Here is a 101,091-nt window from a genome sequence, read left to right as displayed (position 1 = left end):
CTAGCGCGGGAAAACTAGCGCGCGAACAAAGGACTCCTTCCTGATTGGTTCCCGGGCGGAGCCGGTTCAATCCTCGCCCTGATTGGCCGAACTACTCGACGCCCCATTGGCTCCTCATTCAAACTCGGGGGTATAAATGTAGGGCGCGAAACACGCCACGTTGAATCGCAGTTTACTATGAGCTGAATAAAGTCACTTTCCTCTTAACTTTTGTCGCGTCCTTCCCTTCGCTCCAAGATACAAAAGTGGCATTAATGACTCTACATAGAACAATTTACTGATGAAATAAGGTAGTGTTGTTAGTTATGATCTTCTTCTTGTGCCATATCCATCATCGGACATTGGCGATCATGTTGGTGATCCTATTTTTATTATGAAAAAGTGCTGCTGAGTTTTGTCAAAACCAGTCCCTTAGATTTTGAAGCCATGATGTTCTTCTGCCTGGACCTCATTTGCCTTCAATCTTTCCTTGGAGGATTAAGTAAAGTATGCCATATTTTTCTGGGTGTTGCATCACATGTCCAAAATATTCTTTCACTTTTTTATGGTATTTCCCTTGGCTTTCCCAGGCTTATCACCTGCTCATTTCTGATTTTGTCAATGTATACATAATAGCTGCCTGTAAATCCACATTTCAAACACTTCTAGTCTAGTTGTGATCTTACATGTATGAAATTGTCCATATTATTAGGACCTTTGACTTTAACCCCAAAATGCTTTAACAATGTGACAAACTGAAGCCCATTCAACACTTGTAATAAATATAGTAAATTCAACTCTTGTAGTAAAACCATTAACACTAATCTTGATATAACTTGTTTTTAGTCTTAATATTGAACACCAAGAGACAGAACAAATGAATGAAACAGAAGTACACGTGGAACAAAATTCATTTGAAGCAAAGATGAAAACTTTTCCCAACTATATGGTAAATTGCTATCCTGGCTGTTTGAGAGGGCAATGCGGGTGTTCCCAAATACCATCTTGAGCCTTATTTAAGCAAACAGTTTTGTAAACATGAATGCAAATGTTAATTCAACCTAAGAAAAAGACCAAATCTGAGAAACAGTTGATATATCTGAGAAAACCGATAATAAAAAGGGGGAAAGACATTAAATCACATCAGAAATTGTTAAGAACTGGCATGAGACAGAACTGTTGCATTAGTTAAATATAAAAATAAAACAGCTGTAAAAGGAAAATCTGGTTGCTGCTATAATATTTGAAAAAATTGGCTTGTATAATTAATGAAATACTTCTGTGAGACAATTGGAAATAGTGAAATATTCAAGAGTTTCTGAAAACACTTCAATTCAGATTTCTGAAAGTAAAAGGATAGTTTCTGTTTTAAGAAAATATTAAATCCTATTTCAAAAGAAAAGATACAATATCATGCAATTATTGTTTCAAATTAATATTTCAAATTATTATTTAAAAGTCGGCAGGAAATCAGAAGTAACTTCCTTTCCTGCTGCTTTTTCGCCCATCCACTCTGCATAGTGTCTCCTTATGGCACTTTTCCCCCATGGCAACTGTGCACCTGCCTGAACTCCGTAGCTGCTGCCCAGACACAAACACACACCCCTGCACATTCAACCATTAGCCTGATCATCTGGGACTCCCACCTTGCCCTGCTTAATTTTGATGAAAGAAATGTCCTTCTGGGTTCGGCTCCAAGTGGGGAAAAAGGCACTGGAGACATGGAGGCTGCTTGGAAATATGGTTTATTGTTGGACAGGACCACATGGCTTGAGTCCTGAACATAAAAGGTGATCACATGCTTCAATGTTGGTGGAGAAGAAGAGAAGGGCTGAGGGAGGGGCTTGCTAGGCTTTTTATAACCTGTTCAGTCCCACCTCTCTGTTTCCTGTTCCTGTGTAATAAATGTATTCTGATTGGTTGTCAGACTCCCATGGGTCCATGCAGGGGCAACTCTCTAAGCTGTGTTTTGAATCCAGGTTTGGTTGAGTTCTCAGATGCCATGTGGTCAGTTGAGTAAAGGGCCATTATCATGCTTTAATCCCAACCCCCTGCAGCTGAAGTGGAGAAGTCTTTATTATGTAAAGTGGACTAGCCTGGCCTTCTTGATGGCCCATTGACCAAGTGGGGGATGGGCAGGAAGCTACAGAGGCAGTTATTCTGTCTTTTAAAACACGTTTCTTTCTTTTCACATCCAGAGAAATATTCTGCCTTTTCAATATTTCCTAGGATATTTCATTTTTCTGGGAGAAGGCTGGGTGATAACTTCCTACAATTTAAAGCAAATAGTTCTGAACTACCGGTAAGTAGGTCTGCTCCAGAGTAATAAGTCTGCTATTGGTGGAAACCTTAATTAGATAACATCAGATAAAACAAGTGAATTCACTTTCCAATGAATTGCAGCAAGTAGCAATTAGGCTTATCAAGAGCTGGCCCTGCAGACAACTGACGTCTTTTAAAGGTTAACAAAATATGGTTTTCCACTGGTTTCACCCTTGAGAGATACTGATGGTAATTCTTAAAGGGCTTGTGGCTGTTTCTGAAGCGTTTTATGTCACTGTAATAGGAAAAAACTGTAGGGATGAGGAGGTCATCTATGGAGCTTGATGCTAGGATGGGATGTTTCTAAGGTTAGACGAGGAGGCTTAGGTAGTCTGTGACCTATTTAAGTCTTAATCCTTTTCAGAGTGACGCTGGATTCTGGGAGCGTGGGACAGGTCTCTCAATGTTTTCTTGACTGCTAGATAGATTTCATTTTTTCATGGGAAAACTATTGTTCAGCTATCTTCCCCTTCTCATTGAAAAAAAAACCAATTTATAGAGATAGAGAGCCTTCAGATGAAGATGAAAAACTCATCACCAGCCCATCTTGCATGGACAGTGATCCAAAATGCTCGGTGTGTTAGTACATCAATATAGAGAGAGCAGATGTTGTCCTCTTCTCTTTCCACATGGCTTTTATATTCAGGACTAGCTGATAACCAGCATTGTCCAGGTATATATTTATAAAGGGAAAATGTTCAGACTAAACGTAATTTCTAATGTTGGATTTTCCCCCTTACCAGTGGGACCCCCCTTGTGGAGTACTGTGAAGCCATTACCATGGCAACTCCACTGTGCCGTATAGCAGAAGCCATTTTTCGGCAGTACAGTAGAAGCCACTTTAAGGGAAACAGTCTGTATCTTAACAGAACACCCCCCCCCCGAGAGGTTTTAGGGGTGTCTTACCCCCACAGTATTTTTTTCTATAGAGTAAGTCATCTATGTACCAAGTTTGGTTGAAATTGCTTGAAGCATTCCAGAGTTATGCTGGAACATACACATGAACACAGCCCAGTGGTGGGTTGCAGGAGGTACACCCAGGTATGGTGGGTGGTGGGTTGCAGGAGGTACACCAGTGCCTGCCTGGAGCACCGGGTACCGTTCTGGTACAGTGCTCCGGAGGGCCCACCTGTCTGCTGTCCTTACCTGTCTTTAAACTCTGGCGCTTCCGCACACGAACATAGCATGTACAGTGCCTGTGCGATGCTCCACCAAGCAGCTGGAGACGTCGCTGGAGGGTAGGAACCCACCACTGACACACACACAGAGACAGACACAGACACACAGACACACAGACACACAGACACACACACACACACGTATGTATGTATATGTATATATGTATGTATATATGCTGGTCTTGTATTTGGGTCTTTTCCTGTGTAAGATTGAGATTGTCTTGGCAACGTTTTGGCGAGGTCTCACTCACCATCTTCAGGCTGGTGTTTTTCATTTAAAGCGTGGTCGGAGCTGACATCTTTCTATAAATCTTGGCGGGAGTGTTTGGAGTGCTGGCTTTGTTTCAGTAAGTGGATTGATTGGCTGTGTGGTTGTACCATGATTGGTAGATTGGTGCTGATTGGTGCTGGCTGTGTGTCCATTGTTGTTTTGTGTTGTAACGGCCTGGGTGGTGGGTGGGGCTCATTTGTTGACTAGGGCTGGTTTCCAGATGTATGGTAGGCGGGAGGTATCGTCACGTTTATTCATATTGTGGGGGTGTTTATCTATTTCGAGAGCTTACACATCTGGAAACCAACCCTAGTCAACAAATGAGCCCTACTCACCACCCAGGCCGTAAAAAACAAGAGAATAATTATGGAAGCAATCAAAATAGAAAAATCCCCCCACAACATGAATAAACGTGATGATACTTCCCGCCTATGAGAGTGCATCCGGGCGGGTAGGCATAGCCGCTGCCGCTACTACTGATTTGCCCGATCTGGACAGAACCAGAAGCAACCCACTTCTATGCAATAGCCCTAACTATGATTACAGATTATATAACTCCCTTTGTTCAGCACCACTGTAGCTTCAAACGGTTGCTGAACAAATGATCATAATTTGAAGAAATGAGTATGACATGATTCCATAATGTAGTAGAGTAGAATCTTCAATTCCCACTGCAAGAATAAAGAATCTTTAGCCCTCTAAATTTTACTGAATTGTAACCCAGCACTTTTATAATCAGTTTCAATTATCTGAGTAGGAAGATGAGTGAAACTGTTGCTAGGTATAATCAGACTGGATTGTTGGATTTCTTCTAAAGGTTTTGGTTGCCAGGCTATTGTGTGAACTATAAGAAGATAAATGCCAAATCAGTATTGTTGTAAAGATGGTACTGGCACGATTTCTACAATGTTGTTTGGTTTCTTGCATTTACTGTTTTAATCATTTTTCTCTCACATTTTTGAATTACCTTGGTATGAGAAGATGACAGATATTCTTTACAGAAAGAAGTCTTATTGCCTATGAAAACCAAAATATTCAATAAGATAAGAAGGTAAGACTAAAATAATCTAATGGCATTATATATTAGAACGTATTTATATTAATTATACTGTAAGGCAGCCTAATTTTTTCTAGAATGGGATTATCTGCATTTCTAGAGGAATCAGGATTGTTTAAAAATTACAACTTGGCTACCAAATTATTCTTATATAATGATTTGTAATATATCTGAAATGATTTCTTGATGTTGATAGTAATACATGTTGTAAGGTTTATTTTTTTTAAAATAAAATTTAACAGCAGTTTATGAAATTCATAACACAGCCTTAACGGCAAATAAGGTTATCAGGTTGGATGACACTATGGAGTAGGCAGTATCCAATAAGAAACTATTTGGAGATAATAGCTGTGCTATTTGTTTATTTATTTAATTTTCAAATTTATATGGCTGCACATCTTCTACAAGGTGACTCTGGGCAGCACACAGCACATCTGTAGGATCTTTTCTGCCAGGGGATCCCCAGAACTGATGGGAGGGGAGCATGTTTTGAGGAATACTCTCATCCAGGGGTGGGCTGCTGGGGTTTGGGAGAACCTGTAAGATTCTGTGCAGTTTGGAGAACCCCCAAATCCCACTCCTGGCTGGCCCCGCCCACTCTGCCCCTCCCAGGAGTCCCCATGTGGCCTGTTTTGGATGCAGGTAAGTGCAGGGTGTGCACGGAGGCTTGGGGAGGGAAAAACAGGGCTACCAAAAGTTTGGAAGGCTGGAAACGGGCCCGTTTCTGGTCTCCATAGGGCCTTTGGAACCCGGGGAGCCTGTTTTCACCCTCCCGGAGGCCGGGTGGATTCCTGCCGCCATTACTACCAGTTTGGTGCTCGAAAAATTTTGCACCCCCCAAAAATTTGTATTTTTTCAATGAAGATTGTTCTGTGCATGTGCAGAACAGAAAATCAAGATGGTGCTGCCGAGGATAGAACTACGTGTTGAAGTTACTACCTACTCAGCCGAACTGTACTGGTAGGAACCCACCTCTGCCAGAAGCTCGAGGAAAGCCTCTGGAACCCAGGGAGGCAACCCCCCTGGCTGTGGTGCAGGAGGCTGACTAGGCCATGCCCACCATGGCCACACCCACCCAATAACCAGGCAGAGAACCCCTTGCTAAAAATTTTGAAGCCCACCCTGCTCTCATCTCAGAGATGATGATGTTCCAGAAGTCTTATACTCTAATACTTAGTAGGAAATGGTTGGATGTGCATTCTATAAAGTGACTGATTATACAAGTGTCATTATCAATAGGAATGTTTGATGATTTGCAGAAATTGTTATTGGATAGGCATAGATTTCATTTATATTACTACAGTTCCCAGGAATTGTGCATTTCTACTTTTTTCCCTGGAGATTTTGGCAATAAATATATTAAAAGATACAGAAGTAGAAATCACTCTTGTATGGGAACCATGGAATTTAATATATACCAACCATGTGTGATGATGATTAGAAATAATTAAATAGTCACTCGGGGCTCTAGATTAGGAGTTGAACTAGGAGCAGTGGTGGGTTTCAAAAATTGTTCGAACCTACTCTGTGGGTGTGGCCTCCTTTGTGGGAGTTGCTTGCCGCCCATGTGACCGGATGGGAGTGGCTTGCCACCCATAGGACCGGATATGAAGATGCTGACGACACTTGTCAGAACCACCTTAAATTACCTCACACACAGCACTGGCACGCATAAGAATATGATGTAAACTTGTTTTTTAAAAGGCATCTTTGGATTGCATTAAAATAACTTCAACACATGTTCTGATTGCACCACAAACGCCGTAGTCATCCTTACCTTTCACAGAGGCACTGAATTTTATAAATATGAGCATGATAGTGTAGAATAATCATATACAAGGACCAGTGGTGGGTTTCAAAAAATTTTGGAACCTCTTCTGTAGGTGTGGCCTGCTTTCCAGGTCCACTGGTGAAACCTCTTCTAACCAGTTTGGTACATTTGACGAACTGGTTCTACCGAATAGGTGCGAACTGGTAGGAACCCTCCTCTGACTAGGAGATAGAGAGAAAGCCAGAAACTAATATCCAGGAGATGCCTGGATCAAAGGCCAAATTGGGAGGTTAAATCAGAAATCACTAGAATTTGTGATTAACAAAATGCTGAGTAATGAATAATCAGGCATAAAAACAAAACAAATATATGTTCCATCTGGTGAAAAATTTAGTAGAAAATTTATGCAAGGCAGGGATCAGTTTTGTCTAGTCATCCTTTAGAACTGTGTAGAATAAGATATGAGAATTCAAAATGCAGGTTCCAGACTCTAAGCAAAATTGCAGTTTGTTTATAGTTGAAATTGGTCAGATGACTAGAATTCCCAGGTTGTTTCATAGAATCATTTGGCGGGGGGGGGGGGGGGGAGGAAAGAAAGGGAAAAATAACCTTGATTCAATCACATTGAATTTTTAGATTTATTTTCCATCTTTCATTTACTCTAGAGTAAGTTCTCATATCACATAACCTTATTTTAGCATTTTTAAAAGTAAGCTATTTAGCTATAATTTCTAGATGATAGATTAATTTAATGGGTGATCCGCAAAACTCAACAAAGAATATCTGAAAGGGATTGTAGTGTATGGTAATGAGAGTTAAGCAAAAATAGAGCCAGATTGTTGGAGGTAAAAAAAAGCCTGAGCAACTATAAAGTATGAAAGTAATCTTAATAATAGCCCTGCAAATTAATTCAAGTATCACTACCTTGTTTGCAGTGTTCGAACCCGCATATTGCACCCAGGAAACTCTGTTGGTATCCTGTAGATCATACCCAGAGTTTTTAGTATGGTTCCGAATTAGATAATTTCAGGGGTGGGCTTCCAAAATTTCAGCAACGGGTTCTCTGCCCGGTTACTGGGTGGGCATGGCCATGATGGACATGGCCTAATCGACCTCCTACATCATGGTGGGGGGTGTTTTTGCCTTCCCCAGACTCCAGAGGCTTTCCTTGAGCCTCCGGGAGAGTGAAAACTGCCTCCCCCGGGCTCCAGAAGCCTTCTGGGCGGCCCATTTCCCGCCCACCCAGAGCCTCTGTGCAGGCTCTGCACTTACCTCGCATCCAAAATGGGCCATGTGGAGACTCCTGGGAGGGCGAAGGTGGGTGGGGCCAGCCAGGGGTGGGATTTGGAGGTTCTCCGAATCGGCCATAACGTTAGCTACGGGTCTCCCGAGCCAGGGCAAACCAATAGCAGCCCACCCCTGGATAACTTCAAAGAATGTATGTAACTTTGAGTCCAATGGAAATTTTTATCCCATCTCGCTAACCCCGACCCCGCTCTTTTTAGCATTGACAAAAACTGCTTCTGTCTTATTTTAAAACCAAAATGCAATTCCAGTATGAGGTATATAATCTTCTTCATCTAAAGTGTGATTACAAAATTATCGTATTTTTTAGACTATAAGATGCACCTTCCCCCCCCAAAAAAGTGGGTGAAAATCTGGGTGCCTCTTATACACGGAATACAGCATTTTTGGCCTCCCAAAACCGCACCTCCTTCGCAAAAATGGATATGCGGAGCCGAGGTGGCGCAGTGGTTAGGGTGCAGTACTGCAGGCCACTTCATCTGACTGTTATCTGCAGTTCAGCAGTTCTAATCTCACCGGCTCAAGTTAGACTCACCCTTCCATCCTTCCGAGGTGGGTAAAATGAGGACCCAGACTGTGTGGGCGATATGCTGACTCTGTAAACCGCTTAGAGAGGGCTGAAAGCCCTATGAAGCGGTATATAAGTCTAACTGCTATTGCTATTGCTATTGCTATTTTGGGAAGCTTGCAAAGTGCTCCTGGGGGCTGGGAAGGGCAAAAATGAGTGGAAAACAGGGCCATTTTTTTCCCATTTCTGCCCCCACCCCAGCCACCATGAGCACTTTGCAGGCCTCCCAAAGCCTATGCAAGCCATGTTTTTTGCTTGTTTTTGCCCTGCCTCTGCCCCCAGGAGCACTTTGCAGGTCTCTCAAACTCTCTGCATGCCTCGTTTTTCACAAAAAAACAAGGCGTGCAGAGGGTTTGGGAGGCCTGCAGAGTGCAAAAACTTTTATTTTAATTTGCCTCTTCAAAATCTTGGTGCGCCTTATACTCCGGTGCGTCTTATAGTCCGAAAAATACGGTAACAGCCTGGTCAATGATAATTGATTGTTCCTACTTTATTAATATACAGTAAAATCATCCAAGATTCCTCATATCAAGATTTTTTTAAAAATAAAAGAGTTAGCTGTTTTAAGCTATTTAACTGGAGTTTTAGCTTTGGAATGACATTTGTAATTCAACTGGCATGACTTTTCCCTGGGAATAAATGTTCTTGCTAATGAACGGTGAAGAGTGGTCTTGGCCTCCACGAGTTATACTAAGAATAACATCTTCAAGAAACCTTGTGTAAAATTAGAATTTCTCAGGGCAGATTGAGAACCAGATTTGTTTATGCTTGTGCTTTTAAAATAGGATTTCATTGCAGAGCTCATTTTAGTGTTAGAATGTACTTTCTAGGCACCTATGGACAATTTTCTACTGGATTTTTTCCCCTGTTTTAACAAATTGTATAGTATTAACAAGATTCTAATAAGGAAAACTAGTGCAAGCGGCAAATCTAGAATGAAAGACAATTGTATAGCTTGAACTCACTCTCAGAGTGTTCATTGGTAGTATGGTAACAAATTAAAATGAATTGAATTGAGTGAGCTTCATAGCTAAGTCTTGCATTCTGCAATAGTTTTATAAATGGCTTAGGAGGAGAGCTAAATTAATACCCTAGTAAACAAAAAAATCAAAAGAGTCTTCATTGGTACAAATAGCTTGAAATTACTGCAGTAATAAACAGAATTGGCTGTGTAGAAGATACAGCAGTAAAAAGACAGAGGATTTACTGTGTTGACAGTCTTAAATTACAAATTGCATTAAAAATAGTCCTGAACTTACAACTATTAGTAGTGATTGTTTGAAATTAAAATGACACTGAAAAAAGTGACTTACAGCCAGACTTGCAGATGGTTGCACTTACAACCATCACAGAATCTCCATGGTCGCATATATTCGGGAGCTTCAACATACAGTATATTTACAATGGTTGCAATGTCCCAGGGTTATGTGATCCCCATTTGCAACCTTCTCAACCAACTTCCAACAAACAAAGTCAATAGGGGAAGCCAGATTTGTTTAATAAATACATGATTCATTTAACAATTGCAGCGATTCACTTAACAACTCAGGCAAAAAGGTCATAAAATTGAACATGAGTTACTTAATAACCACTTTGCGTAGCAATGGAAATTGTGGTCCCAATTGTGAGTGTAAGTCAAGGATTACTGTAATATTTTTAACATAAAGTTGGGACCAATTAAATATTAAGGTTACTAATTGTTGACATATGTATGAAATATTTTAAAGTGAAATAGTAACATTAATATAAGATTGAGTAGAAAGAACTTCTAACAGACTTGAATAAAATTAAGGACGTGATTTACTGTAGGTATTTTAATACCAATGTTTTGCAATATAATATCTTGAAATGACCTCATATTCTTTCTGTCCACTACCGTATGTATTTTAGAGTGCCATAACTTTTTAAGGATTTGGTGTTCTAGGCATCTTTTCATGTTTTGAACTCTGAAAACTTGTCAGATTCTTGATTCTTTCTCCTTTGTAGTAAATTTTCCTCCCTAAGGTACTTGGTTTATTTCTTCTAGGTTTTCAATGAAATGTGTTTTCTTACTCTGTAAATAAGTCCTGAAATATTAGTCCTAGTGATTCAGGGCTGCTGGATTGGCTGATATCCTGCATTTCCTTCTGAAATGCAATACACCACTGACAGCCTATCTCCATTTACAAGGCATAGGAGACAACCCATATGGGGTTATTGTTTTTGCCGCTATTGAGATTTGAAGCACTATCTTCAATTTGTCACTGAGGATTTCTGGTTTACAGTGAATTACCTTTTCCAGGGAGGGACGTGGTGGTTCGTGGCTAAGATGCTGAGCTTGTTGATCAGAAAGGTTGGCAGTTCAGTTGTTTGATTCCCTAGCACCCCATGATGGCATGAGCTCCCATTACTTGTCCCAGCTTCTGCCAACCTAGCACTTCGAAAACACGTAAAAAATGCAAATAGAAAAATAGGGACCACCTTGGTGGGAAGGTAAGAGCGCTCCGTGCACCTTCACCATTTAGTCATGGTGGCAACATGACCACAGAGATGTCTTCGGACAGCGCTGGCTTTTCGGCTTTGAAATGGAGATGAGCATCGCCCCCTAGAGTCAGGAACGACCAGCACATAAATGCAAGGGGAACCTTTACCTTTTCCAAATGTTTACTTTTATTGGAGCAAATTCTTATGAATCCCGAGAAAGGACTTTCTTCCATCTTCTATTCCATAGTATAGATAGACTTGTTTCCCGGAATCTTTTGCACATCCAAATATCAGTGTCCTTCATGCTCTGCTCATTCTTTTCACCCAAATGGTTACAGCATTTGTGCAATCCTAGTATAATCAGTTCAGGATTAGCTGACATCAGTCTCTCAGTTTAAGCTCTTTATACCAGATATGGTGAAGAATTGCTTTCAGTGGTGGACTGCCATCCTGTCTCCGTTGTCTTGAATATATATATATATATATATATATATATATATATATATATGATTTTGTCTATGCAGGATGGATAAACCATTAAAAAATCAATCACTTTTGTTATTTGCTCAGCAGTAATCCAATACATTCTTAACCCTTCTTGTATTTGATTATCACTCATACTTCTTGATGCACTGCTGCATTTAATGTTTGTGTTTATATAAAATGTAAGAAGATGCTAATATTCCCCCTGCTATTATTCAGAAGCTTCTTGTTAATTGTGGCTATGTTGATACGAAACAAAGAGGCATCATAATGCAAAATGCTCAGTCTTCAACATCTTCCAGAAAATGGTCAAAGAGCATCCATGCTAGGACTGTGGTGACTAAGTATCTTCTCCCATGCGATTAATATTTTATGGAGAGAGAGAAGCCCATTACACTCATGCTACTATTCTTATTCCCACTGTGTCTATTGAATAAAGCTCCCTAAGAAACTTGAATAATAAAAAAAACAATTCAGAAAGCACCTGTACTAATATGAATTATGTAAAAAGCAAAGGCAACAATATTGGTCACAGCAGATTCCCTCTAAGATTCATTTTGATTCCTGGTGATTTCATAGTCATGATCGTGCAGTTTTCCTGATAACTGTGTAGTGTCTGTAGGCAGCATCAAAACAGGCAAGATGATAAATGGGTCACTGCAATGCAAGTTCCAACTTTTTTGTTGGAGGCAGTGGATGTTGTATTGTAATACTATATCTGACCTCTTGCTTTTTTTGACCACCGCACACCACAAACAGACTGTGGACATTACTATATTTGCCCACCTCCAGAATGCCTTTTCAGCTTCCAAGACAGCCATGCAGTTCCTGCAGCCCTGTAGTTCCTGCAGTTTTCCTCCCAAGGCTTTTTACCTGCTTCCCAGTGGTGGGTTTCAAAAATTTTTCGAACCTACTCTGTGGGTGTGTCCTCCTTTGTGGGAGTGGCTTGCCAGCCATGTGACCTGGTGGGAGTGGCTTGCTGGCCATGTGCTTTCTCTCTCTCTCTCTCTCTCTCTCTCTCTCTCTCTCTCTCTCTCTCTCTCTCTCTCTCTCTCTCTCTCTCTCTCTCCTTCCTTTTGTCTCTCTGTCCCTTTTTCCTTTTTTTCTTTCATCTCTCACTTTTTCTTTGTTTTTTCTTTTTTTCTTTTTTTCTTTCTTCCTTTCTTTCTCTTTCTCTTTCTCTCTCTGTGTAAGACTGACTCTCTCTGTGTGTGTGTGTGTCAGTGGTGGGTTTCAAAAATTTTTGGAACCTCTTCTGTAGGTGTGGCCTGCTTTCCGGGTCCACTGGTGGGACCTCTTCTAACCGGTTCAGTAGATTTGACGAACCGGTTCTACCGAACTGGTGCGAACTGGTAGGAACCCACTTCTGCTGCTTCCTAAGGCTGAGAGGGAGTGACTGTTCCAGGGTCGTCCAGCTGGCTTTATGACCCAGGCAAGACTAGAACTCACAAGTTTCCCACCTGATGACTTAACCACTATAGCAAACTGATTCTTTTTCTAGGATTCCAGGAACCCAGAATTTGTACTAAGGCATCATCTTTATCAAATTGACAAATTGTTTACAAAATAGTGCAAAAATCACCCAGAACCGTTTCATAGAGCCGAGGTGGCGCAGTGGTTAAATGCAGCACTGCAGGCTACTTCAGCTGACTGCAGTTCTGCAGTTCGGCTGTTCGAATCTCACCAGGCTCAAGGTTGACTCAGCCTTCCATCCTTCCGAGGTGGGTAAAATGAGGACCCGTATTGTTGGGGGCAATATGCTGACTCTGTAAACCGCTTAGAGAGGGCTGAAAGCCCTATGAAGCAGTATATAAGTCTAACTGCTATTGCTATTGCTATTCATGACAAAATGATTAAGTTCACCAGAAAACAAAAAGAGGGGGGGAGAGGGAGAAAACACATCAAGTGTTTAAGAAATATCTTCAGACTAGGTCATGAAAAAACTGAAGAAGCTTCTTGGATGAGAAGTGAAACATCTTCAAGGAAAAACAAAGTCCAGTTGCCTTTTGAAAAATCCCTTTGAGATAACCATGATCTGGAAGATTGAGGATCTCCATAGACCAGGGGTGTCAAACTCATGGCCCACGGGCTGGATGCATCACACGCTGCCCATGCCCACCCTCAGTTTAGCGAAGGGGAGGGGAGTCGCAATATATCACATGACATCCCTACCATAGAAAATCATGAAAAAAGGTCATAAAGGCAAATTAGGTAGTGTTAATGGTGGGAAGGTATGCATCTCCAGACAGTACAATCCCAGCATAAATGTCATAAAGCTTTTTTTGTTCTTCATTAAAAGCTCAATTTGGTATTTATCCAATTTGCTTAAAAGTAAAAAAAAACAGCCATATTAACAGGATTGATGTACTAATTCCATTTTTGAGCCTGTGATATGATAAATGATAGAAGATTTCACTATTCTGTCTAAGGCCATAAAAACTAGGAGTTTATGGCTACAAGTAACTTTGAGAGTCCAAATTTTAAAATCAGATTTGTGCTAGATGAGATTCATGGTATAAAAATAAACTACTGCTTGTCTCTCCTATTATTATGTAAGATGCAAGTAGATGTAAATAGCATCGTTTTGGATATGAATTTTTAGCTAACATTTTTAAGTAGGAGAATACAGTCTTAATCTGAACTGGGTCAGAGGTTTTTCCAAAATGTGTAGGTGTAGTTAATATGTTGTTGAAAGCTTTGTTTACAAATAGTGTGAAAAGAAGATCCCAGAAAAAAATGCCTTTGCTAATACATACACCTGCATTAAGAGTTAACACAATCTTGAGATTTCATCTGTTTTCTATGTGCCCATTTTAAATTTAGTTATTCAGAAATGAGTAATGTCCTCGTGTTATAAACTGTGAGAGAATGCTAATAGGGATCTGCTCCCCCCCCCCACAGCATTCCTGCTAAAATAGAGGAAAGCGTTCACTTAGCTTTCTGAATAGTTTCTTAAAATGCATTTTTAATGTTAGAAGCTTGGCTAAGCATAGCAAGTGCTTTAGTTTTGTTAAGGGAGCCAGATGTTACACATTGACCTTAAATGGTAAAAGCTCCCAGAGTCAATAGGAGAGAGAGAGAGAGAGAGAGAGAGGGAGGGAGGGAGGGAGAGAGAGAGAGAGAAGCTTTGCTGAATGGGGAAAATTAGGAATTGCTCAGTTTTAGGTAAGTGGTCACTGGGAACCAAGAGTAAAGCACTTTCTACAGCCAAGGAACCCTTTTCTACCTTAAAGGTACAGTACCACATTATTATGCTTTAGTGAAGTCTTATTGATTGTCTTGGAATTCAGCTTCATAAGCAGGGGTATCTTTGTAAAGTACTTAGTTCACTTCCTTCTCCTGTGCTATTTTGAAAGTACATATAAAACCATGCTCAAGAAATGTTAGCTGATGTTTAAACCAATTAATTTTATCAGTAAATTGTGACTTTATGTTAATTGTTAAGTACAGCGCTCTGAGATGATTAAAATAAGCATTCTAGCACTAATGTACAACTGTATGGGCTTCTGCGCTACATGCTCACTTAATAGCATATAGAGTCAAATTGCCTGCTTTGATGGAATATCTACTTAACTTTGGAACCTGTCTTTTCAGAATATGTCTCCAAAACTGTGACATTAAAATGGTGATGCTTCATTTCTTTTTCTTTAAAAAAACACGTATAAGTAAAGAGATTTCTTTAAGGATTTCTAAAATTAAGTGTAAATGAACTTTAAAAAAAACCTTACTGAAGATTGGATTGCAATTGCTTTGCAGGTAATTAGCATTTGTTTATAAATAATTGTTTTAAAGTATATTAGGTATTCTGATATCTCTGTTCAGGTTTGTTGGCTACCATAAACTGAAAGATTATGGGGATAATATATTTATACAAGCAAACCTGGGCTGGTTTAAAAGTATTCCGTTGTACTATTTTATTAAAATTTGTCAAGAATTCTAACTTCTGGAAATATTTATTGCATATTTGTAATAGTTGATAACCTAGCCCTTTTCAATTACTATAGCTTGTCTGAAAAAATATGTATTTTGTATGGCATTACAGCATTTTACAGCAAATATGTTGAGCAGCACTGTGCTATTTCCAATAGAATACATTATTTCTATTCCTTCTGACTGATCTCCTTTGTATATGTTAAGCTCCCATATCTAGGCTTTCTGGTGTTCTTAATTTTTTATGTACATTTCTCCCTTAATTTACTGCTCTGCTGGAATGCATGCTATATTTGTTTTTCTTTGTTTTTTGCCTTATTCTTGTATATTCAAGAGTTTGAGTTAGTTGTAATCTCTAAGGATCAGAAAATAGCATTTTGAGATTCAGGGCCAAACTATTCCTGAATACTTTTGATATGTTTGACATCACTTTCTAAACCAAAAAATGAAAGCAGGAAATGTCAGACTTTAATGCTCACATTTCAACATCCCTGCTTTTATGTATGTGAATGGGTGAGACAGAATGCAGAGCACAATAGGATTAGGAGCCTAAATATTTACTATAAGAACTTGGTTGACTTCATTGTATGTTACTCCTGAAAGATCACCAGGGTATCATTTTGCTTTCACATCTCAAGGGCTGGATGATATACAATTTAAACAAGTTTTAAATCATTCAGGAAAACAGAGGATGTTCTTAATATTTATAGCAAGTACTATAATCAACTACAGTCTATAGCTTATAATGCTAGTATTAAAGTATAGCAGTTCAGGTGTGACATTCTAGAATGCTGAATATGAAAACATTCAAATTGCACTTATTTTCATTCAAGAAACCTATATTAATTTGTGAGTTTTAACAAGAACTATAGAAAGGTAACTTAATGCTTTTTAAACAGGAATATTTGCTTTGGATCTTATTTTTAGGAACATATAAGTGAAGGCTTAATGATATAAACTAGCATTTTGTGGAAGAGCTCAAGATTTAAAAAGTGTCTGGGCAGAGAAATACCTGAATTTAACCATCTGTCGCCTCTAAATCCTGATGTACAAACAATTAACTTACTTTGATAACACACTATCCATTGATTTTTTATTGAGAAGATGTCTTGCCAGAACATGTAATGTATGTGTTATCCTTCTGCCTTTATTTGGGCTTTGGCCTTAATTAGATCTTATTTTCCTTTTAAAATGGTACTGTTGAGCATCAGTCTTTCCTATGATGATAAGAGGGTCTTTATATATCTCCATTCAACTTTATTGACACTCTGAATGGAGGTGTTTCCCAGTCCATCCTTATTTTAAAAGGATTCTTTTCAAAGATGTGACTATTTTAAAAATGCATATGCTTTTGCGCAAACCTTCTTCCCTGTATAAAATGTTAAATAGTCTATTCAAGAGGAATCACAATGATGAGATTTAATCCATGACACAATGGAATCAGCCAGATGCAGGCAGTAAAATCACTTGTTTTTACATCTCCCAAGGCCTTTATTTTGTTCTAATCTCTCAAAAAACTTTCTTTGGGGGGTGGGGATGAGATAGAGTGGTCCAGATTGTTGATAGAAGGACACTGTCATGTTCTACTCAGGGAGCTATTACACACACAACTTTCAAAACAGAACCCTAACTGAAATTTCAGGGAAGCCTGTGCTAAAAACCATAATATGAAAGAGTGAATTGAAATAAACTAATTAATGGCTACAAATTATTGATACTATCAGCTCACACCATTACACTGTATGGTGAGAAGAGTTTGGATCAAATTTATTAATAACATGTTTTAAAGAACTCCTACCCATTTAGTCATCTTATATATTTTATTGTGAGGGAAATGTTTTTTTTCTGTTCAAATAAGTATATAATAAAAGAAAATAGCATTGTATTTTCATAGTAAAGCAATAGAAGACATAATAAAGCAATATGTGGAGAAACATGGGCTATCCTATAATGAAGCCTACTTCCTCATACTGCAGAAATAACCATTGTGTATAATATTAACATTTGACTCTTTCATCTTCCTATTGATTATGTGCCGTTACTTTGATGTCAACTTTTAGCAGCCACACAGATATTCTTTGGGACAATCTGTTCCTAACTTAGTGCTTTAGGTCTTCCATAGGTATACCCTATGGTGAGCCCAGCCATCTTGCTGTTGGTTGTCTTTTCTTCCATTTCCATTAGAACCTTCACCAGAGAACTAGATTTTTGCATAAAGCATCCAAAATATGGTAATCTGAGCCTGGCCGTCTGTGCTGTATAAATTCCTTAAACAATAAAAATAGCAATATAATTCTTCGTAAAACTGTAATACATTATATTCTGCAACAATACAGTATAAAATAAAAATAATAGTATTTGCACATCACTATTGATTTCTCTAATTCATATACAGTAGATTGACTCAAAATCAGTCATGGGAAGAACTTCAACTGCATGAAACCCATATTGCTGATTAAAGTTTGGATAGCTCATTAAACTGTCAGATGATATATAAGTCAGAAACTATTCCCTTAGAAACATCCCTGTTCAGACCTGGCTCTGTATCCTAATTCACTTCCATGTTGACCCAAACAAATGGGATCCTGTCGTGCTTATTGCTGTGGCAGCTTTTAAAGCGTTTTCCTATATAGGTCTTGTAAACTGAATAAGAGCTAGGATTTTCTTTTATAATCTTGCCAACTCAGAAGCAACACTCAGCTCTGTAAACTATGAAGCAACAATCGGCATAAACAAGTCTCAGCAAATGCAAAGTACCCTTCTTTCGCTACTTCTCAATCTATGAATAGGCCTCCATTGCAGACATGACTTGCTATTACTAGGGACACTATAGAAATACACAATGTTTTCTCAGAAAGAGCTTAGAAGATCTGAATTTGAGAGCAAACTGAAAATGCTACTTTGGTAGAAACTTTGGGCCAGGTGAGAATTTTCTAATGGTTTTTCTGAATACTAGTCATTCTTTATTTTAATACATACAATATAAAAGTAAATGATCACACTAAAGACTCTTAATGATCCCAAGAGTTTGCACATCATGTACCCTCTCTATGGACCTTCTTTAATTCCTTCCATTCATGTTTGCCTTAAAAGCCATCTTGTATCTGCTCTGAATATAAAAGCACATGCCAGTTTAACAAGCAAAAAGATGCTATAAAAAGTCTGCTGCTCTGTTTAAATGCCTCCACGGTTACTATGGCAATTACATTCTTTAACTGATGTGAGAATTGACAACAGTTCCCTGCCATGTCTCTGATTACTTCAAGGAGACTAGACCCATCCATCATATTAGGACTGTATTTTCCAAAAACATTTTGCCTGAAATGTCATAGATTGCATTTAGGTTCAAAGTGTGAATATGTGTAAAACACATTGCAGTTGCTAGGCAGTGGTGGGTTTCAAATTTTTTTAGAACCTCTTCTGTAGGTGTGGCCTGCTTTGTGGGAGTGGCTTGCCGGCCATGTGACCGGGTGGGAGTGTCTTGGCAGTCATGTGATTGGGTGGGCATAGTCAACTTGTAAAATGTGGTGAAACTCACTTAACAATGCTCTTGCTTAGCAACCAAAATGTTGGCTCAGAAACTCTGGCATTTGAAGCATGCAAGTCTTAAAACTGTCAAGTTACAAGACCTATGCACCCTAACCCTTTAGAAAGAAAAACCCCGGGGTGTTCAAACTTGACAGCTTTAAGACTTGTGGACTTCAACTCCCAGAATTCCTCCTCCAGTCATGTTGGCTCAGGAACTTGACAGCTTTTGGACTTTAAGGTTTAGATAGAACTCTTAGAGGCAGGCGGGGCAATTTGTGAGCCAGCCAATCAGTGAGCGGTGGGTGGGGCAAGCGTGGTGCGGACGGGCAGGGTGGGGGAGCTGGAACCGGTTCTAAACGGCATGGTAGATTTGTGGAATCTCTTCTATAGAATAGGTTAGAACTGGCAGGAACCCACTCCTGACTCAGTAATATACAACTACTATTTCAAGAGCAGGTTGTTATATTTGAAATGCATTGGGCCAAATGCACAGTATTTTGCTCTTGGATTTCTGTCTGTGTTTATTAGTATTCACTTACCTTCAGCATGCTTAAAAAATATTCTTGTTTTTCTAACGCAAAAAACCATCCCCAGTGCCCTGAGCAACAAGAAATATGTGAAAAAATAGGCTTTGTAAGATAGATATGATTAGATCTCCAGCTATTTTAAAACAAATCAAGATACTGTAACTGGAGGTGCAGACAAACACAAATAAATTTTGTCTGTGGTTGGCTAAGATCAGGCTTTGCTAGTACTTGTTTGAAATACTGTATCTCCAGGAACACCTAAGTTATAGCCTAGAGCAAGGGTGTCAAACTCAATTTCATTGAGGGCCACAACAGAATTGTGTTTGATGTCAGGGAGCCAGGGTGGATGTGGCCCAGGTGGGCATGGCCAGCTCAATGTCACTCATGTTGGGGGGCACCTGTGGTGGCCCAAGTGCTCTGCCAGCAAAAACAGGCTTCTGAGCTCTGTTTCCAGTTACGACTGCCTCCTGCAACCTTCTGCAAGGGAAAATGGCGCATGGGAGGCCCCGTGGGCTCCATTTCTAGCAACTGCTCCTGCAACTCTCTACCAGCAAAAAAAACTGTTTTTGCTGGCAGAGCCACTGCGGGCCAGTTCTTTGCTGTCTCCAGGGCGGTCCCATGGGCCAGAACTAAGCACCCCATGGCCCTTGAGTTTGACACCCCTGATCTAGAGTAAAACTTGAAAACCATCATGGAAGAAGTCATTGGCAAGTCATCCATGTTATTGCCAAGAAAATCATATGATTGTGTCTGGGGAGCTACCCAGAGTCAAGTTTAACTCAAGGGCATCTTGATATGATGGTACTTGGCACCCTAGAAAGAACATCATTTACTCAGGCTTCATTAGATTTTCCACACGTATAAAAGCTACTCCATCAAATCGGAAGAGCTTGCTAGAATGCTAAAGGACTAAGCACAACAAGTTGTAAATGGTGCTGGTGCTGATAACCACTGGTGCTTGGGATCAGGCTGTCATTGCAGTGCCATATTAATCATGGCTTTCTTTGTGGAACAATATGTTGTCCAGCTGAAATATAATGAGAAATATATTATGTGTGCATGAGAAATATTTAACTGTTAGATAGATGCATGTGATGGTGACGCAGGGAGGCATTTTTTGCGGAACATTGAGCATCTTGTTTCCACATAAAGGCTTTCCTCCTGCCCCAAATAATTGCTGAATCATGGTTGATTTGAGAGTGCAGAAGGCCCTCTTTTAAACAGTAAAACTGAAATGTGAGAAATTTACTTTCATGAGTTACTAAATGGCTTTATTGCCTGTACTCTCATTTTTTCCAAATACAGGTAATCCTCAATTTGCAACAGTTGATTTAGTGACAATGTCACTGAAAAAGTGACTTATGACCATTTCCCACAGTTACGACCATTGCAGCATTTCTAAAGCCACATGATCAAAATTCAGATGCTTCGCAACTGACTCATATTTTTGACAATTACAGTGTTCCAGGGTCATGTGATCATCTTTTGTGATCTTCTGACAAGCAAAGTCAATGGGGAAGTCAGATTCAGTTACTAACTTAACAACTGCAGTGATTCGCTTAACAACTGTGGCAAGAAAGGTTGTAAAATGAGGCAAAACTCACTTAACAAATGTCTCAGTCGCAGCATAATTTTTAGGCTCAATTGTGGTCATAAGTCAAGGACTACCTGCAGTAGGATCCAATGTACCAGAAAGTATATTTTCTATGTACTTTTTATGTACTTTGGAGTTCTTTCCTCCTAGCAGGAACTTTGGATTTCTTTGTCTATCAAAAATATATTTAGATTTTTAAATAAAAACTAAGAGAAAGGAACAGAATGCAGTTTTGTTCTTCCAATATACATGAGCTCACATTGCTTATAGAGAAAATAGACAAAAAAATCGTGACTAAAATACTTTGTGAATCTTTTGTGTTGGTACAGAATGAATCAAGCAATTTGTCATGCAAACAGCCCAAACTTTTTGTAAACAAGCCTGTGGTCAAAGAATCTTTGGGTGAACTAGAATTAATGGTACTAAAAATAAATAGGCAATGTGGGATAACTATTTTAACATTTTCATTATAATCCCAGTGGTATTCTTGAGTGTCCAGACCCATGGGCAGCTAGCCAAATTGCATGTTCTTATATAGCCAGATCTCTCAAATTGTCATTTCCAGTTTTGTGTAGGCTTCCTTCTGTGTAAATGAATGTACTTTTTGGCAAAGTCCTGATTTTTAAGTTAAAAAAATATTTTTAAAAATGTAAGAAATGGCATTGCTTTGCTCCATCATAAATCAATAGTCATAGAGTTTATGCCTTTCTTCCTAAAAAATACCTAATTGGAGTATTATGAAGAGTTCTCTACCCTGAATTTGTTTCCTTGTTTTTAGTATCAGAATTTCTAACTGGCTATTTCTATTTCTCTTAAATGCTAGGGATATTCACAGAAGAGAGGAGAGACTCATTCACATAATTAGGACTTGAAGTATTTAGGCCTTTCTGTGTCCTCATATTTTTTATATGCTGTGTGTCAGAGACAGATTCCTCTTGGTTTGGCCCGGTTTGGCCAAAATGGTTTTGGCATTTTGCCTGGGTCACAAAACTGGCAGTGACCCAGGCTTGCCATGCCCACAAATTGGTTCCCTTGCCACTGTTGATGTCGCTGCCACATTGTTTTGTAGTGATCGCACATGCGCAGTTCACTGTAAATTGTTCTCGCAAACCACGCTCAAAGCAAACTGGTAGTAAAACTGGCAGCAACCCACCCCTGCTGTGTTTCCTAAAGATGTTACTGCAGCCCAGGGGTAGATTCTGGCAGGCACTACCGTGTTTTCCCGAAAATACGACATGTCCTGATAATAAGGCCATGCCACATTTTTCTGGTAGGCAAAAATATAAGCCCCCCTCCCAAATAAGCCCCCTGGACAACCCCCCCACCTCAGGCCTGGCAGAGCACCACTCACCAACCTAGCAGTATCCCGAAGGTGCCAAGCCATGGGAACTGGGGAGGAAGCAAAGGTGATCGCGTTGCTTGGTGCCTTTGGGATACCGCTAGGTTGGTGAGCAGCACTGTGCCCTGCTGAAGAGGGGGGTTGCTAGGCGGCTGCTCTCTTGCCAGTGGGCTCCCAAAGAGCCGGGCACAGCCTCATGGGTGAATGGCTGTGTTGCGCTGTCGCAGCAGCGCAACACAACAGCCATGAAGCAACCACGCTCACGAGCAGCCACCCGGCAATCCCCCTTTCCAACCAGGCACAGTGCCATTCACTGACTATGGGATATCGCCAAGCTGCATGAGCCGCCACCCGGTTCCCGCAGGTTGGCGCCTTTGAAATGCCAGTGAATGGCACTCTGCATGGCTGGAGAGGGGGGCTGCGCGAGTGGCTGTTCCACTCTCGCTCACACGCCTCCCAGCCTCACGATGCCCTGGCCCAGCTCTCCCTGCAGAGCCAGGGCACCTCTGCTGCTGCCGCCACCGCCACCACCATCCCAGCATAGCTTTTTGGCGGCTTCCAAACCGAGTCTTCCAGCATTGGCCGCTCTGGGCATACACTCTATAGTTGCCTTATTTTCAGGGAAACAGTATTTACGGTTCGCTCATGTGCACATGCACAGTGCAATTAAAATTCACTGTTTCGCAGAAGCAAAAAAGAAGATGGCGGCGAACCTGGAGAACCGTTTCAGGGGCACTGCCGGTTCCAGACAAACCACTACTGGTTCGCTGAACCAGTCCAAACCAGTAGGAACCCACCACTGCTGCAGCCTCAGTAGTAAACTGATTTTCCAAGCTACAAAATGTGGTTTGCTGTGCTCATTTCCACCTTTTCTTTATCTATACTTGGAACTGAGTGTAAGAATTAATTAGCAGCAATGAAAGATGAGGTTCTTTCTGGCAACCATATTATTTCTGCCACATTTTTTTTAAAATATGGAGCAATATGGAGCCATAAAAAATCTTTTTAAAAAATATTTAATCATCATATTCATCTGGGTAGGTGTAACATCTAAAGCAATGACGCTGCTATAGGACATTATGTACCAAAACAACTAGACATGGACAGTTTTTTCCCTCATGCCATCACTCTGCTGAACACTTAATCCTCATAATACTCTGTATGTCTAGGCATATTCACCCATGTTGCATGACTAGTATTATTATCCTTCTCACGTCCTCTCCTGCCCTATATCATTGGTATAATTGTTATGATTATTATTGCTGTATTGCTTTTCATGCACACTAACAGCTTCTTCACCAAAGACAAATTCCGTGTGTGCCTAATCACACTTGGTCAAATAAAGTACTCTACTAATTCTATTTTGTTAACACATGTCTCAAGTCTGTTGGAATGCTCTTCCAAAACCATCCTATGTCCCCTTTGGCCTATCCTTGGAAATCATTATTGGTTGTTTCTAACAGTGTTTTAACATATAGTTTCTTCCTGCAACTAGTTAGGCCTGAGAAAAGTGCAGCTCTGAAGTTTCAACCCTTCAAACTTCGCCTGCTCTTTGTGTTTTGAGTATTTGTACTCAACTTTCTGTGGTTCTGAATTCTATTCTGTTTTCCTCATATTTTGACCTTGCAGTAGGCTATTTACTACCACTACCACTTGGAGGCAGCAACATCAGTGACATGAGTAGGTTGTTGGTGAAGTGATGTTGCCAGATGGAACAGGGGCAGAGAATTCTGACAGTGAAATCTCAAGAGATCTGTCTTTGAAAAGGTCATGCATGATTGTCCATAAAGTACAGGTTGCTCACACATATTTATAGCTTTCTCCTATCTTGTTTTTTCTACTTCATCAATAGACAATTTTCAGATATTTTCTATGAGCTGAAGTTTCTGAATTATCTCCAGAAATAGTGTGTGGAGGGTGGATTGCAATGTACCAGGGGTGGGTTCCTGCCAGTTCTAACCTCTTCTATAGAAGAGGTTCCACAAATCTACCGTGCTGTTTAGAAGCGGTTCCAGCTCCCTCTCCCCATCCGTCTGCACCACGCTTGCCCCGTCCGCCGCTCACTGATTCACTGGCTCACCAATCACCCTGCCCGCCTCTAAGAGTCCTATATAAACCTTAAAGTCTTAAAGCTATCAAGTTTGAACATCCCTCAGGTTTTTTTCTAAAGGTTATGGGGTGCGAGGGTCTTGTAACTTGACAGCTTTAAGACTTGCGTGCTTCAAATGCCAGAGTTTCTGAGCCAACATTTTGGTTGCTAAGCAAGAGCGTTGTTAAGTGAGTTTCACCACATTTCACAAGTTGGCCACACCCACCCAGTCACATGACTGCCAAGCCACTCCTACTCAGTCACATGGCTGGCAAGCCACTCCCACAAAGCAGGCCACACCTACAGAAGAGGTCTAAAAATTTTTGAAACCCACCACTACAATGTACTCACTAGAAAGCCAGTGGATTTTGAAGTAGACATTTTGTGGGAAATACAATTTGAGAGGGAAAGGAAAATTGCTTTTGATTCAAGTGCAGTTCCTAGTGGCTTACATAGAGTTAGTCATACAATTCTCTTGGCATGATATAGAATTAGTTTGTAATAGTCTTTTCCTATACGTTTCTTCAGTTTCCAAATTCAGCTTGTAGCCTTGGGCTTCCCAGATCATTTGCCCAATCAAGTATTACAGATGGTCCTTGACTTACAAGAATGGAAAAACTGACTTATGACCTTTTTTAACACTTAAGACCATTATAGCTGTGATCCTGTAATCAAAATTTAGACACTTGGCAACTGCAAGCATTTATAATGGTTGCAGTGTCCCAGGGTCATGTGATCACCTTTTGAAACCTTTTGACAAGCAAAGTCAATGGGGAAACTTAACAGATTCACTTAACAACCGTGTTACTAAGTTAACAATTGCAGCAGTGGTGGGTTGCAGGCGATATGCCCCAGTATGGGCGTACTGGAGCCTGTCCAGAGCACCGGGTACCTTTCCAGTATGGTGCTCCAGAGGGCCCACCCGCGTGCCCGTGCTCCTTACCTGTCTTTAAACTCTTCGGCACTTCCACGCATGGCACATACAGCGCCTGTGCGATGCTCCACCAAGCAGCTGGAGCCTCGTGGAGGCGTCACTGGATGGTAAGAGGCATGCGCACGCTGCACATGTGTGCGTGCATGTCACACACATTCATGTGGAGGATGCCGGGCCCCGTTGCAACTGTACCGGTTACAATGGGTTCCGGAACCCACCACTGAATTGCAGTGACTCATTCAACAACTGTAACAAGAAAGGCCGTGAAATGGGGCAAAACTCACTTAAAAACCGTCTTGCTTAGTCACTTAAATTTGGGGATCACTTGTGGTTTTAAGTAAAGGACTAGCTATAATTGCAATTAATTCTATTTACAGTAACTTTCTTTTTTCTAGAATGGTCACGTTCCTCTAGGTCAGGTTTTTCCTAAATGGTCAGTATTGATTCCCGAGGGTCAATGGGACCATCAAAGGGGCTGTTGATGCTGTTGTTATTATTAGTTAAAGTAGGATTCATCAAATTATTTTCATGTAAGGTTGGAGCCTAGTGAACAATTTGAAACTTCATGAAAGGATCAATGAGCTGAAGGGTTTGAGGATCCCTGATCTAAGTGAACAATGATTTATTGTTTATGCACAAGGAGACACCTACTTATATAAGCGTCCATGTGCATGCTTTAAAACAGAGGTCTTCAAACTTGGCAACTTTAAGACTTGTGGAGTTGAAGTCTACAAGTCTTAAAGTTGCCAAGTTTGCGGACCCCTGCCTTAAAACATTGCATCTAACATAAAAGTATTTTATAATCAAGGAAAACTTAAGCCAGAAGAAGCTGCAAGTTTTTAAGGTGCCACAAAACTTGATTTCAACAACATTTAGAGTACTCATATCATGAGAAAGATAAATTGCATTGCATCACACAACATTTTAGGCATGTATGTAGTATCGTGACACAAATAAAAAAGGTGTGTGGAACTTGCATTAGGCTGTGTCCGCCATCAACCTAAATCCCCCATTGCCCCCATTTATATTACTGCTTGGTTCTGATAGATTAATTTGACTAATTCTGGAACTATTTTACACATGGTATTCAAAGGGGAATTAAGCTTTCAATGTAAGGTATCAAAATTACTTTAAATGTGTCATGGAGAAGAGTTAATATACATTTATGAGTCTAGCTTATATAATTTGATACTTGATTAAAACTGAGTCAAGTTCTAAAGGGTTTTTGCCTTTTTTAAATTAGGTACAATTTTGCTCAAAATCAATATTCCTGCTACCAATTTGTTTTCCCTTCTTGACTTCTAGAGCCATATTTTCCCCTGGCAACAGTAATTTCAAGTTTCCAACATTACAGAGAGGTGTGAACAACTGCATTTTTAAACAATATGTAATATACAAGTGAGAATTAAATAAGTCTTGCTTGTTGGGCTCCATGTATATCTTGTGTAATGACACCATCAAAACTGACACCAGACAGAGCATAGAGCAACTTAAAGAAGTAGTGCAAGATCAGAAGACGGGGAGAGACCTGTCTATATAATTGCCAATATTTGGACATGACTGAACGGATAACACCATCCAGGGACGTGCAGTCAGGGGAGGCAGGGGAGGTAGAGCCTCACCACGGTCATCATGAAAAGAAAAAAAAATGTAAAAGGAAAAAGGCAAGAGCTGAGGTCAGGCTGAGCTAGTTGCTGCCAGAGTCACCGTGGATGACTCTGCTTAGTGCTTAACTGTTTAAAAAAGCCTCTAAAAAGGTGCCTTCTACAGGAGGAGGCGGGAGAACGGGAAAGTGTGTGTGCACTCCAGTATGGCTCTTTGACTGGCTTCCTGCCTCCTCCTGTGGCCTCCCTGACTCCCTCCAATCCAACTTTGTGTGTGTGTTTGTGTGTGCGTTTGTGTGTGTGTGCTTGTTTGAGAGAGAGTTTGTTTGAATGAGAGAGGGAAGGGGGTAGGAGTGTGTGTGTGTTTGAGAGGGGGGAGGGAGGGAGAAAGGGAGTAAGGTGGGGAAGGGAGATGAAAAAGAATGAAGAAACTTATTTAGCAAAGGAGAAAAACAAATGCTGTCGCTTTAAATCAGAACGGAGCATGCCTTGCTGTGGAATTCTGGGAGTTGAAGTCCACAGGTCTAAAAAAATTGCTGCCTCACCAGCCATAAACCTCACCGCATGTCACTGACACCATCATTATCCCGTATATGCAGTAGTTCATTTATTTGGTGTTTCTTTGCAGTGAAATCATGAAGGGCTATTTGATTACATAATTGACTTTTTATAAGTTCTTGGTTTCTTTGTTTTCCATTTTCATATGAAAGTATACAAATTAATTAGGAGCTTACCAATTTCATATATATATATAAAATTAAAACTTCACAAACTGGATCTTAGCACAATGATTTGGTATCAAAAATATCAGTTATTTCAATCTTTCGTATGGACTTCAGCAACCAGAATTCTCAGCAATAGCTAAATCTGGTTATGGAATTGAACTGAACACATTGCCCAAGTTTAGCAAGACTGAACTGAATGTCAGTTTTACACCATCTGAGACTTGTTGTATTCATTGTGTTTCCTCATCATTTAATTGCACTGTATTATGTTCTGGAATTAATGTTAGGGTTAGGGTTAGGGTTAGGGTTAGGGTTGGGGGTGGGGCTTTGATTTATTTACTAAATTTAATGCTACAAAACTGTAATCCAACATGATAGTCTTTCCCTTTCTCAGTTACATGCACTGTTTTTTTATTTGTATATGCGCTGTCACTTTCTTGTACAAGTAGTCCTTAACTTACTGCCATAATTGATCCAAACATTTCTGTTGCTAAGTGAGGCAGTTGTTAAATGAGTTTTGTCCCATTTTACGACCTTTCTCACATAGTTGTTAAGTGCATCTATAATTGTTAAATTACTAACACGGCTGTTAAATGAACCTAGTTTTACCATTGACTTTTCTTGTCAGAAGGTGGCAAAAAGTGATCACATGACCTTGGGACACTGCGACCGTCATAACTATGAACCAATTCCCAAGCCTTCAAATTTTGATCACATGACTATGGGGATATTGCAGTGGTTGTAAATGTGAAAAACTATCGTAAATCACTTTTTCCAGTACCGTTGTAACTTTGAACAGTCACTAAATAATGATTGTTAGTCAAAGATTACCTGTGTGTAGAAAAAATATTCCATGTGATACCAGATCTTTTCATTTTATCCTTCCTGATACCAGATGGGCTCAGATCTTTTCATTTTATCCTTCAAACAATTGTTGTGATATAAATTGTTGAACTTTGATATGCCTTGAAAAGAAAGAGAAGATATAATGAATAACCTCTTCAGGTGTCTATTTTGACCAAGACTTGTTGTATTCTGCTCTGGTGTCCAATCCTTTTGACTGAAAATTCAGCACCTCTCTTTGAATGATAGTGCTGACTGATTTCTAGTGTGGTAACCTTTAATGTACACCCTCACATCTGAAAGTATATCGGTGGAGGTTGATTTGTGAGCAATTATTTCTTGAGATTTCACATGTAAACAAAAGATTTACATGGTATTCCAAAAAGAGAGAAGGAGCTATTTCTAGTGTGGGGAATAATTTCAATCATTCAAGTCCAGAGTTACATTATTAAATGGCTTTATTAATGTATCCTGCCCTTAGCACAAGGATAAGCACCTTGTTTCTGTTGAGAGATAGAGTATCTCAAGAAGAATCTATTGAGAGCTGCATGGTCGGTGATTGTATAGCAAGTAGAGAATGGATACATCTATTTTCTAATCTGTATTCAGGAAGATATTGGATAAAAGGATCTTGATACTTGAATTACAGCTAATCAATGAGTAATGGGAACTGTCTACATAAATTAGATAATTCTATGAAGACTAATAGTGTATTGGCATCCCTCAGTCTCAAAAGACTATGGTATCGTGGAAGACTAATAAATAGTACTAGGAATAGATAGATAATGATGATGCTGTACCAAAGAATATACAGATAAATCAGTTGGGTGAGTAACTAATTTGGAAAAGGGAACACTTCACCAATGAGATATTTTCCCAATCAAAGCTCTGAATTGATTAATATCCAGGTAACTTTGTAGTTAGCTGGCAAGATAATTTTTTGGCGCACCTGTGGATTTAATCAATTGAAAAGGTACATAATTTATAATAAGTTAAAAGTGGCATAATAGCTGCAAGAATATATATTATTAACAGGTATAATTTCTTCCCTGAAACTTATTTTTTACTGGTGGTCCTTGACTCCCTCCCTCCATAAATCAAAAGTACAAACTTTTCTGACTTTTAAAATGTCTAAACTTATTTTCAGAATTATTCCTTAAAATAATCTTCCCTCCCTCTCCCTTTCTCTCTCTAAATAAGCTTCAGCTTGCTGTTTATCCAGTATGTCAGGTTGCATTACACTGGATTTAACATGTACTTTTAAAATAAGCTGTAACTGATTTTTTTTGTTAGTGCAACTTTAAGGTTTACAGCAAAAGCATTTGCAAATTACATAATACAGTGTTGACTCGTAGTTTCTCATCTTTGGATATTATGTATTAATCATAGATGCACTGAATTTAGAATATATTTCAACTCAGAAGAGATGTTGTTGGACGTTTCCTAATCAGTTCTTCTTGGGTCAAAGATGGGAATTCAAAGAAAAACTCTTAAACAGCAAACGGCATCCCACTAAAACTGAGTATGGGCAGAACAATCCAAGGTAAAGTAAGCCTATTTTTTACATAAGGACTGTCTTTATAAAACGTCTTATAAAATACTTTTTCAATAAAACCATTATTAGAAGGTGCTGTTAATGCCCTTAAAAGTTGTTTAGTTTAAAAGAGTTATTAAACTTACTAGAATTTCTCATTGGGTAATGTTTTAAAAGAAATAGAAAGGAAAAAAACCAGGATGAAATAAGAAGTTGATTTAGCAAAGTCAGTGGGCTTTTGAAAAACAAAGTAAGCTAGTATGACAAATGTAAAGAGGTATCATATTTTCCTATCTTTCTGTTTCTTCTTAAAGTATGTTGTGAATCTGGAACATTGAATGTAACCCTAACAAAGTTCCTATGGTAACTAATTATGCAACCAAATGTTGACTGTTAGATAAAAATACGTATATTTAGATTCTATTGCCACAGTAAATTGGCCATGTTTTAAAAAAATAATCAACGGAGCCTACCTTTTCTGGGGAAAGTATTTACACCTGTGCTGTTTTCTATTTTAATTGGCATTGCAAATGTACAGTTAAAAGTTGTTTGAATATTGGTATTGCCAATTTGTGATGGTATGTGGAATGACTTTGAAGGGAGGAGAGATGTTACCTAGAAAACAGTCAGATAAAAACGGGTGCAGCTCACAAAGTCAAAATGAGCAGAGAAAAACTCAGAAAGGAAACTTCCTAATTTTTTGTACTTTCAGACTTGCAAGATTCTATTAATGAAGACTTGTAGTAAAGTAGAATTGGTTCATCTGGCCATGTTTCCCATCTGGTCTACCTGAGAAGGCTGACATAATTAAATATAAGGACATTTGCTGCCATTTGTTCATTTAAATTCAAAACCTTTGTGAATAAATTGAATATGAATAAACTGATTACATTTATTAGTTTCACATTCAAGTTGCATATATATATATATGCAAATTGGAAGTGAATATGTTAAAACAAACCAAATTGTCAGAATTAGGTTTACAAATTCAATAGATACTGAGGTGTAATAATTATTAAGTCTGTAACTTATCCCATCTTGCTTATTTTTTATGTATTATAGTCATCTAGGTCCAATGGATTCTTGTTCAGAAAATCTTTCTTTAGTTTACATTCATTTTTATTAGCTTTAACTGTAGAGTTGTTCCTGACTGAATAATAATCAGCAGGATATGGAGAAATGAAATTTTGCAGGTGATCAAAATGTTAGATTGTCAGTATAAGGAAATTTGTAAAGCTGGTCAGAATTAACACCTTATAAATGCCTTCCAATTGTAAAACTTCCAAAATTCATGTTGGTTGTTAATGCTGGGATTTCTGGAGATAGTAGACCTAAGACCTAGAGCACTGGTTGAGAGAAGGCTTTTTCTAAGTATTTTCAGTAAGATTTAGAGAACAGTACCAAAAAAAACCCCAAAACCCCATGCTGGCAGATTTCTGTTCCCTTGACAAATGGAAAGTAATCCTCCCCACCAACCTTTTGAATTATTCTTGTAGGTCACCAAGGGCAGGGAACAGATTTAACCACCTCCGTGTCCTCAAATGCACCCACATAACTTTTCCTGTTTAAATCTCTTGGGTTCATTTCAACTGAGAAATAGTAAAATAAGAGTAGAGATCAAATCAAAGACAAACGTGCCCATCTTCTATAAATTAAACACTCCAGTAACAAGGATGCTATTGAAAAAGAATGTTTGTCATGCCTGCTGAATACAGCACCAAAATTCTAGAGGAAATTTGTCTGTTTTAGAATAGGAAGATAATGCAGTATTTGATCAGGGCATTTGTCCCTCGTTATTATCTTCACCCAAAATCCAGAAAAAGTATCTCATACCCAGCACCCGCAATGTCATCTTAACTACGCTCAGTACTCCCACAAGTTAATTATCACTCTCTCTGGCTAACTAAAAAAGAGTACAAACATCAGCATCCAGGCAATTTCCTCCCCCTCATCGTTGGCCCACGTCATTTGTTTCTGCAGCAAGGAAACAAATGATAGGAAACTTGGGATTTACAAAGCCGCCCCATGCTGAAGTGATAGCAAGTTTTTCCTGGCACTCTGATGACACCACTAAGCAAAGAGAACCGGGGTAACAAGGTGAAGTCAGAATTCTTTCCCACAATTTGGATATGGTTTTTTTGCCATTTGTTTGGGTTGCATAGTATCACCCCCGGAAATTTAGACACAGTGAAGATCCAACTGAGATTCACTTGAGAATATCTGCATATTGTCCCACAGTAGGGGTGAAATCAACTTATCTTCGCTACTGGTTCATAAATATGAGTGTGTGCATGCACAGAGCGTCAAAAACAGGACGTGATGATGTCCGGGCTGGTGGGCGGAGCCACCTGCCACCACCACTACCAGTTTGCCTGAACCGGCTGAATTGCACCACTGTCCCACAGCCTTTATTTAAAAAAGATATCCAGTATATTGAAAAACCAGTAAGAAAATACAGAGGTTTTTTTTAAAATGTATGAATGGCTAAGGAGACCACAAATAAGAGAATAGAAACAGAATATTTCCAAGCCATTTGATTTTAGAAATAGCTTTACTTTTTTATGAAAAGTGCAATTCTGTAAATTTTTCAAAACATAAACTTGACCAATGATGTAAATGGATGTTGCATCCAGAGGTTGTGATGTGTTCTTGATGTACTTGGTGCAAATGGGACAGTAAGGAAAATGTTTTTTTAACTTTTATTTTATTTAGTGAGCTGAGATGGCACAGTGGTTAGAGTGCAGTACTGCAGGCTACTTCAGCTGACTGCTAGCTGTGGTTCAGCAGTTCAAATTTCACCGGCTCAAGGTTGACTCAGCCTTCCATCCTTCTGAGGTGGGTAAAATGAGGATCCAGATTATTGGGGGCAATAGGCTGACTCGGTAAACCACTTAGAGAAGGCTGTAAAGAACCGTGAAGCAGTATATAAGTGCTATTGCTGTTGCTATTTTAAAAATCATTCAGTTCTTGCTTGCAACAAACAAAATTAAATTATAAACTTACTTGGAAAAATATTATTAAAGTACTGGAGTGTTGGTTTTTTTAAAAGCAAGTGGTACAGTGGTCAGTTTAATTATACAGTTTAGGATTTGAAGTTTAAATCAAAGAGCTTAAGTAGGAATTGTCACTCAAGAAACTATTAAACAACAATATAGTATACTCATCAGAACAAATAAAGAAAATCTAAAACAACCATACAATAATAAAATTTACCACAATCTCATGAAAAGGACAAATTCAATGGGATATCAGTAAGAATGCTGTAATCTTGAGGAACTTGGTGTTCTCTTGAAATTTCAGTAATATTTTTGGAGGAGCGGGAGTTCTCAACTTTGCTCAAGATCACAATGTGGTTCTCATGATATATTTTTAAAAGCTGTGCAAGAATTCCAAGAGCCAGGATAGTGATAGACAACACTATCTGTATAGTCACTCCCTAAGTCACATTGACTGATGGCACCAATGCCAGTGATGCAAAGATTTACATATTTAGAATAATTCAGAAGGGGGGTAGTATTGGCATCCTCTGAGCATCGTCGCCCAGCCTAAAGGCAGCCTTGCCTTGCTATAAATAGGTTTGTATTTTGGGGGGGAAGATAGGGTTTTCTCCTACATTGTTCCCTAGCAAATGGACCTTCTGAAAAGCTGAACTGACCCCATTTCTCAGTGTTCAGAAAATATATAGTTACGTCCCTTTGCCAAGCTTTTAAGTTAGAGGATTTTAGTATTTTATCTTTTTAGTATTTTCATTATTATTTTGAACTTGTTTTACTCTGCTTTAAAACACATACTACACATACAAACACACATCCTTTGTAAACCACTTGATTGTTCACAAGACTGGTGTATAAATAAAAAGAGTAATAATAATTTATGTATGTATTAGAAAACCAATAGGACATATAGATTTGTATTGTACAAGTATTGCTCTTTTTTAAAAATAACTATAGGCATCTTGCTGTAGACAGTTCTTAATTTGAACCCTATCATGCATTGTGCTTGAGGAGTCTAACATCTTGGAATTTAGGGAAGAGATCATGGGAATATATAACAAAGAGCAGCCCTATTATTGTCTGTTAGCATTTGGGCTTGGTATGGTGGTTTTTAAATGCAGTAGTGGAAGGAAGAAATTTTATATTGCTAGTCTGATTCTTGATAAATGCATGTTTTATTTAAATATCAGCATAAGAATCTGGATTTTTAAGCAAGTAGCTTGCACACATAGTAATAGTTTAACTGGTATCTCTCTTATAAAGTTTATTATAAATTTATATAATCTCAAGACTGGGTGGAAAACTTTATAGAAGAATTTTTTAATCTGCATAGTCAATTACTACAGATTAAATTATTAATATATATTGTCCAGTAAACTCTGTGATATATAATAATGAAACTGAGACCGTTCCTTTGTAAAAATGCTCAAAATAACAAAGGGAAGCTAAAGCCTATAAAGTTTCAACTATGATTCTCACAACATAATCCCTCCTATCTTAATCCCAGTAGCATTGCTGGATTTGAGAAAAGCTTCTTGTTAATAATTTCCATTGTAAGAGAAACAGCCCTAAAGCTAGGAGTGCTGATGGAGCTAGAACTTAAACTTTAGGGTAATTTAAAGTAATCTAGGGCAGATGATACTTTGAATGAGAAATCATACAAAATAATTTAAACTGAGAAACAGGGCAGCAGGATTTTTATTGTCTTCAATTAGTAGTCTTCTTACTTCACTTCAGTTGATGGTTTCCCTTCCAGAAAATAAATCCCTCAAGGAAGAGAAGAGACAAAATTTGTGCAATATTTTTAGAATAGTAATACTAAAGCTTTACTCCAAAGAGCTTATATTGTTGAAGGACTGGCAGATTCTGCATCTGGAATATATTCTGTGCTTCCAGCAGTTGTATGAACTTGTTATGAAATAGGAACACAGTATTCAGAATATTGAGCATCATGGCTGAATTTTACACATAATTTGGTTTGTTACTTGCTATAATTTGCACACTACCATTGAATAAACTAAAGTTTATCTAGGATAGTAATCCACAATTTTAGATGTATTGCATGTTGCAGCGCATGATCAATTTTTGGTTCCCTGCATTATTCCACATTTGCGTTCCATAGCTCTAATCAGATCATACTAGTGCAGTACGATTTACCCTTTCTTTAAACAGGTAAAGTAAATAAATTGCCCAATAAACCACAGAAACATGTTTTGCATGATAATTTGAATGCAATCTGTTTTAGAATGTTAATCTTTTGAAAATAATTCTGGCCTTGCAATATTTTCACATTGAGAGTTCTGCTCAAGAGAATAACACTTTTTTGTTTATGAATGATATTTTAAAGATAGCAAGCCTTATACCATAAAGATGATAGGCAGTTCAGCTTTGCTGCAATTGTATTTATTCAAATGCATAAATTGTTTTAGCAAGCTGTTCATTACTTGGGCAGCCTGTAATTATCGATCAGCAAGAAAAATACCAATTGAACTTAATGTAATTTGTTATCGGGGTTTCTGTGAATCTTCATTTCCCCCTGCATATCTGTTTAACAATGAAGTAAAGGAAACATAGCAAAGGTGGCTTCTAAAATTCTTTCTAGACTCTGAACCAGCAGTGGCCATAAGTAACATCTGCATTTTCTTCTGTGTACAAAACACAATTGCTTCTGCTTTCCCTTTGTGTAACATCTCTGTGCGTTTGTGCATACATGTACACTCGAAAGCACGGGGCAGGTTTCAAAAGCTTCTTCCCTTTCAGGAGAGAGGGGAGGGGGCTGCCGCTCAACTTTCACTCTTAAAGGGCTTCATCTAAGAAATTTATTCTCAATTTTTTTCTTGACTACTGCCAGTTGGATCCAGCCCATTTTCAAATTTGTCTATTTTTTCTTGATTTCCCCCATTATATCAAATTGAGTCTCATTCTATTCAGGTGTCAGTGAAATATCTTTCTTTTGGGTTTGGGCAAAGTCCTGAGCTCTTTGCATCATTTCTTTCTAACATTCAGTTGGATTGGAAAGAATAAAAAAACTATATAACACGGAAGACTATTTTAGTAGAGTACTTGCATTAGAGCAAGTATGAAGGAAACATTCAACAGAATCATCAAGACCTATTTTCCAGTTCCATTTCCTCACCTTTTTAGCCAAATCATGTCTGTCACAATCCAAACCAACCTGAAAAATAAAAGACATAGGACTTCTTTGTCCCATCCAATTATATTTAGATCTGGCAACACATCCTTAAGTGAATATTTAGAGTTTATGTGTAAAACTGGTTATACCATAGTAGGAGGATAATGAGATAAAACTGTGAGATTTATATGTCACACACAAGATATATTAAACTGTTGATATAACTTTGCAATCATTTTAAAATTCTTTGCATTCTTATATTTTCCTCTTTTTATTTGCCATGGTAAAATGGATTCTTTACGGTCACCACTCAAATTAGCTATGAAAATGGAGTAAATCACCTTCATCTGCCAAGAGATTTAGGCATGAGTCAGGCAAGTTTACTGATTATTTGTATTCAACTTTCCTACTGTGGTTAAATGAGCTGCAAGGACATAACGGATTTGAAAGCCAAGCGTTTCTAAATACTTTTTCCTTTTATGGAATAGAACTCCTAGAACATCACTTCCTGCATGTTATATTCTCTAAACTGTTCAGCAATTCAAGAAACTTCTTTGCAACCAATTTTGAGATCTGAGCTTTAGGGTAAAGATTAATATTCTGTCTCTCTATTTTAAGCAGTGAAATTCCAAAACATGAATCATCTAAACAAAACCTATTTATATTAAATTGGATACGATTGGAACATCAGAATGTAGTGCGCTGTGGGTTTTTGGATTTGAACTAATTTACAATATTCATGGTTCTGTACCAGTTTTATATACTGTATTTTATAAAATTCTTAATTATACAATCTATTCTGCTCTAAAGGCTGAATGCTTTATTCCCTGAATTTTATGAGCTAATAGAAGGGGCTTCTTCCTTAGTGCAATGCAAGCTCATTACAGCCATGCAAATTAGCATGTTCTACCTCTGCCAACTTCTGAATTTTATTTTAAATCTATGTACTTTTTTCTTAACATTCTTGATGAGTAATCTTCAGTAAATTGCATTTTCTTTCTCCAGCTTTATTTCCCCCCCCCCACATTTTTGAATAGTAATGTTGGAATTTACAAACAGTTATTATCTAATATTCAATATGATTTCATGTTTATTTAATGGAGAAGAAGCCCTTTAGTTATCATCCAACACTATCCTTAAGTTTAAAAGGTGAAAGCAGCCATAGAAAGCTGTTTGTTTTCAAAAGAGATCTCATTTTTGGCTGTATTTCCATGAGGGATTAAGTCTAATTTTCTACTGAAATGGTCTTAATTATCTTGTAGAATAATATTTGCATTGTTCTGCCTCATCTATTTTTGACCAGTTTACAACACCATCAGTTTTATTTATTTGATTTATATCCATCTTGAATATCTTCCATCTTCTTTTTCCTTTACAATTACCAATGTTATGTAACAAAGATAATTTGAGGAGGGAGGGAGGGAGAGAGAGAGGGAGGGAGGGAGGGAGGGGGAGGGAGAGAGAGAGAACCTGTGATTTCCCAGGACACACCCAACATCTTAAACACCATAACACACTGACTCTAAGCTATGTTGGGATGGATCTACCTGAGATACAGATAGCCTGGCTTCATAACCCACATATGGACTCCATATAGAATGCTAGAGATTACACATGAGCTATTGCAGAAAATAGCAAGAATTCTACCTGAACAAGATGGAAGCGCATCATTCCTTCTTTTTGCTTTTCATTGATTTTTCATTACATTTTGAGCTACGTATAAAATGTGTCTTTTGTTCTATAAAAACTCAGTTCAGGCAGTGTTCTTAACTGGGCCTTAAGCCTATCCCTCTGAGAGTGGCTCTGAGGAAGATGTTGTTCTTGTTGAGTGCCCTTTTGCCCAATTACAGCATGTTCTTCCTAAATGAGTTCAGCAACCTCCATGCTTTTGTCCATTTGGCACAAGTTTAAAGAGTTAGCTAAAATTATTCTGCCAAGCTTTTAAGGCCTCCTTTTATTATTCCAAGTTGGGTATTTTGCTATCTGACATGTTGTGGTATTTTCTTGGTACAAGTTGTTGTGAAGGATAAAGGTTTGTAATGGTAAAGGATTCTAAGATTCTTCTAATAGACAAGACTAGTTGTACATTTCTAATGAGTAGATTTATTGTAGAAAAGCTAATTATCAATTGCAAAAGAATTCCAATGATTGGTGTGTGGCAAATGCAGTTCCTATGTATAATAAAAATCAGTGTTCAAATTTTTGTGCCTCTTCCTCCCAGCTAGCAACAGAATAGTCTAGTCTAAAATAGAATAGTTTGGACAGAGGTGCAGTTTTTAATATATGGTTGCTTTTCTCTGGTGTGTGAGAATTAACCCTCATGATGAGTGTCAATACTGCTGCCCAATTCAGTTTGAGGAGCTTGTTCTTTTAATTTCTGGCAAGTACCTTTGTACAATAGTTGTATTATACAGTTAATGAGGTCTTGATGTGCCTTGCACTCCAATCCAATGAATCATAAAGATTAAAGGGGCAATTTATAGCACTAAGTTCCATTCTCTGGTTAGTGCAAGAATCCAAATTAAAGCATCCTAAATAGATGGATATCTAGCTGCAAAATGAACACATTCAATGAAGAATTTGGTTTCATTGAGGAATGTTCCATTGTTCCTTATTGTTAGGAAACTTTTTCTAATGTTCAGTCAGAATCTACCTTCCAAGATCTTAAAAATCTGTGATCAGTGGTTGATACTTTTCTATGCAGTGTTGTTAGCAGGAAGGGATAATTGTCAATGGACTTCTTAAATCTTGAACACTGCTCTGTCATATTCCTGTTCCTGGAAGATATTGCACGTTGATGTTTTAAATCCTACTGGCATACATTTGTTTTAATTCTTAATAATAATGAGTCTACCACTGTTTTTCTGTTTCTCCATTCAGTGTACCTTCATGTGAAAGCTCAGAACCTCCATTATCTGCAAGAGCCTGAAAACTGTTTTGGTCTTCCTGTGATCCACAATATTTTCTGTGTTTCTTTTTTGTTATTCAGATTCACTGGGCTTGCCCCTCTATTTGTCTTACTTAAGGAGTTCTTTCCACCTCAGCTTCTGCTTTTATTTCCACTGATAAGTCCTTACCTTTTCTTATCAACTGAATTGTAGGCTTGCACAGCTGAAAAATATACTTTAGACTAGAGGTTGCTTTTAGGTGGGAAGACAAACATTCCACAAGCATTTCAGATCACAATTGCAGATTCCTGTTGATTCAGTTTCACTTTGGTTCTACCACTGGTAGAAAAGCTTCTATTTCTTCTTGTCAGATCTTCATGTTAGCTAAGAAGAGATCTAATTTCTTTATTTATTTATTTTTAAAGTTATAGATTCTCCCATAATCTCCTCTGTCAAACCCCTGTTAGCTTTCCACAGTTCACTGGCTTGTGCCCTGAAACCTAGCTTTCTTACAGATCTCTTGCAAATCAGCTTGAAAACAGGTAATTACCCCAGAGTAGACAATAAACAGCTCTCGGGACATAATCTTTGCAGTCAGAAGATATTCCAGAGATGTTTTTCATTCTTCTAATCCAGTGTTCCTCAGTCTTGGCAGCTTGGAAGATGTATGGACTTCAACTCCCAGGATTCCTCAGCCAGCTTGCACACATTTTCAAGCTGCCAAGGTCGAGAAACACTGCCCTAACCTGAGGATACAGTCTTGCAAAACACAATTTATCTGCTGCAGCAGTAGCAGTATTCATGGAGGCAAATTTTTAAAAAGGCAAGATGGTGATTCTCACACCATATGCAACTTTCACCCTTTTTGTACAAATGTGTGGTGGATAGTTGAAAGAGAAGGGGTTTCATTTGTGATGTCACAGCTGTCATCTTTGCTCTTGTGAACCCTCCCCCTCTTCCATCCCACTAATATTATTGCCACTCTGGTCATTCTCTTCTCTTTTTACTGAAATCACCTAGAAAATTTATATTAGCTCTCCCTGTTAGCTCATTATACAATTTCAGTGGAAGCTATGACCGACTCTTTAAATCTTGCTTCATTTTTGTCCATTTCTATAAGATTTACAACATGAAATGTGGAACTTAATCTCAATTCAAGGCTGTTACATATTTAATATATATTCTACCTTTTCACCAAGAAGCCCTCCACTTTATCCTCACATGACTTTTATCAGATACCAATTTACCACAAAATACAGTACTTACTTTTCTGTAATTCTGCTTATGATTAAATTATTACTTTGTATTCAGTCTACATTAATGTGTTTCTGTAAACATTTATATTTAAAGAGTCAACTTAATGGCACTGCCAATGAGAGCAATTTCCCAGGCATTAAAATTACAATGCATGTCTCCTAGGAATGAATGTTTTTAATTATTATGTTTTAAAAGTTTCCTGAAACTGTTTTTTTTCCAGGAAGACAGCTAAAAATATCTTAAATCCCAATAGGCAATGGATGCCATATAAACTGGAATTTGTGCAGAAAGCATGCTAGAACCAAATTTGAATAAAGTCACAATTAATAAGCATTTATTCCATTAATATTTTAATTTCAGAACTAAATACTGAAAATGAATAGTTGCATGGAATATTATTTAATTCAGTATTTCATAGCATAAATAATTCATAATTAAGAATCCTAGAGAGTTGCTAGAATTTAATGGTGTAGAAATTGTGATTCAGAATATCACTGAAAAGATATCTTGGAGAACCGATATTACTGATAATAGATATAAGTAGAACAACTTGCAAGTTCCTTACACACACACAAACACACAGGGAGAGAGGGAGAAAGGGAGAGAGAGGGTGGGGGAGAGAATTTCCAAATGATTATAATGGGTGAACAATGAAATTCCAGATTGAGAATCTACTGCAGGAGAAAAAAATCTAATTTTCTAGTCTACATTAACATAATCTTCTTTTTAAAAAGCACCAATTACCTACTCAATATAGAACTTATATAATACACTTGCCTTAAAGAGAACTAATAGCTGTGGAAAGGTTTTGAATTTTAAAAATCTATCTCTTTGAGCATTACAGTGTGTGTACCTGGCTTTGCTAAACATGTCTGAATGTCATCTGAACTAGAAGTCAGTCCTTTCCCCGTAGTGTTGCTCTTCATTTTATGCATAGCAGGACAACTGGAAGAAACTTTGTACTTTGTATCTCTTTAAGAGAATAGTGTAGCTTATTTGAGAATAAACAATACACTTTTTAATTCTGTATATATGATCCTTAGGCTCCTATTCTGGGATTGGATGGTATACTTCAGAAAGACAGAAAGTTTGTGTCTCCTGTGTACCAGTCCAGACCATTTATGCTACATAAGGAGTGGGGAAACTTCAGGTGAACATGGTTTATTTCCTTGGTCACTGAACATGGTCAGATGTTTAGATTGGATTTGGCATTTTTATCCACCTGTCAAGTTCTTCCCAAGGACCTGGGATAGGCAGATGTTATTTTTTGATGGTGATAAAGGTAAATTGGTAGGATGCAAGCTGTTGAAAATAAAGCTGCCTTTTGCAATTGACTGATGGTGATTTTTAAGATGCCAATAGTGCTCCAGATGTTTTATGTTTGTACCTATTACTATTGGTACTATATTTGATTTCTTGTGTCATAGCCATTTTGCTTATATTTATTTTCTCCTGTTCTTTCTCTTCTCCCCTTTCCAGATACTGCCACATCCACCATCCAGACTTTTTCCCTGGCTTTCTTATTGAAAGCTGTTATGTCTGGGGTGTTGTGTGGCAGGTGCTTGTCTGTTTGAATTTTAAAGTATTTTGTGGTCCCACCTGTTCTTGCTTGCAGGCAAACGATATTTTTGTAGGTATTCCAGTGCAGCATTTGCTGTCTTCTCAATTCTGGGTTTGTGTGTATTTGTTCTTGAGATTTGTTCTTATCTTATTTGTTCTTATCTTAAGGATTGGTCACACAGTCAGCCATATGTTTGTTTCTTTATTCAGTGTGTACGGCTGCCTATCTCAATCAATGATACTGAGTGGCTTAGAATGCAAAATAACATACCTCAATTAAAACAGTAAAACATTTTAAAATAATAAAAAAAACAATAAAAAGAAATGGATCCTGGAGTTTGAAAGGATATTGAGAATCATCTATTCCAACCTACTTTTACAGATATCAGAAAACCACTGTTATATTTCATTCCTGTAGTTAAAACTACAACAGTATATTTAGTTTAACTACATTTCTGCACTTAAAATATACCCAGATATTTTAATCAACCTTAATGAGACTTTATTTTTAGACCCTCACTATCTTGGTGGCCTTCCTTTGAATGCACTCCAATATGTCACTGTCTTTTTTGAACTATAGTGCCCGTAACTAGACACATTGTTCCAAATAAAGTCTGGCCAGGGAGATTAAAATGGAATAATTAGCTCTTCTGTTTTAGATTCTTTCAAGGTCTCTGTGATTATATCATTTGTCTCCCTGTGTATCAAAATGAATACTTGTCAAGAAGTATGAATAGTCTTGATACAGTCTCCACCATGCTCTTGTTACAGGAAACCACATTATTGTCATGGGACTGCATTGATCTACTTCACTTCCTCTCGGCAGCAATCACCTCACCTGCCACCATGACATAACTATTCTTTCTCAAGATGGCTCTTGGATTTTATTTTTGATCCATGGCAGTTAAAACTTTCTTCCATAGTGATCTAGAGCAAGGTTTATTCAAGTGATTGTGGATTATCCGCTAAAAGAGCCTGATGCCAGCCTGGCAGCTCCAATGAAATCAAGCATCCTTCTGCACTTCTTACTTCTTTGGGTCATATGCTTCCAAACGTTTGCCTTTGCTAAAGAGATTTTTTCCTATTGTCTACGACTTCTTCATTTCTCCATCTCCATTCTCTTCTCTCCAACATCAGTAACAGAAAGTATAATTTTCAGGCAAGAAGACAAAAAACATTGCACCCACACCTTGAAGATCACAATAGTGGTTTCTTCACTTGTTTATGCTTGCTTGGAGATTCCCCCCATCTATTGTCCTAGTCAAATCCACACACTGATAATCTGATCTTGAGTTCCCAGAAGTTGTATCTCTTGATGAATTGGTTGGAGGCCAATAAAAAAGGAGGAAATAAAAAAGGATCTTTTGAGTTCCTCTCTCTGAAAGTCAGATTCCTAATATGTCCTCTTAGCTTGCTTCAGCCAAGTCAGGAAGAGCAAGGCTCAAATTGGACACAACAACCAGGCAATAAAACTCAGGAAATTGTCAGTAGCAACAGTTAACAGCCAGGTTTTCAGCAGCAAATAGTCAGCAGACATTTCCCTTCTTGGTTCTTTCTATCTCTCCTGCACCTTTCAATTCACTTGCCAGATTCCTGTTTTCTGTCACTGTTGGCTTATTCAGTGGCTTTCCTCTGAATTGCTGCAGCATAATCTCTTTTGGCCCCAATTGTTGAATACAGCCTATAGGCTACTCCTCACAATGATATATGTTTTAATTAAGGAAAGGCAAAAGAAGAAAGAAGCTAGTGCATTCATTGGTAATTCTGAGGGAGCATTTCTAGAACCATTTCTAGAACTGAATAGGGGTAGGAGAAGGCTTTCAGTTTGGCCTATTTTACAATATAAGTACTGTATTTTTCAAAGTATAAGACACACCGGAGTATAAGATGCACCAAGGTTTTGAAGAGGCAATTTTTAAAAAAAAGTTTTTGCACTCTGCAAACCTCCCCAAAATGGCCCATTTTTTGTGAAAACGGTCTCTTTTCCCCTCCAAAAAATGGCGTGAATAACCTTTAGGAGGCTTATAGAGTGGTCCTGGGGGCTGGGGGGCCTAAAATGAACAAAAAATAGCCCATTATTTGCTCATTTCTGCCCTCCACAGCTCCCAGGAGCTCTCTGAAAGCCTCCTAAAAGCTATGCACGGCCATTTTGGTGAAAGGGCGGTGTTTCAGGAGGAAAAAATGCTGTATTCAAGGTATAAGACACACCCAGATTTTCAGCCTCTTTTTTGAGGGGAAAAAGGTGCGTCTTATAATCCAAAAAATATGGTAGTAAAATTTTCAGTAGTGATTTCTAGGTTGTTATATAGCAGGGATGTCAAACTCGTGGCCCATGGGCCAAATGCATCACACATTGGCCATGCCCACACCCAGTTTAGCGAAGGGGGGGAAAGTTGCGATACGTCACATGACGATGCCATGATGATGTGAGTTAGACACTCCTGTTATAGACATTATTCAACTTTTTATCTCATCTCCTAAATGGGCTTATAAATTTTGGAATAACAAAGACTCTTTGGTAATAACATGGAAGATATTTTCATTGTTGCCCTTCAGCATCCTACTCAGCATCCTACTCAGTCTGCAGCCCTGGGATTTATATGGTCTCCTATCCAAGGCCTAAACATCTCTGACTCTTCTTAACATATTGGGATCAGTCAAAAATAAGCATACCACCTACCGTATTTTTCAAAGTATAAGACGCGCCTATTCGCCTCAAAAAAAAAAAGGCTGAAAAACTGGGTGCCTCTTATACATTGAATACAGCATTTTTTGCCTCCTAAAACCCTGCCCCTTCACCAAAATAACCATGCACAGCCTTTAAGAGTTTTGTAGAGTGCTCCTAAAAATGGGCCATTATTTGCTTGTTTGGTGGGGGCATACTCTCAGGGGCACTCTAAAAGCCTCCTAAAGATTATTGATGCCATTTTTTGCAAAAAAACAAAACAACAAAAAAACAAAAACCAGGCCGTTTTGGGGAGATCTGCAGAGTGTAAAACTTTTAAAAAATTTGCCTCTTCAAAATCTTGGTGCATCTTATACTCTGAAAAATACAGTAGTTGTAAGGCTGTAAGATCAGTACTGGGCAATGCATGCTTCACAAATGCTTCAGAAGAAATGCTGCAGTCTGACAAGAGCATAACTGCTCTCTGCTTGTGTGTGATTCTTGCAGTGATGTAACTCTTTTAAAAAGACAAATTGAAAATAAGGCTAATGATTAGTTGCGAAGCGCTGCACTCCCACACACGTAGGATAGAAAATACTTCTGAAGCATTATTGAAGTTGTGATCAGTACAGTCCTAAAACATACATTTCTTTACATCTGCGTGGGATGTTACTAACTTTGCTTCTTTTATTATACTCTTTCCTTTTCTCTCTCTCTCCTTTATTGCTATCTTCCTCTTATTTTTCTATCATTTTAGTCCAGACGGATTTTTTTGTTTCATTAAATAAAAAGATTGATGCAATAGGAATACATTTTTAAAAACATTTAACCCATCAGCTGATATAATCAGTTCATGTGATCAAAAAATAATTCATTTATCATTGAAAGTAAAAAAAAACATTTAGATAAATAATGATCATGAATGTAAAACCAAGTGATTAATCTATCGTAGCTATTTTACACAGTGCAGTAAATCTTTTTGCATTATTTGTCTGTTGCATTTTAGTATTCTAATGAATCTAATACAATTTTGTTGTATTTATTTATGACTATGGGCCTCACACTTTAAGGACTGATATTATATTATATTATAGTTAGGTCATGCTGTTTTTGTTTGCATGCAACTGACATATTGGATGCCAAATTATGATTTTAATATAGATTTTACTTATTATTTTATTCTATAATTTTTAACAGGATATTCCTTGAGTGTTTTTAACTTGCTCTGGTCATTGACTGTAATAAATGTTGCCTTGCCTTGTGTGTAGTAAGGAAATATATCACATAAATGGGTTTGATGATATAAGGCTGTAAAATGTTTTCTGCTTCTATTGTCAGTTCTTTCCATTTGAATCAATTACATTCATATAAATTTCCAGAGGAAGCCACTGTTATAGGCAAAAGATCCTAAGATCTTTTCTTGTGTTAGAATACTGAAAGGTATCTTTATAATGAAAGGACATAAGAGTCCTCTCTTAGTTCTGAATTGGAATTTAGTTTAAAGGGTATCAAACTTGGAGCAAATCTTAACCTATTCAAGAGAAAAGAAGGGTTAAGAAGTTTTACAAATCCCCAAGGAAGTCAGATCATCTGCCTTGTATGATGGACTTCTCTGACTAATGACATTATTAATGATTGGCCAGAATCTGCCAATAACTGCCAAGCAAGCTTGATTTCCCTCTAAATTGAAAATAGTAGTTCAACCAATCTAGAAAAAAATATAATATATTTTGGGAATGGAACAAATACTCATTTAGAATAGGTTCATTGCTGAAATATATTTATATGAAGTCCTTTGTGTACAAGAGGTGATATCAACACTGACTTTATATCATTTATGAAGTTATGCCATTGATATAATTGCGATACAATATCCAAAATTCTTCCTAAGTTTTTAGGAACAACTAAGGGATCAGTCTAGTTTAGTTGGAAAAGAGAGTGCATTCTCAAACTCGCCAGAAAACCCATTCGTGCAATTATTCATGGAATGTTGAGCAAATTTGTCTTAATGATGCTATTATGTTTCATTAGATCTTGAAAGACATACTTAATAAAACTTGGGGAGAAGCATAAGTCATTACTTTAAACCTTATTGCTGCTTGTTATTATAAACTGATCCCAATGTTAACAGTCTGGACTTTAAATGGATTTTATTTTATTTTTGGCACTTACTCTAGTCCTGGGATCATAACCACCCACAGTACATATCTTCAGAGGTTAACTTGAAACAGACTTTCCCATCAGTGCTCTTTAATCTGCATTGCGTGTCAACGTGTCCTTCACCTCCCCATCATGCCAACCGTACCTGAAGATGTTAGGCAGCCAACTGAGACACAGCATTCAAATTCGCCCTCTCTTGTCAAAGTAAGTAAGTTATCTTTATTTATGTGTTATCTTGAATCTTATACAAGAGGTATTACTTATTTTACAAGGGGTATGAATATCTCTGCAGATGTATATCTGAACCATGCTTAGATGTTTACGGCTGCTGTTTTCTAATTCAGCTCTCTGTGATATTATTCTTTATGTCCACATTATGATTTTGCTGGGCAAATAAATAAAATATTAACACAAACTTCAAACTAACATAACATAAACTTAATAAAATAATAATCAATTAACATAAACTTGATGGTAAGGAAAGAAGAAGCATAGACACATCTATCTTCCACCACAGTTTGTTTTGATAACTGTTCTTTTAATATTTTTTCTAGTTTGTCTCTAGTTGAAGCATTTCTGACTACAGTCTGGTATATTATTGAGTTATAACTGCATTATTGAATGTAGGTAAAAGTAAAGGATCCCCTTGCACATATGTGCTAGTCGTTCCCGATTCTAGGGGGCGGTGCTCATCTCCATTTCAAAGCCAAAGAGCCAGCACTGTCTGAAGACATCTCGGTGGTCATGTGGCTGGCATGACTAAATGCCAAAGGCATACGGAGAGCTGTTACCTTCCCACCAAAGGTGGTTCCTATATTTTCTACTTGCATTTTTACATGCTTTCAAACTGCTAGGTTGGTAGAAGCTGGGACAAGTAACGGAAGCTCACTCCATTATGTGGTGCTAGGGATTCGAACTGCTGAACTGCTGACCTTCTGATCGACAAGCTCAGCATCCTAGCCACTGAGCCACCATGTCCCCAATTTACTGAATATAGCTATATACTCAAATTTCATTACAGTGCACCTTATGCTAACACCATATTGTATCAAATTTTATTTGAAAAAAAATACTACACCCATTCTCTTTAATCTTCTTAAATATCTTCTTTTTCACTGTTTACATTATATTTGAAGCTTCTGTCACTTTTCTAGCGAACTGGATAGAATTGGAATATTAGGCAATAATTAGATTTGGGATTGGGAAATTCCTACATTGAGAGATTTCAGTTGTATGGATGGATTAGAGGTAGTTCTTGACTTATGGCCATAATTGAGTCAAGATTTACATTGCTAAGGAAGACAAAAAAATATTTTCTGACACATTGGATCCTACTGCAGGTGGCCCTTGACTTATGATCACAATTGAGCCTAAAATTTATGTTGCTAAGTGAGACATTTGTTAAATCAGTGTTGTCCTATTTTATGATCTTTCTTACTACAGTTGTTAAGTGGAACACTGTAGTTGTTAAATTAGTAACTCATGTGAATTAGTCTTCCCCATTAACTTTGCTTGGCAAAAGATTGCAAAAGTTGATTACATAACTCCGGGATACTGCAACAGTCACAAATACATGCCAGTTGCCAAGTGTTTGAATTTTGATCACATGACTATGGGGAGGCTGCAATGGTCGTAAAAGTGAAAGAGGCTCCTAAGTCAGTGCCGTTGTAAATTTGAATGGTCACTAACTGAATGGTTGAGGACTACCTGTAATTTGTATTATAATTTTTCACCCTCACATTTACCTAAATTGTCAGCCTGCAGGTTCAATGTATGAAAAGCATTCTATCATTTAAATGCTGCATAAAACTTCTTATTGCTAAGAGCGGTTTGATAGTGGAACCAGTTATCAGAAAAATCATAGGCTCCTCTTCATGTATTAAAGGAGAAACTGGACAGCCAATAGTAGTTACTGCTGGAAACTGAAATACACCATACAGATTTCCTTTTTAACTATCACTGTTCTTTCTTCTTACCAGTCTGTGATTTTTTAAAAAATCAAATAACAGTAGGGCATGCTGCATTATCCTGTCAAAATTGTGTGTGTGTGTTTCATAGTGTACTGATGAACGTCATTGCTTTCTAATTTCCCCTGAAAAATATTTTTGGGAACATAAAGTACAAAAACGAAGTGATGTATGTGGATTGTTTAAAACGAGAAACTTTCATTAATGTACAATGATGAGTTCATGCATTCAGTGACTTAGAAGACTAAATATCTGCAATGTCAGGACTTACTTAGTTAACTGACCTTTTAAACATTATCATTATGTTCTCTGAGATGTGTTGAAAACCTTTAAGACCAATGTATATCTGGCACATTCAGTTTTGTTTTTATCATTGTCTTCCAAACCTAGGACATGGTATTCTACATCTGGATGAAAACATCCGCTACTTTTCCTTTAGTTTCATAGGAAAAAGTTGAACCCTTAAGTGATTTGTCATGCTTTCTGACACAATTACACCTTTGTGCTAACAGCTAGTTTCCTGGTGGAAGATAAACAAGTCAGTTATATGTGAATTTAGTAAGCAGTCAGATGGAAAGCATACAGCATACGTCAAAAAAGATATTTTCATGCCTTTTGTCTTCCATTTGGTTTATATGCCTAAAATGGTTGTGAGGAATTTTCCAACTTCTGGTCCCTGACTACTTTTGCATTTCACTTATTCTGTTACAGCTAGGAGTCTCCTATTTCTCAAAATATTAGGTGGATTTAAAGTGAAAGAAAAAACTCCAGAATGATTGCTTGCTGGTATTACAAGTGGAAGCTCAGCTTGTCAGTCTTCCAAATTTTGGGAAGAAACAGTCTCTTGAGTTCCATTAATCCCAGATAAATTGTTAAATGATATTTCAGCTACTGTGGACCCTGAAACACTAAAGTACATGAAGTGAAATTGTTGCGTATACTTTGAAAATGAGAAAGATCTCTAGAAACCCTTACATCAAAACTACTAGAAAATTCTCACACGGAGTATTCCTTCTATGAGTACCATGTCTCTTGTGGTACACAAATATGTAACCCCTCCTTGTGGGGAGAGTTCACAGTCAAGGTATCCTTTCCACCTCTACCTTACACACTTTAGAAGAAAAGTATAGCTCAAATATGTGTTGTTATAATTACATACATGTAGGGTTCTGTTTTAAGTTATTAGATTCAAAGGAAGTGTTAACCTTTCAAATCCTTGTTATGTCAGCCTGATCTGCTGTACTGACACAAGAAATGAAGCAACTTTGACAAATGTAGAAGTATAGTCATTTCTACATCCTAAGCTTTTAAATTAAGTGCATCATCTGTCAAAATATCATTCAGCATTTTCTCTTAACTCTCTAAAACTGTGGTATGTGATTGATACACCTACAGAATAAGTTGTCTTACTAATCTAATGATGTAGACACTGGTCTACAAAATCATATTTTACAGTGAGTGTATAAATGTATTTCTAGGTATCACAAGATCGGTCTTCTGTTTGCTCAGTAAACATCCGTCAGGGAGAATGTTTTAATGTTGTAAAAATAGGATGCTTTTCCAAGGCTGTATAAATATTTAGAATTGATTTATAGCTTAAGATGTTTCACTAAAGACAGTAATCGTGATCAAGTTCTTGTTCCCTGAAGGTTGTTGTTAATAAGAGTAATCACATAAAAATCCAGAGAGGATAGTTTGCATTCTCCTTAAGATATACAATTGGACAAGCTTAAGAGAGAGCAAAAACAAATATGCAAATCTGTTTATATACGTACAATTTCTTACTGTCCTGTATTTGTATATGCCCATCACATCTCATTCTATTCTGTTTTTACTGTTAAAGAAGCTAAGTGGTTGATATATTAACATTGAACATAATGTTTCTTTGTTCAAGCCCTTACCATTAGGATAGGCTAGAATTTGTAGAGTCCATCATTTATAAAATTTGCTCTTGTTATTAATGAAAGTAATTGTATGATTCATGTTTAGTTGAAGTCTGTAGTTAGTTTTTAGTTAGTCTTTAGTTAGTTTCAGGGCAGGGTTGAAAGATCTTGTAAAACTGTACACACTTACAAATCAAGAATTAGATAATTCCCTTGTGATATGTAGTGCTTTACACATGTTATCAAAAGGGAAAGCATTTTTTTCCTCAAAAATATTTTTTTAAAAAAATAGAACTGTCTTTTCAAAGTTTAGCTGGAATGTAGGAATAGAAGCAGATGAGTTTTACCTGATCTTATCTTTTGGAGGAAACTATCTTAGCTTCAGGAAGCTTCTTTTGTTAAATAGAATACTTGTGCCAAACTTGGGGAGAGTAAACTTTAAGTTTTCATGTAAGAATAATGGGATATTTTATTCTGTTTGAATGAGATATACTTCTCTTGTTCAGGAGACCTCTGCTGAAACAGCTACATGCAACACACCTTCAATAATTCTTCCGGAATGTGCCGTTAGACCAGTTACAGAAAGAGACACAAATGTACCTCTCAGGTAATTAATGCATGCGTGCCATTTTATTTCCATGATCATTAATTGTCACCTTTGGTGAGATGGGCAGGCATATACATTTGTCACGCAAAAAGGAAGCTTTTGCTTGATAAAAAATGTTAATCTACACTTATGTGGAAAGAAAAAAAAAGTGGGATAAAAGAAAAGGACGAGGAATTTCTGTTGCTAAGCTATGCGGGTGTAAAGCGATCACACCAATTTTATGATGATCACACCAATTTTATGATGGCAATTGCAACAGTTCCAGCTATAGTTGTTACAAGAATTCCACATGGGTGTTAGGCATAATATTATGTGATCCTCATTTGCTAACTTCTGCCTATTTTCCCTTTGACTTTGCTTGTGGAAAGTTAGCAAGGAAGGACACAAGTAGCAATCATGACCAAAAGATGTATAATTGGGAGTTGGTTGCCATGCATCCATGCTACAATCACACGACTGTAGGAATGCTGCAGTCGCTGCAACTAATGAGATAGACTCTTGCCTCATAGAGATAAAGGCTATTCATATGAAGCAAAATACACATTTTTTTTTCAAGAATAACATAATTTTAGAACGCATGGATTTAAAAGGAGAACTTAAAGTAAGGATTTAAAGTTCAGAGGAAGTAGAGCCTCATCTTTTGAATAAAGATAAATACCAGCACCTTTGGACAATTGTACTTTTCACAGTGGAACAGTTATCTTCCTCCTCTGCCCATTATCCAGTTCCTTACCCATCATCCCATCCTCTACCGTCCCCTCTACTCCTTCCCCTTCCCTACTGCTTTTCCATGTTCTCTTTTTCATCTTTTTACTGCTTGCTTTAACTATTTTTGCATCGGTAGATAGCTGAAAACAGAAAATAGGACTGTCAGCCAGTTTTCAACCTAATAGTAGCTGATACTCATTGTGCCACAATTTTTAATTTATGTCCCACCTATTGTTAACTTTGTTTTTTTAAAGGACATTATTTATCTTACTTTTAATGGAAATAGAATATTTAATTGAATTGCTTATTTTTTTTAAACTGGACTGTAATAATCCAAAATCTTTTCCTACATACATAGTACATGACCTTCATTATGTAGGAAAGTACTTATTCCTTATGATCTTTATTATTTCAGTTTGCTTCCATAAGAACCACTATGATATTTTTAAATAATAATTCAGAATGCTTTTGAATTCAGATAAGTTTAATAATTTGGAAATATATAGTTCATAAACCATTTTTCTAGGTTGCAAGGCAAAGTTCAACTCAATAGGAGGAGGAGGAAGAAGTATTATGTATATTCACTGTCTTCAGTTACTTATGATATAAAAGAGAGATTAAAAAATCTAATAAAGATGTAAAGGCTACCCTGTTTCCCCAAAAATAAGACCTCCCTGGATAATAAGCCAAATCAGGGTTTTGAGTGCATTCACTAAAATAAGCTCCCCCCCAAAAATAAGCCCTCCTCGAAAATATTGCAACACAGCAGCAGCCATAAGGTGACCTCTCTCGCCACCTCCTGCACCTCAAAAATAATAAGACCTCCCCCAAAATAAGGTCAAATGCTTATTTTGGTGGTCAAAAGAAAATAAGACCTTGTCTTATTTTCGGGGAAACATAGTAGTTCCCACTAGCTCAATGCATTCAAATGAATGAGTACATAGCAGCAGCATTTGCATGGCATCTTAATTTTGGCCTGTATTTATAGATCACAATTTACTAATTTAACAATAAATACAGAAAATAATCAATATTTTGTTCACAGCACAAAATAAAAATGAATAGATGCATGGAAACATTGTCATGCCCATAGATGCATTAATACATAGATGTACATACCTGCTCACACATATTGTTTTTACATTTTAACAGTTTTCAATATGGGTCTTTCCCTTTAGGCCTGTTAGCCCTCATCTGCGACATTCTAACAGAAATGCTAGAAAATCAGGGAGCTCTTTGACTTCTGTAGGTAAGAATCATATATTGTTGCCTTATTTTTTCTTTCAAATTATTTATACAAACAAATTGGCAGAATTTCAAATGTTGCTTCATTTGCTTCCATAACATTGATTCTGTTCTAAAAATATTGTATGGCCCTTTATATTGTATACAGTACAAAAAATTTTGATCTTATTTTGTATATATTATAGTCAGAGAATATATAAGATGGTTAAGAAAATAGAAGAAATATATATCACTTCAACGTCTTTTGGGCTTCATACCCTTACAAACATATCCTTCACACCCTTACCAAGAGAATGCATTGATGTAATCCTGAATGTTTACAGGAATGTCACATTCCTGTAAATGTCAAAGAACAAAGAAATATATCACTACCTAACCTTGTAGATGCCAAATACTATCTTAACTTCTGACAATTGTATGTGCTATTGTAACCAATGTTGCCATACAAAAAAAACGAACACTAATATGAGGCTACCTACAAGCTCAATTATAATAGATTTATTTATAGATAGTAAAAATACATTACAGAATAGAGAACTACGTCGCCCTCGTTTAGCTGGTCAGTTGTAGTAGACATTTACCAATAGTTTGTATGTAATACACTCATTACAGCAGTCAAGAAGAAATACTTCAAATGTGCAGTTATGTTATGCATTCATTGTTAATGCAGTACTTTCCTATTTAGATAATGAAGGTCATGTAATTGATCTCCTACATGACCAACTGCCAGATATACAAATATCTGATGAAGATAAAAAGAAGAACTTTGAACTATTAGAAGAAGCAAAGAAGGTGAGTGAGAGGTTCCTCACACGTAGAGGAAGAAAATCAAGAAGCAGCCTTTCAGAATCACCCACAGGTATGTATTCCAAAATACCATCTTTCAGACTCTGTGCAAATGGAACTCATGGTTATCTGACCTACGACAACTATGATCGTTTATTCCAAGAATCATGTGTAGAGGAGTACACAAAACAGAAAATGTGTTTTACTTCAACACTGATGCTATAAATGCTCTGTATTCCAACTGTTCATTATTTATTTACTTACTTTCTTACTTACTTGAATTATCCAGCTTCCCCCAATTCCAGATAGTTTACCATAGAGGTTCTATTCAATCATCCCAGACTGTCCACAGTTTGACAGAAATAGAACATTTTTGTTCTGGAATTGCTATGTTCAGATCTACTAAAATCTTACTGTGTTCCTAGACCTGCTGCAAATCTAGCATCCTAAACACTATATCATAATGGCTCTGGGAAAAAATCACTGATTTTATAAAATGCTTTTGGGGATGATCCTTACTGACTGTTCCATCCCATACAGAAGGATGTTTAAGAAGTACATTGGTACCTTGGCACTGAAATGCTTTGAAACTCATCAAATTTGATAACACATTTTGACACAGTTTGTCCCTGTACTCATTATTTGTTTAGTACTCAACATATAAGCTACTCATCACACATCCCAGAATCAATTGACAATGGGTACCGAGATACCACTATACCACAATATTGAACTAAGCTCTTTTACCCCTTCTGTGTTTTGATGTCTGTAACACTGATTTTATAGTGTAATTTTAATACATGTTTTGAGTTTAACTTCACCTTTATAGAAAATTTATTTAAATGCCTCACAAGTGACATCTTTATTTAATGCAGCTTTATCCCCATCACTAAGCCCCAGTGTTTCACCTGCTTCATCTCGGAGCAACTCGTTAACTCTTCCAGATCCAACAGGTAAAATCACTAGTGCAACATTCTAATAAAGAATAATGCTTTTGTGTTGGTTTATACCTCCATGCTCCATAAAGTTGACTATTAAGAGGCATTGTAAATATATTTACATAGAGGTTTCCTTCAAAAATTTAATAGGAGTTATTTTGCAGCAGGGAGTTAAAATAAAAAGCATTATGTTTCTCATAATGGTCAATCAAACCAGCAACTCAAGAAGGAAAGCTGAATAGAGAACGTAACACTGTTATCTTCAAGGTTGTACTTATTGGCATTTTGGTTTTGACCCTGAAGGTTCAATTGGATCTATCATCTGCTCATAATTAGGTGATATCCACAAATTTGTCTATTTTAATCACTTTTAAAACTCTTTTTACTAACCTGGTGCCTTCCAGATATCAAATGCCCTTAGAACTGCCACTATCCTGGCACTAGATTGGGGAAGGCTATTCTTAACATGCACTGAATATATTTGATAAAATAATCTTAACAAACAAAATAAGGAATGCAGGAAGATCTGAAACAAGTCATATAGATCTGGGTTTAATTTTCAGAGAGAATATGAATTAGGTAAAAATTATCAGGGAAATTAATAACTTTTCTTTGCGAGGATGTTTCATGACTTCAGAGAAAGGCTCCTCATACAACAAGATCCAGAGTAGCACATTCTCAGCAGCAGGTTATAGGTGTTCAAATGGATTCACTCATAAGAGAATTTCTAAGGTGTGCAGTGATTTTCTTGAAATTGTCATGCCTCTCTTTAATGTCTGATATGTTTCAAACAAGGTAAATACTTTCATCGCATATTTTTCATATTATAGATTCTGATATATGCACGTCAAATGTTGAGTCAGTGTCTCCATTGCAGGTGAATATGCTTTAATATTCTTTGTTCATTTAATATAATCAGATAAACAATGTTATTTTGAGAAATGGAATTATATGGGCAGTAACTAGCTTAGTTATGCTACGCTGAGTGATTGCATCACCAAATCTGGGCATGTTGCCAGAGTCCAATGTGAGAGAACAGACTCAAAAACACTATGAAAGGTCACTTGGAAGGAACCCTTGGTGGATGAGTGAGCAGTTAAACATATTTTTTCTATTGAGAAGAGCTAGTGCTTTTAACTTTCTCCTTATCCAGTTTGTATTGTTAATACAATTGAAATTTCTAGTTTGGGGGTGTGTAAATTTAGCCTCTTGGAACAGGGAGCGCTGTCAAGGGTGATTGATGCTTCAGTCAGTAATCCAGCCATTACATGAATTTGCATCACTTAGAAACTGCAATTAGTTCAAACTTCAATAGCCAACCAGTTGGTGAAGGAAATCCCTATCTAACAAAATGAAATCCAATGTTGATTTAAAAATAAGGTTCTACATTTAGGCAAGAAAAATCAAATGCACTACTCAGTAGTAGTAACTGTGAGAGCAAGAGTCCTCTCACAGTTACTAGTACTAAATAGTGCATTTGATTTTTCTTGCCTAGTGCCCTAGTGGACAAGCACTTAAATATGAGTCAGCAGTATGCTACAGCTGCCAAAAAAGCTAATGCAGTCCTAGGTTACATTAACAGAGGGATAGAATCGAGAACATACGAAGTGTTAATACCACTTTATGATGCCTGGGTAAGACCACATTTGGAATATTGCATCTGGTTTTGGTCACCATGATATACAATACAATAATAATACAATAGCAGAGTTGGAAGGGACCTTGGAGGTCTTCTAGTCCAATCCCCTGCCTAGGTAGGAAACCCTATACCATTTCAGACAAATGGCTATTCAACATCTTCTTAAAGACTTCCAGTGTTGGGACATTCACATCTTCTGGAGGAAAGTTGTTCTACTGGTTAATTGTTCTAACTGTCAGGAAATTCCTCCTCAATTCTAAGTTGCTTCACTCTTTGATTAGTTTCCACCCATTGCTTTTTGTTCTACCCTCAGGTGCCTTGGAGAATAGTTTGACTCCCTCTTCTTTGTGGCAACCCCTGAGATATTGGAACACTGCTATCATGTCTCCCCTAGTCCTTCTTTTCATTAAATTAGACATACCCAGTTCCTGCAACCGTTCTTCATATGTTTTAGTCTCCAGTCCCCTAATCATCTTTGTTGCTCTTCTCTGCACTTTTTCTAGAGTCTCCACTTCTTTTCTACATATGGTGACCAAAACTGAATGCAGTATTCCAAGGCATTATAAAGTGGTATTAACACTTCACGTGATCTTGATTCTATCCCTCTGTTTAGCAGCCTAGAACTGTGTTGGCTTTTTTGCAGCTGCTGCACAGGGCTGGCTCCTATTTAAATGGTTGTCCACTAGGACTCCAAGATCCCTCTCACAGTTACTACTGTTGAGCAAGGTACCACCTATACTGTGCATTTCATTTTTGTTGCCTAAATGTAGAACCTTACACTTTTCACCGTTGAATTTCATTTTATTAGATAGTGCCCAATGTTCAAGTTTGTCAAGATCCTTCTGTATCTTTAGCCTTTCTTCTGGAGTGTTGGCTATTCCTACCAGCTTGGTGTCATCTGCAAATTTGATGAGCTCCCCATTTATTTCCTTATCCAGATCATTGATGAAGGTGTTGAAGAGTACTGGGCCCAAAACAGAGCCTTGGGGTATTCCACTGCATACTTCCCTCCATGAAGATGCAGTTGCATTGAGGACTACACGTTGAGTGCGGTTGGTCAGCCAGTTACAAATCCATCTGGTGGTGATGCTGTCTAACCCACATTCTTCTACTTTATCTAGTAGTAGGTTATGGTCTACCTTACTGAAGTCCAAGTAAACTATATCGACGGCATTCCTCTGGTCCACTAATTTTGTCACATTAACAAAGAATGCAGTAAGATTAGTCTGGCATGACCTGTTTTTGACAAACCCATGTTGGCTTTTGGCTATTACTTTGTTTGCTTCTAGGTGTTCGCTAATTCGTTGCTTGATTATCTTTTCCAGAATCTTTCCTGCTATTGAGGTCAGGCTGATAGGTCTGTAGTTTCCTAGATCTGTTTTTTTTTTCTTTTTTTGAAGATAGGAACCACATCAGCTCTTTTCCAATCCTCTGGTAATTCCCCGGTGCTCCAGGATCTCTGAAAGATATAGTTCAGTGGTTCTGAGATCTAATCTGCCAGTTCCTTCAGAACCCTGGGGTGTAATCCATCCAGTCCTGGTGATTTGAACTCATCTAGGTTAGGCAGGTGCTCACTTACCATTTTCTTCCTTATTTCAATTTGTGTTCCTAATCTGATTTTTGTGGTGCTGATTTTGATAGGTTGGACTGTTTCATCCCTTTGTATAAAGACAGATGCAAAACATGAGTTAAATAGTTCTGCTTTCTCCCTGTTGCTTGTCACCTTCTTGCCACTTTCTCCCAGCAATGGACCAATTGTTTTCTTAACTTTTTTCTTGTTTTAATGTTGGAAGAAGCTTTTTTTTTGTTATTTTTTACTTTTGTGGCAAGCCTTTCTTCATTGTGAGCCTTAGCTTTCCTCACTTCATCTTTACATGCTCGGGCTATTTGCTGATATTCTGCCTTAGTTATATCCCCCCCCCCCTTTACACTTTTTATACTTATCTTTTTTGTCTTTCAATTTGTCAGAGAGTTCTTTATGCAGCCATGCTGGTTTCTTTTGGGAGCTGTTATTTTTCTTCTTCATTGGTATTGTACGAGACTGGGCTTTTGTAATCTCATTTTTCAAAATTTCCCAAGCTTCTTGAGTTGTTTTCCCCTTGAGGATTCTCATCCAAGGAATGTTTCCCAAGCTCTCTCTAAGTTTATTGAAATTAGCTCTCTTAAAGTCCAAGACTCTAGTTTCACTTTGTTCTACTATTTGGGTTTGCATAATGTTGAATTCCAATATTGCATGGTCACTTGCCTCCAGGGTTCCTGTGGCTTCAACACCTTCTATCATTTCCTCTCTGTTAGTGAGAATTACGTCCAATATGGCTGATCCCCTTGTTCCCTTCTCTATTTTTTGAGAAACAAAGTTGTCTGCTAGGTTTGTTAGGAACCAGTTGGATCTTCCACTTGGTGCAGAGTTTGTTTCCCAGTTGATGTCAGGGTAGTTAAAATCCCCCATTACTATTGTGGTGTGCTTCCTACATACCTTAGTTAGCTGACTAGCAAAAAGTTCATCTACTCCCTCTGGTTGGTTGGGTGGCCTGTAGTATAGACCTATGGCAATGTCATTTCCCCCCAAACCTTTAATATTGACCCAAATGCATTCAATATAGTTCTCACCATTGTTGTGCTCTGTTTCTGTTATGTTATGGATATACTCTGTTTTAGTCTTCAGCTTCCCTATGGCATCACTCTGAACATAGAGAGATGTACCAAAGGTTATTGGAAGACATTGCTGTACTTCATCGTTTGGCTTCAAGACTATCCAGTCGGGCTGAAATGGTTGGCGCTGTTCGTCAGGTAAAAACTATTAAAACTGCTGGTTAACTATATATTCTCACTCTGACTTGATTATTGGTCGATACATGACTAATTCTAGCTAAAAAAAGAGACTGAAACCCAGATAACAGGCATGATTCTAAAATAATATCCAAAAGTCTGAACACCCTAAACTGGATTTTTGGTCCATCTAGGCTAGTTCTTGCTCTCTCTCTCTCTCTCTCTCTCCCTCTCTCTCTCTCTCTCTCTCTCTCTCTGTCTCTGTCTCTGTCTCTCTGTCTGTCTCTGTCTGTCTCTGTCTGTCTCTGTCTCCCTCCCTCCCCATTTCTCTTTCTCACTCACTCCCCTGTCTCTCTTTCCCTTTCTTTCTGTCTCTTTCTTTTTGTCTTTGTTTCTTTCTCTTTCTCCCCACCTCTCTCTCTCTCTTCCTATTTTTTAACATACCAGTACCACTCTTGAGGTTCCAGGCAGCTGTTTTTTCCAGCCCATAATCACATGCCTTGTGAAAATATCGCTCTAAAATTTTCTTACAATGCACAATAACTTTACAGTTTAAGCAACCTTGGACTGAAGGCGTTCAATTTACTAATGCAGTAGAAATGTAAATGAAGTTTTACACAGAATAAATAGATAAAATAAGGTAAACTAATTAGTAGTTTTCAAGAAAAATGTACACAATAGTAAGGTTTAAAAAATGTGGTTTAGTTGGCATAAACATATGTTGATTTTGAGGATCTAGCCTCCAAAATGAAGGATCTCAGAATATCTGATACTTTAAGAGTCCTTGGGTTCATAATGCATCCAGGAAATCACCTTGAATAGTATCATAGCTTCTGCCCTTAATGGGTCGTAGATTAAAAGAATTTGGATACTGTCATTCCCTGGAACATTTATCTGAATATTAGTAACAAAAAAATGACATTCTATATGGCATACTCATTACAATATGTGCCAAATTGGCAGGGTCTCCTTATGAGTAAAATAATATAGCTAAATACTGTTATATACTACTCCTTTCCTTGATATCTAAAATATACCTTTATGTGCGTTGTTTTTATCTATTTCTTCCAGGAAAAACGTATGTCAAAGGCCACTGAAGTTATGATGCAGTATGTAGAGAACTTAAAAAGAACATATGAAAAGGACCATGCTGAGCTCATGGAGTATAAGAAACTTGCTAATCAGAATTCTAGCAGAAGCTACGGTTCTCCAGGTAAAATGTCCTGAGATTTTAAACACACCTTTGTATTGCTGTAAAACCTTTATTTGCTCTCCCACATAATTATAGATAATATGGGGTGTCCCAAAACTCTTACCATATTTTTTAGGAAGTTTAAAACTGCATTGAAACTTTTGATACATCTTGTGCATATAAAATATCTATTTATAAATAAATATAATATTTATTTATTGAATGAAATTGTGCATCTTGATTTAGGCTTAGCAGGAAGCAGCCCAAAGCTTAAAAACTAATTGCAAACAGGCTTGCTTTGTACCTGTTTTATGGATTACTAGAGAATTCCAGAGCTCAGAGCTAAAATGATAACTGAAAAACAATGTGGAAAGAAGGCAGTGATAAAGCTGTTATTGAATTGTGGCCGTAGCTATGAAGTCACCTGGAATCAAACCCCACTTACGTAACACTGTATTTTTTTAAAAAAAATCTTGATTTAAGTATCTTCAGAAAAACTATGAGATTGGAACACATTCAACCAAAATATCTATGGAGATTCTTAGTCATCCAAGTCTTGGTTGTCCCAAAGGTGCTTTTTCAAGAGCCAACTGGGCATTCTCTGGTTTTGCCTGTCATTCAAGAAGCTTCTTCAGTTCAGTGCTGAATGGATGGTCCCCACCATCCAGTCAGAGCTGAAGAAGCTTCTTGGATGAGAAGCGAAACATCTTCAAAGAAAAAACAGAAAGTCTCATTACTTCTTGAAAAAGCACCTTTGGATTCAACCAAAATGATGTTCCATATAGATCATCATAACAATATTGTATCAAAGTTTATAATAATATTTAATGTTGCTTGATATCAGCCTTCTTTTCAATATAAAACAGACTGGTTAAATAATGTATTTTGTCTTTTCTACCACCATTTTTCCCATTCGATTTTGTTTCATACTTTGGAACAGATGATGGTGTACCTCGGACATCAAGATCCATGTCTCTTTCTATTGGAAAGGTATTTTTCCAAATTTTAATAACCTGCTTAATGTGCTATTTGCATAAGTATCCATTCTGGAAAATCTTTTAACTAAACCTGTGCTCTTCTTCACCCATGAGATGAATCAGGCAACTACTTAAGAGAAGACTTATCATTCATGGTGTCCTAGGTAGGATATCTAGGTAGCTTACAACACTCCCAAGCCAGTTTGTGATCTTATTTCCAGGTTAGCTACAATGCAGAAGGAAGATTCCATGGAGCTGATTTTTATTTGAAAATGCAGGAGATCTCCAAAATGTGGGAAGATAGTTTCCCCATTTGAGAGAATTGCTGTCTCATTTTTCCTCTCAATTCTGGAATATTAGCATGAGGGAAATGTTGGCATGATAATTATATTCTCCCCCTCAGTAGCTCACATAAAGTGATTGAAGTAAAACTGCTGATACACTGTCACTTCCCCCTGTGTCTTAGGCAGGAGATGAGCCATGTACAAAGCACGAGGCTGTTTAGACTTTTGAGTTTGTTTGTTTTTGCTTTTTGTGCAAAATTGCATTGGGTGGAGACATGAGATTTTTACTGCTGCAACAGGGTGAGGCAGGACTGAGTTTGAATGATTGAGAAACTGAAATAGTGAAGTGTTTCAAAGAAAACATAAATTTAACATAATATATAATTTGGCCCTTAGGAAGCCACTACATTAAGAACTTAGTTATCAGAGACTTGAGAGACCGCCTCCTGCCAGTCACCTCCCAAAGACCTATTAGATTCCATAGACTAGGCCTCCTCCGAATTCCATCTGCCGGCCAATGTCGGCTGGCGACTCCTCGGAGGAGGGCCTTCTCTGTGGCTGCTCCGGCCCTATGGAACGATCTCCCCATTGAGATCCGGACCCTTACTACCCTTCCGGCCTTCCGCAAAGCAACTAAGACCTGGCTGTTCCGGCTGTTGAATTATCCAACCCCATTCGAGGTTACGATTGTTATTGAATTTTAAATTGTTGTTTCTATTTTTATCTTTGTATCCCCTTCCCTTTTTATTGTTAGCCGCCCTGAGTCTTCAGGGAATAGGGCGGCATACAAACCAAACAAATGAAATGAAATGAAATGAAATGAGAGACAGCAGACCTGAGGCACCAATAGGGAATCAACTCCACTGGAGACAATGAAGTTTGCTTCTGAGTAAACATGTATAACATTATCCTGCACTTTGCATTCTGTTAGATTCTTTTACAGAAGTGTTATGGAGCTGCAGAAACTATTGCCGCTGTTTGAAAGTTACAATAAAATTACTTTGTAAATTTGGTGGAGTTGTACAGCAACTGTATCCTGAAGTCCCATGGTTTCCTTTCTGCATGTTTTGCTCTAATCTGTTTAATTGTATTTCCCATGAAACTATCAGCAATGTCTAAATTGAAATATAACATGCTTTTTTGTTTTAGTTGCCTCGAAGGAGAGTCAGTGTTGCTGTTGTTTCAAAGTTTGAGCTCCCAGGCCAGTCACCTAGCCAGTCACCTATACCCTTGGTGTCATCTACCCTGGTAAAATTTAAACTTGGAAAATTGTATATAAATACATTTTTATGACTGTAACTTTGTTGCTACGATTTATATTGATTGTTTTCTAGTATGATTTGATTGCTTAATTGTACCCTATGACTATCATTAAGTGTTGTACCTTATGATTCTTGAGGAAAAATCTTTGTCATAAAAATCTTCCTTTTATGTACACTGAGAGCATATCCACAAAAGACAAATTCCTTGTGTGTCCAATCACACTTGGCCAATAAAGAATTCTCTTTTCTTCTATTTTAAAGAATAAAACTTTGATTTCAATTATTTAAAAATTCCATATATTCTAAATCTGGCATATATAAAGATTCATATAAATATAAATTAATGATTATAATTATACTCCACATGTCATTAGTATGCAGCTGGAAGTGAAAAAGTGTCTTAAAACTCTGAAGGAAGTACTTATCAATCTTCCAGTTTATAGTGAAATTGTTGTCTATTGGATAAATTAATTATTTGGAAAATACACAGATTATATTTTTCATGTTATCAGGGTATATATTTAAATGCAGTTTATGTTCTTTATGTTTGAATGACAGTAAATGGATATCTTTATTTACAGTCTGAATCATCAAATGGAAGAAGCAATTTGACATCAACTCCAGTCTTACCTGTAGTTACAGAGAAGTGAGTACATGAATATTTATTTTATTAAGAGTTACAATTATAACTGGCATTAAAAAAAGTCTCCTTTAAAAAAAAAAAAAGCAAGGCAATATAATACAGCTCAATAATGCATATACCGGTAGTAATACAGTAATAAATATAGTAATATAGTAAATAGTAATACAGCAAGGATTCAACTGTATTACTATTCTTAAATATATATTTTGAGGAATAAATATAATTATCTTTTTGGTGGAGTATTTCTTTTTGCACTTGGATTATAGTAAAATAATATGGTTGGGCTTATATACCTGTTTCCTTGTCTGAATGATTCAGAAATAAGGTCAACTTTGCCAAAACAAAAAGGCATGTAAGATGGAATCCTTAAAAATGGGGAATAAAGTAATGTTATATGCATGAAAACCTTGTATTTTAGAGAGAAATTGAGCTCATTGGGAATTAACTATCCAATAAATTTATATAAGATTATAGCTTCAAGCTGTGATGAGACCCAAAGTCAGCATTGATTGTATCTGTTTCTTACTTGCTACCTCCCATACATAAAAGGCTCATTTAATTCAATCACATATTTTGCTCAGAGCAGAAATCCAATTTTAAAAATCTCCACAGATGGCTTTCCAGCTTCTGATTGATTGTTGGAGTTTAATAGAGTACATCTACACTACAGGTAGTCATCATTTAGATCCTCTATTAACTAGCAACAGTAGTAGAAATACAGAGAAGTTAATTAAATCCTACACTAGATTCAGATGCCAAATATGCTCTTTTCCATCAATTTCTTTTACCATATTTTTACAAAGCATTCCATACTGGCTTCTCATTTTCTAGTGCTTACTAGACCTTATATTACACAAACCGACCATCTTCTGTGCAAAAACACACATAAGGGCAAATCTGACATTTTAGAAAAGCACTCAGATATCAACAGTCATCTCAGAAAATTTTGTCAGTGACCTCATCAGGTCCAGTAAAAGCTTATCCTATAATAATTTTGTAAAAACTGTCATTAGATTATTTTTTTTATGAAAGACAAACTTGACCACCTTCCTGGAAGTTGCAGATGTAGTGAACAGATTTTAGGTTTTTATTTGTTTCTTCATTTGATATATTCCTTGCTTTTCCAGCTATTTCACTTTTCTTCAGCAGCTTTTTAAACACAAATCAAAATTTTGAGCTAGAAGAAAAGAGGATGGATGGGTGGGTGGGTGGGTGGGTGGGTGGGTGAGAAGTTGAAAGTGGAAAGGGGAGCATGGGAGGAGGAGAGGAGAGGAGATGCTTTTCAGAACAAAGCCAAACTTTAAAGCATGAACTTCAATCAGATTTGCAAAGGCTCAATCCACTCATTCAATAAATCAGTGCATAGATTAAACTCTGCCGTGTTGGAAGCAGTCCTACATATATTTGCTATGATTTAAAACCATGACACATGGACAAAATCCAAGTAATGCAAGCAAAACTAGGAAGTTTCTTAAGTTTCTGATGTGCCACAATATCTGGTTGTTCAGAAGTCTTTGTGAGACCAACTTTTGCCCATGTAGAGGTCCACTATCTCCATTGATGAGTATTTAAGACAAGTTAATGCTTTCCTCTTGTGGCTAAAGGTCTTTTCATTTTTTGGTATCTGATTAGGCGTGTGGGTGTGTGTAGCTGCTAAGCTGAATTGATTAGGACCACTTATTTAATGGTGGGACATTTAAATAAACAAACTACATCACTGATAATATCAGCGATATAATATAACTTTAAGTCTCATTTGTAATCATTCCAAGATAATATGAATGATACAGTAGTTTACTGTACTCCTGAATAAAGATGCTTAAATATCTTTATTTCCTTCATTTCCAAAACATAGCCAAGCCAAGCCAATAGTGTCATGTTTTGTCAAAAGAATACTGTTAGGAATACAGGATGTTCTATGTTTTGGAACAGTGCATGAACGTATTTCCTAGAAAGCCTGTATCATATTGGCTGCTATTTTCCACGGACAAAGAATTTGTCATCTTCAGGAAATACATCACATTTGAAAAAAAAAAAAGATTCTGCTGACGTTTTGGAATTATGAGTAGTGATTTGTAAACTAGTATAAAATAATGCTTAAAAGGATCCTATTAAAGTGCTATATGTCTACTGTAATTCTTTATCTCCATGACAAGTTCTGGAGTTTCTTTTTAAAGACAAGTTTCAGTTAGAAGGAAAAGAAATACTGAAATCTGAAAAAAATCCTGCTTCCTCCCAAATAATATAAATATAAATATAAATATAAATATAAATATAAATATAAATATAAATAATAATATAAATATAAATATAAATATAAATATAAATATAAATATAAATATAAATATAAATATAAATATAAATATAAATATAAATATAAATATAAATATAAATATAAATATAAATATAAATATAAATATAAATATAAATATAAATATAAATATAAATATAAATATAAATATAAATAATAATATAAATATAAATATAAATATAAATAATATAAATATAAATATAAATATAAATATAAATATAAATATAAATATAAATATAAATATAAATATAAATATAAATATAAATATAAATATAAATATAAATATAAATATAAATATATATAAATAATATAAATATAAATATAAATATAAATATAAATATAAATATAAATATAAATATAAATATAAATATAAATATAAATATAAATATAAATATAAATATAAATATAAATATAAATATAAATATAAATATAAATATAAATATAAATATAAATAAGTATAAGTATAAGTATAAGTATAAGTATAAGTATAAGTATAAGTATAAGTATAAGTATAAGTATAAGTATAAGTATAAATATAAATAATATAAATATAAATATAAATATAAATATAAATATAAATATAAATATAAATATAAATATAAATATAAATTAAATATAAATATAAATTAAATATAAATATAAATATAAATATAAATATAAATATAAATATAAATATAAATATAAATAATATAAATATAAATATAAATATAAATATAAATATAAATATAAATATAAATATAAATATAAATATAAATATAAATATAAATATAAATATAAATATAAATATAAATATAAATATAAATATAAATATAAATATAAATATAAATATAAATATAAATATAAATATAAATATAAATATAAATATAAATATAAATATAAATAATATAAATATAAATAAATAATATAAATATAAATAATATAAATAAACTGCAAGCACCTATGGGGTGGGGAGGGTGGAAGTCAGTGGTGGGATTCAAAATATGTTATTACCAGTTCTATGGGCGTGGCTTTGTAGGCGTGGCAGGGAAAGGAGACTGCAAAATCTCCATTCCCTCCCCACCTCAAAATTTCCGCTATCCGCTCTCCAGAACCTGTCAGAACTGGCTAAATACCAGTTCTGTTTTTACATTTTTCCTTGGGTCACTTATAATTTCTTGTTTCTATTTTCCCCCCTCTATTTTTAAATATAAGCAATAGTTGGGGAACCTATAGTGTAAGTTGTTTCAGTAAATAAGAAACAACAATTGGGCCTTGGCAAAGCCTGGGTTACTTATGAGTAATAATTGTTTTCAGCAAACAAAGCAACAGTATAGTAATAACTATTGGGATGATTGTGTAGCTACTCCTAAGAAATTCCTTCATGTTAACGGGGTGATTGATGAACTGTAAGTGCTTGTATACTGGGCTTTGTGTGAAGAATGGTAATTCAAAAACTATGGCGGGAACTTATTAAGAATGTACACATTGAGGCAATACTTCATGTTCTTAGTGGAAGCTTCTAGGTCCAAAAATAAGGACTACGGGAAGTGATTTAAATCTGAACAAACAACGAGCAACTGTCTATCAAACAAAGATGATCTGATAATTTTAAGGAAACAATAGGCGGGCACGATGGCTCAGTAGTTAAAGACACTGAGACCCAAAAGCTGGGCAACAGGGTGAGCTCCTGTTCCTACCCCAGTTCCTGCCCAGTGCCCACCTAGCAGTTTGAAAGCAGAAGATAAAAGGTAAAGAAGGGAACAATGTTCCATGTGTTTCAGTATATACTCATGCTGGCCTCGTGACCACCGAAGCATCTTCGGACAACATTGGCTCCCTTAGCTAAGAAAGGGGAAGATGGTGAGTTGGTTTCAATGGCCATCTTCTGCAGTCTGCAGTTCCCATATCATACTTTATGCATTCCTGCAATGGTGTGACTCAACTGTCTTCAGTCAGAGACAGAGGATAATAACAGCAAGACATTTTAAGATTCTCTGTTTGTTTTATGGTGGCGAATGGCCTGAAGAATCCCAGTCTCTCTTTCCCTTTTCTTCAAGCAGCAATCAGCCTGGTGTACAGTAATTTGGGATGTGTTTCATTTGAAGCATGTCAATAGTGTTTGTTATTATTTGAAGAGGGGGTGCAGTTATTTTTGTATGTTGGTATGAAGCACAGTAGGCCAGGTGAGATGAGTAATATAAAGTAGGTATCTTTTCAGAACTGGCTGACACCTGATGGAGGAGGAGGGACTGAAAGAAAATTAGAGAGGGAATTTGTTGCCTAAATAATGTTTAAACTCCTAAATGTAAAGAAAAGACTTTCCCAGGAAAAGCAGTGTGATTTTTTATAGTGTTTTCCAGGAATTTTTTGCTTTCTTATAGATGCTTCCAGGAAACAGAGGGCCCATGAAGCTGGGATATGATATATTTGGTAAAATCATAAATAAATCAGATAATATAATTGGGGGGACTATTACTTGGACAATTTGCAGAAATAGGTTAAAGTGAATTCTCCCCAACCATCCAGTTGCAGTCCTGATCTATATGGGGGCATCTTGTCTAATTTTGCTCAAAGAGTACAAGGCATGTAATGTTTGCTGAATTAGGATTAGGATTACTTTATTTATATGCCGCCCTTTTCCCTGTGGGGACTCAGGGCGGCTCACAATCCAAGGGGGAGGGGAGTACAAGACAAAAATACACACATAAAACAGTACATCGTTAAAAAAAATGCAACAGTCATACTATTCGGGTGGGGTTGAAATCTTAGCCCCAGGCTTGTCGGGACAGCCAGGTTTTAAGGGCTATGCGGAAGGTCTGGAGGGTGGTGAGGGTACGAATCTCCACGGGGAGTTCGTTCCATAGGGTCGGAGCAGCCACCGAGAAGGCTCTCCTCCGGATAGTTGCCAGTCGACATTGACCGGCTGATGGAATTCGGAGGAGGCCTAATCTATGGGATCTTATTGGCCTAGTGGAGGTAATTGGCAGTAGGCGGTCTCTCAAGTATCCAGATCCAATACCATGAAGGGCTTTGTAGGTGACAACAAGCACCTTGAAGCGCACCCGGAGATCAACAGGCAGCCAGTGCAGCTCGCGGAGGATAGGTGTTACGTGGGTGAAATGAGGCGCACCCACAATCGCTTGCGCGGCTGCATTCTGGACCAGCTGAAGTCGCCGAATACTCTTCAAGGGCAGCCCCATGTAGAGCACATTGCAGTACTCCAGCCTAGAGGTCACAAGGGCACGAGTGACTGTTGTGAGAGCCTCCCGGTTCAGGTAGGGATGCAACTGGTGCACCAGGCGAACCTGGGCAAATTCCCCCCTGGTCACAGCTGACAAATGGTGTTCGAAAGTCAGCTGTGGGTCCAGGAGGACTCCCAAGTTGCGAACCCTATCTGAGGGGCGTAGTATTTGACCCCCCAGCCTGAGAGATGGAACACTTGGCCAATTATTGGGAGGGAAGCACAGCAGCCACTCGGTCTTATCTGGATTGAGTACAAGCTTGTTAACCCCCATCCAGTCTCTAACAGCCTCAAGGCCCTGGCTCATCACGTCCATCGCTTCATTGAGTTGGCACGGGGCGGACAGATACAACTGTGTATCGTCCGCATACTGATGGTATTTTATCCCGTGCCGTCGAATGATCTCGCCCAGCGGTTTCATGTAGATATTAAAAAGTAGGGGGGACAGGACCGAACCCTGTGGCACCCCATATGTTAGGGGCCTAGGGGTCGATCTCTGCCCTCCGACTAACACCGACTGCGACCTGTCCAAGAGGTAAGAGGAGAACCACCGTTGTGTGCTCTATCTAATCAAAACCGTAAAATACATCATTTTCTCCAATTTTGATTGGCTTGGGTGGTGTTTTTGTAATGTTATGTGAAGACTTAAGAAATTAGCCTTTCTTAGGAGTACTATATCTGGGCTGCAAAACGGCAGGAAATAGGCATAGAAAACTCTGCCTTTTTGCTGCCCTGTGGTAACCATTCAGATATGGTAGCCTTAGCCTTTCAATCCCAAAGATGGTTAAACATATGAAGGGAGGGAGGGAGGGAGGGAGGAGAAAGATACCACACACCAGTGATGGGTTTACATTTTTTTTTACGACCCGCCGCTGCTATCACTGGTTCGCCTGATCCAGGCCAAACCGGGAGCAACCCACCTCTGCCACTTGCTCCTAATATGCAACCTAAATAATGATGCATCATTTTTCTTTTAAACCTTTTAGTGAAAAACCAAACAGCGACCTGGATTGTGAACACCGTCCTTCAGCATCAACAGAAACTAGCTTGGAAGAGATCAGCCCAGAGGCAAAAGCCAAAATAGAAGAGGAAGCTTATAATAAAGGGTGAGAACTTATGTCTTTGCTATAGTAGGACTGGGCATTGTGGACCCTTTTTGTTAACTCCCTGCTGCAAATGTAAATGGATCTGCTTGATTTCATTACAATGTACAAAATAAGGTTTTGCAGAAACATCTTCATTGTCTTCTTTCTCCTTACTTTAAAGTTGCCATTTTCAGAGGCAGGCAATTTCTACTCAAATGGTCACAGTTAAAAATTTAATTTGCACTGCCTCTTGTTCAGTGGAAGTTAATTATCAAAGTACCATTTTTTCTTTTGGAGAACTCGGTGCACAAACATTTTAGTTGCTATGGTCATTCATCACCACCTACACATTATACCATAAATACAAGGAGAAAATACAAATTACCTTGGTTTGAAACTCAACAATTTTGTGATGTCAAAGCGTTCTCTCCAAGAATAGAGAAATAGAAGGCACTTTACTGAAATGATTGCCATTTGTTTATCATCAATACTTGTTGCCATAGCAATTATGCCTCTCTCTTAAAAGGGTATAATATATATAATGTCCAAGGTAATATCAATCAAATTACAAAAACCAAGTACTGTACAATTGAAGTATGACTAAACATACATGAGTCATTTGTGACGTTAGCTCATATTTATTGTGTTAAGGAGTTATTTCCAAAGTAAGATGCTTACTGAGATTAATAAAATACAAAAGTAAAATATTTAAATATTTAAACCAGTCTCAAACTGATTCGGACTGTGGGAAGAAATATCCATCTGGTTCAGTTTCAAGCTGGGAGAAAGACACTGGAAACATGGAGGCTGGAAAGAAGGTTTATTGATGAAGCAGAACCACATGAGTTTGTGGTTCTGGGCAGCTGAAAAAATGCAGTTCAGACAGAGTGGTTTATACCTTCTTTGGGCTTTGCACTTGAGTTTCCTATTTTATTGGCTATTGTCTGATTCCTATAGGGTCATGTAGGGGTTATGTAGGGGTCATAGCTGGCTCTATAGGCAAAAGAGGAAATGCAAATCCTAGGTATTTGTCTGAGCTAATCTGGTCAGCCCCTGGCTTATTGTTTATTTGAGCTCCCAGGTGAAATTTGGGCTGCTCTGGGATGGTGCAATGAAGGGGCTTGGGTTCTGGAAGGGTGTTGGGCAATTCCTATTGGGCTTAATGGCTTTCGTCCTGTGTTGGATCTTGAGTGAAGGGGCTGCTTCTAATCCTACCATTCTGCCTTTCTTCAGGCTTTGCTGCAGGGAGTTTCAAAATATCCTATCTTGAATGGATTTCTGCTTGAAGTCTTTGCTTTGCCTATGAATAGAGCTATCTAAATATTTGTCTTCCTCTTTCAATAAGCTCTTTATCTCTTTAGTGCTGACATTTGTTGTGGCTATTAAGGAAAGTGGGGGCTGTTTTCTGCCTCAAGCCCCGCCCCCATGTTTCTCCATTTTTCCCTTTGGGGAAATATAATATTCTGCCTTTTTAAATATTTCCCAAAATATTTCATTCTTCTAGAGGGGGTAGGCGGTGACTTTCTACAGGACTTTGAAGAGTCAATATGATTTTAGACTGTGGCTGAACTAAGAAATAATGTAATTGGTTTACAACATCAGTGATGCCGGGGGGGGGGGGGGGGGAAGAAGCCTATATAGCTGTCAGTATCTATATACTGTCAGGCCACTTAATAGCCAGTATAATTCATTTTGCATCCCATGGAAGATTTAACAAATGTGATGGCCTAATAAGGGCATAGTTTCAAGATCTTTTGTTTCATTTAGCCATTATTGCATGTGAATAAAAGCCCATGCTTTTCCTTTCTTATATGCCCATTTGTCATGATGCATAAATATTTGAGTACATCTGTGTTTCATTTGCTTTACCCTGTGTTGTTATTTGGTATTTACCAAGGCAAATCAAATGATAATTAGATAATTTATTGATGGATTCATCTTACAATCGTATCAAAGAAAATAAAAGTAAAATACGTCTATTTCCAAGGTAAAACAGGGAAAAGAAAATGCAAGAATAGATACATTTGAGAAGGCGGCTCTTGACATCGCAATGACACAACATGCAATCTTGGGGCTCCAGTATTGCTGTCGATATCTCTGTTCCTGGACGGTCCTTTTGGACCTAAACTGTTTTGAAGGAACAGTGATAGAGAAGAGCATGTCCTGCTGATCTCAGGGACATCGCAAAGTCCCTGATTGATCCAAGAAAAAGCTCTTTTTTCCAGCTACAAGAGAAGCACCAAAATGGCTGCAGAAGGTTGGGACAAGCCCCTGAAACAGAAGCAGTACAGGAGAGACAGTGTGTCAAAATGGTGAGAAAAAAAATTATTATTAAAGAAGGAAAAACCCAAAAGACTTGGAGTTTAAAATAAAATTGAAGACAGAAGAAAATAAGTGGCGAATCAACCCTGGTTTAAAACTATTGTGTTATCTTTTCTACCTTAACTTTGTTTTCTATGGATGGACTTTTTACAAATGCCTCTTATTTTTAAATTGGACTGGTCTCTTTTTTCCTTCTTCTATACTTTTTCCATTTTTTGTATTCGTGGATTAAAAGTTTCTTCTCTCCTAAGGCTTGGTTGGAGCGTAATTTTTAAACATTTTTTTCCTCTTCCGGAGCTTGGAGTTTACAGAGAGAGGCAAAAACAGATGGAAAAGAGGTAACACTGCCATCTAGTGGCTAGAGGCTTGGCAATATCTGATATTACAAAGCTATAGGCTTTATTTACTGAAAGGATCAGTGGAAAACATTTTGTTTATACAGGTGTTCCTTTGAAAGAAAGAGAAAGCTTTGATTTGAAAAACTCCACTGAATTTGTTTGAAACCTAAAAAGTCTCAGATGTTTTGGCAGTGTTTATAATCTGGAAAATGGCACAATGTGAAGAAGAAAAGGCACTAACTTTGCAAAGAATTTTAGTAGAAATTTAAAAAGTTTAAATAATCACAGAGAGAATTGAAAAGAGACTTGAAATTATAGATCAAAATACAGAAAGTACGGGGACAGTGATGAAGTTTGAGGACAGAGCTCAAAAAATCACAGAGACATATGAAAGTGATAAGAAAATTGTTGACACTGACAGCAAACTGAGAGTGGAGGGAAATGACAAGTGTGAAATATGGAAAGGAGAGATCGATGAACCGGAACTTTATTTCAGATGTCAGAACATAGATGAAAAAAGGAGAGAAAATTTGGCAGAAATAATGAGAGTAATCTCAGCAGAAGCACTAATGATAACAAAAGCTAAGCTAATAAAACATGCAATGAACAACAAGTTCTTAAGAGAAGTCCACATAAGACTTATCAAGAAAACACTTAGAATACAGACTTTACAAATGGCAAGAGATATTGGACTACACTATTTCTGGAAGGATACAGGATGATGAAATGAAATGTCACAATAAAATTTAGTTAAATGTAGTAAAACTTTGAGTGCTATGTACAACGTAATAATATCTATAGTCAAATAAATGATTAATAATGATAACAAAGCACACTAGATTGATAATATTGATAATATGAAATTTTATACAAACTGTAAGTGGGGATTATGGAGATGATGTTGAAAAGTCTTTTTATAAAAGATAAACAATTCTATATAGAATAGAATATAAAGATGTAATATCATTGGATGATTTCAGGGTGATGTAATGAAATGTCATAATATAAATTTACTTCAAATTTAATATGCCTTATGTTGAAAGGATGTAATAATAGCTAGGCTTTATGGATGTTGAATAATAATTGTAACAATTTGTATACATGTATAATAGATTGATGATACTAATAATGGGAAAAAACATGGAATTGAAAATTATTAGAGAATGTTATCAATGCTAAAATAATAGAATGACTTAGAATAGGATAAAAAATAACTCTTTATTATTGGATATATTGAAGATGATATAATGAATCACTATAATAATAATGGTTATATATTTAGAATACCTTGTCTAAAATGGAGAGCAATAGTGACAATCAAACAAAGGAAGCATAATAACAATGTATACAAATATATCTTGATTGACAATATGTGAATTTTGATAAAATTCAAGTGATGACTATGGAAAGGACGCAAAAAGATCTTGTAACCAATCGACACACTATATGTAGTTGAAGAGGCTTTTATGTTATATGTGTTGTGTGTTTGTGTTTGTTTGAAAATAAAATTTTTATTTAAAAAAAAGAATAGATACATTTGTGCTAAATACAAAAATCAGTGCTCAGATAAATACCTGTGTTTAATATACCAATCTGTTTACTAAAATTGATTCTTAGCTGAATTGCCTTGTCTTTACACTTAACAGTTCTGCTAACAATGTACAGAACAATGTACATGTGCATGAGCTCAAAAGCCTGATTGAGCTTGTTATCCGGGGAGGTCTTATTTTCTGGGAAATAGGATATATATATATATATATATATATATATATATATATATATATATATATATATATATATATATATATTTGTGCTGATAAATAAACAAAGGGAGACTAGTATAGATCTATTTCAAGCTATTTAGCTCTCATCAGAATGGAAGTAGTGATCTTCCTCCCATATTTGGGCATACCGGGGGTTGTAAAAATCTAATGTATGTATGTATGTATGTATGTATGTATGTATGTATGTATGTATGTATGTATGTGTTGTATTTGTGCTGATAAATAAATAAAGGCACAAATACAACACAAATGTAACAAAGGCAACAGTAAAAATATTGGGTTTCTATCTGGATGGTCTCTTGTGACGAGCCGATAGACAGAGAATGGAAGCAGTAAAACTTCCTCCCATATTTGGGCATACCAGGGGTTGTGACTCTAAGATACATACATACATACATACATACATACATACATACATACATACATACATTTCAGGATATATATATATATCTCCTGATTATATATATAATCAGGCTTGATGGCTAAGACGTTTGCCTAAGATGCAATACAGCACAGGTTCGAATCCCAGTAAGGGTATGACTAGCTGATGAGAGCTAAATAGCTTGAAATAGATCTATACTAGTCTCCCTTTATTTATTTATCAGCACAAATAAAATTAAAAAAAACACAAATATAACAAAAGGCAACAGTAAAAATATTGGGTTTCTGTCGTGATGGACTCTTGTGACGAGTCGATTGACAGATGTTGGAAGCAGTTAGCTTCCTCCCATAATTGGGGCTTACCAGGGGTTGTGACACTAATATATACCTTCTTCCCTGGCTTCAGCTGATAAGGAGGAGACCTGTGGCTTGATGGCTAAGACGTTTGCCTAAGATGCAATACAGCACAGGTTCGAATCCCAGTAAGGGTATGGCTAGCTGATGAGAGCTAAATAGCTTGAAATAGATCTATACTAGTCTCCCTTTATTTATTTATCAGCACAAATAAAAAAAAACACAAATATATGTTATATTTGTGCTGATAAATAAATAAAGGGAGACTAGTATAGATCTATTTCAAGCTATTTACCAGTAGCTCTCATCAGCTAGCCATACCCTTATTGGGAATCGAACCTGTGCTATATTGCCTCTTAGGCAGATGTGTTAACCACTGAGCTACAGGGCTCGATTCCTTAACAGCCAAGCCAGGGTGAAAGGTATATATTTAAAGTCACAACCCCTGGTATGCCCAAATATATCAGGATATATATAAATATATTATTCACGATGTATAATTCAAGTAATTGAGAACAATTCAAATTTAGAGAGGGGCAATACATTTTAAATCTTTTCTTCAACCTCAGATCTAAAATCAGATTAGATTTTAGGGACCTCATATTTCCATCAATATTCTGGATGCAGGCATGATAAAAATAAACTGAATCCTCACTGCTGCTTTTGTTCCTAAAAGTGTACACTTCCTTATTCTGGTCCATGAATCCATACATCAGGAATGAATACATTTGTTGTTCAGTTACCAAGTCGTGTCTGACTCTTCGCAACCCCATGGACCAAGTAATAAATGTGACCTTCCATATATCAATAATTTCAATGTTCTGGAAGTCAAGAATTTATGGACAGGGGGTCCTAAAACAGAAACGACACATAATACAATTAAGAAATTGATTCTGTTTTTCTGTGGTCTTTTTCTTTTCTTTTAAGGAAATAAAATTCTGAGTTTGCCAATGGATTTGGTGGCACAAAAGAATAGAACTGAACTGAATTGTGGTTTCCCAAGCTGCATTCAATTTTCATCTCACCAGTAACATACTAGCCATCGCTATATTATTTTTTATAAAATTAGGGAGGTTTAAAATGTTCATTAAACTATTTCCTTGTCCCTGAAAATATCCAAATTGTCTCCTTTTAGTTCTTTTAGGAAAGATCTGAACTGCCTCTCCCCAATCAGTTAAGCTATTGATTTCAGAGAAGTTCTTTCAGCTCTAATCTTATCATGAATCTATACTTACAGCTATCAGGAAGGCCTAAAGAAAAACAAGGAAAGTGAAGAGTTGAAAGAGAGTGAAGAGAAAATCCATGAAAAAATCAAGGATTTTTTGCCCATGGGAAATGATAAGATTAGCAAGCCACAGAGGTAAGGACATTGCTTATTCATAATGTAAAGGAGACTTTTTTTTCTGATTAAACAGCTACTCCTATGTGGAATGTCCAACAATTGAATAGTACTTTAATCCTGATCCTGATTTATTGAATAGATCATGATTAGGATTAAAGTACTGTAGTTTATTTTCTGTTACTGTTTTTTTTTAAATACTAGACTAAAACAAAACATGCCAACCCTTTTTTTTGCATTTGTAAAACAGAAGGTTTGGTATAAATGTTACAGAAATTTATACAGAAATAATTCTGTGTGACAAGACAGGCTAATTCCTTTTGCAGATCATTCATCTGTTACTTTAAAAACAAAACATAACAGGTTACTTAGAAAAAAGATTTGGTAGAAGGGGCATTCCTGAAGAAGAAATGCATGATTCTTGGTCAAACACTGCTAAAAAAAAATCTGAGAAATCTTTTAGTTCATATAATCATTGGGAGGAAGGGAGTATGTTTATGTAGTTTTTGTGATATTGTGTTAGGCTCCTGGTTGTCTATGGATTTCTATATATGTTTTTGTGAAATAAAATGAATGTTGGGTTTGGGTCTCCTGCTAGAGCAGGGGGTTGGACTACAAGACCTTCAAATATATTTTAACTCTTTTATTCTGTACTCTGTTTTTTTAAAAAATTATAAAGTGATTATAGCCATTGAGAACTTTGGTGGATTTGAGTATGTAGTAACAATTTTTGACTGTAGCACAGGTTCTGTATTTGCTGTTTATATTGCTACTTTGTTCTTCTTTCTAATGCCATTAATCTAAACATTAGAAAGAGACTTGTATATTATATAAACCTTAGCTTTGAGCAAACAAGAGAATCCAAATGGATAACAAAGAATTGCTGCCATAATGCAGACCACCCTAGCTGCTATATTCAGCACAAGACTCAATAAATCAAATATTAAGTCAGAGTCTTAAAGGAGATGGTAGCATTGTAGGCAGTAGAAACATTGTGATTCGGAATGCTTCCAAAAAACTCATTTTATCATTTTTATTTACTCCCCCCCCCACTGTTTTACAGCAAACTTGAAGTTGTTATCCATTATGTACAGATACTGTATCCCAAACTGCATAAACACTGGAATGTGCTCTGGATTGTAGCAGCCATTATTACAGTTTTTGCTGTAGTGCTGGGGACCTCCTGTTTATACAATTACTTCTTCTCCTATACGGAGAAATCAGATGGAGCCCAAGTGAAACCTGCCTGTTCTGCTGCCCATCGGTATTCTTGGGGAAATTCAGGACTGCAACATGACCAGTAACAAAATCATACCTGGGGAGGGGGGGCGGGGGGAGAACCCATTGAAGAGACACCAGGAATAACCCTTTTCAAAACTTGAGATGAACAATGCAGATTGCTGTCACTCCTGTGATGAGTATATGTAATCAACAACCCACTGCTTTCTTTTATGTCATCAGTTTTGTGAATGCATTGTGTTTTTTAATTATCCAGCCACGCCAGCCAATAAATCTTGTTTTCTCTGTTATGGTAATTGTTATTTGATTGATATGCCTAATATTAGAAAAATTATATGGGAAATACAAAAATAGCAGTCAGTGGAATGTAAAGTCCATTCCTTCTACGGAATGTCACAACAGACTTCCTGCTATATAAATGTTAGGATTAATTCTTCCTATAAATTTCAGTTTGGCTCCTGCTCACTAACATCTTAGAGGTCTGAATTTGATTTCACAATCACACAGATGAGCTAATGCTAAAACTGCAAAACACTGAAATGTTTTCTTATAGGTCGATTCCATACTTATGAGACAAGACCCTTGCTACCTCACCACAAAAATAGGTGAAATGTAGGCTGGGGGCATGTATTTTTGTTAATTATTTTTTTAAAGTGAAACTTTACAAAAACTACATCTGTAAAGTTCTACCATGTTCCAATAATATGAAATAATATTGTAGTAATAGGCTCACACATCATACTAATCCATATTTATTGTATTGCATTTTATTGAATAAACATTTTTTTTAAAAAAAATCGTGTGAAAATGCTGTTAACACCTCAACAGCAAAACTCCTTCATATTCTGTAGTGAACATTAACATGCACAATTAAATCTAAATGTCTGGAACAAAAGACAGCTTCTAGTAAGTTGGCAGGAGATGCTGTGTGGTATGTGCTTTCTGCTCCTTGGAATCAGAAGAGAGGATTTTTGTTCCTGAAAGTATAAATAGATTTCCTGACACAATTCAAAGTTAGGAAACATCAAATTGCAGGCATAACCACGCATTAAGTAAAAGTCAACTGAGTAGCACAAATAGAAGTGGTTAAAGATCAGAGTGAAAGAATGGCTCACAGTTCGGGCATTCCTTTCTGGTTCATTTCAGCTACTGGAATGGAAAGAAGCCCCAGAGCATATTTTTTACTAATTTGTAAAATTGTTTATTGGCAAAAGCATTATGCCTGCTGAGAGCATGTTGCTTTAGCTCTTCTCACAAATTTACTTGAATTATTTAGTGTTTGAAAGGGGCCATTTGACAAAAACATTCAGGATATGAACTTTTCTTTGAAGTATGTATGAGGGTGAGGTTCTGTCCTACCTCACGTGATTTGATGTGAGTGACTTGTGGTCCAGGGCTAATAGGCAGTTTGTAGTCTCCAGAATCCCCTAGATCAGGAATGTCAAACTTGTGTCATCATGTCATCATCACATGATGTATCACGACTTCCCCCCCTTTGCTAAACCGGGGGTGGGCATGGCCAGCGCATGACACATCTGCCCCACGGGCTGTGAGTTTGACACCCTTGCCCTAGATGGTGCCATCAATCCAGCATGAAAAATCAGGCAAGTTCCAGCAGCATTTGGGGGAAGGCTTTGTTTTGCCCCATAGCTGCTAAATGGATATGACAAATCTCTTTAAGGCTTAAAAGTACTTATTAAAAGTACTTATTTAGATCTTCACATTTTCCAAATTTCAACAAACAAACAAACAATTGTGCAATTGTGTCACCCACAATGTTGTCAGAATATCTCTGCAAAATTCAGGTTGAAGCACATCACAAAGCAGAGATCCCATATGGGAAAAACAAAATCTACCATTCTATTCTACACCTTGAGAAGTACAAAAATGCAGAGCCCAGGGTGAAATTTCACCCTAGATTACTGGACATCTGTCCTTCAATATAATAAGCAGGAAATAGGTATGAAATTGTTTGAAGTAGAAGCTTCTCCAAAATATAATTTGTAAGTTTTATGTTAAGTAGTTTTCAATACCTAGAGGCTAACAAGTGAAGTGGCTACCACTGATGATCAACACAACTTGGTGTATAATTTTAGCATTGGATCAATCTCTAAATGGCCATAGGTAAATAAAATAATGGCATTAAGCATGTTCAGTAAGGCTAGTGAGAATGTGTATTATTGACTGTCAAACTGGAAGAGCGAATGAAAGAGGCTAAGGAATCAAAACCAACTGCTGTCCTTTGAATTAAGTAACTTCACTAATAAGATATATCTACAAGGCAGTTTTCATTTCATGTAACAAAAAAGATCATGAAATGCTTTATACACAAAATGTTAAGCATGTTTACTCAAATTAAGAATTAATGGGCAAATTAAAAAAATGTTGGAATAATTGATTCGACCTAGAGAGTAGAATATTATATGCAAAGTGAATGATTGTCTTTACAAGGCAAAGTACTGAGATAAATAGTTTTTTTCTTCAGCTGTCTCCAGACTATTACTTTTTCATTAATAGGATTTGAAGTCACCTATAATTATAATGTTTAAAATTAGTTCATTGGTGGTTATTGGAAGAATGAGAAACAAATAAGTAACCCTCTTTTGTGATTTTTTTTTAAACCAGATCCTTAGTTTCAGTACCACATCAGAACATAGACTTTTTATATTTTCAAATTTATAGGATTTATACACATAATTGACTAGATCAACTTACTCCATTTGCACCGAATAAGTGCTATTTCAAGGTTTGGTTGGTTGGGGGTATTTTTCCTGAAGTGCAATATTTATTTATTTGGCTTTAACAAGACACATTTGTTTCTTGTGCACAGCACTGGTATTTTAAGTAGGATGAATTCAAGAGTCATTATTTTTTTGTTTAAAACTTGTAAGACTTTGCACAGGTGTGCTAGTATTGTACTGTATAGCATCACATACTTGAGTTTTGGAAATAAAGACATTGTTTCAGAATCTTTTGAGTTACTCGTATGTGATTTATACATTTGGTGTTTGTTCATATAATAGCAATTCCTGTAGAGAACACATTTAGAATAGAAGAATAGAGTAGAATAGAATAGAAACTTTAGTGTCACTTTAAATGTACACTAATCAGCATACATTAAAATGAAATTTCATTGCATTGCATTCAGCTCTCAAACCATTAGATAACCATTATGCTTACATTAAAATGAAATTTCATTGCATTGCATTCAGCTCTCAAACCATTAGATAACCATTATGCTTATATCCACATACACAGACATGTATGACACAGAGAAATTTTAGTATGAACATACTAAGATCTTAATTCTGCCAGATTTTGCTTTATTAGCATAGAATTAACACTGAAGTTTACAATTGTTCTGTCTTCATAGATAGGAGCCTTGCCCATAAACCGACAAGGAAGCAAAAAATGATGATTATTCATTTTCAGACTTCCTTTGTGTTTTAAAGAACATTTTGTTGTCTGAGGCAAAGCAAGTGGTACCTCCTTCCACAGGATACACCATATCTAAGGCAATTTTGGAAAAGAGGTCAGAAAATTGAGCAAACATTACTTTTGATCCCTCCCTGATCAAAATTACTTTGACTTAATGCATTTGGGAAATGATATGATTAAATGTTGCTCAATTAGAACTCCCTCAACTAGAATGGTGAGAGAAGCTGGGATTTGTGGTTAAATAACCCCTGGAAGCATTGTTTCCCCAGTCTTAAGCTACATAATGGTATCAAATACTAATAGTTAAATTTGATAGGACTCCCAAATTTTATAAATTTTAGAATGTGGTCAAGTAGCATAGTGTGGAGAACAGACTGTCTGGTAAGAGACACATAAAATAGATTTTTTAGCACTCCTGTCTATTGAAAAATAACAAAAATATTAATTATCTAACTTAAATATAGCTAAAATACATATAATTATATTGATAACAGGGTATTAAAACAGATGGGACTTGGGAAATTAAAAGCTCACCCTAGGTACAGATTTTGGGCTTCACAAGAAATGGAGGATCTCTTCTTTGGCAATTTCTTAATTCTGGGAGGAACAACTAAAACTGGCGTATACAAGTATGTGTATTTAATTTGGATGTTTTTAGTGTTTTATGGTTTTAAAATGTTTTAGATTTTTAATTGTCACATATTTTTAAAATTGTAAGCCACTCAGAGCCATTGTCAGAGATGGGTGGCTATAGAAATTGGTTGGTTGGTTGATTGGTTGATTGGTTGGTTAAATGAATGAATGAATATCATCAATGCAGTTTCCTAAGTATATATTTCCCCCTTTTTGGAATCTGCACAATTGACAGGCCTATTTGGGGGGGGGTTAAATCTGAAGACCAACTTATATGGTGGGAAATAGTAAGTAATGTAGCATGCATATCTGGTGCTCACTAGGTCAGGGTATGTTGGTTTAAACTTTAGAGTATCCTGACGTTTCCCCACCCATACTGCTGCCAGTAATCTTCCTCATTGGCTTTGTAGGGTCTTGGCTGCTGGAAATTGTAGCAAGTATCATCCACAGTACACAACTGTAATTTTCCCATCTGTTTTAAAGTTTCTTATTTATGCTTTCTGTCTCAGTAAATAGGGCACCTAGTTGACCTTGGCTGATTCAGAAAAAAGGTAAGTAGGGTTCTTCCTGTTTGGCAGACTAGCTGTATGTTAAGCTAGAAAGTCAAAAAGACTTCCAGCATCAAACAATGGAAAACCACTTCCGTATTCTTGTTAAGAGAACAACATGTAGGTTTCATGCAGGCCCCCGGCCAGTAGTTCTTAAAACTAGGGGTAGTTAGCTCTAAGGCAGGGGTGTCAAACTCGATTTAATTGAGGGTCGCATCATGGTTGTGTTTGACCTTGGGGGGGGGCATGGTGGGCGTGGCCATGATGGGCATGGCCAAGTCAACATCACTCATGTCAGGGGTGCCTTTGGTGGCCCAAGTGCTCTGCCAGCCAAAATGGGTTTCCAAGCTCCGTTTCCAGCTGTGATGACCTCCTGCAACCCTTTGCTAGCAAAACTAGAACTCCATTTCCTCTGGCAGAGTTACTGCGGGCCGATCCTTTGCTGTTTCCAAGGCAGCCCCAAGGGCCAGATCTAAGCACCCCATGATCCGGATCCGGCCTCCAGGCCTTGAGTTTGACACCCCTACTTGGGCCTTGAGTTTGACACCCCTTAAATTTGGGTGTATCCTGGAGGTAAAGAGAACTATTTTATTTGCTTATTTGTAAATTAAAGAATTGAGTTTTGGACTGCTGCTACTGAAATGCTTGTGTGAAATAACAGTCTGGTTTGGCGACACTGCTACTGGTGGATTTAATGACATTCAACACTAAAAAAAAGAGGGTACTTTGGTCAAACAGTTTAAGAGCCACTGTCCTAGGAGCTGTGTTTGACTCAAGGGCATGAGTAGCTGCAATTTTCTATGAAGAAGGAGATCTCTTAGACAGTTTTGTAAAATGGCTACAAAAAGAGATAAAAATATCAGCATATAACACATCCAGAATAAAAGTAATAGCAAAAAACAAAATGCATCATTTAAGCAAAAATGTAGAGGTTAATCTCACACTTAAAGATGACAATGTGGGTATCAGGCAAACCTTTCTGAAGATAGCATTCCACACTTGGAAAGACCTTTTCTGAAGTAGGCACCCTCTTGCTTCCTTTTGTTGTGGCATCTTAAGGTCCCAGAACATGGGAACACATATTCCTTGAAATCCTTAAATTCATTTCATCTTTCAACCATATATTCATTTTGAAAATAGTTTAGACCTCTGGATCCAGCGAGTAGATAAATTCTTCCATCACAAATAACCAATCCATGTTACATCTTTTTTCTTGTAAATAGCTGCATGAGGTGGATGAAGAAATAGCAAGTGGCTAAACAGGAACTATTACAGGATGACCACCTGAGGTACACTGGGAAATCTTCCCACTGTTTATAAGAACAAGATTATTGCACTATGTTATCTCTCTTCCTCAGATGTACATTTTCTGAGTCAGCACTCATTGTATTTTCCAGACTGCCCATGACAGGTTGGGAAGGGGCGGGGGAAGCTGTCATATGTTTCCAGATACTGACCTTAGTCAGCGAATGGCTTTTCAGCAGAACAACAAGTTCAGCTACACTTGTAGAATAGCCAGTGGCTATTTAGCATCCTTGACACTTAAAGTGGTAAAAAAGGAAATAAAGAAGGAGAAGAAGCTGTTAGCAACTCATGAGGAAAAAAAAACCATATTGGAAGTCTCCAAAGGGTGAAATAGCATCACATTGCTTTACCAACATTGGAGGAAGAGGAGCAATTTGCCTGAAGCTCTCAGCCCTTTGGTGTTACTAACGATGGCATTCCATAGTAGAACTGTGTCCTTTTTCTTCTCAATCTGGATGGCAAATTTCATGGCACAACGTACAATTCTTCTGAAAGGTATGTTACCATAAACTGCTAGTTTTTCAACATATTCTGTCTTGTACCAAGGAGGGGTATATTTTAAACAAAAATTGCAATATTATAAGGTAGAGAAGGGAACACAGTTATTTCCAGGTCTTCTGTTGGTTTGTTTATTTATTTTTATTTGTTTATTTATTTGTTTATAGCATGAAACATTAAATAAAACTTAGGGCACTTTAAAGTCTAAGGAAAGTTTGATGGCCAAAGTTCCAGCAAAGTTGTAGCAAATGATCCTCAATCTGTTCAGATGACGAAGATCACAAGTCATTTTTTGTTTCTCAAATTGACAAATCGCAGTTAGGAAGAAGATGCTGTGCAAACAAGCAAAGTGTAGTTGCAATGTGCAGAATGAATTTTATTTAATTCATGTAATTTTTGCTGATTCAAAAGGCTGGTTGGTATAGTGTTTCCTTTCTAACAAAAATATGTCCGTTTAAGATAAGGATGGAATTTTCATGGACTAGAGCTAATTTTGTCATGTGGTAGAAGGAATGTGGTAAATTAGGAGGCATAGAGGGGAGAGGAGGCATGGATAGAGTGTCAAACAAAAACATTCTGAAACAACTTTCTGCCCTGAGCACTTCCCAAATAATAACATACCATATTACAAAAACAAGTACTTTGGATATTTAGAATGTGCGTTCTGCTAAGTGATACATCATAGTTCCATCCTATAGTGAAATGAAAAATACGTATATATACAGAATGCTAAGGGTGAGAACAGTAAGGACCTTTTTGGATGTTTTGGTTTTGTATAGGAAGTATTAGCAACTTACTTTTAAAAAGAATGCTTCTTGCATTAAAAAGTCTGCTTCTTCCTACATTCACAATTTGTCTCAATCATCACACCTTTTGATCTATTCTTGTGGGATACATTTAGTGCTGGTATTTTGAGGGGTGGTTTTAGTTTACAGGTATCACCGCTGTTGTGAATGCCTTTGTGTTAAGATATTTAAGTATTAGAATTTAAGTATTCCACCACAAAACCGCGCTCAACTAAACCGCGTCCGACTAAACCGTCGCTGACGGCGTCGCTGACGTCAACAGGGTGACAACAGCGTGGAGACAGAAGCACGCTGTAAACCCTAAACCTAAAATTAACCCCTAAACCTAATCCCCCTAAACCTAATCCTAAACCTAACCCTAAACCTAACCCTTAACCTAACCCTAAACCTAACCCTAAACCTAACCCTTAACCTAACCCTAAACCTAATCCTAAACCTAACCCTTAACCTAACCCTAAACCTAACCCTAACCCTTAACCTAACCCTAAACTAACCCTAACCCTTAACCTAACCCTAAAGCTAACCCTAAAGCTAACCCTAAAGCTAACCCTTACCTTAAGTTGAATCGGCTTGCTTTCAAAGCGCTATTTAAAGCACCCTTCTTTCTCCGCGCTGGCTGTTGTTGCCCTGTTGATGACATCAGCGACGCGGTTTAATCGGGCGCGGTTTAGTCGAGCGCGGTTTTGACGGGTCACGAATTTCATTTAGTCATATTTTGTAATGCAAATAAATATATAAATATTAAATATCCATTAGTAATCATTTTGATATATTTCTGCTTATTTGCAGATATTCGGATGTCAAACTGCAGAATTGTGGGTGTAACACTTGTTGTAGATACGGCTAATATTAATTTTAATTTTGCTGAAGCAGAACCAGTTTGCAGGCAGCTGGGATTAATGCTAGCACACAAATCCAAGATTGAAGCTGCTTTGAAACATGGCTTTGAAACTTGCAGGTACAAAAAATCTTTCCAACATTTACTTATAAATGTTTTATGCTAACATATGTACAGATAACCTTTTTAATGCCATTTTAAAAATAAAATATCATTATTATTACTTAAGAAATAAATCAAGATTAGAAGCAAGAAACAATTAAAAATTAAATAGCCCCTCTTATTCTTAAAGCAGAAAAAGGTGATTATTTATTCCCAAATTAAATTTATTCCCTTTTTTCTCCACAGGATCATATGCATAGAACCATTATATATATTACTTATATATAAATACGAATGAGTGTGGCTTCATATTAGCGCTTGAAGTTCACTTAAATGTATACCTAATAATGTGCAACTTTTGCTTCCTTGAAACTTGAAACAGAAACTGTCTATGCCAGGGTTGTCGAACTCGCGGCCTTCAGGCCAGATGCATCATGTGCTGCCCTTGCCCAGTTTAACGAAGGCGGGTAAAGTCCCAATATGTCATGTGACGCTGCTGTGACGACGTGAGTTTGACACCCCTGGTCTATGCCTATCACAAACCTTTTGAATTTTTCCTCAGTTTCCCAAAGGATGAATAATCCTGGGTCATTTGGGGTTATTTTCATAGCACCTAACCTGAACATTTTTGATTTTTTTAAATTTTTGCACAAATGATTCAAGCTGTGGATTACACTTGGCATTTGAGTAGAGTGACCCCATGCAAACTCCCCCAAATGAAAATCAATTGTCAAGACAAAAAGAAACATCTATTGACTTTAATTTAAATTAAATTAAAATTAATAGCACTAATTATTTACCATGTATTTCATAGCTTTCCCCTTTTGAAACATTAGAACAGTGGTAGTCAACCTGGTCCCTACCGCCCACTACTGGGCATTCCAGCTTTCATGGTGGGCGGTAGGGGTTTGCGGTAACTCTGGTTTATAAATTTTATAAAGTAAAGTTACTTCCCTAATAAATCACTATTACTGTGGAACCGGTGAGCGATTAGAAAATTTTACTACTAACAGAGATATAAAAGTTGGTGGTAGGCATAAAAAGGTTGACTACCCCTGCATTAGAACCTATAACGTTTGGAGAGACTATGAAGACCATAGCCAAACTTCTGACTGTAGACGCCAAACTTTAACTTCATTTCCTTTTGAGTAAATAAGAGTCGTCTAAGAAAGTAACCTCAAAAATGTCGTGGTGGGTTTCAATTTATTTTACTAATGGTTTGCTCGCGCTCACATCGCAACACTTCTGCATGTGCCGAGAAGCATCCAGTTCGCCCAATCAGGGGGGAACCAGCAGAAACCCAGCTCTGCAAATATGATATTGTTAGCTTCAGGACTGAACAAGGAAGATGGAATCATAAACTTCACTTAAATATATATCTAATAATGTGCAACTTTTGCTTCCTTGAAACTTGAAACAAAAACTGTCTATGCCAGGGCTGTCAAACTCCCAGCCCACCCGGCCGGATGTGTGACATGCTGGTTATGCCCAGTTTAGCGGGGGGGGGGGGGAGTTCCAATACATCATGTGATACTGCTGTGATGACGTGAGTTTGACACCCCTGGTCTATGCCTATCACAAACCTCTTGAAATTTTCCTCAGTTTTCCAAAGGATGAATAATCCTGTGTTATTGAAAGTTGCTTTTCACAGCACCTAACCTGAACATTTTTTTAAATTTTTTTTAATTTTTGCACAAATCATAAAACCAAAGAATAATATTGGGGAAGAAGGCTAGCTGGGGAATTCTGGGAATTGAAGTCCACAAATCTTCAAGCTTCTAAGGCTGAGAAACACTGTTCTATACAGTAGTATATACATAAACTTTGAAAGTGACACTTCGTTGTTGCTAGGGTCATGTATCTAACAGGAAAAAAAATGCTTTTCACTCTAGTTTTGGCTGGGTAGCAGAAGGCTATGTTGTAATTCCCCGGATAACTCCAAATGAAAAATGTGGGAAGAATAAAACTGGGATTGCCATCTGGAGAATGGAGCCAGAAAAGAAAGCTCGTGTCTATTGTTACAATTCTTCAGGTAAGTGGGATGAGATATGGATTATAATAATATTTAATATCGGAGAATCCCTCCTAAAAGAGTTAAGGTAATAATAATTGTAGAGATTTCCATACTGCTAGAAGATTGTGGCCAACTTCCAATGTACACAGGTTCAGGATACAATAACTTCCTGGGAAGCCTGAGAAACTCAGAAATTGCCAGTTAAACTATTAACAAGTCAGCTAAGCCACTGTTGACAAGTTTACCTGTTTTTTTCCCTTAGTCAAAGTTTGTAGCATGGAAGAACATTATGAAATTTAAATTGCTTTAAATGTGACCAAAATATACTGTTTTCTGATTTAAAAAGTTATACAGATAGTCCTCAACTTACAGCCACAATTGAGCCCAAAATTTATGTTGCTAAGTGAGAAATTTATTAAATAGGTTTTGCCCCATTTTGTACAACTTTTCTTGCTGCAGTTGTTAAGTGAATCACTGCAGTTGTTAAATTAGTAACATTAAGTGAACCTGGCTTCCCCATTGCCTTGGCTTTCCAGAAGGTCACAAAAAGTGATCATATGACCCCAGGACACGGCAACCGTCATAAATATGAATCAGTTGCCAACCATCCAAATTTTGATCATGTGACCATGAAAATGCTTCAATGGTCATAAGTGTGAAAAATGGCCATAGGTCACTTTTTTTCAATGCTGTTGTAACTTCATTGTTTGTTGTTCAGTGCTGTTGTAATAGTTATATACATGTTATTGTAAGTGAACTGTTGTAAGTTGAGGACTACCTGTATTGTATTAAGGTTAGGGATGGGTCACCATTAATATTTGCAGGAAAGTCTTCTAAAGTTGACTTCTCCTGCTGGGAAGATGACCTGTTTATGGGGGTGATCCTTCATCTGCTTGGCTCCCAACTTATGGGGGATCTGCATTTGTCCACATAGCATCTCTACCACAGGACTTGCTAATCATTAGTTTCACTACAGTAGTATATTTTTTCAAATATTCATTACTTTACGTAGAAGGATGGATTTTAAATCAAGGAAATAAAGAAATCCTTTGAAAGAGCATTACAAAAAGAAGAAAACTGCAGAACTATTTGCCCTTTAAAATAATCAAAATGGACCAGAATAAAGAATACTGTAATCTCATTTATACTTGCAAGGAACCTGGAGTTGCTATGTTGTCATCTGGAATTCTCCCCATAACTTATGGTATCTCAGTGGCATCAATTGATGGAGAAGTACATCTCTTCATCAGAAATGATTATATAGTATCTCTCTGGAGATTTGGTCACTTGGACAATCTAGGGTGGTAATCAGTGGTGAGTTACAGCTGGTACGCGCCGGTACGGGCATACCGGTACCTGCTGGGAGCACCAGGTACTATTCCGATATGGTGCTCCCCGCCCACTTTCCTTACCTGTATTTGACCCAACTGGGCCATTTGCGCACATGCAGGGAGTGTATGACGTCTATGCGACGCTCCACCGAGCAGCTGGATTGTCATGGGCGGTGGTGCACATGTGCGCACAGTGCGCTTGCACGTTGTGGACGCCCAGCCATGTTGCAGCATACCGGTTGCGATGGGATCCAGAACCCACCACTGGTTGTAATGTACTTTCTGAGATCTCAGGAAGCATTAAAAAAAACCTCAAATCTATTTATGTTTGACTCCAAATAAAGAGAAAAACCATAAAGAGTTTTATTAGATGGCACTTGCTTGAAACACAAAAGATATGCCACTAGAAAATTGGAAGGTAGGCCATAATTTCATTCATAGTATATATCAAGGGTGAAATCCACTTACCTTTGCTAATGGTTCGGTAGCAATGAGAGCATGCGTGACCGGGCAGGTGGGCGGAGCCTGTTACCGAGCACACCTGCAAAGGTAAGCAAACAGAGAGGGGGAAGAAAATCCGCTCTGCCATACGATTTAGATTAGCTAGAAAGCAGGAAATCCTGCTTTCTAGCTAATATAAATCACGCGTCACAGCTGATTGTTGGAAAAACCGGTTCACCTGAACCGGTTTCATTTTTTTTACTACCGGTTTGGCTGAACCAGTAGCATTTTTACTACCAGTTCAGGCAAACTGGTCCAAACCAGTAGCACTTCACCCCTCGTACATATGCCTAGCCTTGTTCTCCTAAGAACTCTTATAGGGAAGGACGTGTAGAAAATAATTCAATATTGGAGTACTGAAGGTTTACATCTGTCTATCTTAAAGGGGCAACCTAGACATGATCTTAATACTAATCTTTACACTATAAGTTGTCTTTTAAGGAGACATAATATCCAGTTTTGGTCCCCATACTATAAAAAAAGGATGTTGAGACTCCAGAAAGAGTGCAAAGAGCAACCAGGATGATTAGAGGACTGGAGGCTAAACCACATGGTGAACAATTGCAGGAACTGTTCTTGGCTAGTTTAGTGAAGAGAAGGACCAGGGGAGGCATGATAGCAGTGTTCCAATATTTGAGGGGTTGTCACAAAGAGGAAGGAGTCAACCTAATTTTCCAAAGCACCTGAAGGCCAGACAAGGAATAATGGATGGAAACTGATCAAGGAGAGATTCAACCTAGAAATAAAGAGAAATTTTCTGACAGTGAGAACAATCAACCAATGGAACAGCTTGCCGTCAGAGGTTGGGAGTGCTCCATCACTGGAAGTTTTCAAGAAGAAACTGGACAGTCGTCTGTCAGAAATGCTGTAGGATCTCCTGCTTGAGAAGGGTTGGACTAGGTCAGAGGTGGTATTCAGCAGGTACTGACCATTTCCAGAGAACTGGTAAATACCATCTCTGACTGGCCCTGCCTCCATCTTGCTCTGGAGTGGGGGGAATGAAGATTTTACAGTATTCTTCCCCTGCCATACCCACCAAGCCACACCCACAGAACTGGTAGTAAAAGAAATGTAATCCCACCACTGGACTAGATGGCCTATAAGGTCTCTCCCAAATCTATTCTATTCTATTTTAAGGAGTCTGATTTAATAACAAGCAAACAGTTATGTTTTTGTCATGGCTGCTCATGGTAACAGGCATATTTATAATATAATGCAGAACCCAATTATCCTTTTGGCTTTTTCACAGAGACTCATGGCAATATCACAATACAGCTGTCATTTACATCCTAGTCAGTTCATTAAAATGTGTCATCACATTTCCTGTCAGAAACTGTCATCAAGAACGGTGCAAGGGCCATTTCCCCCTGTCACTGCAAATATTAAGATAGCATAGTCATTTTTGTATTATAAAAGTTTTTAAAAAGTTTTTTATTTTTCATACAACTTTACACATATTATAGAAACAAAGTGTTGACTGGATCCTCCCTTTTACATCCTGTCATTTACACAATCCATGTTACATCATAGCTTGGTTTTCACTTTCAGCCAAATTATTTTCTTCCATTATTTCCCATTTTTTTAAAGTCATATTTTCTTAGTACCTAAACAATATCTTCAATTGCCCCTTCAAAAATTGCACAAAATTATTATTTCATATTTCTCTATTGGTCTATTTTGCTATAAACAATATAGATCGTCTAGTTATGTTTTGATATAGAGAACATTTTTCAATTTTTTCTACAATTAACAATGTACTACTATACTTTTTCTTAATTAGTTGCATAACAATACCAATCATACTACTATTCCCTTTAATCTACCTATACAACTCCTTTTCCCCTTCTTCCTCTTTTATCCATTTTCTCTTGGGCTCTAACGAATTCCACTTTTAATCATTTTTCTTCTTCTCCCCCTTTCTCCTAACTTCTTCTTTTTCTTTTTCCTGTTTTATGGTTGTAGTATCTTTTCTTCAGATTATTCAATTTTATTATTCTAGTACCTTTCTCCAGGGTTTTCCCTGTTCTCCTCCCTTTCTTAGTATCTTGTGGTTTCTTTTTGCGGGGGGATCTCCCCCTTTGTCTGCTGGCTCATATTCTACTAGGGTTCCAAGAATACAACTTGCAGTTACTACTAATGGGCCAATTCTATACCTCTACATTTGTTTTGTTTTTCTTCCCTAAATGTAGAACCTTACTTTTTTCACCATTGAGTGTCATTTTGCTAGATAAGGCCTAGTGCTCAGGTCTATCAAGGTCCTTATGGAGTGTTGGCTATTCCTGCCAGTTTGGTGTCGTCTGCAAATCTGATGAATTCCCTTTCTATCCCCTCATCTAAATCATCAAAAGAAAAATGAAACTACTGGACCTAAGTGTAAGAAAGTTTGAGCATAAGGTTTGTTTAGAAAATATCACTGGGATGAATTCAACCAACATCTGCATTTCTACCATATCCAGAAATTAAACGAAATTACTTTATAGTGATCTAAATGAACCCCATTTAGAAATAGTCAGTGGAACAGGGAGGAAGAATGATGACAGCAGCTTTTTCCAAAAATTAATCTTACTGGTATAAATCAAGCGAAGAGTTAAGTCTGACAAATACTTTAATATCAGATATCTTTGAGCAATCTAATATGATCAGTATATTACTCTGCAGTAGTACATTTTAGCTCTTTAGAATAACCCTTAGTAAGATGTCTCCTGCATTCTGTTATTTTTTAAGAATGCACATCAACAAATTTCACTGCACTGTTTTCTTGTCCTCTTTTCAGATACGTGGATTAATTCATGCATCCCGGAAGAAAGCACAGTTTCATTACCAGAGAGTTCCACCGAGATGAACTCCACTTTAACAGCCTCGTTTCAGGATACCTCCACAGTGGTTGACACAACTCAGTTACAACAAACTCAGAAGGTCCCAAAGTATCGCATCATATGTGTAACAGAAACTTTGTCTCCCGATTCCGAACCTACTCCCGAGAAGGAAAATTTGATTTTCACTGATAAACGAACTGCCTTTAAAAATGAAGGTGTCCCATTTGGAGGTAATAGCCATACAGGGTGCTTTGAGTTTCATGGTTTTATGTTAGAGAGAGGACAAAAGAACAGCTCAGGTTTACAATTTTGGTGGCTTAGTGGGGAACTTAAAAAGTGTGCTTTATAAGGTGGTAAGATGAATCAAACCATTATAACCAGAAATGTAGTCTTTTCCTTTTGACTTGTTTTAAGCCACCAATTCTACAGTCCAAATAAGGCAATGGAGAGCTGCTCTAATGTAGTGGCTAGAGAGTTGCTACTCCAAATCTTAAATCTGGATGCACTAGGTTGCTGCTTTCCCTCAGGCTTCAACATTTCTCTTCCCTACCTTCCAGATACCTGACTTACAAGATACATATTTGGTAGGAATTATATGTAGACAATGTACATGAAGAGCTTTAAATATACCAAAGTAGTACAAGAAAATGTTATTAGTTAGATTTTATTCATCCTCTCAATGAGAAAACTCTTTATAATTCAATTAGGTCTACATAAAAAAGGTCTAAAATCTAAGATAATATTTTTGTTTGGGCCATGTTATTACTGCCACTTCTATCACTCCTACTACTTACTATTAATACTAAACTGGTAGCTCATATGGGTTAAGTGACTCCTTAGCAGGGACATGCAGGCAGGGGAGGCAGAGCCTCACCTGTCATCATGAAAAGAAAAAATATATATAAAAGGAAAAAGGCAAGAGCTGAGGTCAGGCTGAGCTAGTTGCTGCCAGAGTCACCATGGATGACTCTGCTTAGTGCTTAACTGTTTAAAAAAGCCTCAAAAAAGTGCCCTCTACAGGAGGCAGCAGGAGAACAATGGGCCTCATCTAGTCTGGCATTTTATGGTCACTTGAGTTAAGCAAAGGTTAAAAGCTGAAAAATTCCTGACATAGATGAGGCACGTCGTTCTCCTGCCTCCTCTTGTAAAGGGTGCTTTTTAAGAGGCTTTTTTAAACAGTTAAGCACTAAGCAGAGTCATCCATGGTGACTCTGGCAGCAACTAGCTCAGCCTGACCTCAGCTCTTGCCTTTTTCCTTTTACATTTTTTTTCTTTTCATGATGGCAGGCAAGAGCAGAGTTGAAATCCTCTCTGAAACAGCTGGAAAAGGTACATGAGGGTCGGAGGGAAGGGAAGGAATTCAAACTTCATCCTCCTGGTGCAACTTTGTGTGTGTGTGTGTGTGTGTTTGAGAGGGGGAGAGGGAGCATATTGAGGCAGTTCTTTAGTTTATGCACTATGTAACACTCTAATACTATGCCTTTGGGTCTTCTGAAATTTTAATTATCCAACCATAAGCAAAAACAATGTTTTCAGTAGAATGAATTTCCACTTCTACTTACACCTGCCAGCCAAAATGCTGCTAGTGGCATTGCTAACATGGGCTGAAGAGGAAAACCTAAATTTTCTGAATCCTGGTGCAACTTTGTATGTGTGTGTGTGTGTGTGTGTGTGTGTTTGACAGAGGGGGGAGGGAGGGAGAGAGGGAAGAAGGAGGGGAAGGAAGAAGAAAAAGAAATAAGGAAACTTATTTAGCAAAGGAGAAAAACAAATGCTGTCACTTTAAATCGGAACTGAGCATGCCTGGCTGTGGAATTCTGGTAGTTGAAGTCCACAAGTCTAAAAAAATTGCTGCCTCACCAGCCATAAACCTCACCGCACGTCACTGCTCCTTAGTCAGCCTCCTCTACCAGTTTCATTTCTAAGAATGCTCTGAATACATTCAGAAAATGGAAATTAGTGAGCAACACACAATGATTCTGTACAGCTGAAAAACCTCAAAAGTATTTTAGAAAGTGCAAGAAAGAGCTCTGGCATAATAGGGGGCATGGGGAGGAGGAAGAATGCCTTTTAGTCAGCATGTTGACTCCTGGCGACTATATGGACAAATCCCTACAGTTTTCTTAGCAAGAATTCAGAAGTACTGTGTTTCCCCAAAAATAAGACAGTGACTTATTTTCTTTTGACCCTCGAAATAAGCACTTGGCCTTATTTTTGGGGAGGTCTTATTATTTTTGAAGTGCAGAGGTGGCAAGCATGGTCACCTCATGGCTGCTGCTGTGATGCAATATTTTCGAGGTGGTCTTATTTTAGAGGGGAAGGCTTATTTTAGCACATGCCCTCAAAAGCCCGATTGGGCTTATTATCCAAGGAGGTCTTATTTTCAGGGAAACAGGGTAGTTTGCCATAGCCTGCTTTCTACTGCTGAGAGAGAGTGACTGGCCTAAGGTCACTCAATTAGTGTCAGCATTGACTTCATTCAGTAATCAGGAAAGAAACCACTCGACTCCATTTGAATTGAAATCAAGTGTACTTTTACTAATTATAAATGAACAGTTGCAAAGCAAAGCTGAGTCTGGTTAATTAGGCGCGAAAGCTAATAATATAATGTATAATTCATTCCCCTCCCCTTGGCATCCCTGTGCACAGTCCAATCATATTGCCCCCAAATGTCAGGTGTGAGATAACTTCAAAAGGCATCACCAGGATGGAATGCTGGACCGTTGGCCTTGGCGGGAAACTCCCTTCCTCCACATGCGCAGTAAGGTGGTCAGTTCAGCGTCTAGAAACTTCCTCCAGCACATCAATGATTCCCCTCCCAAATACCATGCCCCCCTCCCCGTTTCAATGGCAGCCGAAGCAGCAGCAAAGCAGAGGCTGACATCTGGTTTTCAATCCTCAGAACTCACAGTCCTCTGGCTTCTAGCCTGGTGCTTGCACTACTACACCAAACTGACTCTGTAACTGAAGACTCTGATTATTGAAAATAGGAGCAATTGTTCTCTTGTCCTATTTAGAGATGGGTATGGATTTGTAAGCTGTAGGTTGGTTTTTGTGTTGCACATGTTGAAAAGAATACCTTTGGACACTGAAATGCAAACAATCTATTCCACTACCTTAGTTTTTTCAGCAGGTTACATTGATATTAGCCTCATCAATTTGTCTTCAGAAAAGGAATGTTTTGTTATTACAGTTCACAGTAAGCAATTCTGTCTAAAGCAGAGGGAACCTTCTAAGCCATAAAAATATTTGTCTTTTTTTCATCCAAGACTGCACAAAATTAACAGTTCCAAAGTTGTTGTTTTTTAAAAGTAATAGCTATAATACTAATACTAGTAGCTGCCTCTCTAAATTCTAGTATTAAAAAAATCTAAAATTAAAAATTCACTTGGTGAAAATAAACACCAACAGCAGGAATGTTCCAACTAGTAACTGCAATCAGTCAATACAGTTAGCTAAGAACAAATAATTGAATGGAGATGTGCATCCATGCCATGAGGGCGGAGGGGTTGGCAAGTACATTCACAACTAAATTGTGGCAATGTTGTCCAATGCAACATAAAACCAAATTCGGTCTGTGTTTAATTGTTGATCAATAAACAAGGACACAAAGCTAATCTTGAAACCAGAACAATTAGATTTAATCCCAGTTCAGATCCAGTAAGAAATTATGCTTAACACAAAAACAGAATTGAAAGGAACCCTGAAGCTCTTCTAGTCCAGCCCCCTGCTCAGGCAGGCAACCCTATAATATTTCAGACAAATGATTGTCCAATCTCTTCTTAAAAACTTCCAGTGTTGGAGCATTAACAACTTCTGGAGGCGGGTTGTTTCATTGATTAATTGTTCTAACTATCAGGAAATTTCTCCTTAGTTCTAGTTGCTTCTCACATTCCATCCATTGCTTCTTGTCCTGCCTTCAGGAGAATAGCTTGACTCCCTCTTCTTTGTGGTAGGCCCTGAGATATTGGAACACTACTACCATATCACCCCTAGTCCTTCTTTTCATTAAACTAGACATATTCAATTTCAGCAATCATTCTTTATATGTTTTAGCTTCCAGGTCCCTAATCATCTTTGTTGCTCTTCTCTTACCCTTTCTCTTCTCAGCATCTTTTTTACATTGTGGTGACCAAAACTGGATGCACTATTCCAAGTACGGTCTTACCAAGGCATTATAAACTGTTATTAACACTTCATGTGATCTTGATTCTAGTACTCTTGTTAATGCAGCGTAGGACTGTATTAGCTTTTTTGGCAGGTGCAATACACTATTGGTTCATATTTAAGTGATCATCCACTAGGAGTCCAAGATCCCTCTTACAATTACTACTATTGAGCCAGGTACCACCTATTCTATACCTGTGCATTTGGTTTTTCTTGCCTAAATGTAGATCCTTATTTTTTTTCACCACTGAATTTCATTTTATTAGATAGGACCCAATGTTCAATTCTGTCAAGATCCTTCTGTATCTTAAGCCAATCTTCTGGAGTGTCGGCTATTCCCACCAGCTTGGTGTCATCAGCACATTAGATGAGTTCCCCATCTATCCCCTCATCTAAATCACTGATGAAGATATTGAAGACTACTGGGCCTAAGACAGAGCCTTGCGGTACCCCACTACATACTTCCCTCTATGTTTACTTGCTAGTTTCTTCTTGTTTGTGGGCTCGTACAGAGAGTGAGGCAGAAACATATTGAAAGAAAAATCCAGCTGCTCAAGGCCTAAAATTCTGCAAAGGAATTCCACTGCAGCATCCAACCAATTGTGGAGAATGGTGTAAATTCTTCTGCCATTGGAGTCCCATCTATGAACACTGGAGAAAAAAAAAGGCATTTTGATTTCCCCCCCAGAAAACATTAATACTGCCACCAGAAATTTTTAAAAAAGATTGTTTAATCTCCAATATTTCAAAGTTGCCTCTTTCTTCTTTCCAGCTGTACCTATCGTGCTTCTGGTGCTTGCCCTCTTCTTCTGCGCAGCTGCAATGGTTTTAGCTGTCTGCTATATCAAAAAGTAAGTGAAACCTGTTGCTTTGCATGCATTTCTATCAACAACATATATGTAAATGCTAATGCTATCTTTTCATATGTAACAGGACTTGGGTATTCTTCTCACTGTATGGAGAATGTTCTAAATCACCAATTAGATTGGTAGTTTTAATAATTAAATATTCATGCCTTCTTGATGCAGCATAAACATAAGTAAGACATACTCATATATGAATGTATAACGTATGTTCAGGTAGAAAAATCTTCAAATTGGCAATAGTGCAGTGGCAGTGAGTAAATATTTTTTCTACATCTCTTAATTTAAAAAAAATCAAAGTGGTTTATGGTAAAACCTTGTTTCTGTCATAGCAGATGAAAAGGCTTTCAGAAAAATGTTTCTGAAACATCAATTACTGACACATTATAGTTTTATCGTGTGTGTGTGTGTGTGTGTGTGTGTGTGTCTGTGTGTGTGTGTGTGTTCCAGCATAACTCTGGAACACCTCAAGCCGTTTCAACCAAACTTGGTACATAGATTACTTACTCTCTGGAAACAAATACTGTGGGGATAAGACACCCCTAACACCTCTCGGGGTGTATGTTCTGTTAAGATACAGCCTGTTGTGCCTTAAATGGCTCCTACTGTACAGCGCTGTGGAGTTGCCATGGTAACGGCTTCACAGTACTCCACAAGGGGGCTCCCTCTGGTAAGGGGGAAAATCCAACATTAGAAATTGTGGTGAAGTTCATGGAACGAGGATTGGAATAAATAAATAGAGGTTATGAACTAGTAATTTAATATATTATGGTATCTCCTATACTGTATAAAACACATACATGTTTATATGTGTGTGTGTGTGTGTCTGTAAAATCAAGCCACCTATATAGAGATAGAGATATATAGCTATATGCTGATGCTTTATTTAAACTAAATATGAGTAATTTGTGTGATTGCATGAGCTTTGTATATGCCATATGCTCAATAAATAAATACATTACTGACACCTGATACAGCCTTTCAAGTAAGTGCAGTTCAAGATACAATAATGGCTTTCATTTCTAGAATGTCTGTATGGCGATTAATTATTAATCAACTTTGTTTTTCAATTTGATGAAAGATACAAGAAAACATCTCTATTTTCAAGCAAGGAGAAGAAAGATGAAATAGAAACCAAGACCCTCAAAGAACTAAATGCAAAAAACCAACCTCCAGAGCAGAGCCTAACGAATGGAGAAAAGGAAGAAGTGGAAGTCAAGTCTGAGCCACAAGTAAAATGTTTGGAAGCAGAAGTTTGAGGCAGAGTATCTCAATGAACAAATGCCACATGAACAAATGGAAACTAACAGTTTTTAGACATTGATAATTGTATAAATTGCCAAAATCAGTATCAGGCCTGTCATACAAACATTTCACACCTCATATATGCTAGCTTATACATTGTCAATATAGGAATGATCTGCCTTACAATAACACCTATACAACTCATATTTTCAGTTTTGTTACAAGGAAACGACAATATTTTTCCAAAACACGACCTGCAACTCAAACAAACAAATAAAAATGGAATTATATTTTTGTTTATTATACAAAGGATTTCATGGAGAAACTTGAATATGTGAACTAGATTTAACAGAGAAACTGCTCCTGTATTTTTCAAATGATGGTAACTTTAAAATACGTCTTTATCGAGAGGTTATCACGGAAGTTCAAAAGCATAAAGAGTGATGGAAAAGAACAAAGGGAAAAAGGTCTGATTCACGTGCAGAAGAATCCCGCACAAATTGTTACATAGCCATAAAAAATATGTGTTTCTTAAGATTCCAGTCTCTGTGTCTCTTCCTATATTATTTCCAGAAATCTAACAAATCGCAAACTATCAATTTTAAATATGGGAAAAAGATTAAAAAAATATGATAGCAACAAAATCTATTAATTATATTTCTTTTTTCCATGCATGCTATAGTCATGTTTATTTCAAAAATATTTAACAGCCCAATTATATGCATGTTTACTTAGAAATATGTTCCATTCTATTTCCCGAACTTACCATTCAAAACTACTATATAAAATATCTCTGTAAATTTATTGTTGTGGCTGTTACTATACATGCAAATACATTTATCAGGATTTAATTGAAATAAACAAAAATTCCATAATTATTTAATACTATAAATTGATACAAAAATTGCATATTTCCAACAGCTGAATTTATTCATAATTACTTTCCAATGATGGACAGATTCAGCTGAAAAACTATAGAAATAAATTTGATATTACCATATATGGAGAACTTCTAGAAATATACAAAACACCACATTCATGCTTTTAACTACATGCCTTGACAAATCATTTCATTTTCTACTTATATTACAAGTATATTTATTTCAAGTACTGTAAGTACAGTGGGGTTCAATAGGACTTGCTCTCTAAATTAGTGTTTTAAGATTTTAGGTTTAAAAAGCCTAAATGTTACTGCTTTAGATACACCATACTTATTGAATTGGATTTGGATATTTATAAAAAACATGAAATGAATTTATTGGCTATGCTTACCCAAGAAATTCATAGGAACATGGCTTGTAGGGGATATATTATAGGGACTGTGCTGCTAACATTCCTTTTTATGTAGCCTACCAAAAAGTTTTTATTTCTTTTACATTATTTATTAATAATGTAAATTTAAGTGACTAGCCAGGGCTAGTAGTCAGATCTGCCTGAAAGAAAAAATGCTTATTGAAATCAATCTGCTTCAATATATTTGCTCAGAAACAATCATAGGCAGAAAATATCTGGAGCAATTAAAGAAACATTACAGGTAGTCCTCAACTTATAATAATTCATTTAATGGCCATTCAAAGTTACCACAGCACTGAAAAAAGTAACTTATGACCATTTTGACATATGACCATTGCAGCATCCCCATGGTCACATGATCAAAATTCAGATCCATGGCAACTGGTTCATATTTATGACAGTTGCAATATCCTGTGGTTATGTGATCACCTTTTTTGGCCTTCAGACAAGCAAAGTCAATGGAGAAGCCAGATTCATTTAACAACTTCGTTTCTAATGTTAGATATTAGCAACTGTTATTATGGTTTCCACCAAGGTCCTCTGTTCCAGCAGGAACAGAGGTTTAATCTCATTGGTCGGAGGGTCTGACAGCTCCCTATAAAAGGGCTGCTGTCAGACTGAATCTTTGCTGGATTGTACATACTTGTTCTGTTACAATAAAGAGCTAACAACTAACAACTGTGGTGATTTACTTAACAACTGTGACAAGAAAGATAGTAA

At 37.1% G+C, this 101,091-nt stretch overlaps 2 protein-coding genes across 3 annotated transcripts; both read left to right on the top strand.

Annotated features, from left to right (window-relative positions):
• The first annotated feature begins 14,506 nt into the window (after positions 1–14,506).
• Positions 14,507–78,064, top strand: IRAG1 (inositol 1,4,5-triphosphate receptor associated 1). The gene is made up of 18 exons (XM_087704211.1): positions 14,507–14,630; positions 14,992–15,153; positions 29,900–30,053; positions 32,757–32,879; positions 46,718–46,904; positions 51,057–51,157; positions 53,044–53,114; positions 53,796–53,969; positions 54,772–54,849; positions 55,665–55,711; positions 59,132–59,263; positions 60,314–60,455; positions 61,375–61,424; positions 62,845–62,943; positions 63,539–63,603; positions 70,118–70,237; positions 76,633–76,755; positions 77,798–78,064. Exons 5-18 carry the CDS (start codon positions 46,833–46,835, stop codon positions 78,036–78,038), a joined length of 1,515 nt encoding a protein of 504 aa, XP_087560337.1. The 5' UTR covers positions 14,507–14,630; positions 14,992–15,153; positions 29,900–30,053; positions 32,757–32,879; positions 46,718–46,832; the 3' UTR covers positions 78,039–78,064.
• A 5,954-nt stretch (positions 78,065–84,018) lies between these two features.
• On the top strand, positions 84,019–99,339 carry LYVE1 (lymphatic vessel endothelial hyaluronan receptor 1). Of its 2 annotated transcripts, none has more exons than XM_087718000.1 (6): positions 84,019–84,392; positions 85,991–86,159; positions 88,034–88,173; positions 92,761–93,033; positions 97,743–97,821; positions 98,915–99,339. In XM_087718000.1, exons 1-6 carry the CDS (start codon positions 84,308–84,310, stop codon positions 99,090–99,092), a joined length of 924 nt encoding a protein of 307 aa, XP_087574126.1. In that variant the 5' UTR covers positions 84,019–84,307; the 3' UTR covers positions 99,093–99,339. The 2 variants fall into 2 exon arrangements, with proteins under 2 accessions (XP_087574126.1, XP_087574130.1); XM_087718004.1 differs by having other exon boundaries at positions 84,021–84,392; positions 86,075–86,159.
• Positions 99,340–101,091: the final 1,752 nt, after the last annotated feature.

Source organism: Thamnophis sirtalis, unplaced genomic scaffold (assembly GCF_051295495.1).
Source record: "Thamnophis sirtalis isolate CommonGarterSnake01/CBP01778 unplaced genomic scaffold, rThaSir2_p1.2 scaffold_1, whole genome shotgun sequence".
Taxonomy (NCBI): Eukaryota; Metazoa; Chordata; class Lepidosauria; order Squamata; family Natricidae; genus Thamnophis; species Thamnophis sirtalis.
Note: the sequence above shows the minus strand (reverse complement) of the source record. Positions and strands in the feature narration are given on the sequence as shown.

Coding starts and splice junctions, on each gene's coding strand:
- IRAG1 (XM_087704211.1), top strand. CDS start 46,833: ATGCCAACCGTACCTGAAGATGTTAGGCAGCCAACTGAGACACAGCAT. Junction 53,115..53,795: donor GAGCTCTTTGACTTCTGTAG/GTAAGAATCATA, acceptor TTTCCTATTTAG/ATAATGAAGGTCATGTAATT. Junction 60,456..61,374: donor CAGAAGCTACGGTTCTCCAG/GTAAAATGTCCT, acceptor ACTTTGGAACAG/ATGATGGTGTACCTCGGACA.
- LYVE1 (XM_087718000.1), top strand. CDS start 84,308: ATGGCATTCCATAGTAGAACTGTGTCCTTTTTCTTCTCAATCTGGATG. Junction 88,174..92,760: donor CTATTGTTACAATTCTTCAG/GTAAGTGGGATG, acceptor TCCTCTTTTCAG/ATACGTGGATTAATTCATGC. Junction 93,034..97,742: donor TGAAGGTGTCCCATTTGGAG/GTAATAGCCATA, acceptor TCTTCTTTCCAG/CTGTACCTATCGTGCTTCTG.